This window comes from Myotis daubentonii, chromosome 3 (genome assembly GCF_963259705.1).
Source record: "Myotis daubentonii chromosome 3, mMyoDau2.1, whole genome shotgun sequence".
Classification (NCBI taxonomy): Eukaryota; Metazoa; Chordata; class Mammalia; order Chiroptera; family Vespertilionidae; genus Myotis; species Myotis daubentonii.
The window spans coordinates 162,477,801-162,597,429 of NC_081842.1; the positions used below are offsets into that span (position 1 = coordinate 162,477,801).

Sequence of the window (119,629 nt, forward strand, 5' to 3'; positions counted from 1 at the left end):
AGAACACAGTGGTTTTAAAATATGTAATATTCAACTACATATATGTGTGAATATTTTTCTACCCGACTTACTTGACAGATAATTGCAGTATAAAAGTATAAATGTGTTTTCTTGTTCATGTTACCAAAAAACAGCAACTAAGTGAGGTGCTACTAAGATCCCTCCTGTGAAATCTTCCCTGATTCCAGTGAGGTGGGTTCCCTCCCTTCTCTGAAGTCCGTCAGCTCTCCCTGTCACTCAGGAAGCTACCATTTTGCTTTGCAGAAGAGCTATTTTCTGGTCTTGTCTGATCTCCACTCTAAATTGTGACCCCCTGAGGATCAGGAATATTTCTACTCCTTTTTATATTCCCCATACCAGGTATAGCACCTTGTATATACACAGTGGATGTTCAATAAGCATTTTCTGAATGTTAGAATTTTAAGCCCACACCAGTAGTCATTGTGCTGTTTGGTCCAGAGCTTAACTGTTGGGTAATGTCTGATGTTTTCTCATGGGAGGAAGGCAATTTTGTAAAAGGATTTAGTGATAATGAATAGGGAAAGTAAAAACAGTGCCTAGCTGTATCACAAAAATTAAAACTGTCCCATGAGCAAATAGATTACTGACTAGAAGAAGTTGAAATCCAATTTTTGCAAGCTCTTTACTGAAAAAAAAAATTTATAGAAGAAACTTAATTAACTTTGAAAATGTCATATCAACATTTTCTCTTAAACAATCCAGTGAGGAGAAAATGGACAGTTGCTTCCCCTTCTAATATCAATACCATTAGCAAATGGTATTGACACACCAGGGCTATACCATTAGTAGGTGGGTGCGGAGGAAGTATTGATTATCTGTAATGTCCCCACATTGGTGATGTAAGACAACTGGAAGCTAAAATATGGGGAAAAATCATCATTATTCAGTATGGAATGGTCAAAGTCTAAAGTAGAAAGGATCAATGTCAATAAAATACTGAAGTGTACTGAATGTGTTCACTAAAATTGGGAATATAATCAAGGAGACATATGCTTAAAGTCTAGGTCGGGACAAACTTAGGGTAAGTAGAAATGTGTACAAGTTTTTTAAGAGGGTAAACTTTAGTTTTTTGTTAACTTAAGAAACAAAGGTACATAAGAATGAAAATATAAATAAATCAGTGGGTAATATTGCCATAGTTTATTAATAGTAGAGAGATTTTTGTGGAAGTAGTTCCCAACCTGTTGGATTCTGGGGCCCCTTAACCACTGTAATTATTATAAGGAGACCTTAACTACATTCACACAGCAAACCTTGTCTATGACATGCAAATTATATGCCTGACACATATGCATTTCCATTTGACATAAACACATAGATGCTTACTGATGAGTAACACAATGTTCAGATAGGTGGGGGAAGCCAGGCAGGCTGATGCAGTAGGGTCACACTCACATGGGAAGGGCTGTCAGAGGGAGGGAGAGAACTCATTGGGCGGGGATACATGATCAGTGAAAGGGGTCGTGGCCAGAGACTGGGCTTTGAAAGGCCCTGAGCAGAAAAGTGAGAGGGAAGCAGCCAGCAAGATGGCATAAGCTATGTTGTGAGCACTAGGACCTCTCAGATCTTCAGGAAAATTACCACATTCATAAAATCCTATGTATGATTAATTTTTATGGGAAATGTTTAAGAGACTGAGCTTCTGGATTTGACCTAGGGTTCATCCCAAACAGCAAGGAAGTGAGCGTGAAGGGAGGAAGCACGAGGAATTTAAATGGGGGAAACTCAAGGAAACATGAGCAGCACATTGCCTATTACAGGCCCTCGAAATGGAGGTCTCACCTATTTAATCTGATCTTGAAGGACTTAGAAGCCTTGGGAAATAAGTGAGTTTCTTATATAAATTCACTTAAAAGTGTTCCTGATTCCTTAGAAGTTTTTGTCATTATGTGTTTCCTTGATGGAAACATGCAAAAATAAAATTTTACATTAAAAAAATCAATCAGTACTACAAGAATTCAGACCACTATTTTCAGAGCATTGGCCCGTTATGAATTATATCAAGAGGATTACAAATTGTCACCTTCACCAGAGAGGAAAGGCTGAGTGGAGTCCTCTGCAGAGCTGTGAATGCCACGTAGGCCACTGTATAACACAGGCCTTAGCTGACAGGTGCCCCATAAGTTTTGAAGTTAAGAAAGAATGGGTATCTGGAGAAAAATAATTTAGTAGAAGAGAATAGAAAAAAAAACTTATGTGATGTCTATATGTGAGGTGGCTTTGTTACAGGATTACTGGATACTGAGGCTGACTCCAAGACCTCTTTGGGTTATTTAAAAAAGTAGAGTGTACATGACAGCAAGTTCCCAAATCATGGCTCTGCTTGCATTTCTATGGCAAGCATTAAATATTTGTTAAGTATGGCAATAAAACATATAAAAAATTCATTATTAAAGAACCTTCACTCTATCCTCCCTCCACCCACTGGCGCTTTTTTTCCCTACAAAGCTAATAACTTTTCTATGTTAATTAGGGAGAAAGATCGTTTATATGTAATTCTCTTTTTGTAATTTTTTTTTACCACCTTCAAAAGTTTGAGCTTTGTTTTTCACCTTGAAAAATATTTTTGGAAACACATGCACACAGAGATTTTTGTCAATCTCACTTCCAAGTAGAAATGCAAGGTCAGCTTTACTTCGTGTACAGCATTACGGGAATTCTGATGCAATCAGAAGTCAGATGCTCCTTCAAAACCACAGAATTCTCTCATAAATACATATATAGCAACTCAAAAACCTTCTCACTTAATATAGTACCTTTCCTGGGAAGAAACCCAAAAGTTCCATAATCAATATACATAAAACACCATTTAAATAAAACTGTCATCGCAAAGCTTTCTGAGCAAGAGCAAAACTTCTGGCCTAGGACCCCTACATCTGAGAAAAGTGCTTGAGAGCCTTCAAACTCCAATATTCTGTCTGGAAAAATAAGCACAGCCAATTGTGTGAACAGAGTCAGCTCACCAGAAAGTAGATATACCATAGGAGAGAATTCATTAGAATTAAGGTGTGGTCAGAGAGGAATGAAAATCATTAACCGCAGGGTTAGAAGTTATCCAGTGATCTTTCCAATCATTCTTACTAATTCAATTATAAAATTATAGAATCTTAGGATTGGAGGCGATATTAACATAACATCTAGATTCCAGAGCAAAATACTGCATTAAACACATGACTATCCATATTTTATTAATTCATTTCTTATGCTTAATGAAATATATTTGGAGACGAGCAAAAAACCAACCAAACAAAAAAACTTGATTATAAAGTTTTTGGCAGCTTGCAGCTGAACTTAAAAAAAAAAAAAAAAAAACTTGCCAAAAACCAATAAAGTGCAGTATGAAACATTTAGGAGGGTGGTTATTTGGAAAATTCTGATATGCATATATGTACATTATTTCTCTATCAAATGTGAAAGCCATGATCATAGCCCATGGCCCTGTTGCTTCTAGGGCCCACAATGGCAACCCTGTTTCACTGACATAGATCAGCTGCTTCTCCTTCAAGCTCTACTAAGGCCAACAGAGGCAGGTATCTACACTAATAAAAGACAAACATGCAAATTGACTGTACCTTCACTACGCCTTAAGCCACGCACACTAGCCAATCAGAGCAACTGTATGCAAATTAACCCAACCAAGATGGCGGCCGGCAGCCATGGAGCTAGAGCAAGCAGGAGGCTTGGCTGCCCCAATGATGGAGGAAGCCAAGCTTCCTGCCTGCCACCGGCTCTGAGCTCCACTCAAAGCAACAAAGTTTCAATTATAGAAGATAAATAAACCCCAGATAACTGCTCTCAGCTGGCCGTGGCCACAGAGCTGGAGCAAGCAGGAGGCTTGGTTGCCCCTGGCAATGGAGGAAGCCAAGCTTCCTTCCTGCCTGCCCTGGCCGGCTCTGAGCTCCTCTCAAGGCTACAAAGTTTCGATTATAGAAGGTAAATAAATCCTAGAATAAAAAAGAAAAAGGAAAAAAGGAGAGGCTGAGGCTGGGAGCTTCCCTTGCCGTGGGGGCTTGGCCAGCCTGAAAACGGCACTTAGCCCCTCACCTAGACTGGCCAGGTGCCCCAGTGGGACCCCCCATTCTAAAGGGGGTGTGGAAAGCCTGAAAACAGCCATCAGCCCCTCACCCAGGCTGGCCAGACACCCCAGTGGGGACCCCCACCCTGAAGGGGGTGTGACCAGCCTGCAAACACCCATCAGCCCCTCACCCAGCCTGGCCAGGCACCCCAGCGGGACCCCCACCCTGATCCGGGACACCTTTCAGGGCAAACCAGCCGGCCCCCACCCATGCACCAGGCCTCTATCCTATATAATAAAAGGGTAATATGCAAACTGACCCTAACAGCAGAAAGACTGGAATGACTGGTCACTATGACACACACTGACCACCAGGGGGCAGACGTTCAATGCAGAAGCTGCCCTCTGGTGGTCAGTGCATTTCCAGGGGGAGCTCTGCTCAGCCACAAGACAGGCTGACGGCTGCCAGTACAACAGTGGTGGGAGCCTCTCCCGCCTCCTCAGCAGCGCTAGGGATATCCAACTGCAGCTTAAGCCTGCTCCCTGCTGGCAAGTGGACATCCCCCGAGGGTTCCCAGGCTGCCAGAGGGATGTCTGATTGCCAGCTTAGGCCCAATTCCCCGGGGAGCAGGCCTAAACCAGCAGGTGGTCATCCCCCAAGGGGGTCCCAGGCCGGGCTGAGGAACCTTCTCCCCCCCCTCCCCCCGAGTGCACAAATTTTTGTGCACCAGACCTCTAGTTTTATTATAAAATGTCTCTATTTCTTTATATTAGTTCTATTTCAAAGATGATTTATTTATTTTTCCCCTGGAGTCCAAGACTTTATTTAAATAAGGTCATAGATGCTTAACACTTCCCAAGCTTATTCCCACTAGTTATTAACTTAATTCAATTATCTAAGTCCTTTCATTTAATACTGAATGGAAATGCCGCTGATGAGATTTTCTGGAGAATAACATGCTGTTGGCCTGGGAAAATGGGCTTTGAAAATTATGTCCTCCTTTAGCTCTGAAAATGTATCACTTACATCTCTAAGATAAAGCAAAGCATGAAAATAAAAAACACAAATGTCATCCATGTGACCTTGATTTTCTGGGATAATTCAAATTTTATATATTAAAATATAGTATTAAGTGTCAAATAATAGAAGTTTTGTTAAATAAGTTGTAATACATTATACAATGGGCAACTATACAAACATTTAAATGATGTTTAAATGTTGCCAAACATTTAAATGACATATGAAATGGAAATGTAAGACATGTTTAGGTAGAAGCCAGATTATAAAACACTATTAATCCTGATTTTGTATACCAAAATAATAATTGTGGTTATATTGCGATAAAATAATGCGTGATTTTTATCTTTTCTTTTAACATTCCCATATTTCATCAAATAGATTAAAAATAATTGTTAAAAAAATGCAGCCACTATTGTCCACTCAGCAAAAGATACCTAAAAAGTAAAAGTTGCCATCTTTTCTCTGATGTTCCATATAAGCATCTTTTCAATAGTCTTTGAATTCATTCTTGCCCCTTGATTCTAGTTAAATCTGTCTTAGATTCTATTGCTGCATAAGAATTTGCACAGCTTATCTGGATCCTGTGCTTCGTGGTCTCTCAGTCAAGGGGTTGGTCCACAATCTATAGACTCATCTGGAGGTTCAACTGGAGAAGGAATGGCCTCCCAAGTTCGCTCAGTGGTTGTTAGCAGTATTCACTTCCGCATAAGCTGTTGGACTAAAGACCTCAATTCTTTGCTGACTGTTGTCCAGAGGTTACTCTCATTTCCTTGCCACATGTGCCTCTCCTACAAGCAGCCTGCTTCATCAAAACATGCTCTTTAATGTATTACTTAATTTGATATGTTTATAAACATTAACTATTTCTCTTACCTGTTGCAGATGATGAAAGAATCTAAACTAAAAAACAAGAAAGACAATCTAATGTTATTAGATACAAAAAAACTTCATCACCATGTTGCAAGAGGGATGGGCTTAGAAAATATCAGACTTTTCCAAAAACTAAAAATGTTACACATTCTACATTTTCTTGCCTAAATGAAATTCTAAGTGCAGGGCTTGGTCTATAGTACATTAAATGATATAGCAATGGTATTTTTATTCCTTTTTATCTTAGAGCCAGGAGATTTGCAGCAGCATGAATTTTTCAGTGTATAGAACATTTAAAACATTAATTATCTGCAGTTTTTAAAACAAAAGTGAAGATACCTATTATGAGAATGACTGAACTAGTTCCTCAACAATTAAATAATCAAAGATGGAATTATACAAATTAAGAGTCAGTCTAAAATAATTAAAGGAAAATAAGCATTCGCTTAGATCAATTATCAGCACAAATAAAGGAAAATATCACTACCATTTAGCATTGCTTGTAAAATTCAATTAGGAAAGTAAATATGCAATTCATTGAGAAGATACTTTAGTATGAACCAGAGACAGGCAAAAAGCCATTTGCTCATTTAGGTCAATTAATAGCCAATTAATTTCTTAATATGATTTGTCTATATTCTTTGCACTGAGATGCTCTATAATAATGAAGCAAGCCTAGTAAAATTCTTTCAAGTGAACCACCATATGTGTAGGAAGGAAGGATTTTTTAAAGAAAAAGAGAATGTGACTAGTTATAAAGCTCAGAGAAAAAAAGTTTTAATTGAGGGTGTGTATTTATGATTCAGTTGCTTCTCTCATGGGCAACTCTAACCTCATACAGTAACAAAAAATCATTCATATAGACCCTGGACCTAAACTGACAAGTAGAGTCTATGAGGAAGCAGTTCTATCTATATATATAAAAGCCTAAGCGACCGTTACTACTGGTCGACTAAACACTATGATGTGCACTGACCACCAGGGGGCAGATGCTCAACACAGGACCTGCCCCCTGGTGGTCAGTGCACTCCCACAGCCAACCTTCCGTGGTCCCTCCCCCTGGCTGGCCAGCCCCAATCTGACCCGATAGGGACTGGGCGAGATGGCCCCGATGGCCCTGATCACTGGCCAGGCTGAGGGTCCCCACCCATGTACAAATTCATGCACGAATTCGTGCACTGTGCCTCTAGTGTTGTTATAATTATAGAAAAAAATGTTGCAATTCTAACTTTAAAAACTCTTGTTTCTAAAAAATGTCACTTAACTATAGCTAATGATTCTCCCAAGTAACATCAGATGATAATAAAACTAATATATAATAAACAAAAGGAAAATATCCTATAATAAGTACAAAGTATTGTACCTCAAAGATGTTGGTCAATTACTGAAATGAGAAAAACATCAGAGAAGAAAAGTTAGCTCAAGTGACAGCTGTTGAAACAGTAATATATGAATCAATATCATCCACATATTAATTACTAAACACAAAGAAGCTCAATTTATTTTATTTATTCAGGCAAAGAACAAATAAATTCAGAATTAAACACTTGCTTAAAGCTTATTTAAAAGTTTTGAAGTCAGAATGAGATTTTAAAGTTTTTAATGTACCCATTTAATTTTATGCTTGGTATGAAGCCATATATAACTTTTACCGGTTATTAAACATAATCACCTTGGCAATACTTCAGTGCTCAGTCATTTCTTTGTCTCTCAGGTCTAGAGCAACCTTGGTTGGTTTTGTAGAATTAGTCATTCACTCTGAATACTCTCCAAGACCACATGATATAATCCCCAGGATTCTGAAGAGAAGCTATCTGTATACCAAAGACACTTTGGCTATCAAGGGCTATCCCTAATGAGATCACAGATGAGCTCAAAAATCAGACTGGACAAGAAACGATACAAGAGTATAAAAAATACCTGACTTGCTACTCAGTTTCTGACTGATCTGAATTACAGCCAGGGCAGGCAATGCTACCGTTGGTCAGCCAAGGTAGTTTTTTTAATTGCCTAGTGAATTCACTTCTGTCATATTTGGGTGGCGAGGTGGTAGATAGCTGGGACATCTTCTAATCATTGAACCCTGGAGGAATCTTTCTGGAAGCTAATTAATTTATTTTACATGATTAAATCAAGGTGTTTATCAAGAAAGTAGAAAAAGACAATCAAAGACATACTCCATAGAATTTTAGAATGATCACTCTTGAAAATGTAGCCTGTCTCTATTTCAGTCAGTATAACATCTTACTTCAGAATTTCTTTGCATGTCATTGAAATAGAAATGAAAAACACATGTCCTAGGGGTTGGGGGCTGTGAGAAGAGTGAAGAGAGAGAGAGAGAGAGAGAGAGAGAGAGAGAGAGAGAGAGAGAGAGAGAGAAACAATGGTATGGTGACGACTGCAAGAGGGAAGGGGGGTGGAGGAGTGGAGGTAAAGGGGGATAAATGGTGATGGAAGGAGACTTGACTTGCGATGCTAAACATAAAATACAATATATAGATGACGTATTGTAGAATTGTATACCTAAAACCTATATCATTTTATTAACCAATGTCACCCCAATAAATTCATTATTTTTTAAATGTTCTGATTACAATGAATATTTGATTCTCTGGAAAGGAACATGATTGATTTCATTTTTAAATCCCACAGTTACAAATAAGGTTACTTTGGGTTTAATATTGAAGGAAGCCTCACAAATATTCCCTATTCATCAATGCATGATGTAATATGTTGAAACTGACTATGCTTATGTATAGAAAAGAATTGAGGAGGGAATATATTCAAGGAATTTATAATCATCTCTATAAACTCACCCCTTCAGAATATAAATTAGAGTTGTAGTCCAGAAATGGGCCTTCTAAGGCAATATAACTTCCCAAGTCATTTCTCAGAACTCAAGGGTCTTAGAGGCTTAAAAATGGTAAATGATAAGATTCCATGGTCCATGAAACTTCAAATGCTAATGACATTTTCAAATAGTAAATGACACACAGAGCATTTGATAACAAGCTGCTACTTTTTAAAATGTGTTTCACACTATTTTAAAAAAATGTAAAGAACACAGCAATAGCCCTTTAATAATCTTCTGAAACATAAACTACCCAATAATGACTCCAGAGGCAAAATACCCACAGCCCACGTCAACACGATGAAACCATGAAATCACTTTCATCAGAAGACGCTTTGAAAGCCTTCATTCTCCAAAAAATGGTCAACACCTTTTTATTCTAAACCTTTCCTAAATCTAGCAAAACCTTATTATACCAGTGATGACATTTTTTTAAATCAAGATCATTTTTAGCAATTGAATTTTTTTTAACCTAGAGAACCACTGAAATCCTTCAGCATATGGTTTCTAACCAAAAATCCGTCACTTAGTCATTTCAGTCGACTTGTTGGCCTGACCTTGCGTGGCTGTTCCCTTTACTCCGGCTGAAGAGAGCAGTTAACTGAATCTCTAACCCCATACTCTGGGCTTTAGTCCCCACCACAACTTTCTTCAGTTGAGTGACTCAGAACATTGCTCTGGTAAAGTATTAACAGGATCAATTTTGAAGAGATTTCAGGACTTAAATGCAAAACTGGACTCAAATCTTTTCTTTGCCACTAACCAATATGTGCCTCAGTGCAAGTTATTTAATTTCTCTGGGTTGATTCTTCATCTTTAAAATGGGAATAACTATCACCTACGTCCGCGGTGGCTGAGGATTAGGTGAGGTGATCCTGCAATGGCGCACACCGTAAGCATGACAAATGCTTGTTGAAGTTCACCATCGATAATTATTTTTTGGTGCTTGATGTATCTTGGGCCCCGTACTACATGCTGGGGACACAATAATAAGAAAGATATAAGTAATCTGACCCCCCAAAAGCCTATAGGCAAATGAAGCATATAGAATAAAAGCAAACTAATGAAAGATTTACCAATAACGATGTGTAAGGTGGAAACAAACAAGGGCTGAAGCCTAGCATACAGTGCGGGAGGGAGAAGGTCACAAAAGTCTTCTTCAAAGAAGCGGCATTTAAACTAATAACTGAAGGATGACAGGGACCTGACCAGACAGGAAGGAGGGTGTTCAAGGCAGGAAAAACAATAGCAAATGTAAAAGCTCTGAGAAAGGTAAGAGCTTGGAAATGAAAAGAAAGTTTGATGTAAATAGAGCACAGAGCTAGGGGGCATATGGCAATGAGGAGGGCAAGGCTTTGAAAGCCACTGTAAGGAGTCTCAAGGGGGGTGATCTGATCCCATTAACAAGAAGCACACAGGGCCATGTGTGCCCATGTCCCAGTCAGGGGTCTTATACTAATTCACTTCAACCTCCCAAGTACAGAAGCCAAGGTTTCCCCCACCTCTCCACCAGGCATCCACGGACCACTTCTCTTTTCTAAGCTTTATGTATGTAGGTCAGATCATTGCAAAAAAAAGAGCCTGGGAGAGTCACCAAAAGAACCAGAGGTTTGGGCTCATGAGGGTGACACTGCTGCTGGACAGTAATAAGCAAGACTGCTGACAATTCTCTCCAAGCACTGATGATAGAAACAAACAGGAGTGGGAAATGTTGGTGCTGTGGCAGCTGGCAGGCTCTGGTCAATGGCTCAGGCTCCCACAGGGTCTTGGGTGATCAAACACCATCTCTCACTGTGGGCCTTACTGCCCCTGTGCCATAATGAGAGATCAGGAATCTTTAGCAGGCCTTGGTGCCTATGGGTCTAACACTCCACCTAGCACAATGTGCCTACAGGAAAACAGGCACAATCCTCCTCTGTGTGGGCCTCTAAAGATATCGCTCCCTGTCCCCCTTCCAACACACACACAGACACACACACACACACACACACTTCACAGCCTTTAGTGTACACCTGTGAGAGTTCTTCCTCTTGCCTCCTCTTGGCTCCTAGTTCTTTCACAGTAGAAGCTAAATCATCCCCAAATTAGTACCTCTTCCCTAAAACACAAAAAAGAGTTTAATGTCAACTCTCCTGGAGAAGAAAAACTAAGATCCTGACATTTTCATTTCAAAGAAAGCTGAACACTATGTCCTTCAACAAACATTTTTAGAGCACACATTACCGTGTAATATAAATTAGAGTGGGGCAGGAGTGAACGAAGGGGGAGCAATGCCGACAGCCTGTGGCAGCGGCCCAGATGAGAAATGAGGTGTGGAGTAAACAGGTGACAGGAAACTGGAAAGAAGTGGATATACTTGGGAGGCATTTCTGGGGATACAATAAAAAGGACTTGCTGCTAAATTAGACATGGTAGGCGAAGCAGCAATGAGGTGAATTATGATGCCACTGCTAGAAAAAAACTGAGGGAAATAAGACTTCTAAGAAAAGTCTGAAGTGTTCAAGTTTTGACACACCAAGCAGGGATGTCAAGAAAGCAGCTGAACATCTAAGTCTAAAGCTCAGAAGCAAGATCCTAACTGGATATGAGAAGGCTAACCTCTATTTTGTAAAACTACTGTTTGAAATTCTCTGCTATTTAGATAGTCCCTTATTCTGTAAAGTCAACTTTGCTATTTTTAAACAGCCCCTTATTCTGAAAAAATAACTTTGCTTTCTAGCCTGCTTGAATAATAAGGAAGATAAACTTAGCTGTCTGACCTTGTAGGCCAGAGACTAGATACACCCATACTCTCATGCCATGGCAGATGTATTATTTAATTGGATAGAACTGTGTTGTTTTCAAGGGCACAAGCTTCCAGCAAGATTACTAAGCACACATAGGACTGGTTCTTTAATAAAAAGAAAACTTCTGCTTGTTGCTCTGCTCAGAATTTGAAAAGACATTTTTCTCTGAGTCTGCTAGCATATAATAAAGTGGACCTCCACCTCTCTAAAGTGTTGCTTGGTTCTTCTCCAGTCTTCCGTAACAGATCCTATATAATAAAGGGGTAATATGCAAATTGACTATCACGCCCTCACACAAGATGGCCACCCCCATGTGCTCACAAGATGGCCACCACAAAATGGCCAGCAGGGGAAGGCAATTGTGGGTGATCAGGCCAGCAGGGGAGGGCAGTTGGAGGCAACTGGGCCTGCAGGGGAGGGCAGTTAGGGGCGACCGGGCCTGCAGGGGAGGGTAGTTAGGGGCAATTGGGCCAGCAGGGGAGCAGTTAGGCATTGATCAGGCTGGCAGGCAGAAGCAGTTAGGGGCAATCAGGCAGGCAGGTGAGCGGTTGGGAGCCAGCAGTCCCCAATTGTGAGAGGGATGTCCCCCGAGGGGTCCCAGATTGGAGAGGGTGCAGACTGGGCTGAGGGACACCGTTACCCCCGCCTCCCCAGTGCACAAATTTTGTGCACTAAGCCTCTAGTCCACATGCAAGTGAAATCATATGGTATACACACACATATATACAGATATATGTATATATGAGTTGTAAATATAAAGATGTTTAAATCCATGGGAATGGATAAGTCACCTAAGGAGAGTGTGGAGTGGCAGGTAAGAACCCAGGTCCAAGGCCTGAGGAAACCCATGAAGGGAGGTTGGGTAGAATCAAAAAAGCCAGGAATGGAAGGAGTGGAGAGGAGGGAAGGACATTGAAGGAAGGTGGTTGCAATGTTCCCATTACCCTTCTCCCAAAGCTAAAGTATGCCACCACTGTTCTTCCATCATTCCTTAAATGTGCAGGGTTGTATTTCCTCTTTTTTTTCCCAGTGCAGAAGAGGAAGTTTTCTTTTTGTTTTATGCAGAAGAAAGTCTTTGGTTTATTTCATTGTTATATTTCTGTTTACTTTTCACTGGAAAGCTATTAAAATTAAAACAAATCAGAGAAACTAAGATGGCGGCATAGGTAAATACCGGGAAATTGCTGCCTCCCACAACAACTTCAAAAATACAATGAAAAGACAAAACAGACATAACCCAGAACCACAGGAAGGCTGGCTGAGTGGAAATTCTACAACTAGAAGGAAAGAAAAGCACACTGAGAGCCAGAGGAGCTGCAGAAGTAAAGTGCAGAGGTACGGAGGCTCGCGCACACGAAAAGGGGCTGGCACCTGAGGACGTGGCTGTCTTTTTGAATCGGGAGGGAGGCACAAGCTCCCGACTACTCTGAACTCTGGTTCCGGGAAGTCTCTGGGGACCCAGGACTCATACGGGGAGAAACTGGACTGTCTGGCAACAGGCAGAACTCGGAGCTTGAGGGCGGCTTTCCCTCAGAGGTGCTTGCAGCAATTACAGGGACATTGAGATGCACGGCCCCTTAGGTCAGGGTTGAGGATCCGCCATAGCTGCTTGCTCCGCCCTTTGATTCCCTGAGACTCCGCCCCAACCAGGCTTCGGCAGAGGCTTTTGCATATGAATGCCCCGGCCCTTTGCAACCTGAAAATTACCTAAAAAATTGCAGCTGGGCCAGACAGACCCAGAACTTCCAAGAGAAGGCCCAAGGTCCCACAGCAGCTTGCATTGCTTCACAGCTGGGCCTCATCAGGGCACCTCCAAACTCCAAAAAAGGAAGAGGAATCTGCAGTTCCCTTCGTAGCTCCTGCCGGGTAACCTCAGGCGGAGGCTAAATTAGCACCTCCTTAGACCCAAGAGCCAGTGTACCCAGTTGTCAGAGGGGGACCACCCGGATTACAACTCCTCAGATCCATAAGGGACACACTCAGTGGGCAGACTCAGTGAGCACCAAAGCCCCACTGAAGCAAGTCTTGCCCCAGAAGGGTGTCTTCAGCACAGAAGTTCTCCCACTGTAGACACAGCTGATTCTCACTGCCAATTGGCCTGGAGGTCAGTTCCTCCCAGTGATCCTACAACAATAAAGGCATAACTACAATAAGACTGTGCACAAAGCCCACAAGGGGGTGCACCAAGAGTGTCCACCTCAGGTAACTGGGGAGGCTGAGCCACTGGGCCCTACAGGACACCTAGCACACAAAACACTCTACCAACACAGGGAAGCATAAAAAATGTGGAGACAAAGAAACAGGTCACAAATGACAGAAATGGAGGAAAGCAAACTACTGGATATAGAGTTCAAAACCACATTTATAAGGTTTTTCAAGAATTTTATGGAAACCGCCGATGAATTTAGTGAGACCCTGGAGGATATGAAAAAAGACCAACTAGAAATTAAGCATACACTGACTGAAATAAAGAATATTATACAGACTCCCAACAGCAGACAAGAGGATCCCAAGAATCAAGTCAAAGATTTGAAATACAAAGAAACAAAAAATACCCAACCGAAAAAGAAAAAAGATTCCAAAAATATGAAGATAGTGTGAGGAGCCTCTGGGACAACTTCAAGTGTACCAACATCAGAATTATAGGGGTACCAGAAGAAGAGAGAGGGCAAGATATTGAAAACCTATTTGAAGAAATAATGACAGAAAACTTCCCCTACCTGGTGAAAGAAATAGACTTACAAGTCCAGGAAGCGCAGAGAACCCCAAACAAAAGGAACCCAAAGAGGACCACACCAAGACACATTATAATTAAAATGCCAAGAGCAAAAGACAAAGAGAGAATCTTAAAAGCAGCAAGAGAAAGACAGTCAGTTACCTACAAGGGAGTACCCATACGACTGTCAGCTGATTTCTCAACAGAAACCATGCAGGCCAGAAGAGAGTGGCAAGAAATATTCAAAGTGATGAATAGCAAGAACCTACAACCAAGATTACTTTATCTAGCAAAGCTATCATTCAGAATAGAAGGTCAGATAAAGAGCTTCACAGATAAGAAAAAGCTAAAGGAGTTCATCACCACCAAACCAGCATTATATGAAATGCTGAAAGGTATTCTTTAAGAAGAGGAAGAAGAAAAAGGAACTCTTACCATTTGCCACAGCATGGATGGAACTGGAGAGCGGATAAATACCACATGATCTCACTCATTTGTGGAATATAATGAACAACATAAACTGATGAACAAGGACCGATCCAGAGACAGAGAGGCATTGATTGGACTGTCGGGCCTTGGAGGGAAGGTAGGGGAGGGTGGGGGTAAGGGGGAAAGATCAACCAAAGGACTTATATGCAAGCATACAGGCCTAACCAATGGACACGGACAACGGGGGGGTGAGGGCATAAGCGGGGGGCGGGGGGGTAGGGGGTAACGTGGGGATAAGGACATATATGTAATATCTTAATCAATAAAAAATATATTAAAAAATTAAAACAAATCAAGTTATTTTTATAATAACCTATCTGAATAATAAGGAGGTAGACATTCTTTTAGAGAAACCACTTTTTCAAGGTTAAATTAATTCATTGGCTCTATATTTTAAAATCATAAGCATTATTTCCCCCATGTTTTTAGATGACACATAAGACAATACAGAAAATCATGTTCAGCACTCTACCTACACATGAAGGAACCTGGGTAAGAGAAACATTTATACAAGGAGAATTTGAGTACCTTTTTTACAAACTTAGCCTTTCCATAATCAAAACCACAGCACCCACTTTAGTTGCTCTCACTGGGACAAGTCACTCTTCTTATTATACATGTCAATTCCATTCCACTAAAAGCAAAAATGTTCTTTAGAAACCATTGTTTCAGAGGATCCTCATCTACAAAACTAGAAGAGGATAAAACACCTAATATGGGTAAGATAAGTAGCCAATATTTATAGGCATTAAGCATGAAATATAGATGTAAACTAAAGCAAAACCATCACATGGTGTGCCAACTGGGAAGTCTATTTTTTTTCCATTACAGTTGGCATTCAATATTATTTTGTATTAGTGTCAGGTATATAGCCTAGTGGTTAGACAATCAGATACTCTACAAAATGTTCTCACCCCTAATATTTCCAGTACCCACCCAGCACTACACAGAGTTAGTACAATATTATTGACTATATTTCCTATGCTGTACTTTACATACCTATAACTATTTTGTAAGTACAAATTTATTTTTTAATCCTTTCATCTTTTCGCCCATCTCCTCAACTCCCCTCCCATCTGACAACCATCAAAATGTTCTCTGTATCTGTGATTCTGTTTCAATTTTATTTATTTTGTTCTTTAGATCCACATGCAAGTGAAATCATATGGTATCTGTCTTTCTCTGGCTGACTTATTTCACTTAGCATAATACTTTTCAGGTCCATCCATGCTGTCATAAATAGTAAGGCTTCATTTTTATGTTCCAGTAATATTCCATTGTATATATACCACCACTTTTTTACCCACTCATCTTATTGATGGGCACTTGAGTTGCTTTCATAACTTGGCTATTATAAGTAATGCTGCAATGAACATAGGAGTGCATATATTCTTTTGAATTAGTGTTTTGTATTCCTTCAGATAAATTCCCAAAAGAGGAATCACTGGGTCATAAGGTAGTTCCATTTTTAATTTTTTTAGTAAACTCCATACTGTTTTCTACATTGGCTGCAACAATCTGCATTCCCACTAACAGTGCACAAGGGTTCCCTTTTCTCCACATAATCACCAGCACTTGTTGTTTGTGGATTTATTGATGGTAGCCATTTTGACAAGTGAGCGGTGATATCTCATTATGGTTTTAATTTGCATCTCTCTGATAATTAGTGAGCATTTTTTCCCTATGTCTTAGCCATCTGTATGTCCACTTTAGAGACGTATTTGTTCAGGTCCTCTGCCCATTTCTTAATTGGATTGTTCGGTGTGTGTTTTTGGTGTTCAGTTTTATGAGTTCTTAATAAATTTTGGATCTTCTTATCAGATGTATCGTTGGCGAATATCTCTGGGATGTCTATTTCTCTTAGATAAATACTTCTAGAATACCAAGTTACATTTAGAAAATCACCCATTTAAATGAAATTAAAATAATTCCTACAGTCATATACAGCGTTTTCCCATATTACTTTACATCCATTTTTCCATTTATCTAACTGTGTTAGAGATGTCTTTATGTCTGTTTAGAATTCTTAAAGTCACATCTATAATCCCATGCTAGTGCTAGGCCAGGACCTTCAGAGACCTCAGAGTAAAGGTCCATAATTTACTTCCACTGAAATCCATCTGGAGGATGTGTCAAAATGCAGATTCCTGTACTGCACCCCAAACATATGGAATTAGCATGATATTTGTGAGGAAATATGATATTTGTAACAGCCCAAATAAGGCCTTCAAACTGTATCAAAAAGGTAATAAGTCCAAAGTCATCCATAACTACCTAAGAGCTATAGGCTGATATACCTTCTACTTACATTATTTTTTGGAAACTACTGCCATAAAACTGGTTGAACAAAGGGGGAAATGTCACCCTGGCTAAACCTCCATCTCTTAACAGAAACAGCTTACGACTATTTTATCCTGAAGTACTGTGGCAATGTATATCTCATGTATTTTCATTGAATCAAAGCAATGAAAATTTAAAACTAAGAGACCTTAGAAGTTATGCCTCATATAAAATAAGCTGAGAAAGAAATATACCAAACATATGTTAAAAACCCAAAGGTCTGAACAATCAGAGGCCTGATGTTATTCCCATCATTTATTTAAACAAAACTAAAAGATCTAATAGTTAAAACCTCAAATCTTTATTTTTTTCATGTTAAAAACATTTATCACAGTTTAATGAAAAGGTTTTTATTTTAAGGAGTCATTCTAAATATATAAAATATAAAATTATTATAGCTTTACAAGTAATTTACTTTTGATTGATAGATGAAGATTTATACCTTGATAAGTAGAAAAACAGTAATATATTTTTAAACAATATCAAAATATAATTTACAATTTCATGTATTGCTTAATAGATTTCTAAAATTCAAGCTCAGAAAAACATTTTAAAGTATATGCTATGATTTTTATAAAAGAGAAAAACTTTTCCCCCCCCAAAAAAAATGTGGAATAATTTTACCTATATATAACCAAAACTCTTGCATGGCACAAAGAGTTAAAAATATTAAATGTTTACTTAAACCCATCTTTCAGAATTTTTTAAATTTCTTTCTTTAGTACAGCTTCAAAAATATCTATGGCTGTGCTAAGTCTTATAGAGACTTAATGTCTCCCATTGAAATAAAGACGTCATATCCAATTTTCACGCTCCTTACTGATAATAACCATGACTCATTTCTTAGAATTAGGCCTTCAGGTAAACAGGGAGGGACAGGCTGTGCCATTTGTACCCTTCACAATCTCAGAAACATTTTATAACCATCATACGTGTAAGGACATGTAATTACTCTGATATCTCTTTCAATGTGTGTCAAGAAGATAATAAATGCACATTTTACACAGAGCACTAATACTTGGGACTATGAGTAGAACAGCACCTCCTCCCTCTTTATTCACTCATAGCTTCTAACCTAATACTCCCATCAGACTAACAGAAATGCTATTGGTCCCCACATATTTTTAGATGTATCAGAGAGTAAGAGGGTCATTATATGATCAATCTTTCACAACTTTGGTGGATAACTGTGCTCTATTTAGAAGAACCATCATTTTGAAAACGTCACTTGCAAACGAACTTCATCTTGCTACTATGCTAGGTAAGCAATGATAACTGACAGATCTAAGGAAGGCTCTCTCTAGACCTAATGAAGGTCTAACATGGATCTCAATAAAGTATGCTTTACTGGGGAAATATCTATTTGTTAAAGTTACAGGGGAAATATTGCAAATTAAAAATCATTTGGAAAAATTAAGTTATCTCTAGTTAATTATCTCTATTTAGTCATTTTGTAATATTGGATATAGCAGCCCCAAACAGTGAACTGATCGCTGATTTAATAATTAAATTCTGAAAGTTTCACAACATATAATCATGTAATTTTGTTTTTAAAACATCATCAAAAAACCAAAATATGCCTATTTGTAACCATCAGAGTGTGTACATTCGATGAGGACCAAGCTATGTTCAAGGCCCCATTGAGCCTAATGGTCAATCATCATCTACATGCTCTGCCATGAAGAAAACATACAGTGTGCTCTTAGTGGCCACTGGAAGAGGCTGTTTTGCATGGAAGGAAATCAATAATAAAAGAACCATTCTCCACTGGCGGGGGGGGGGGGGGTGGCGGGGGGGGGGTTGGGAGGGAACTACAGAACAAGAGAAAATGACAGAGGCTTTTTGGAAATGTTTAGTGGTGCCAATGAAATGGCATGCTGTTTGTTTGTTTGTTTGTTTGTTTAACGTATTTTTATGATTTTAGAGAGGAAGGGAGAGGGGGAGATAGAAACATCAATGATGAGAGAGAATCATTGATTGGCTGCCTCCTGCACGCCCCCTCAGGGGGATCCAGCCTACAACCCGTGCATGTGCCCTGACCAGGTATCAAACCGTGACTTCCTAATTCATAGGTTGATGCTCAGTCACTGAGCCACACCAGCTGGGAAAATGTCATGTTTTTTTTAAAAAAACAAAAAACATATATGATTTGTTTCATTGTAGCAACAGACGGTGACAACTAAAAAGAAAGTGTACTCCTTTTGTGCACTGAGAGTTACCAAAAGGCACAAAGTTCACAAATATATATATTTTCAGGTAAGGGACTAAAACAATGTAAAGAAACTGTCCCTGTTATCAGTTTAGCAGTAGAGGTGAGAGATGAAGACATTTGAAGGAAAAATCGATTAGTATTAAAGCACCTGTGCCCAGCTGAAGCTCTTAATAATGATAACTGCCCGATTGATCCTGACAATTACAGTGACCGCTGGACATGGGCATCAGTAGCTTACACACCAAAATCCTAGAAAGTTCATGGTGAGCACTCTCACTTTGTGAATTTGAGATTCCATAAATTACAGGGAATCAGCACCCAGTGTCAATCTTCATGCATGCCCAAAAAGGAAGAACAAACATCCATCAATAACAAACAAGGACTCATCCTTTCAAATCTAACTTCTATGCCAAGAAATTATTTCCTTGTTCAAACTAAAATGTTTCTATGGGCTAAATCATCCAATAACTTCCCCATTTCTAAAAATATTAGTTCTTTTTTTGTGTGTATCCTTCTAAGAGAGGATATTAAGAATTAATAGTCATTCGAGGACTTCCAAAAAAAACCCAAAAACAACAACACCATGAAACAAATAGCAACAAATTACAGCCTGAGCTGGATCCTATTTTCAAATGGTGGGCAAGAGCAATAAGACCATTCACATTCTATAATTACTTTTATTACACATTAATGACTAAAACATCTTCTGTGCAGGTTTTAGATGAATGAGACACAGAAGATCAGCTACATGGCATTAAACTTATGTGAAAGTGGAGTGGATGGCAGCAAAAGTAGTTGCACCAGAAAACAAGAGTTATCTAATCATTAACCCAGCGGGAAAAGGGAACTACTTCTGATTTCCTAGAATACAGGCCTCACAGGCTATGATTTCTGATTCCCATGGCAGCACACCGCATTTTCCATCTAACACTTTAGCAGAATGCTCCGTCACACCAGGCTCTTCCTTATTACTGATCCGAGTTGAAGCCATTCATTTCCATTTCCCTTGCCTCTGTAAAATGTCCAATAAAAGTGATAGGACAATCATTTACCCTCAATTTTCTCAATAATGTAAGGTGTTAGAGAGGGTCTGTTAGAACTCTAAAATAATAGGCTAACATATTTTCCCAATGCTCCCTTCCTCTTTTATTTCCGACACTATCTCCTCTAAAGTTTAGGGGGTTTAAATGTTTGAGAGATGTATTGCTCTTTCACCCAAAAAGTGTTCTCAAACATAGTTATTTCCTGAGTACATCTCTTTCAAAAGAAAAGTTCTACAAAGACTATAAAAACTTTCCCTGGAGTGCTTACAAAGGGTAACATAAAAAGTAGATACGGGTGGAAAAAGAAACAATGTTTCAAGAAGTGTTTTACAAAAATCAAGTATACCTGATTTCTACCCTCTCTGCCCTTTTCACCCTTCTTCCACGCATGCAAACAAATGCACAGCGCAGATTTCAACAATAGGTTTTAAGAACCAAAGCAGCAATTTACAAAGAAGCAAAATATAAAAGTCAATCAATCCTTGTTTTACAAAGAAAGTAGGTCATTGACATCAACAGGCTATAGAAATCCTCCTCCCTTTACTCAGTGGATTGAAAATTAAAACAGTGCTTCTAGACCTACAGCAGGTGTGATTCACATGTTATTTCCTGAACATATCCTATTCAAGCTAACATAACAAAATGAAGATGCTATGAAGCAAGTCATACTCCAAGCCTAATTTTCACAGCATTAAGATTTTGCAAAAGAACTACAAAGCTATTGCAATCAACTACTTACATGTAGAAAACCAAACATGGGTATTAATGGGGAACAAAATTATCTATCCAGAAACACTCCCTAAAATTTACTTTAAAAATAACTTCTAAATGATATTAAAACTGGTCAAATTTTAGGTAATTTATCTTAAGCATCCTATATATTCAATTGCATTAAAAAGTACCCAGAAATCAAAATTATATTTCAAAAAAAAAAGAATGTATTCCATGCACATAAAACCAAACCAGTGTCCAAAAACAGGCCTTATAGGTTTATTTAAAAACACACACACATACACACAGGAACAATGGTTCATTTCTCCAGTGATGGACCAGCCACATCATAATCGTCCTCGTCTGGCATCACTAACGGCTCCCCAAACATCAAAGACAAATTCATCTGGGAACGCAAAGTCTCCAAGAGTTTTGTCAAGTGCCACAGCGAACTCATCTGGATTACGTTTGTCCTTTCCAGCTTCAAATATTGTGGTAGCTATCAAAAATAGATTTTAAAAATTATTGATACTTGAGACAGCATCAGAGGACTAAGAAAAATAGCACCAGAAAATTTACTTTCTAAAAGGAACATGCATAGTTATCACATATTTCTAGTACAAAAATCACATATCCAAGTAGCAATGATATTTTTTAAATGATCTATCCACTATACCCAAGTTTGCAGCTGCTACCGCTGCCCTCTCTGGAGCCATCGATTTATTGTTCCACTCATTTATGCATTCATTGGTTGCTCCTTGTATGTGCCCTGACTGGGGCTCACACCCATAACCCTGGTGTGTCAGGACGGTGCTCTAACCAACTGAGCTATCCGGCCAGGGCTAACAGTGCAGATGACTGATGCTCTTGAATAGTGAGAAAAACAAGGACACTGATGGACACTGAATCAACCAATCTCTCTCCCTTTCTCTCTCTCTCCACCCCCTCCTCTCTCTCTCTCTCTCTCTCTCTCTCTCTCTCTCTCTCTCTCTCTCTCACACACACACACACACACACACACACACACACACACACACACACACACATACACGGCTGTAAGAAAATGCTTGGTATGTGGTTTTCTAGTACCTCAGGAAGCTCAGTAGCATTGTCTGGTGTACTGAGCCCAGGAACACCTTGTTCAGACCTGGTCTGATCTCATTTGCAATCTCTGGTTTGGGTTCCTTTGTCACAAAATGAGAAAAATTATGATTTAAAATCCCCATACTATACCCTGACAGCCCAAGCTGTATAATCTCACTCATACACGCATGCTGGCACACAGAGGAGAAGAGTGAAGAAAAAGTCCTACACACAATGTAGTCCCAGAGTTGGCCCCAAGTCCAGTTATACATCCCTACATGTTCTCACTCCATGACCATTATTACTAGTAATAATTAGTAATGATCATTGCTATGAATGATAATAGCTATGTCTATTAATTATGATGTGAGAGCAACTGTATACATATTAGAACGCTTTGACAACCCTATGAAGTTTTTATTGTCCCCATTTTACAGATATAGAAATTAAGACTCAAAGTTTAATAATTTGCTCAAAGGCAAAAGCTTCAAGCTAATGAAATTAGGACTCAGACTCCCTATGGACTCTCATTTTTGTGCCTCTCATCAGACATTTGGTCAACAAATATTCAGCAAGCATTTACTATGGAAAAAGTACTATGGTAGGAGCTGGGATTAAAACCTGAGTAAGATATGGTGCCTTCAAGAAACTCCTGATCTTGTAGAAGCAATAAAAATACCAATTAGGCAGCTTCATAATTGTGTTGGAAATATTGTGTGTAATACAGTGCTCCATAAATCTTTTAAAAATCAAATTTGCTACAAAATTTTTTTAATATATTTTATTGATTTTTTACAGAGAGGAAGGGAGAGGGATAGAGGGTTAGAAATATCGATGAGAGAGAAACATTGATCAGCTGCCTCTTGCACACACCTTACTGGGGATGTGCCCGCAACCAAGGTACATGCCCTTGACCGGAATCGAACCTGGGACCCTTCAGTCCGCAGGCTGACGCTCTATCCACTGAGCCAAACTGGTCAGGGCTGCTACAAAATTTTTAACAGAAATTGAGAATGCAGCATGCACTGAGCATGTCATGAATTTTTGCTAATACCTAAAGTATAAACATAGATTTGAAACATCCTTACAGGAGAAATAAACTGGCATGATTATATTCTTTTTCATAAAAGACTGTATCTCTGATTTAAGAGAAATGCAAAGGAACTAGGAAAACATATCACATTAACATAACCACAGCTATTAAAATGCTTCTCATCTGTTAACAATAATACATTTGCAATACACTGCAATGATATTTAACAACTGAATACAATTTTGGGAAAAATACTCCACGAACAGTAGACTTGTTATACCACATGTAACAGCTAAGTGCTGACCTCTTGTGGCTATTTCAAGGATATCTTTATACCGTTACCAATACTGAACAAGTTTTACATTATTAATGACACTTATTTTGGTGATACTGATCAATCTGCATTTTCCAATAAGTTCTTAAATACTTAAACAGAACTTCAGACATACAACATTACTGCAGGTGAAAAATCTTGGTATCAAAGTGTCAGAATTGAATCTCAGCTCTTAACATGTTAGCTGACTTTGAACAAGTTACCAAACCTCTCTGGGTCTGTTTTAATAAAATGGCACATGGCAGAATTTAGATAAAGATTAACCACCAGCAGCCCTAGCTGGTTTGGCTCAGTGGGTAGAGTGTCAGCCTGCAGACAGAAGGGTCTCTGGTGCAATTCTGGTCAAGGGCACGTTACCTGTGTTGCAGGATCCTCCCCGGCCTGGGCTCTGGAGGCAACCAGTCTATGTGTTTCTCTCACATTGATATTTCTCTCTGTCTTTCCCTCTCTCTTCCACTCTCTCTAAAAATCAATGGGAAAATATCCTTGGGTGAGCACTAAAAAAAGAAAAAAAGATTAACTACCACCATTGTTAATTTAACCTTTAAATCTGTAACTGTATCTCTTTCTATGAAAGGGCTTCAACACTTATTTTCCCTAAGACTTTTCATAATGTCAACTCATGTCAAACTATCCACATGAGTCAAACATCAAAATAGAGCCAAGGTAGTTTCTTTTAATGAAATCTATTTCCAAAACTTTATTGGCTTTACCTGAGAAGGATAATTTTTTATAATATTTATTGTTTTAACGTTAGTCAAAAAAGAAAAATCATCCTAAGAAGAAATGTCACTATCTTGATTAAAATACCATTTATCATATACTTTTAAAAGAGCTAAAAAAGACTTTATAGGAAAATATGACTTAGAAACTAGCAATCAGATTTCCTTACTACACATTTCTGGATCTCTTTATAAATTAGAAATCTAAAAAGTCCAAAGTTCTTAGAATAATCACCAAACTCCTAGATTGATATCACCAGAAAATATTATAATTCTATATACAAATTACACTACATCTTAATATTCATTAAGAAATTTATATTATACAATTTCCCACTAAGTTAATGTTTCTCTCTCATCAATGTTTCTACATAAGGTCTTAATTCACAATCTTCCAGACCTTTTTTTTTCCCAATGGGTAACATTCCAAGGCAGTAGGTCATTTGAAAAGTCATAGTTCAAAATTTAATTTGCTACCCAAACAGAGCACTTTCATCTTCAGGGTTACTTGGTCCAGAAACTCATTTGAATTATTTTTCATTTTCAAATAGTAAATACCTCCCAAGGTGTTGAGGTTCTTGTTTGTTTTGGTTTGGTGTTTTGTGGGGGGTTTTTGGTTTGTTTGTGTGGTGGTTTTTTTTTTGGGGGGGGTGAGGTTACTGTTTTGTTTTTAGATATTTAATTGCCATATTACTTTCTAAATTTTTTAGTATAAACGCATATTAACATCTCCAGAATAACATAATATCAGTGTAATTTTCATTAAGAATTAACATTTCAAGTCCTGCTGGCATGGCTAAGTGGTTGAGCATCGACCCATGAACCAAGAGATCACTGGTTCAATTCCCAGTCAGGGCACATGCTGGGTTGCGGCTTGATCCCCAGTGGAAGGCGTGCAGGAGGCAGCCCATCTATCAACGTTTCTCTCTCATCGATGTTTCTATCTCTCTACTCCTTCCCCTTCCTCTCTCTAAAATCAATAAAAATATTTTTTTAAAGAATTAACATTTCTGAAAACTAAGAAACACAGGGAATACAAATAATTCATCTGTTGAAGCAGTTTCACATTTGTGATTTACCTATCATGTTAATTAGATCTGAATGAGAGAAATTCCTAATTTAACAATGTTTGCATTCTTCAAATAATTACTTTCTTTGAACTTTACCTCCCTTGGTGACCACATTGCTAATCATGTACAATGATAATGACTATTCATGTCATTGGAGGAACCTGCTACAGATGATTACTTATGAAGGGATTCCTATTTAATTTATAAGAAATTTGCAAGGAACATCTAGTTCCCTGACTAGGTCAGAGTGAAAGAAAAGTGATTCTTCAAAAACTGATTAATCTACACTAATAAAAGAGAAAAATGGTAATTGGCGTACAACGCTACCCTTTTCATTGGCTAATCAGGGCTATATGCAAATTAACTGCCAACTAAGATTGGCAGTTAACTGCCAACAAGATGGCAGTTAATTTGCATATGTAGGCACAATGCAGGGAGGCAAAAGGGAAAGCAGGAAGAAGCCCCCTGCCACTGACAGTGATTGGAAACCCAGGGGGGAGCTAAGAGCTGGGGGGCAGGGCAAAGGTGGCCCTGGGGCCGCCTTTGCCCTGCCCCCCAGCCATGATCAGAGAATCAGGTGCCTTTTCCACTCTGGCCAGTGATAGCAGGAAGTAGGGGTGGAGCCAGCGATGGGAGCTGGGCATGGTCGAAGCTGGCAGTCCCAGGAGCTAGGGGTCCCTTGCCTGGGCCTAAAGCGAAGCCCACGATCAAGGGGCCGCTGCAGCTGCGGGTCCCCGCTGCCCGGGCCAGACGCCTCAGCCAGAGGCGTCCTGCAGGGGCAGGGGCGGAGCCCGCACGATCGCGGCGCCCCCCCGCTGCCACTGCAGGTCCCCGCTGCCCAGGCCGGACGCCTAGGCCAGAGGCGTTAGGCCTGGGCAGGGGCGGAGCCTGCAACCGCGGGGAGCTGGGGGTCCCCTGCCCAGGCCTCACACCTCTGCCAGAGGCCTCAGGCCTGGTCAAGGGGCCGATCCGGTGATTGGTGATCGGAGGGTGATGAGGGTCAACTCCTCTGGCCGAGGCATCTGGCCTGGGTCGGGGGGCGGAGCCGGGGATTGGGGGGATATGATGGTCCCCTTGCCCAGGCCTGAAGCCTGGGTCAGAGGCGTCAGGCTTGGGCGGGGGGTGGAGCAAGCAATCAGAGGGAGATGGGGGTCCCCTGCCCAGGCATGATTCCTGGGCCAGAGGCCTCAGGCCTGGGCGGGGGCCAGAGCCAGTGATCGGGGGGAGATGGGAGTCCCCTGTCCAAGCCTGACACCTCTGGCGGAGGCATCAGGCCTGGGCAAGGGGCCAATCAGGCGATCGGAGGGTGATGGGGGTCTACGCCTCTGGCCGAGACATCAGGCCTGGGCAAGGGGCAGAGCCAGCAATCGGAGGGGGCTGGGGGCAGAACCAGTGATGGGGGGAAATGAGGGTCCCCTGCCCAGGCCTGACGCCTCTGTCAGAGGAGTCAGGCCTGGGCAAGGGGCCGATCCTGCGATTGGAGGGTGATGGGGGTCAATGCCTGAGGGCCCCCAGTATGTGAGAGGGGGCAGGCTGGGCTGAGGGACACCCCCCCCACACACACACACACACACACACACCCAGTGCAGGAATTTCGTGCACCGGGCCCCTAGTTCATTTATAATTACTTGTAGCACTGCCCAATGCTCTTCCTTATATACTGTGTATTTTTAATAACAAAGGAGCAAAACTAACTTACTGAACTATTCCCAATTTATACTTAAATAACAATAAGGCCTATATGTAAAATTAAGTTTTAAAGTTGAGGACTGTTTTAAGTTTTCACCTGTTAAAAGTGGGGTTCTCCAAAGTTGGAGGAATCAGGCTACCTGATATCAAACTACATTATAAGGCCATAGTCATCAAAACAGCATGGTACCAGCCCTGGCCAGTGTGGCTCAGTTGGTTAGAGTGTCTTGCCATATACCAAGAAGTGGCCAGTTCCATTTCCAATTGGGGCACATACCCAGGTTGCAGGTTCAATCCTGCAGTCAGGGTGCATGGAGGAGGCAACCAACAGATGTTTCTCTCTCTCTCTCCCTCTCTCTCCCTCTCTTTCCCTCCCTCATTCCCTCCCTCGCTCCCTCCTTCCCTTCCCCTTCCTCTTCTCTAAAATCAACTTTTTAAACACTTATTTTTAAAAAAAATTTATTAAGTACTTGATGCAACACACACCCAAGCACACACACAAGGATGCATACAGGCACAAACCCCACCACTAAGTGCACATATACTCTTCCCCACCCAGCAGCCAATTCCCCTTCTTAAGGGATTATTTCTCTTTCTTCCTTCATAGAAGGCACCAGGGCTTTCACAATCTCAGCCTTTGTATTTCAGAAATTACTCTCAGCTCGAGAGGTGTGACCCAGACCTAACCATACCCCTAGCCTCAGTGACTGGATCAAGTGGGCCAATCAAACCAATCAGAGACAATCCTGAGCATTTTGTTTGAATGAGTTGGCAAAGGCCTCCCTCTTTCCCATTGTGTTTGACACCAAGATGTAGAGGGTGGAGCCATGGCAGTCATTTTGAGGTCATGAGGGAGGGCCTGAAGCTGCCAAGGGATACCGTGGGGGCCTAAAATGAAACCAGAATGGAGACAAGAGAAATCACATCCTGATGATAGCATGAGAACTCTGGATCTAGCCATTCTTGAAGCCAGAATCTACTTCTGGACTTTTCAGTTACAAAAACCAATACATCCTCGACACACACACCTTATTTTTTCCTTAAGTTGATTGGAGTTCAGTTTGTTGTTTTATTATATATAACTGAGAAAGTCTTAATTGATAAATCAAGACTCTGACATCCTAATGGTGACATAAGAAATACCCAGAGAGCATTGCCCAGCCGGATTGGTCAGTGGTTGAGCGTGGACCTATGAACCACCAGGAGGTCACAGTTTGATTCCCGGTCAGGGCACAAGCCTGGGTTGCAGACTCAGTCCCTGGTGTGGGGCCTGCAGGAGGCAGCTGACCAATGATTCTCTCTCATCATTGATGTCTCTCTCTCCTTCTCACTTCCTCTCTGAAATCAATAAAAATACATTTTTTTTAAAAAAATACACAGAAATTCACTGCTCAACTGCCCTTATCAGTCATACACTAGGTTTATTTATCATAGGGCTTCATTAATCTTATAAATGTGCACAACTTGAATATAATAAACATACAATGTAATAGATGTGCAGCTAATATGTCAAATAATACTGTGTTTATGTATCATTTACAAAATTCTTTTCATATATATTTTTTTAAATATATATTTTATTGATTTTTTACAGAGAGGAAGGGAGAGAGATAGAGAGTTAGAAACATCGATGAGAGAGAAACATCGATCAGCTGCCTCCTGCACATCTCCCACTGGGGATATGCCCGCAACCCAGGTACATGCCCTTGACCGGAATCGAACCTGGGACCTCTCAGTCCGCAGGCCGACGCTCTATCTACTGAGCCAAACCGGTTTCAGCATATTTTTAAATCTATAAAATAAAGCTATAAATAAAAGTTTAGAACTGTGAACTTGACTCTAAGGCTTCCCAGCTGGTAAGTGGTAAAGGCCAGACCTTCTTTTCATTATTCTTCATTATCTCTATTTTCATTATGCTTTTCATTACTATACAATTACTTTTCATCTTGAAAAGTATCATTGACTATCAACGCAAGAAAGATACAAATAAGCATTAAGTTCCATCAAATTAAAAAATAGAAGACTTTTTAAAATAGTATAATCTTACCTAATTCAATATCTCGAATTCCCATGTACGTCTCAAGAAGATCATCAACCTTTTCAATTGCCTTAGCATTGTTTTCAGAGGGCTTTATCAAAGAAAAGAGAAATAAGCTATTACACTTGTGTACGAAATCTCTTGAATGTCAGGGCACACATAGGGGGAAATCTGAGGTAGAGCCAGTTCATGGTTGTTTATTTCAGCTAATTCGAATGGAAATATATCTAGAATGTGCTCTGCAACTCAATACAAATCTTCACAATAAATACTTATTTTTAGTGTCAGTGTTAAGTGTCATGGATTCAAAGAAAGGCCAAGAAGACAGTCTCCAAGCAGCTAACAATCTAGAAGGGGATACAAATGTAAAAATAAATAGTTATATGATAATAATAAAGATAATTTTTAATGATATTTAAGGTACAGAGGTATCATGGGGGAAATAAATTTAAATCTCTAAGAGTCATGGAAGACTTCAGAAAGAAGGTGACAAAGATTGTGTTTTCAAAGATAAGCTGGAGAGGGTGCTGCATGTAGAAGGCACTAACTACGCAAAGTCTATTCGAGGTCGTAGAGTTTGATCCAGGAACTTCAAAAAGTCCACTGTGATGAGAAACACAGTGGCAAACATATGACTAGATCCTAAGGGGTCCTGGGTGCCATGAAAAGGGCTTTGGTCTTTGTCCTGCAGGCCAGAGTCTCCAAACCTTTTAACAGCTCACCCCATGATAAAACATTTCTGAACACATACCCTTATTGGTAACCTTTTATTTAATTGTGTTATTTGCAGGTTTTATAAATTATACACATGTATAATCATATAAACCAGTGGTTCTCAACCTTCCTAATGCTATGACCCTTTAATACAGTTCCTCATGTTGTAGTGACCCCCAACCATAAAATTATTTTCGTTGCTACTTCATAACTGTAATTTTGCTACTGTTATGAATCGTAATGTAAATATCTGATATGTAGGATGTATTTTCATTGTTATAAATTGAACATAATTAAAGCATAGTGATTAATCAGAAAAACAATATGTAATTATATATGTGTTTTCCGATGGTCTTAGGTGACCCCTGTGAAAGGGTCGTTCAACCCCCAAAGGGTCTCAACCCACAGGTTGAGAACCGCTGCTATAAACCCTTTAGTGTGTGAAATAAATCGTAAGTTATTTATATCAAATTTAATGTTAGCACCAAACTAGCTTTTTCCTTCCATTATGAGCTATTTGAATTGCCCTGTTTAATGAAATAGGCTGTGCGAATAGGAATGGAGTTTTAGACGTTTATCTTTGAATAAATCTTTCCTACCTCCCCACATGGATCTTCAGCTTCTCTTCATTCCAGCAGCTCATACAAAGCCGGTGTTCAAAAATATTAGCCATGTTAACTATCAGAAGACACTTCTCCTGTAGTGACCTGGAGCTTCCCCTGCCACCCCTGCTTCCTGTGCAGGCCAGCCTCATCCCCCTAATTGCTCACTGCGAGCGAGCCCCCACTATTGTTCCATTCTCTTACATGTTCCTGTCTCCCACTGAGGTGTGTTCATTCATTCAATACACATGAAATAGACTTCAGCAATATGCCCGGTAGTGTGCTGGGCACGGGAAAGGTAAAGACTCGGAATGACCAGAAGTCATTGCCCTGGGTTTTGGTTTTGGTTTTTCACATACCTCATCATATCTCACTTTCAAAATGCCTTTGACCCTCCAAATCTCTTCATTGCCCTTTGCCTCCAAATCAGTCCTTTCAGACATTCAGGACCAAGTCACCTGACTCAAAATCTCCCCCTAGATTCCCCAAAACTCACAACACCCTGGGTGACTCAAACATTCAGAAGGATAATCTTGGCCTCATGGTTCCTTGAGTATCTGCCCCATCAAGCCACCCCCATGGCTGACTCTGACCATGGTCACCCCACAAGCTCTGGGATCCTGGTCTGTAGAAAGAGCCTCCTAATGGCTCACCTGTCTCACTCTTTTGCTCTTCAAACACCTGGGGGATCCTCGGACAATAAGCGCACACAGGGGGACTAGACGGGCCCGGTGCCTGGGTCCCTGCCTTCAGAAGCCCCCTGGCCTCAGACACCTGCCTCATCTCCCCTGTGCCCACAGGGCAACCGCCACATCACCGCTGTCTTTGCTGCTGTGAGTGGGCCTGACCTGTCGCTTGCCACTTCGAATCCTGCCCCTCACCCCTGCTGCCCTCCTGGTCCACCCTTCCTCCTTCCATTTGTCTCTTCTACTTCTGGTGTTTTTCACTCCAATACTGACCCAGTTAATCAGTGAAACCCTCCCTCTGCTCAAGTTTAAGTGAATCATTTGTTAATTCATTAATTCAGCAAAGATTTGAGCTCCTTTGATGTGTCAGGTACTATTATTCTAGGTGCTGGGATACCACAGTGAACAAGACATGTGAGCGACGGAGCCAGACAATAGACAAAAAGGAAACAAGGAGGCAATGAGTCCGATTGTGTTTCCTGCTTTGAAGAAAAGTAAAGGAAGAAAAATTAGGAAGTGGGAGGGGCAGCAGGAATAGCTCTTTATACAAGATGCTCAGAAGCATCCTTTCAGAGAAGGTTATATGTGGGCAGAAACCTGAAGAAGGCCAGAGCGGGAGCCATGCTCACAAATGGGCAAAGCGTTCAGGGAGGGGAAACAGCGGTACAAAGACCCTGGGTGGCAGCACACGTCTGGCCTGTCTGGGGAGAGCAAGGAGCCTCAGGTAGCTGACACAGAGGAAGACAGGACCCGTGGAGGGAAATGAGATCAGAGAAGCAATGCAGAGTTGGATCATGTCAGTCATGCGGAGGACTTCGGCTCTTATCCAGAGTAACATGGGAAGCTAACGGAGGGTTCTGAACAGAAAAGAAATTTAACCTCATTGGTGTTTTTGAATGAAAATTCTGGCTGCTGTGCTGAGCGCAGAGGGAAGAGGGCCAGGGTGAACACAGGAAGACTGACCGGGTGATTGTAATGTTCAAGATAAGACATGGTGCCTTGGATCCAAGTGGTGGGAGTAGAGGTGGTGAGTTGTTGTTGGATTCTGGCCTATTGTGGACGCAGATCCACCAGGATTTGCTGATGGGAGGGATGTGGGACATGACAGAGAACAGTCAAAGATGACTATAGAATGTTTCACCTGAGGAGACTGGAATTCATGCATATTATCTTTTATTATCAAAATTGGAAGTATATTTACTCCTACAGGTGGCTCTGAGACTTTCCTTGGCTTTCAGAGCTTTGGCTGATATCTTAAACATTTTGAGCCAATCCAGATGTCCACAGACTCCAGAAAAAAAAGTTGTCTGCAGGAAGCTGAGGATTGCTTTGGATCACAGTCTCTTCGCATACGCTTAGTTTCTATATTCCTTCTTAAATCCTTCGATAATTTTAATACTGGTAAGTAGGCAATGAATTAAAGTCTGTGCTTTAACTGGAATGTATGGCACCTTATTTAACCTCATGGTTTTACCTTTCTTTTCAGCTCTAATAACCATAAATGCCTGTACACGTGCAAGCAGAATGAGGGCCAAATGAACATAACATACCACTTCTTCCACAGTGGCAGGGCCTTTTGACCTCAGGCGAAGTGTCTCCCTTCCGGTACCAATTTTTCCTGTTGAGGTATTTCCAGCTTTGGATCTTGGCTCTATTTCTGTAGAGATAAAAGAGATGGGAAAGGTGCACATATTTAGAAAGAATTCCAACAGATTGCTGTAAAAGCTAAAGTATTTGCCATCACAAAACTATGTACAATGGTTGTAGAGATTTGATAAAAGGTGTGCGTCCTTACAGAATTTCCCCAAACAAATTCACCTGCCAATCAGGAGTCTCAGATGGGAGTCTCTAAGCGAGGTCTGGCTACAAAAGGAAAAGGAAAATATTTGAAATGTGAAGATGGAAAAGACTGGAAGCTATGAGGAATAAATAAAATAGTTGGCTTTTATCGTGAGAGTAAAGAGATGTATGTGGCGGGAAAGCAGAGCTGGAAGTGCAGCTGACTTCTTCAAGGTCATGAAGCAGAGAGAGAGCCATATCTCGATTTAAAAAAAAAGAGAGAGAGGGGGGAGCAGAGACACTCTTATATGAGTACCCACCTTCTGTTTGATGCTTCGTACCCAAAATCCCATGTGGTACTCATACCAGTCTATGAGGCGAGGTCCAGCCCTCACTTCACAGAAAAGGAAACTAAGCTCATTGAAGACAGAGCTGGGATGCAAACCCAAGTCTGTGATCCCGAAGTCCGTATGCTTTCCTCAACGACACTCCAGCACCACACACACCTCTTGGAAGCACGAGGGATAAATTCAGAGGTGGCATAATGAGAGAAGGAGGTTCTGAAAAGAAAGAGGCTGGGAACAGGATCCAAGGAAGGCGTCCCCTCAGGAGGCAGGCAAGAGACAGGGAGCGCGTCCAGGGGCAGCCACTGCTTTCCTTGTGCTTGGCTTGTGTCTGTGTTTTACTTTTGGTTTTGATTTTTCAAGTCACAAAGAGTCCCGCCCGCCCCAATACCGAGCAGTAACATAAATGAGTGAAAGGGTAGGGTGGGACTGAGGATAGCTGGAAGAGGCATGCCCTACCCAGTCCACGCCAATAACTTGTTCCCTGTGGGAATGTAGGCCCTTCTTAGCCAGACCTACTTGTTTGCAAAGAAACTGTATACTCAGAGTTTTTTTTATGAATCTCCTGATTTTAAGTTTTGGCCATTGAGTCAAACTTTAAAAAACATTTTGCCAAAAATAAAGGAGATCTGCCCTGGCCTGTTTGGCTCAGTAGTTAAAGCATCGGCCCTTGGACTGAAGGGTTACGGGTTCCATTCCCAGTCAAGGGCATGTCCCTTGGTTGCAGGTTCAGTCCCTGGCCCCAGTCAGGATGCAAGCAGGAGGCAACAAATTGATGTGTCTCTCTCACGTCGATGTTTCTCTCTCTCTCTCTCTCTCTCTCTCTCTCTCTCTCTCTCTCTCTCTCTCTCCCTCTCTCTCTCTCTCTCTCTCCATATATATATATATATCCCTCCCATCTCCCTTCTGCTCTCTCCAAAAATCAATGGAAAAAATATCCTCACTGCTCAAGTGAGGATTATAAATAAATAAATAAATAAGATCTGTGGATCAGATTCCAACCACGAGCCACCAATTTATCAATTCTGCAAATATTCTCCAAGTCGCCTTGACTGAGGACCCTACATGGCAGCAGTTTGGGGCAAGGACAGAGGGAGGGGTGGGGAGGTGCTGCACCAAGAACCAGAGATACCTTGAGCTCCAATGAGGAATCACAGGACAAGGCTGGTAAATGCAAGCAGGCAGTGAGGTCCGCTGCACAAACGCCTTCTTACTGACTCAGAGCCTAGAATAATGTCCATCGTCAGCAAGTACTGTTTTGCTATTGAGAATCTACTCCAAAGTGATTAAGGATCTTACGTATTAATTTTAATCTGCATTCAGGGGCAGAATCACCAAAAACATAAGTTTTTCTCTGAGAATGAAAGAACTGAAAATTATCATGAGGTAAAGTAGAGCAGATGCCCTAAGCAAAAACCTATCCTGATGGTGCTATGGTGACCAGATCCTCAGGAGACCGGAGCTACACCCGCGAGTCTACAGTGTTAATACTGCCAGTTACACTGTGTCCCGTGTGAGGAGAATGGATTAACAGAAGCAAGATGCCCGGCATAGACTTTCCAAAAAGGGGCCCAAAGAAGCAGACAAGGTCAATCTGTCCTCAGCACTGTCCAGGATCTGTACACCCGGCCATGTGAGTGTTATCATCTGAATTATATACAGACCTACGGTGGTCAAGTCAGAGTCAACTTAAAAAACAACCTTATGCTCCCCACTCCCCTGACCACACATTCATCATGCCACTGAGGCTTCACCAAATGACCCACTCTGTATAATTTGTCTTCCCATATAAATTTGCTGCTGGGCGGGAAATGAACTGCTCAGCTAACGTGCTTTGGTCCACCGCTGCAACTACATTTCCAATTGTATAGTGATACCCTGGCATTCTGACATTTGGTGAGCATGCTATAACCCTGGAAAACTGAACAACTCCGGATACACTGAAAAAATAAAAGGTTTCTGGGATTTACAGAGCGAAGGACCCAGACTCTGGAATATGGGAGGATCATGAGGGGGTTTTCATTCAGGCCCGAGAAGCCAGACAGCCTCTTGGAGGGTGTCTCTATCTTACCTTGCTCTTACCTGCAACACCAGTTGCTCAAGGGAGAAAATATGTAGAATAAAAGATTTTTTTAATTAATAAGCTTTTTTTAAATCCTCGCCTGAGGATATGTTTATTGATTTTAGAAAGAAGGGGAGAGAGAGAGAGAGAGAGAGAGAGAGAGAGAGAGAGAGAGAGAGAGAGAACAATTGGTTGTATAGGGCAACACTCCAACAAAATGAGCCATCCAGCTGGGGCAATAAGCTTTATTTTTTTTTAAAGCAGTTTTAGGTTCACAGAAAAAGTGAGCATGAAGTACAGATGTTTCCATACACCCCCTACCCCATATGTGCATCATCCCTCCCCCCCCCCCCCGATTATCAATATCCCCCACCATAGTGGCACACTGTTACAATCAATAAATCTATACTGATACGTTATCACCTAGGGTTCACAGTTTAGGTTAGGGTTCACTCTTGATGGTGTACATTCTGTAGGTTTGAAAAAATAATGACATGAATCCACTATTGTAATCTCATCCAAAATAGTTTCACTGCCCTAAAAATCCTCTGTTCTGCCTATTCAGCTCAGATTTCTTGTTATCACGGTGTTTATTCGGCTTTCTCTTCGAGAGTGGTATCTCACAACCAACCACTTGGTGGCACCAAAGCAGAAGTTAAATTTTAAGTTCTGGCTTGGAGGCCTCTAAAAAGGCAGTTTTCACCGCTGAGGAAATAGAAGCCATCTTTATGATCCTATGATACAGGAATATATATCAACCAGTTTATACATGAAAGCAGGCAAGATACATCTATTTGCCCACAGGGGGTTGGGGGAGGGGGAGGGAGTAAGTTCTGTAGTTTTTTTTAATTTTTAAGATTCTCAGTTGGCCTACTTTGGGGATGCTGGCCTGCCTAAGCATGTCTAGCCAACCAGGCCAAGCCCTAAATCAGTCACTTCACTTCTCATTAATGCGTCCGCATGGGGCCTCTCTAGGGGCTGGACAATCAGAGGGGTGCAGCAGACACTAGGAAGGGGCCTGCAGCAGCTGGACCCACTAGATTCCCCCGGGGCTCCCCACCCCTGGAAGCATGCTGAGTGCCTGCAGCAGGTCGCTTGGGGCACAGGACACTCACAGCTGCTCCCGGGCACCAAGAAGCAATCCTGTGTGCTCCCTAGCCCTTTTGTGGCAATTATATCTGCTACTCTAGTTATGTAATTTAATTTAAAAGTATATGAGCTGGTAGGTGTGAAACAGAAAGTTATTATTGCTGGGAAAACTAGGTTAACTGCTTTGGAAAAACTCCATAAGAGTGCTTTGCAAAAAAAAAAAAAAAAAAATAGGTGTGGGCACGATGACGCTAGGAGATTAGAAAAAAAAGATATCTTTCAACATTCATTTCACATATCTGGTTTTTAAAAAATAAAACAGAACCCACAGATATGCATGAAGGTTGTGATTACATAAGGAGGATAATAGAGCTCCGATTTGTGTCTTCTACTCAAAGAAAGGGTCTTTTATATCATAAGAGTGGTACAAGAATGTGTAGTTATAGGTCTTAAAATGTTTAGAAACATTTGTTTCATTGTTTATAACACCCCATCTCAACTAGCATTTTCAGTAAACAGAACAACCCCAGTCTCTGCTACATCAGAGAGACGGGAAAATGGAGGAAGCAAAAAGGTATCTGTCTCTAGTCCTACCCCGAACCCCAGGGAAAGAAGAACTGACAGAAGCCAAAGCCCTATTTTTAGGAGGAGCACATGCAACATGACTTAGATCCCCAGCTGACACGGGATGACACCGGGGGGAAGCCCGGAATTCTCCTGCTTCTGCACAAGGTCTTGCTCTGGTCCCAAGAGGGCCCATATTGGCCTGGAGGACAGAGCACAGCTGTCATAGCAGGGGCAGAGCCACGATTTCAAGGGGAGGTGGGCACTGGCGGACACGGCTATACCAACGGTTGCTCAAGGAACAAGAGCTGGACTTGAGAATCAGAGAACCTGAGCTTAAAACCCCAGCTCCTCCATTTACAAATTGTGTGAACTCAAGGAATCAGTCCTTTTCAGTAAAATGAGAAAAACTCTTAGGTACAGTGTTGTTTTAAGCGTTCAAAGGGCTAATGCTTTAAAGGTGCTCAGCCCTGTGGCCTGGCTGGCGTTAGTGCTGCTGGAGAGAGCGATCTGCTCTTCCCACTCCCTCCCCATCGGCACCATATGCGCTGGTTTTCTCTCTTAGAATGAGAAACATGCAAAGGTCTCTCTTCCATTATTCAGAAAATTGTCACTTCAGACACAAAGGTCTCTTTTTTATTCTATTTTATCTTTTCTATAAAACTATGACTTTCCCCTTCAATTTATAGGAGGGTAGAAACAACAGATGACTCTCCCCTTGCTCTCCTCAGACTCTACAAAGTGGCTGAGTGTAAGCCCAGCTCATCCTGGGGGCCCACAGTCCTGGAGGCCCTCCAGAGTCCATCTTATTGGACGACGGCCCCCACACACATAATTCCCCTATTAGAGTTACATGACACCACGTGAGCAAGTGCCCGTACATATCACCACTCCATCACAGAAATGAAACTTGCAGCCCCCTCCCCTAGCCACCCATGTAAGCTACCTCACCCAATTCACCAATCCACGTCTGTAATTTCCATCTCTGGAGTTACACATCAAGAGAAACATCAAAAGAGTGGCCAAGCCCTAGCTGGTTTGGCTCAGTGGATAGAGTTCTGGGCTGTAAACTGAAGGGTCCTGGGTTCGATTCTGGTCAAGGGCACTGCCCAGGTTGTAGGCTGGATCCCCAGTGAGGGGCGTGCAGGAGGCAGCCGACAATGATTTTCATCATTGATGTTTCTCTCTCTCTCTCTCCCTCTTCCTTCCTCTCCGAAATCAATTAAAATAGTAATAAAAAGAATTTTAAAAAAGGGTAGCCAGCCGGAACCGGTTTGGCTCAGTGGATAGAGCATCGGCCTGCGGACTGAAGGGTCCCGGGTTCGATTCCGGTCAAGGGCATGTACCTGGGTTGCGGGCATATCCCCAGAGGGAGATGTGCAGGAGGCAGCTGATCGATGTTTCTAACTCTCTATCTCTCTCCCTTCCTCTCTGTGAAAAATCAATAAAATATATATTTTTTTAAAAATCTTTAAAAAAAAAAATTAGGTGTGGGCATGATGACACTAGGAGATTAGAAAAAAAAAATATATCTTTTTTTCCAGTGTTCCCAAAGCAGACCTGAGTCTCAGAGGTTGATTCACACTCATGAAATTCACAAGGAAGAGATGTCATCACCTCAATTTAGTAATCCATAGGAGGGATGCTATCAAAGGTCCAAGTGGCCTTTCATGCTTCATTCTCATGAGCCTGAAACGTCTTGGAGGAAGTGATGTCCAAGCAGAGACCCAACCATCCACGATTAAGACAGCAAAGCTAAGTGGGTAAAGGAAAAGGAAGGAAAAGGGTTCCAGGCCATGGGTGCAAAGACTCCAAAAGCAAGGAATGGAGAGTTTATGGTTCAGAGTCCCTCCAGTGGGCTGACTCTCCACTCACCAGGCCTCCGTCCCTCCTGGGAACGATTCACTAGAAACGTTCTTCACGCTGGGTACCTGAGGAGCTTAGTGTGCACAGATGCCACCAGAGCAAAGGACTCGGGCATGAAAGACAATTCTCTCGGTCATGAAAGAAATTGCTCAAGAAAGAGCAATTTCTATGCCCCTGGCACGCATGCCAAACATGGCATGCCAGTAACTTTTTTTTAATTAAATCTTTATTGTCCAGATTATTACAGTTGTTCCTCTTTTTTTCCCCATAGCTCCCCTCCACCCGGTTCCCACCCCACCCCCTGCCCTTACCCTGCCCCCACACTGTCCTAATCCATAGGTGTACGATTTTTGTCCAGTTTCTTCCTGCACCCCCCACACGTCTTACCCCCCGAGAATTGTCAGTCCACTCCCTTTCTATGCCCCGATTCCATTATATTCACCAGTTTATTCTGTTCATCATATTTTTTATTCACTTGATTTTTAGATTCACTTGTTGATAGATGTGTATTTGTTGTTCATAATTTTTATCTTTACCTTTTTCTTCTTCTTCCTCTTCTTAAAGAATACCTTTCAGCATTTCATAGAATTCTGGTGGTGATGAACTCTTTAGCTTTTTCTTATCTGTGAAGCTCTTTATCTGACCTTCAATTCTGAATGATAGCTTTGCTGGGTAAAGTAATCTTGGTTGTAGGTTCTTGCTATTCATCACTTTGAATATTTCTTGCCACTCCCTTCTGGCCTGCATAGTTTCTGTTGAGAAATCAGCTGACAATCTTATGGGTACTTCCTTGCAGGTAACTAACTGTTTTTCTCTTGCTGCTTTTAAGGCTGGCACGCAAAACCCTCTCTTATAATCTTCCATTTACTATTTTTTTCTGAATATCGACTTTTTTATTTTTCAGATAAATTCAGTGTAGGTGCATCTTAGATAAATAAATAATTTTACATAACAAGATATCTTAAAGACCATAGACATGGATTGACGAGAGAGGGGAAGAGCAATGTCTATGCCTCTGCCTTAGCTCTTCCTGACTTCCTAGATCCGACCAGTGTTTTGGTTTCATCCACATACGGTTGTGAATCTTTGTTCTCAGTGATGAATTTTGTTAAGTCTCGTAATAGGAGTAGCCTGACAGATGAAAGTAGTAGCTCGTGCATATCTCTGAAGGTCACAAAATATAAACCTGATGTAAAATCTCTGTCATCAGTGATGCAGCAGCAAAAGTTCCACTGATAATATCAAACGGAGTCATAAAGTTTTCTGTCAGACTATCAGTGTACATGTATGGATTAAAAAATAAATGTATTTTTCATCATCATATACTGTGTTTTTGTCGCTCAAATGAATTTTATTATTTCTTCAAGGTTCTTCACATACATACACCTTAAGAGATAACAAGTAGGCGTAACATGTTCTCAAAAAATTAGGGTTGGCATGCAGAAGAATTTTGAGTCAGAGATTTTGCTGGTTTTGGCATGCACTCACAAAAAGGTTGTCCACCCCTGTCTTAGACCAAGGCTGCAAACAGGGAGTCCATAGTTACATGTGGTCCGTAGACATGTTTGTGACGTATGCAATGTTCTCTGATTTTTTCATTAGTTGCCAACATTTAAAAGTTGGACACAAATCAGAGTTCTATTATCCTCCTTATATAATCACAGCCTTAATGCATATCTAATTTAAAAGATTTCTCATAAAAACTCACATTCTAAGTTTTTCTTGAAGACTGACACATCCTATGAGCTTGGACATACACAAATGGCACTGTCCACAGACAGCTCATGTGCTCCCTACCCTACTCTCACCACCAACATACATACAATACACACACACACACACACACACACACACACACACACACACACTTTTCTCAGAATAGTTTGACAAAACCCAGCTTACATCCCAGCATTCAACATTTTGACTGTACATTCCCTTTGTCCATGTGTCCTTCCTCTCTCCAAAATTTCTCAGACTTCTTTAGAATAGCTATGGGCTTCTGTTATGTCAGGTTTTAAAGCAGTACTGGGACAGATAAAAAGCAAGAAAAAGGAAGCAAGAGGAAGCCACGTGCACAAGGCATCAGTTGTCTGTTGGATCAGATGGTCTGGCAACACATGAACCAACCCCACAAAAAACACACAAAGTTGCTCTTAACTGTTCCTTTGATGAGACTGAACAGTGTAGGACAAGTGTCAGAAGTGGAAAAACTGTACCCAAAATCTTCGTTCTTTGATTAATGTGTCATTTGAGAAACACTTAGCTGTGTTTTTATAACCCTGAAATTACAGGCAACAGTTAATGTTATGTCTAGGAAGAAGGTGCATATCTTTAACCCAGAGGGAACTATGTTAAAAAACAGATTCCAGACCTCTAAATTCTAATATATGAAAGATTTTTTAAAAGAGTGATGGCTAAAATATTTTCTTTTTACCCTTTTATACTTCTTTTATTTCACAGTATGATTTTATCATGGGAATGCAAAACTAAAAAATTGAATTTAACTTTTATTATAATTTATTACACATATTTCCCCCTGGCCTTTAAAAAGTTAAAAGTATTACAAAAATGATCCTAGCAATTTAAAGAGACAATACAATGTAATAGTCTACCATATTTCTAACATGTACCCATTTATAATAATATTAAAGAAAACTGTTTAAAATGAGAATAATCACATAGTTAGAAATTATAAAGCCACTAAAAGTGGAATGATTCAGTTTCTCTACTTCTTAGCCTAGGAATGCTAGCCTCCATTTTTAAAATAATTGTTTTCTGCTTATGAAAATTAGTCTGTTCATTTTATATCTAAAATGTAAACACACACACACACACACACACACACACACACACACACGAAGCCTAAAGAAAGAAAGAAATTATTAATAAACTCAACACCTAAAGATAACTGCTAACATTTCAACATGCATACACTATAAGTCCTTTTTCTTCTATATTTAAAGATAGCTTTTATAAATGGGATAGTACCATACATTGTTTTATAATCTGCCTTTTCACTTAATATATCAAACATTTTTTCATACATAATGAGAATTGTTTATCCACTTAACATTTTCTGAAAACATACTCCAACCACAATTTTGAGCATCATTTCTCCTCTTTTTAATTTATTGACTTTGGAGAGAAAGAGCGAGGAGGGGGTGGAGAGATAAATTTGTTGTTCCACTTATTTTAAGAATTCATTGGTTGATTCTTTTGTTAAAAAGAAATTTTTAGAGAGGAGGAGGGGAGAGAGAGAGAGATTTGTTGTTCCACTTATTTATGCATTCATTGCTTGATTCTTATACCAGCCTGTGCCCTGACTTGGAATCAACCCACAACCTTGGTATATCAGTCATGGGGGTGGAGGACGGGGGTGCTCTAAACAACTGAGCTACCCAGCCAGTGTTCATTGGTTGATTCTTATCAAGAAGTTGTGAGGAAAGTAACCTCACATAGTAATGTGATCATAAATTCCTACATGGGCAGGTCACACCCCGGACATATAACTTCTTTAGTAAAAGGTTTATCTTTGCTTTAAACAAGTCCATTGTTTCCATGCATGTAGGTTAACACACCTTTAAAACACCCCTCATCAGACCCCTCAGAAGAGAAACCACCCTCAAAAGCGCACATAACCCTGTTAACTATCCTGTAATCCAATCCACACCTTGCTTTCTCTCGTCTTCAGTGATCTTCCCTTCGTTCCTGCCTTAATTTTAAATGCAGAAAAGAAGGTGCAATGGTCTTACTGAGAAGCATTTTCCTCAGTCTGTTGAGATCTTGCTTCTAGGCATATTGTATCCTCCGCTTGGCTCAAGTAAATTTTTATAAAAATTCTCTGCAAGTTTTGGATATTCTTAGGTCAACAACAATTAGAGCAGAAAAGAGTGCATATTTAGCCAGGGTATTTGTCCAGCTGGGTCTTTACATTGGACACACATGTATCAGTTACACTCAGAATTCATCTAACACATCTGCCACACCCCACAAAAGAACTTGCTCTTCATTTATCTTTTTCCATACTGTCTTTGTGGTAGATGCCAAACACATGTCTAACTAGATATCAGAACAAGCTCTAACATAAAAAGATTACGTTGCAAAATTTGTCATTGTGAGCACTTTAAACCTTTGCCAAAAAAAAAAGGAAAAAGAAAAAGAGTGCCACTGTCAGATAAAATGCAAAACATCTCAAACTGAACTTTTCTCCCTGACATTCCCCACACCATTTCTACACCCCAACTGCCTCATTTCCAATGATCACTTTTATCACAGGCTCTCAAGGTAGAAATCTGGGGAGTCACATCTGCTTCTTCTCAACTTTCCTGTCTGCTTTAGCTAAGGATCATCACTGTGCCTCAACCCCCATTTCTGCCTTAACATTATTACCCAGGATTTTTTCTTTTCTTTGAATTCCCACTGCTGCCCCTAATCCCAGCCTCTTACATGGCTTCTCCTCTAATCGAATATGACTTCATTGTCCCTCTGGGCTTACTTCCTTAAAATCTATTTTATCATGTCATTCTTCAGTTCTCATATCAAAATGACTCCCTATGATCCCCTAAAACAAGCTCAGGTCCCCCTCCTAGTTTTCCGAGCTCCTCTGATTAGGCCTGGAGCTACTTGTGCAGCCTGATGTGCTGCAGTCCCTCCAAGGCTAGACTCGTCACTGTCCTGAACACTTCCCATAGGAAACCATCCTTCCTTGCTATACTTTTCCCAGGCCCCACGGCCAAGTTCAAGTGCAATCTTCTCTAAGAATCTTTCTCACCTAGTCCAGCCTGCTGGTGTCTTTCCCTTTTCTGAACACCCATTGAAATTTCTGTAGTGGATTTAAATTTTACTCCACAATTTTGGAAAAAGAGAAGTGTCAGACTGAACCTGACTTGAAGCTCTCTGCACCACAGGTTTGGTAAGAAATTGAGTCTTGGTTATGCTTGAGAAGTCTCTCCCCTTCTCAGGATCTGGAGGGCTGACTTTAGGCTCAGTGTACACGGATTCTACTCTGAAGCTCTCTGTCAAAGTCAGTGTGCCAAGCCCAGGGCACAGGGAGTCTTTCACCTCAGGTTGCAAGGCCACAGCTCTTACAGCTCTAACATCCCTATGCAACTCTGTTGGATGTCCTGTCACCTCGCAAGGGAAGTTACATGGGAATGGGACACGGGTCCCTGATAATAGTGGGACCTGCCAAACATCATCTGTCCCATGGCTTTCTCTTTGGGGAAGTCCTTCCCAATAGTACCACTTCTCCCAGCCACCCTCACCCTCTAAGCCTTAGAACCCCTCCCAATCATGGACAGGTCAGCGGAATTCTGCCGGGGTCCAGCCCCTGCGGGTCCAGGGGTCCCCAAAGATGTGGACGGAGTTGGCGAAGACTATGATGCCGGGGTCCAACCCCAGCAGGTCCAGGGGTTCCCAAAGGCGTGGACGGAGTCGGCGAAGAAGGAATGACACGGAGACAGCGTTCAGTTGATCAGCAACCTAGCCAGGATCTCTAGCCCGGATCTCCAGCCAGGTTCTGGTCTGGATCTCCAGAGAGGTTCTGCTTCGGATCTCCAGCCAGGTTCTGTAGCCATGTTCCCTCGCTAGGTTCTCCAGCCAGGTTCTGTCCAGGCTCTCCAGTCAGGTTCAGTGTCCAGGTTCCAGTCAGGTTCTCCTGCCAATCTCTGTAGTCAGGTTCAGTCCAGGATCCCTTGCCATGTTCTCCCGCTAGGCTCTGTCTCTAGGCTCCGAGGCCAGTCCCTCTCCAGGATCCTCCGGCATGCTCTCTCCAGCGAAGTTCTTCTGTCTCTAGGCTCCGTGTAGGCTCTGTCTTCTTGATTCTGTTCTAAGTTCTGCGTGTTTCTGTCTTGTTACAACTGTATTTATACCAGTTGATTCAATCCTATCAATCTCTATTACAAAGGTTAGGGCGTTTCTTATCTCCATTCCAGGGAGAAAAGATTATGTAGTTTAAGCATGATTGTTCGTAGTTAAAGGGATTAATTACCCGCCTGGCACTTAGTTGAGGGGTTTTATTCCCTCCCTAACTTCAGGGGAAAATCCCTACCTGGGGATTCAACCTTTCTCGGAGAGGTGACTTTGGTTAAAACACAGCGCCAAGAAGGTGAGCAACCATATTAAGAACCGTATGCCATATATGCCAGGTCCCTTGAAACAGCAAGGATGGACCGGCTCCCGGCAAATTCCCCCTTTTTTATTTTTTAAAAGCAAGCATTAAAAAGAAAAACCTGAAATGCTCTCTTGTATCCATTTTAAGAGTAGGATTGGCGCTTTCTGCTATTACCTGAGTCCTGATCTATCACCCCAGGGAGAGCTTGCCAATCCTGCACTTTCCCGGGGTGGAAAGGCTGCAGTGGGGTTAAGGATAAGGCTCCTTGGGCCTACCTTCTCCCATGCCTCTACATTTACCTTTCCGGCACCTTTCCTTCCTCAGAAAAGCATGGACGTATTTCTTGTATAAAATGTTCTGTCTGACTGGGAGTAACCTTAATTCCTCTGCTAACAAGCATATATGTTAAAAGATCAATACGGAGTCTTTTTTCTTTAGACTCAGTATGGCACATCTTCTTAATCTAAAGATCAATACAGAGTCTTCTTTCTTTGGACTCAGTATGGCACATCTTCTCAATCTAAGTTCTGTACTATCCACCTTCTTACCCTACTTATCCTCTATAGGGGGGTCTGTAGCACCCTGGTGGAGTCCTATCCGTCCCGAGTGTGGGGTTCTCAATGGGGGGGGCTTACCTAAGGGAATCCTTTTCCAGGGGTTCCCAAAGGTGTGGACGGAGTAGGCGAAGACTATCCACCCTTTTCCTATGGTGGAGTCCTATCCGTCCCGAGTGCGGGGGTTCTCAATGGGGGGGGGCTTACCTAAGGGAATCCTGTTCCAGGGGTTCCCAAAGGTGTGGACGGAGTCGGCGAAGACTATCCACCCTCTTCCTACTGTGGAGTCCGATCCATCCCGAGTGCAGGGCGCTTACCTAGGGGTCCCTGTTCGGGCGCCATATGCCGGGGTCCAGCCCCAGCGGGTCCAGGGGTTCCCAAAGGCGTAGACGGAGTCGGTGAAGAAGGAATGGTCTCGATCTCCAGAGAGGTTCTGCTTCGGATCTCCAGCCAGGTTCTGTGGCCAGGTCCTGGTCAGGTTCTCTTGCCAATCTCCGCAGTCAGGTTCAGTCCAGGATCCCTGCCATGCTCTCTCGCCAGGCTCCACCTCCAGGCTCCGAGGCCAGTCCCTGTCCAGGATCCTCCGGCATGCTCTCGCCAGCGAAGTTCTTCTGTCTCTAGAGAACGTTCTGTGTAGGTTCTGTGCCTAGGCTCTGTCTCTCTTGGTCCTGTCTTCCAAGCCCTGTGTCCTTAGTTCTGTGTTCTGAGTTCTGAGTGTTTCTGTCTTGTTACAACTGTATTTATACCAGTTGATTCAATCCTATCAATCTCTATTACAAAGGTTAGGGTGTTTCTTATCTCCATTCCAGGGAGAAAAGATTATGTAGTTTAAGCATGATTGTTCGTAGTTAAAGGGATTAATTACCCGCCTGGCACTTAGTTGAGGGGTTTTATTCCCTCCCTAACTTCAGGGGAAAATCCCTACCTGGGGATTCAACCTTTCTCGGAGAGGTGACTTTGGTTAAAACACAGGGCCAAGAAGGTGAGCAAACATATTAAGAACCGTATGCCATATATGCCAGGTCCCTTGAAACAGCAAGGATGGACCGGCTCCCGGCAGAATTCCACTGTGCTTAAATATGCATTACAGCACATAGCACAGTTCTAAAAAGGCAGTAACACATAACATTACAAGCACCAGCCTGGGGAGCAAAGAGGACTAGAATGTTATCCTTGCACTTCCCGCCCACCACTGCATGACCTCAGTGAGGTAATTAATTGCCCAAGCCTCAGTCACTTATCTGGAAAACTTCATAGGAATGGCATGAGGATTAAATCAGGCCCTAAGAGTAGTCCTCGTAGCAATGACTAACATTCATGTAGCACTATGTGCCAAGCACTATCCTGAGTACTTTACGTACATTAACTCATTTAATCCTCACAACACTTCATGGATTAGCAAACAGGCATAGAGGGAGTAAGTAACTAGTCCAAGATCACACAGGTAATCAGCAGCAGAGGGAGAAATTAAACCCAGAGTCTATGTTCTAGACCACAAGACCATATTGCTTCTAATAAGCATCCAATAAATGGTAGCTATCACTGCTATTAATAGAATTATTTGATTTTTTTATTGGTTTGAGAGAGAGAGGAAGGGGGAGAGAGGGGAGAGAGAGAGAGAGAGAGAAAGACAGCGATTTTTTGTTCCACTTATTTATGTACTTACAGGTTGATTTTTGTATGTGCCCTCACCGGGGACTGAACCCACAGCCTTGATGTATGGGGACAACATTTTTAATCAACTGAGCTACCTGAGCCAGGGCAATTATTTAAGTCTTTTTCTTTTTAATCTATGTTTACTGTTGAAAGTATTCCAGATTTCCCCTCTTTTGATTACTTGATTCTTAATGCACCCACTCCTTTATGTAAAATGTAAGCTCCTGGAGGATAACCAATGTGCTGACAACATAATAGTTCTGAGAGAGCTGGCTCCAGAGACTCGCTGCCTAGGTTAGAAGCCTGCCTCCTTCACTTGCCAGCTAGCTCCAAAACCTGGGACAAATTGCTTACCCTTCTAGAATGGTTGAAAGGATTAAATGATTTCCTACTTAGTAAGTACTTAGAAAAGTAAATCGTAGCTATGACAATGATATACTGATATATTTCACTATTTGATATGAGATGTGATATTACCATCAGTCTTTCCAGGATCTGGAAGCGTACCAGAATTCTCAACAAACACTTGCTAATCAGCAACTCACCCACATTGTTTTTCCTGTTTCATGTAGGTTCATCTTGTTTCTAAATTTACTACTTAAAGAAAAGGTTACACCTTCATAATAACAGTAGTAATATCAGCTAACTCTTATTGGACTTACTCTGCATTAAGGACTATTCTGTGACTGTTTACAGATGTTTATCATTTTAAAACTCACAGCAGCCCTGTGTGGTAGATACTGTCATCATCTTCAATTTTATGTGTGAGGAAACCAAAGCAAAGAAAGGTTAATTTCATTCACCTGATGTCACATTACCACCTGATGACTTGCACTTTTGTTGTCCTTTTGTAACTTTGTCCATATTCCCCAGGATATCTGGTAGAGTTCAATATATATGAAGAAGCACCACAAACATTTGTCGTTTGAAATAGCATGAATAATAGAAAGTTTGAAATATCTAAATGTTTGAGATATCTAAAAAGCCATACAAGACTTAAAAGCCAGAGTTTCTCTTTAAAGTCATATGTATTTAATCTTTAAAAACGAGTGCATCAATTAAGCTGAATCACGAAGCTGAGGTCCGAGTTTTCCAGCTGTGAATGACTCAAACATAATTCACATACTGAACATCCTATTCCGATGGACACATAGCACAGAAATGAAATGTCTAAAAGAAGACAGAGGCCAGAGGGCTGTTACAAAATCTAACCCCAAAATAAAGACTATCGGTGCTTTAGGGAGTAAACTTTCTTTCAATTCCCTTTCTCACTTTCAGGCCTCTTTCCACAAACCTCTTTCCATGAAGAGCAACAACTGCAAACTTTAAAAAGTCTCCAGGATAAACCAAACGGAGACTCCTCTAAGTAAAATGGAATCAAAGCCTCATACATTTAATAATTATTTTTCTGCCATTAAAAGGCCTCATAGGAAAACAAACCAGTTGAGCTAGTCTGGTCCTAAAGCCAGTTAAATGGAAGAGTGAATTTTCATAGCCTTGGGAAAATCTGGGTTTACAGGGCAAACTCTACAGGGTTGAGCTCATTGTGGAGACATGTTCCTTTTCATTGGCAAAAGAGGGAAGGAAGTGAGCCATGCCCTTGAAAAAAAAAAAAAAAAAGAAAGAAAGAAAATAGCACCAGAGACATTCCAGCCGCTACTTGATAAGGACTGGGATGGTTGCCATCAACTCATGGCTAGAAGAAGGAAAATTTGGATCAGAAAGCAGCTGACCAAGAGAAACCATGCTGGATATGGGAGAGTTCCTATTAAACTGCAGACTTTCAATAAGGGAGTCATTTAAACCTGTGGCTTTCAAATGTTTTTGCAATGACATAGAGTGAGAAATATGTGCATTATATCATGACCCATATGTATACAATATCTATATCTAGGTAGATAGCTACAGATACACACACATTTATATGTATAATACCCTAATATGCCAATAGACCAAACGGCAGAACAACCGAACAACCGGTCACTATGACGTGTGCTGACCACCAGGGGGCACACAGGGAACATGGTGGGTGTTGGCAGCAGGCAGCAGAGGGTGGAACATGGTGGGCGGCGTCCGCAGCAGGATGGTGGAGCAGGTGAGCAGGGGCTCCAGACAAAGGGGTGCCAGTCACTGTCATCAGGGTGAGTCTCTGGTGGTTACTGAAAATTCTTTGCTTCTGCACACCACAGTCCCGCCCAGCACTCGCAACTGCTGCTGGCACCATCAGCAGGTGCAAGTGGTGGCTACTGGCCCCAGTTGACCCTCAGAGCTTCTCCACCTCCCCCTGCTCCTGAGGGGTAATCGAGGCCCCCTACCTAAAACCCAACAACTCAAAGAGTAAAGGAGAATTTATTTTCCTCGCCTAGAGAGAAATAGGCCATAACATGTAGCTTAGGTTTGTAGTAGGCTATACCATCTACGTTTGTGCAAGTGCACTCCAATGTTAGCACAACCACAAAGTCACCTAATAACACTTCTCAAAATGTATCCCTGTTGTTAAACAGCATACAACTGTACTCATAAATCCCATTCCCCAGACCCCTGTTCTCAACATCCCTCTACCTCTTGCACATTTCCAACTGAATTGCCCCACAGATTTCAAATTCTTAAGGTCCAAAATTGTACTATAAGTTTAACCTCTTCTCTATCTCCTCACTCAAATCTTTTTTTAAAGAATTCCTCATTTCAAAGAATAGCACCACACTCAGTCCCTCACACAAGCAAAAAATCTGTGAGTCATCATTTGCAATTTCTTTTCCTTTACCTCTACTTCCAATGGGTAACTAATTCTACCTTCTTAACATCGAGTGGTAGGCAGGTAAATATTTCACAATAACCTCTCCAGGCTACCAAGCTCCAATTTACAGCACTTGCTCATTTCTGTGATGTAAACACCCCACCATAGCCAATTTCAAACAACTAACTTGATGTCATTGAACATGAAGCTGAAAAGAGGTATGCACAAATGGCTCCAGCAAACCATTGTCTATTCCTCCGAACCATTTCTTATTTCCATGTCTAAGTTTATAATTTCATTTTCTTCTCCTCAAGTAACACAATTGAATCTTTATGGATTTCCTAACCTCTATCTCATAGCCCATCCCACAGTCTGACATCGTCTTCAAAAAATCTTTCTAAAATCCAAGTCTCATCATGTTACTCCCCTACCTAAAATCCTTCACTAGTTTTTTTCCATTGCCTACTCTTTATCTATAATAATAAAAGCATATTATGCAAATCAACCTAACAGCCAAACAGCTTAATGACCCTCCAATGACCTTCCAGATGACCTTCCAGGCAACCTTCTGGACGAAGCTGGGGCTGCAAAGGCCTACTCTTGCACAAATTATTTCATAATAAGACCCTTCATAATTAGGGGCCCACTGACTCTTGAGCTTCGTTTCTTGCCACAACACGACCTATAACCTGTATTCCAATCACATTGGTATGCATCATCATATTCCCAGATATATAATACTGCTCCAGACCTTTGCATATTTGCTTATTCTGTTCCTACTCCCTAGGACAACCTTACCTAATTTGTTCATTGAGCAAGCCTCTATTAAGATTCAGCTCAGCCCTAACCAGTTTGGCTCAGTGGATCAGCATCGGCCTGCAGACTGAAGGGTTCCAGGTTCGATTCCGGTCAAGGGCATGTACCTTGGTTGCGGACACATCCCCAGTAGGGAGTGTGCAGGAGGCAGCTGATTGATGTTTCTCTCTCATCAATGTTTCTAACTCTCTATCCCTCTCCCTTCGTCTCTGTAAACAATCAATAAAATATATATTTTTTAAAAATCGTGACACATATAGTGGCCCCTAGAAGTGGGACATGACTAGTGGTAGACCTAATTATGGAAACAGGAGCAGGTAGGAAGGATGCCCCTCTTCATAGCTGAGTTGTGTTCATCATCCATGTTACTCCATTACAAGGCAGTTAACTACACTACTCCCTCCTGTATTTTGGGACACACAGTTCACATGCTTCTGAGACTAAATCTTTAGGGAAATTGGTAGGAAAATACTGGAGTGTATGACCATTTCTCTCAGCTTTTGGTAAAATCCAAGAAATGACTTAGCTTCAGCCAATATGGCCTATTTGAATCAGAAAAAAGAAAATTCTACCTCACCTACACTGGCCCTTTCTCCTGGTAGAAATCCAAGATGGCAGAGAGTCAAATAATTATTTAAAATAAAAACAAAATATGAAATTTGAGTCAATGCATCAAGGATAATGCTAGAAAAACAAAGGGAGGAAGAAAACATAGCAAAAAGGTAAGATCAGGACCCAGAGAATTAGGGGAAGCCTGGTCACCAAGTGCCTCCCGATGTCTGTATGCTCTCTCCCTGGCAAAGAGCAACGTGCTGAGATGAAGCCAGAGGATGTGGAACAAACTAGTGTTGCCTTTATCTCAGAGGCAGAAAGATAAACTGCAAAATTAAGGGCTGAAGAATGGGCAGTGCCGTAAGGCCAACATCTAAGAGAAAAGTCCCCAGGCTGGGGCCCAGAGGCAAGGACCAACCCACAGAGTGGAAAATGCATGTAAACCAGCAGGCTTATGTTGTGTTAAGATAAACTGCCATAGAAACCTTGGAAAATGAAAATCTGTCACTGCTCCAATATCAACCTCCAGGTATAACCCACAGCACCAGCAGAATTTAGGATGCTGAAATAATATACCTTCTTTAGGAAAATCATACCCAGTGTTCTTCTCAAGTCTATTCATGGAATTCTTAGGAGGCAACAAAGAAAACATAGGAAAAGGTTAACTCTGGAAAACAAGATTATGAGGCAGAGATAAACGTAGAAAGAAAATTATATTCCTTGGGCTGTACTATGAGAATGACTTTGATTTACAGAGTCTAAATCAAATACTATTCCTGCCCAGCCAGCATGGCTCAGTGGTTGAGCGTCGACCTATGAACCAGGAGGTCATGGCTCGATTCCTGGTCATGGCATATGCCTGGGTTGTGTACTCAATCCCGAGTGTGGGGCATGCAGGAGGCAGTTGATCAATAATTCTCTCTCATCGTTGATGTTTCTATCTCTCCCTCTCCCTTCCTCTCTGTAATCAATAAAAATATTTTTAAATAATAAATCAATCAGTGAAATACTATTTCTCTCAAACTGTCTACGTGCTATCAATTTACGTACTGTGGCACCTGGGAAGTTGGTTACCAAGCAAAGCCACTTCAAAAGGAACAAGTGCTGGCCCACCTTCCTCTGTGAGAGGCGAGCTCAGATGCTGCAATGCACCACGCAGCATCACCTTATCCATAGCCGGGTTTCTAGAGTGGCCCCCCCAGAGCAGCACCGGCATACAGCATTCTTTCCTTACATCTTCTTGGAACTCTGTCTCCCACAAGTAATATAACCTATACTGTATTTCTATTAAAAGACACAGAATCACATGGAAGCAGAAAACATTTTCCAATTCCATATGGCTAGGATCTGCCACTTTTTTGCTCAAGGAAGAAGTGTAATTCCCCAGACCCACTGCATCCTCCCATCATGGTCATTAACTACCCTGAGAAAAGAGCCACTAGGGAAGCCACAAGGAATATTTCTGTTCCCTGAGCAAAGGAAAGAACACCAAGTGGGTGGGGTCATGGATGAGTAAGGGCAGGCCCAGAGTAATTCTGAAGATATTTTCACACTGATGAACACTAGGCCGTCACTCGGCTTATTAAAATAGTGCTGGGTACTGAGAGAAGCTGGCACCTTTTCCTGGAGACGAGATGGCCCTGGGGGTTTGAACAAGAGCTGGAACACAGCTGCCATGGCTAAAACCAAGCAAGTACAGATGTCACACCAAAGTAATTTCATACCATCCCACCCTGCCAATTCTGAATGCCAAAGGAGGAAAAGTCTTTAAAATAGACTAGACAACTATTTTAAATACCACTTCTGTGTGTAACTAAAGTTTTTGCTATTGCGGTCCAGGAATGACAGTTAATATAGTTTAGAGAACTTAATAAAAATCGAACTGCTTAGGAAGATGAACACAACACAATGTGCAGTTCTTGGCTTGGAACAACCACATCAAACTCAAAGACTCTGTAACTCCAAATGCCTTTTTTAGAGAATGTCCTTCTAGGCCTTTTTTTTTTTGTCCTTCCATGTTTGTTTTCCTTATAAGTAGTACTATCTATTATTTCCTATGTTCTTAAATGATACGCCAGAAGCACGTGGCACCACACCACAGTACTCATTTCCCTTAGAGAGTTAAGTCAGGGAAACTGGAAATTTCAGGGGGACAAGTATCTAACCACTCCACTATACATCTGAAACTAATATAAAATAATATTAAATATAAACGGTAATTAAAAATACTTATAAATAGAAAATGTAAAAGAAAAAAACAATTCAGCACAAAGAAAAGTATAAGTATGAAAAGTATATAAATAGTGGTAATAAAGGGTAAGGAATACACACACACACACACACACACACACACACACATAAAACCAACTTACCAAATGCCTTCTTAGGTTCTATTAAATTCATGGTAAAGAGTTCCTCTTTTTTTAATTCCTTTAACTTCTTAGCAACATCAAAATGACGCCACCCAACAATATTTTCTCCATTTATGGATTCAATATGATCTCCCACACAGATTGTTTTAACTGAGTCAATTATGCTGCCCTCTTTAATTCTCTGAAAAAAAAAATTAAGGATATTGCTTAATGTAAAATAGAACTTTGTAACATTACTTTTCATGTTCTTGAGACATAACATATAATATATTAACATATTAACAATGCAATTTAATGCTCAGTTAAAGATGGAAGACCAAGCAACAAAAGACAACCATCTTACCTCCACCCATTCTTCTTCTTTCTTATCATTCAGAATTCAGCTCCATCCCAGTCACCACCTCCTCTGAGAAGCTCCTCCTGACATCCTCTCCAGCCCACTCCCCCGAGATTAGGTAAGGTACCACTCTCATCATGCTTCTGCAGTACTTTTTGCTATATATGCTGAGCTCTAAGCTAAGCACTTTACATTTACTATCTCATTTAATTTTAACAACCTTAATGAGAGTCTCATGTCTCAGGAAAATTGAGACTTAGGGAGATCAAGTAATTTGCCAAGTTCAACATAACCACTATGCAATTGTTTATTTACCTTGGGGATGTAGATGGTCTTATTCACCATTGTATGCCCTGTAGCTAGCACAACGCCTGCAGAGAGGAGTCTCTCCATAAATGATTATTAAATCATTTCGACATGAAGCCCATTACATAAGAACAGAACTTGAGCTTTTTCTACTGGCTATATTTTTTAACCCTTCGCTAGAAATGCCATGACTCAAGACTTCATACAACCTTATCTAAGAAAATTGACACTTAATAAAAGACAGGTGTGTTTACCATTTGGGGAGCCAATAAAAATGATTTTTATAGCATCACTAGAAGCCCAGTGCATGAAAATTCATGCACTGGAGGGGGAGGGGTCCCTCAGCCCAGCCTGCCCCCTCTCACAGTCCGTGAGCCCTCAGGGTGGGAGGCAACCCTGCGATCAGGGGAAGGCAACACCCCCATCACACCTCTGCTGCTGCCACTGCTGGCAGCGCAAGTCTTGGCAGGCCCTGGTTAGCTGAGCCTAGGGCGGCCCTGGGTGGCTGCGCAGCCAACATCAGAGGCTTTCCTGCACCTCAGGCATCAGCTGGGCAACCGACATCCAAGGCTTGCCTGCACCTTGGGCCGACCCTAGGCGGCTGGGCAGCTGACATCCGAGGCTTGCCTGCACCTTGGGCCGGCCCTAGGTGGCTGGGGGGCTGAGGGCGGGTCCGGCCGCACCAAGTGCCTGCCACCCTCCCCTGCCCTGGCATGGCTGAAAGGACTTGGGGACTCCGATGGGGCTGAGGGGATTGGGCGCCACCATATTATGGCTATGAGTGCCGCCATCTTTCTGACAGTGTGATGTTCAATTTGCATATTCCCTCTTTATTAGATAGGATGTTCCACATATATTTTAGGTGAGAACTTAGAAGTCAAAGAGAAATTTCAATTGATTATTCTTAAATCTATCTTACCCAGATACAATACTACAGCCTCAAAATGAGGGCTAAGACTCCCTAAGAGAGCACTAAGAATTTCTGAAGAAATTTTAGGAATGCCAGAAAACTGCACAAGTGACAACCCTGCAAAGGATGGACAAGTTCCTCCACAGAGATAAGGAATGGAGCAAAATGAAGGCCATGACCAGCCTCAGGTGTCACAAATCCTTCCTGGGAATAATAGGATAGGAATACCAGGGGCTGCTGCTACCCTGTATAATAAAAGCCTAATATGCTAAGTGTCCAGTTGATCGGTCATCTGTTTAACCAATCAAAGCATAATATGCTAATGATATGCTAAGGCTACTCAACCGCTCACTATGATGTGCACTGGTCAACAGGGGGCAGACAGTCGACCAGTCACTTTGACGTGCACTGACCACCAGGGGGTAGACACTCTGACTGGTAGGTTACTTTGCTGCTGGGGTCTGGCTGATTGGGACTGAGCAAGACAGACCGGATATGCCCTGGAGCCCTCCCACGGTCCCTCCCTGGCTGGCCAACCTCCCGTGTTTCTCCCCAGCCCCAATCATGCACCGGTGGGGTCCCACGGCCTTGCCTGTGCCCTCTTGCAATCTGGAACCCATCAGGGAGTGTCGGAGAGCCGGTTTCGGTTTGATCCCGGAGGCATAAAAGGCTAATATGCAAATTGACCAAACAGCAGAACACTGGTCACTATGATGCACACTGACCACCAGGGGGCAGATGCTCAATGTAGGAGCTGCCCCCTGGTGGTTGGTCAGTGCACTCCCACAAGGGGAGCACTGCTCATCCAGAAGCCGAGCTCACGTCTGGCAAGCCCAGCGGCAGTGGTGGGAGCCTCTCCCACCTCCGCAGCAGTACTAAGGATGTCCAACTGCCAGCTTAGGCCTGCTCCCCTACAAGAGGGCACAGGCCAGGCTGAGGGACCCCCACCCCCCCCCAGTGTACAAATTTCATGCACTGGGCCTCTTTTCACTCTTGCCAGGTGGAAGAATAACATCTGAATCAGCTGGCTAATGGATCACTGTGTACAATAGTTAAGAGAGAAATTGATCTAATGTACCCCAGCTTCTCCATAATATTGCCAAAAGAAAAAAGTTGTAAAAGACTAACCTGGGAAAGTTGGGCATTTTTAATTTTTAAATTTTATTACTAATATTCCAAAACTCACAACAGGTTTCTTTTTTATCCTGAAATTTTAAAAGCACTGCTATGTTCACTGTAATAGTTACTATGCTTTATGCCAATGACACAATAATGCTGATTCAAACAGAACTTATCAATATTATTAAAATAGTTCATTATAAAGCAAAGAAACCAGAAATTTCATTATCTAACTGGCATTGTTTTATTATAAGTGCACATTAGCCTTATAAGCTATGGAAACAAAGAAGGGTAACTACAACATACTACTCACAGAAACATAAGCCAGATTAAACAGAACACTAGAATCCAAAGATCAAACAAAAAATCTCCATAGCCCATAAACACAGACAATGGTGAGGTAAAAGGCCTCGGGTGGGGTGGGAGCCAGGTGGAGGGAGGGCAAAGAGGGGGAAATGGGGGACATCTGTAATACTCTCAACCAAAGAAATCCCTAATATTCTGTCACCTAACCATTCTTGAAGCACTAGAGAATGTGAAAATCTGTAACTCTTGACTTTTTTCTTAATTTTTATTCTAAGTTATTTCTTGATACATTCTGAACCTATTTTTCTCAATCAACTGTACCAAACAGTTTTCAGTTTTACATCTAATTTTTCATTTAAGACATGGTTATAATTTTGTTTAAAGTAAGTGTTATATAAAACTAACTAAATAAAACTCTTTAAAGACCTGTATGAATCTTACCGGTAAATTAAAGGGCAGAGCAACAGGGTCACCTGGCCCTGTGAGTAGCCACGGAAGCCACCAGAAGAGTGCCCAGACAGAGGGAGGAGAGGCAGAAGTCAGCAGGTGAGAATCCAGGTGAGCAAGAGAAAAGTCAAAGCATATGTAATCATCATGGGCAGCAGATATGGATCTGGGATGAAGAGACAGGAAAGTCAACATAAGAAACTTGGAGGAAGAGTACCATAAGGTGAACCAGATACAGAAGCAAAGTGGGAGACATTAATTATATGTGCCTGAGCCTTAGCTTCCTAAGTAGATAAAGAAGGAAGTGGCAATTGAGACAAATTTCTGAAATCTAATATGCTTTGATAATCATAACCATAATTTGATAGAGATTAATAATATTGCTAAAAGAGCTACTCAGGCACAAAGGACTAGGAAGGGGTAAAAAGAGGCATTAATTCTATACTTATATTTACTGCATCACTTAATATCATTCACTATAACACTCAGAACTTTCCTTCACCTGACTTTGGAGGTTGATGCGGAAAAAAGCAAAGAAGACATTAAATATATTTTTGGAACATAGGAATTTACAACATTATTAAACTTAGAGATTCCCAACCATTTCAGACATTATGATAGTATCTTCCATTATTACACCCCATATATTTACAGAACTCTGTCTTCTCATCACAGGTATCAGCAGAACTCTAAGGTGGCCTCCCACCACCCCGCCAACCCCCCGAAAGTCTTAAGCACCAGATTCAAAGTTGTTTGAGCTGCAGGCCCCACCGCCATGGTCAGCAACTTTGAGATCTGTGCTGACCCTCCCAATACTGTCCTGAAACCTTATTCACATTTGTAAATAATTATTTCATTTAGTCCTCTCAACAAATCTAGGAGGGGAATATTTAATATCCCATTAGTGGATGAGGAAATCAAAGCACAATGAAACATGGCTTACCCAAAATAACACAGCTAATAAACAACAGAATTGGGTTTCAAATGGAAGTGGTATAACTATAAAATGCCATGCTCTTTCCACAAAACACTAAGAATCAGACAGATCTAACTAACCCAAGATCAAATATCTAGTTTAAAAAAAAAAAAGGCAGATGAGATGACCCCAAGAGCAGAGTTTTGGGTTATAGCTATTCAAAATGATCTATCACTTTGGTAATCATTTGGCAATATATAAATGTATCAAATCAATATGCTGTGCATATTAAACTTACATAATGTTATGTATGTCAATTATATCTCAATAAAGCTAGGGGAGAAAATGACCTATCACCTTTGAACTCTGCAATCTCTTTTTTGACAACCCCACCTTTCCACTTTACTTTTGCTCACTTCTCCTAAAGCTGCTCTTCATCCATATCACAGCTTCTGGACCTCAAACATTAGCTAATTTCTCGGATCACTACTTCTCTTCTGGCTTTACATGCCTCTTCTCACGGGTTCTAACTTCCATCCTAGAGCCCTCTGACCCCTTGAACTTGTATGTTTCCAACCTTGCTGATTATTAGTTCTGGATAATTACGTAATCAAAAAGTTAGAAATATATAAGTACCATCTTTCTCAAAATAATGATCATGCTACATAAAATGTGATTGACTTAATTCTACTAATGTAAAAGTACCCCAAATCATAAAGATTTCTACAAGAGGATATTCTATAATGACCATTTTGTGTTTGTTTATAAATCAATTCAAAATAAATTTAGTTTTCTTAAGCCAATTTAGCCTCATTCCTTAATCACCTGGTATAATCCCTTATTTCTATTTTGAATCAAAGTATAAGTCTTCTCTTAAACTAGGGAAGCAGCTAACAATGGCTCATATAGCCACTTGTTTTTATATAGCTCATGAGATATGAGTAATTTTTACATTTTAAATGGTTGGGGGGAGAATAATTGTGACATGTGAAAATTATACTAAATTCAAATTACAGTGCCTATAGATAAGGTTGTACTTATTTAGAATACATCTATGCTCATCATTTAAGTGTTGTATATAACTGCTTCTGTGCTGCAATGGCTGAGCTGAGTAGTTGTAACAGAGAGTGTGTGATCCTAAATTGTAATGAACCCTAAAATATTTACTATCTGGCCCTTTATAGAAAATGTTTGCCAAATCCAGTCTTAAAATGTTATAGGAATGTAAAAAATTTGTTCTTTAAATATACTCAATTTTCTGACTGATATATATGTATATAATTTTTCCTGGGAAATGTTGAGACTTCAGTACTAAAATCATAAATGTTTAAGTCTGTTGTCTTTTCACCTGAAGAGTTTGGACCATGCAGAACTATTCAATATATTTATCTGCATTGATCTCATCTCTTACTTATGTGATGATGTGTTATTATTACTATTATTCAGGTACTAGCTATCTATAATAATAGAAGGGTAATATGCTAGTTAGACCAGATGTCCTTCCGGACGACCTTCCCAACGAAGCCGGGTCTGTGAGGGAAGCCTGGGTCTCGGGTGCCTGCTGGCAGCCGCAGGTAAGCCCAAGTCCTGGGTGCCAGAGAGAAGCTGGTGCCAGCAGCAAGGGGAAGGAAGGCCTACTCCTGCACGATTTTCATGCATCAGGCTTCTAGTCAATTATAAGTATGTAAAACATTTCATATGTGTCATCATTTTATACCTAAATAATCCTATAAAGTAGGTGCTAATATTCCCATTTGAGAGAAGGCATAGAGAGGTTTAATGACTTGTCCAAGGTCACACAGCAAGTTAATGAGTGGTTAAACCTAGACTAAAAGCAGGCCTATCTGATTGTAAGTCATGTTCCTACACATTACACTACACTGCCTTCCTAGGCATGGAATCCTCCCTCCTGACCTTCCCCTTGTCTGAAGCCCTACCACACTCTCCTACTCTGACTTCAACCTACCCAACTTCCAGCCACCACTAAAAGCATATCAACTACTCACTTCAGCAGCACATACACTAAAACTGGAACTATACAGAGAAGATTGCATATCATCCTTGCACAGGGACCATGCTAAACTCTTGCAAAGTCCCTTTTTTTCCTGCTGATCTTGGCAAAAATAAACTCAGGAATGGTGAGCCAGAAATTAATGAAATTGATTACTTCTACCGAGTGGGGGAAATGAGTAGTGGGATAGAAGGGGTGAGGGGGTGGGGGGGAGAGTAACACATCTCTGAATATCTTTTAACATAGTTTTGACTTTTGAATCATGTTAATATTTTACATATTCAGAAAAAAATAAGTCAACAAGAATGAGAGGAATAATTCAACCTCAACTGAGAGAAGCAATTGGAATCAACAGCATTTCAAATGAATAACAATTATGGGCCCGTGGGAGCAGGAGAAAACCAATTCCCAGAAACTTTTGAATAGAATCCTTTGATTATATACATCCATTTAGTTTAAAGACAATAGATGCATACAAATCCTAAACTCTTCTTAATAGGCCTATTTTTAACAGTGTGAATATAGCAATTCTAAAACTATTCTGAGAAAGTGTTTCAATGATTTTGAAAAGTATGGGGAAGCCTAGAAGAACTCTGCAGGACAGGAATATAATTGGAAGTATAATAATCTACAATAATAAAAGCGTAATATGCTAATTAGACCAGACATCCTTCCAGGACGAAGCTGGGGCTGCAGCCACCGTGGCTGCAAGAGAGGGGTCCAGGCATCTGCGGCTGCGAGGGAGGACTGAGGCAGCTGCCTCAGCTGCAAGGGGCGGATCGAGGCAGTGAAGGCCTCTAGTAAATTTATAAATTCTAAAATGCATGTTTTCTAACCCTGCCCCTGAAAGGACCTAGAAACAGTGACACTCCAGCAGCAATGAATGAGTACAACAAGTATCCAATTCTGATTTTGAAATATCAGTCCTCACTAAAAAAACAAGAGCTCCTTACAGAAATGGTTGGTTCCAGACCTAGGGGAAAGAACCTATAAGATGAAACTAGAATATCTTGTGCCAAAAGGAAGGAACTGCTCACCAAAATGACAGGAGCTATGTCAAAAGGATACAAGAGCAGCTGAAGGGGCTTCCTGCAGGCCACTCTCAGAGGACTTCAGCATCAAAGTAAACAATAGTAATGGACCATAACCCACTGAATAAAATAAGAAACCACCTGTCCATGCTGATAATAGAAAGCCAAAAAATAAGTGGAGTGTTTTTTTTTCAATAAGAAGGTTTTAAAGAAATATATAAGGAATGATGAAATTAGAAAAACTGCCATTTTGCAACCATTATAGTAAAGACTGATTCAGGCAAAACTTACCAATAGATGCAAAATCTATGGGGTACAAGTAAGAGAACGGGATATTTTCATAATCTCAAAGTATCTCCCTACAAATTGCTGGAAAAAAATTAACTCTGCAGTGTATAAGACTGGCAGACACTAACTTAGACAAGTGACAAAAATTAACATCATAAATGAGACAAACCAACACAACACACCTTCTGCTGTAGTACACTGAGAAGGACACACATCACTTATCTAATTTCCCTGCCGAAAATGCGTAACCTGCTTTTCAACATGAGGAAAAATCAGAAAAGCCCAAATTGAGGGATATTATATAAAAGGCTGAGGAACTTTTCTAGAATAAAGATGACTAAAAAGACATGACAACTAAATGAAACCCATGATCCTATATTGGACCTATACCGGGGAAGAGGCGGGTGGGGAGCTAGAGAGGAATGTATTAGGACAACTGATAAAATTGCAATATGGACACATTAGATTAGTTTAAAAGCATTTGTCACTGACAGGTTTCCTGAATTTCATAGTTGTAATATCTATACCAATAAAAGGGTAATATGCTAATTAGACCAGATGTCTTCTGGATGACCTTCCGGACATCCTTCCTGACAAAGCCGGGCCCTGGCGAAGCTGCCCTGCTCCTGGTCCTGGGTGCCTGGGGCTGTGGCCCAGGCAAAGCCACCCCGGTCCCAGATTGTCAGAGGCATGTCCGACTGTCAGACATCCCCCAAGGGGTCCCAGATTAGAAAGGGTGCAGGCTGGGCTGAGGGACACCACCCCCCTCCTGTGCATGAATTCCATGTACCGGGCCTCTAGTAGTCATATATAAGAGAACATCATTGTGCTCAGTAACTACATTCTGAAGTATTAAGGGATAAAGGATGACATATGCAATCCACTTTTTCAAATGGTTCAGGAAAATTATATATATGTCTATGAGTGTGCCTGTACATATAATACATGTGTGAGAGAGAGAAGAAGAAAGCAAATGTAGTATATGGTAAAAATTGGAGATCTGAATAAAGGGTTTTATAGGAGTTCTTCATGTTATTATTACATTGTTTCAGCAAGTTTGAAATTATCCCCCCTCAGTTTTTAGAAAATCCCACCAACCATGTACATAGTATAATACTCATTTCTCTTCTAAGTTGAACTATATGTCAGCAGTTTGGTGTATATACCACCTCTTTTTGCCATCATGTTCTCTGTCTCTACAGGGCCAGTGACTAGAGCTCTGAGGCAGGCACGTGTTTGACAAGGCATTAAATAAAAAATAGAAACACAAGCTCTGAACATCAGAGGCTAAGATATAAAAAATCCACGCATGTTTGCAAAACTTCCAAGCCCTTCCCTGCTGACATTAGAAAGGCATTGCTGCGTGTGCCCCATGTCCTGAGCTTCCCCCAGATAATCCCACATGACTTTCCAACTCACAGATTTTCCATTTGGTCACCCACTCAACCTTCAGCACTGTCATATCTTTTGCAGAGCTAAAAATAGCCATTCTATCCAACGGGAAGTTAAATAAGGTACTATTTACAATTAAGAAGATAACTTCCCTAAGACTGTTTTTTTAATGATGACAGTGCATCAGCAAATCCAGGATGCTGACAAAATACAGGCATGGAAGCATGCTCTATTGCGTGAAGTTTATCATGTATTCTTAGCTCGGTAGTAGGATTGCCAGCTCTGGAGTCAGATCTCTTGGAGTCAAATCCTGAATTTGTCCAGCTGGAAAAGATAGAGCAAGCTACTTAAACCTCCTGGTCCTGTTTTCTACCTCTGTAAAACAGAGGTTGATAACAGTGCCCGTGGATGGATCTCAGACATTAGGTTGAACAAAAGAAGCCAGGAACAGTAGAGTACATAATATATGATGCTACCTATATGATGTTCAAGAACAAGCAAAACTATGGCGATAGAGGTCAGAAGAGTGGCTGTCTTTGTGGGGAAGAGCTAAAAATACTGATTGGGAAGGGGCACAAGGGAGCCTTCTGGGTGGTAGAAATTAAATTTTCCTTCATTTGGGTGGTGGTTTCATATGAGTAAGTATATAAATATTCATTAAGCTGTACATTAAAAATTTGTTACACCTCAACAAAAAAGTAAATAAAATGAAAAGCACAGTACCAACCAAATAGAACTATTATAAGGATTAAATGAGAAAACGTATGCAAAGTACCAGGTTCACGATAAGTCAGTGTTCTTACAACTACTTATTACAATAATATAACTGTTATTTTTAAGAGATGAATCTACTTTTCTTTTTGCCACTCCTGTTCTTATAGTTTTTTTTATACCATTTCAAACTTCCTTCTCTTGCCTTTGCAGCTCCATAGTGCTCTCTTTCTATTTTGATAAAAGAATTATAACATTTAGAAAAGTTTGAAGAGCTTTTTTAAAGAAGTAAATAAGATGACCAAAAGTATATGCACTTGGAAATAACACTAAATCAGGAAATCGCATGGAAACCATCAGATGTTAATGAACTACAGACCTAAGAGAGTTCATATGGATGAGTAGGCACCAGGGCCAGATTTTCAGTAAGTTCTAAATTCTAGAGGAAGTTTAAACTGAACAGAAGAAACTCAAGGAAAGGGTAAACAAAAAATGATGTCTTTAAAGCATTTTTTAGTGAAACATTACCAATCTATCCATCCCTTCTTAAAGGGCTCTCACCCTGAAGTTCTTTTCCAACTGTCTTGGACCTGGTAGATTTTCTGAAGTGTTACTCCCAGGTCACACAGGAATTTTTTCAGACTTACCTTTATGAAAGCACAGCCAGTACCATTATCTGTAATGGTGAGACCAAGTGAATCCTCAGATTTATACACATTCACACTTTTTTTGATCCCTTTCACGTGGGCAAATATGAAATCTTCAAGACCTATTTGTGATCCTAAGAGTTTTTCCATGTCAACTTTAGGTGTGTTTAAAGTGCAATATAAGATCTGCAAGAAGAAAAAAAAAACATTTCAGGTCAGTTTCCATCAGAAAAACATTCTGGTCATTCATTTACTTAATAAATATTTGAATGACATAGTCCCTGATTTATGACATAAGAGGTTAGTTACATCAATAAAGTACAGGGTAGGAAATATTGTCAATAGCGTGGTCAGGTGCTGGAAATTTCAAGGGAACACTTTGTAGGGTATGGGATTGTCTAACTACACCTGAAACGAATACAAAATAACATTAAATGTAAACGGTAATTGGGAAAAAAAACAATTTTGAAAAAAGGTCATATCAACAATATTAGGTACTTTTTATTGTTCCCCATAAACCAGACTCTGTGCTAGGTAAATTACATCCATTATCTGCTTTAATGCTCACAATAACTTTACAAATACATTATCATCTCCATATTACAGATGAGGAAATTGAGTCTTAGTAAGAGTAAATAATTTGCCTTAAGTCACTAAGCCAGTACTTGTCAATCAAGATTGAGTTCAGGCCTTGCCAATTTCAAAGTGGTTTAATCTTCGATCACCTCCCATTGACAGTGCTGAAATCAAAGGTTGTGTTCCCAAAAGTCAGGTCATGCTATCTATACCACAATGAAAATACATGCAAGACTATTTTTAAAAACTGGTAACAAAATGTTAATGAGGAAAACTTTATTTTACATTACAGTGCTTGAGAAAAGAAATTTAATTAGTGAATGAGGGGCTAAAATAAAAATGTCTAAAATGAACCTTACAGATTAATCCAATTCCTTAATTTTAAAAAAGAGGAAACTGAATTCTGGGGTGTGTAATGCAGCTTGCCAAAGTCACAGGATGGTAGAGGCAGAATAAAAAACTAGAACATGTGCCCTAACCCTAAATTTAACTGGCAACCTCCTGACGCATAGGACGCCACACTGCAAAGCTGTGTGGAGATTTTAAAGGCACTTCTTACAATGATCAAGTTTTTATTTGACCTCATTTTCCTTCAAAAATAGGATTCATTTTACTGAAATCTGCAGTGCTATTCTTAAGTTCGTCAACCATCCTTTGGGTAATTTGTGGGCCCAAATACAAAACTATGGAAGAGGACAAGGAGGATTGAAAACATGGCCTTGGTTTAGAAATAATGTACCAAACCGAAGAAGGACATTTTAACAGAACAGTTTTATACCAAAATGGCTAAATGAAAAATGTTTTTAATTTTTAGAAAAAGAGGGAGAGGGACAGAGAGAAAGAAACATCGATGTGAGCACAACATGGATCGATCGGCTGCTTCCAGCATGCCCCCCCACCACCTGGGCATGTGCTCTAACCCTAAATTTAACTGGCAACCCCCTGATGCATGGGACGACACTCAACCCACTGATCCACACTGGCCAGGGCTTAACTTTTTATTAAGTAATATTTGCCACAAAATATTGTTAGTCCTTTCATCCCAGAGCCTTGCTCAAACCTTCTCCCTATAGTTCTAAGTTTCACACCATTCCTAATTCCCACTGGAACCTTCAGCCTTAACATAGCCATAAATCTCAGAAGCCTCGTGAATCTCAGACATGGTATAAATACTACTTATTAAATTGCTTTTTAAGCCACATCAAAATGTATCTGAATAGAAACAGCTCCCGCTGCTATACAATTAAAAGTCCAGCGTGGCCTGCACAGCTCTGACCAAACTTCAGAGGTGTGTGAAAGAAGCTAGTGATGAGGACAGGGGAAGAGGCCCGCAAGGTACCAAATAAAAGCCTACAAGGAAAACTACTGCCCCCACCCTTTCCTCTTTTCATCCAAGTCTATGAGCTGTGCTAACTGGTTGGCCTTTAAATTTAACCCTTTGTGTTCTCATGGAGGACATAATATATTTGACTTTGAAGTTAGTAAGTTTTTGCAAATGTTCCCTACTGTAAAAATTGTATTATTCACAGGAAAAAAAGTCATTCAAGACAAGAATGGGTCATATTTCCTATTCTAATGGTAAAATCAATGGTTTAATTAGTCCACTAACAAAGATCATTAATCATGGGTGGAGGGTGAAAGGAGTATGCATAGCAAACAGCTTTTCCTGACTTCCTTTCTCAAAATGATGAGAATCCTATCTAATAAAAGAGAAACATGGTAATTGGCGTACGACCCCTACCCTTCCCATTGGCTAATCAGCGAGATATGCAAATTAACTGTCAGCCAAGATGGCGGCCGGCAGCCAGGCAGCTTGAAACTAACAGGAGGCTTGCTTGCTTCAGTGACGGAGGAAACCAACGTTCCCCGCCTGCCTTGCCGGCCTCTGAGCCTGCAGTTTGAAACATTTTAACAAATATAGAAGCTAAACAAAACCCCAAAAACCAGCTTTCAGCGAGCTGGGATCTCCGAGCTGGAGTCAGAGGTGGAGTTATACATTGTTTCGAACCGAAACAAACCAGACACCTACTTTCAGCAGTGGAGGCCTAAGAGCTGGAGCCTCAGAGCTAAAGCTGGCCCAGAATTAAAAAAAGAAAAAAAGGAGCGGTTGGGAGCTTCCATCACCTGCCAGCCTGAAAACAGCCCTCAGCCCCTCACCCAGACTGGCCAGGCACCCCAGTGGGGACCCCCACCCTGATCCGGGACACCCTTCAGGGCAAACCAGCCAGCCCCACCCATGCACCAGGCCTCTACCCTATATAGTAAAAGGGTAATATGCGGAGAAACTAAGATGGCGGCATAGATAAACACCGGGAAATTGCTGCTTCCCACAACAATTGATAAATGCATCAAAAACACAAGCCGGACTCATCCAGAACTACAGGAGAGCTGGCTGAGTGTAAATTCTACAACTAGAAGGAAAGAAAAGCACACTGAGAGCCAGAGGAGCTGCGGAGGTGGAGTGCAGAGGTACGGGGGCTCGCGTGGAAAGGGTCTGGCACCTGAGGACGCGGCTGTCTTTTTGAATCCGGAGGGAGACACAAGCTCCCCACGGCTCTGAAATCTGGCTCCGGGAAGTCTCTGGGGAACCAGGACTCATACGGGGAGAAACTGGTCTCTCTGGCAGCGGGCGAGCTTGAGGGCAGCTTTCCCTCAGAGGTGCTTGCAGCCATTGCCGGGACACTGGGACTCACGACTCCTTAGGGCGGGGCTGAGGCTCCGCCATAGCTGCCTGCTCCGCCCTTTGATTCCTTGAGACCCCGCCCCGCCCAGGCTGCAGCAGAGGCTTTTGCATATGAATGCCCCGGCCATTTGCAACCTGTAATTATCTAACCGCAGCCGGGCCAGATAGACCCAGAGCTTCCAAAAGAAGGCCCAAGGCCCCACAGCAGCTTGCATTGCTACACAGCTGAGCATCATCAGGGCACTTCCAAACGCCAAAAAAAGGAAGGGGAATCTGCAGTTCTCTTCATAGTTCCTGCTGTGTAACCTCAGGCAGAGGCTAAATTAGCACATCCTTAGATCCAAGAGCCACTGTACCCAGTGGTCAGAGGGGGACCATCCAGATCACAACTCCTCAGATCCATAAGGGACACACTCAGGGTGCAGTCTCAGTGAGCACCAAAGCCCCACTGAAGCAAGTCTTGCCCCAGAAGGGTGTCTTCAGCACAGAAGTTCTCCCACCATAGACACAGCTAATTCTCACTGCCAATTGGCCTGGAGGTCAATTCCTCCCCGTGAGCTTACAACAACCAAGGCACCAAGAGTGTCCACCTCAGGTAACTGGGGAGGCTGAGCCACTGGGCCCTACAGGACACCTAGCACACAAAGCCATTCTATCAACACAGGGAAGCAGCCAAAATGCGGAGACAAAGAAACAGGTCACAAATGGCAGAAACGGAGGAAAGCAAACGACTGGATATAGAGTTCAAGGCCACGTTTATAAGGTTTTTCAAGAATTTTATGGAAACCGACGATAAATTTAATGAGTCCCTCAATAAGTATAGTGAGACCATGGAAGACATGAAAAAGGACCAACTAGAAATTAAGCATACACTGACTGAAATAAAGAATAATTTACAGAGATCCAAGAGCAGACAAGAGGATCCCAAGAATCAAGTCAAAGATTTGAAATACAAAGAAACAAAAAATACCCAACTGAAAAAGAAAAAAGAAAAGAGATTCCAAAAATATGAAGATAGTGTAAGGAGCCTCTGGGACAACTTCAAGCGTACCAACATCAGAATTATAGGGGTACCAGAAGAAGAGAGAGGGCAAGATATTGAAAACCTATTTGAAGAAATAATGACAGAAAACTTCCCCCACCTGGTGAAAGAAATAGACTTACAAGTCCAGGAAGCGCAGAGAACCCCAAACAAAAGGAATCCAAAGAGGACCACACCAAGACACATCATAATTAAAATGCCAAGAGCAAAAGATAAAGAGAGAATCTTAAAAGCAGCAAGAGAAAGACAGTCAGTTACCTACAAGGGAGTACCCATACAACTGTCAGCTGATTTCTCAACAGAAACCATGCAGGCCAGAAGAGAGTGGCAAGAAATATTCAAAGTGATGAATAGCAAGAACCTGCAACCAAGATTACTTTATCCAGCAAAGCTATCATTCAGAATAGAAGGTCAGATAAAGAGCTTCACGGATAAGAAAAAGCTAAAGGAGTTCATCACCACCAAACCAGCATTATATGAAATGCTGAAAGGTATTCTTTAAGAAGAGGAAGAAGAAAAAGGAACTCTTACCATTTGCCACAGCATGGATGGAACTGGAGAGCGGATAAATACCACATGATCTCACTCATTTGTGGAATATAATAAACAACATAAACTGATGAACAAGGACTGATCCAGAGACGGAGAGGCATTGATTGGACTGTCGGGCTTTGGAGGGAGGGGAGGGGAGGGTGGGGGAAAGGGGGAAAGATCAACCAAAGGACTTACATGCAGGCATATAGGCCTAACCAATGGACACGGACAACGGCGGGGGGGGGGGGTGAAGGCACGAGCGAGGGGGGGGGGGGTAGAGGGTAACGTGGGGACAAGGACACATATGTAATATCTTAATCAATAAAGATATATTAAAAAAAGAAAAAAAAAGGGTAATATGCCTTCCAGCACCGGGATCAGCGGAGCCGAGAGGCCTCCCAGCACCGGGATCAGCGTGACAGGGGGCAGCGCCCAAACCCCCTGATCGCCCTGCAGCTCTGTGTGTGACAGGGGACGGGGCCACAACCCCCTGATCCGCCCTGCTCTGTGTGTGACAGGGTGTGGCGCCCCAACCCCCTGATCGGCCCTGCTCTGTGTGTGACAGGGTACGGCGCCCCAGCCCGCCCACCCGCCCCACGGGCCCTGCTGTGTGTGTGACAGGGAAGAGCCATAACCTCCCCATCGGCCCTGCCCTGAGTGTGAGAGTGGTGGCGCCCCAACCCCCTGATCGGCCCTGCTCTGTGCGTGACAGGGGGGAGCTCCCCAACCCCCTGATCGACCGACCCTGCTCCGTGCGTGACAGGGTAAGGAGCCCCAACACCCCTGATGGGCCCTGCTCTGTGTATGACAGGGGGTGGCGCCGCAACCTCCCCATCGACCCTGCCTTGAGTGTGACAGGGGGCGGTGCCCCAACCCCCCAATCGGCCCTACCCTGAGCGTGACTGGGGGTGGCATCACAACCTCCCGATCCGCCCTGCTCTGTGCATGACAGGGGGCAGTGCCCCAACACCCCATTCAGCCCTGCTCTGAGCCCGACCAGGGGCTGCACCTAGGGTTTGGGCCTGCCCTCTGCCACCCGGGAGCAGGCCTAAGTCAGCAGGGCGTTATCTCCCGAGGGGTCCCAGACTACGAGAGGCCACAGGCCGGGCTGAGGGACCCCCCCTTCCCCCCGAGTGCACAAATTTTTGTGCACTGGGCCTCTAGTAAAGAAATAAACCTGGTTTTCTCCTTGTTCTTTTCCCATGAATCTGTTCATGGTATTCATAATGGATCCAAAACACCACTAATATAAAAGCAAATTACCAGGTAGACAGGAAACAAGACATTAAAACATACTGATAATTTAACAGAGCGGGGGGAGAGACCTAAAAAGGAAATTGCACACAAAATGAAATTCTAATTCGTAAGCTGCTTCCTTTCTTTCCATTTTTCACATGCTTCACTGCAGAGCAATTAGATTTCCTGTAGGTATACCCCTTTTCCACTGTGCTCTCTCCCCTGCAAAATAATGCTCCATTCCAGGTAGCCAACAGTTGGCAGGGAAGGTGTCATTTTTTTCTGGAGGAAGGAGTGGAGCCAGCTATACCCTTCATGGAATGGAGCTCCAGGGGAAGCTGTGTTGCAGGAATGTAACGGCCCCTGGGAGGTGGAGTAAGAGCCAGCCCTCAGCAGCAGCAGGTAAATAAAGCTCCATGGCTTCAGATCAGCTCTTCACGGGAGAATAAAAACCTAACACTCACACAACCGCAATGCACAACTATCAGCAAATCTATCTGTAAGTATGTGATAAAGATCTAGAAATTCAAACACATCCTCTGTACTGTATTTTGAACTAAAAAATAAGAAAGTGAAACACCACGTTCTAAATGTTGCATTCATCTACTCACCACTTGGGGCCCCTGCCTTTGCCAGGTTCTGAGCTGCACTCTTGATGTACAAAGAGGAGTATGACCAGTCCCCATAGGCAAGGCACTGCCTGGCTGGCAGATGCTCCACTGCGGTACCACGAGGCAACATGAGCCAGTTGTCATTTATTAAAATCCATGAATATTTAAACCAAAGGAAACTCAAATACATATTGTAAACTTTCCTGCTTTCATCCATTTCCTTCCATCCAAAATCTAAAATGCCTGTCTGCCCATCCATCCCTATGCCCTCGTCCATTGACACTCTGTTCAAATGTGACTGCCCAGGTGGAATCGATCATGCTTTCCACTTTCCTCACATCATTTAAATCTCGTAGCTCACTGCAGTGTCTGAGTCGCCTTGCCTTGAAGTCCAGTTGCTGTAACACATATTTGTCACTCTCACTCTGAGAGAGATGAGAACCTGGTCATCTTCCTCCCTCCTAGAATGTCTAACAGTGCCCTGCTCAGATTATATCCCAATGGCATTCACAGTACACATTCACTTATCTCATTGAATACAACATACCTGTGTCCTCAGTTGTATTATCCTCATTTTGTAGATGAGAAAATTATGATTTTATACAATTAACAATTATAAATGCTTAATGGTAAAATATTTTTAAAATATATTTTATTGATTTTTTACAGAGAGGAAGGGAGAGGGAGAGGGATACAGAGTTAGAAACATCGATGAGAGAGAAACATCGATTCAGCTGCCTCCTGCACGCCCCCTACCGGGGATGTGCCCGCAACCCAGGTACACGCCCTTGACCAGAATCGAACCCGGGACCCTTCAGTCCACAGGCCGACGGTCCATCTGCTGAGCCAAACCAGTTAGGGCAATGGTAAAATATTTTTTAAAAATAACAAGAAAAAATAAAGTGAGGCAGTTATATTATCAATGTTCCTTTAAGAAATATTTGCTTCCAGAGTATATGTATACTAGATAAGATGTAGTACTCTCAAGGCAAGGTGTCATATAAGGAAAAATATCTATCCATTAGATAAACCTTTCTAAGGTTTTTCATTATAAACTGTAATGTTTAACATCTTCTGGGGTATCTACTGTTTATTTGGTGTTGTACCACCATCATTGTCAATATTCATAGGAGAGATGGAGTACTCATGACTGCTCAATTTTCTAGACAAGCAATGCCCAATAGAAGTGTCACGCAAGCCACATAAGTCAATGTTTGAACAATCACATTAACAAAAGTAAATAAATGAAACTAATCTAATTTCCTCAATTATATAATACCACACACCCAAAATATAATTTCAACATATAATAAATGTAAAAATTGAGATACTTTTTAAAAAATATTTTATTGATTTCAGAGAGGAAGGTAGAGAGAGAGAGAGAAACATCAATAATGAGAGAGAATCATTGATAGGCTGCCTCCTACATGCCCCCTACTGGAGATCGAGCCAACAACCCCGGGTATGTGCCCTGACCAGGAATCAAACTGTGACCTCCTGGTTCATAGGTCAATGCTCAACTACTGAGCCACGCTGGCCAGGTGTATCTAAAAGTGCTATTTAAACTAAAAAGTTCTATATAAAAGTTATTGTTATTATTCCTGGAATACAGGTGCTTCTTGAATAATATACCTACACTTACCAGCTTCTTAAATTGCATTACTTTTCCTAAAGATAACAGATTTTTCTGCTTTTTAATGTCACAACCAGAATAAATTTCATTTCCCCCCATAAATTACATTATCCTTCAATTTTTATTGTTGTTGAAGATAATTCATAGACAGTAATCTTACCATGCCTTTATATACCAATTGCTGCTATATAGTTCTTCTCACAGTTATGGTTATTCATCCTTGAAACTCAATATGGCTAGGATGATAAAAGTCTGAATTAATGTGTAGAGTCCATTAACCACAAACAGATTACAAATGTCTCAAAAACACATCAAAATTCATTTCTAAAACTCCAGGAAGTTCATTTTTAACTTTCTTTTGTTTAATGCTTTCCTTAAACAGGAACTGGGTTGGCCCAAGATTCCACATGTTCCAAAAATCTCTGGAAGAAATGATGGGTTTGTGTAGCTGGCATTGCTTATATTACATTATTTGTGGATATGATTTTAAGTATAAGCAACTGGAACAGTTACCTCTTGTGGTTATCTGAAACAGCAGTGTTACTAAATATTTTAATACTACTTTCCTACATCTCAATCTACCCCCAAGAACCTTGCTACCTTTTTACATTTTCTAAAATAAGCATTATAGAAATATCAGCCAATGTCATTATAGAAAACAAAGAAAAGAAAGTGCATAATCCTATATAATAAAAGGGTAATATGCAAATTGACCCTAACAGCAGAAAGACTGGGAATGACTGGTCACTATGACACACACTGTCCACCAGGAGGCAGATGCTCAATGCAGGAGCTGCCCCCTGGTGGTCAGTGCGCTCCCACAGGGGAAGTTCTGCTCAGCCACAAGCCAGGCTGACAGGTGCCAGCACAGAGGTGGTGGCAGGAGCCTCTCCCGCCTCCTCAGCAGCACTAAGGATGTCTGATTGCAGCTTAGGCCTGCTCCCTGCTGGCAAGTGGACATCCCCAAGGGCTCCTGGGCTGCCAGAGGGTTGTCTGACTGCCAGCTTAGGCCTGTTCCCTCAAGAAGCGGGCCTAAGCCGGCAGGTGGACATCCCCTGAGGGGTCCCAGACTGCGAGAGGGCACAGGCCAGGCTGAGGGACCCCCCAAGTGCACAAGTTTTTGTGCACCGGGCCTCTAGTAATAATAATAAACCTGGTAATTAACTAAGCCATACTTTCATCAGAAGTTAATACCACATCTTTATACCCAAGAAAACCACTTGGATTATATTTCCTTTGTTAATGACCATGGTTTTTATCTGGGCTGTTTTTATTATCTAGGTCTCAAAGACTTTTTCTCAAAAAACGAAAAAAATTTATCTTACCTCTGTCTGGTTAATTACCCTTAAAACATCAGGAATTAAAAACAACCTGAAACTAAGAACAAAATCATTATTGGGGGAAAAGGTTACCCATTTACTCTGAATGTTGAACAGAGGAAGTAACTTTAGCCAAGCCACAGTGGCAGACTTGTGTTACTCAAAACTCTTCCCTAAAGCTCTGTGTGTCTTATCCAACATGACTCCCAAAAATATTTGATAAATGCGTTGTATCAAGGAACTTCTAGAACTCAAACCATTCTTCAGTTACAGTCACAGGCTGGGGCACCCACTCATCCCTCTTAGCTATACACAGTGTACATATGGCTCCCACTTCCAGTAAAGTACTGTGAGAGGGAAGGAACTGGGGAGATAACCTTCTAGAAGAATTTTTTTTTTAATCAAAAGTAAGGTCAAAGAAACACTAATTGATTATTTATGTGTACCAGGTACTTTCACATATTATCTCATTTAATTTTTACAGCAATTCTGTGAGTGGTATTAGTATACCATTTTTATACAGATTAGAAAATAAAAGCTTATAAAGGTAAACTGGCTTGTGGTGAAGTAGCATTTGGTACAAATGTAACCGCAGCCCTAATGGTTCAACTCCAGGCTCTTTTCCTGGCAATTTTGCCTCTCTGCCACCTAATATCTGCGTTCAGACACCTAAATTACTGATCACTTCCTAAAGCATCAGCTCAACTCAACTTGTGAGTCAGGTTATAAGGCAGGCAATACCATGCCCTGTGTGCACAGGAGAAAACCAACTCAGACCCATTAGGTAATTTGTCTAGGCGGGTCACATGACTAGTCCATAACAGAGTCAAAACTGGAATTCGGACTTTTGGGCTTTTCTAACCCATAATACTGTACCGGTGATGTAAATATAAATTCAGCTTTGAATTTAAAACCTCTAGAAGGCAGGGACTACACAGTTTTGGTTTTTTACCTATATGGAGCCAAATACACTGTTTATTTAGTAAACCAGCCACTTCCTAAAAATGGTGAAGACAGCTTACAAAAAGTATCTATGCATAATTGGACTTTAAAAGTCAAATGTATTAGGTGATTAATAAATATAAAAATATTAATAACATTATTTAATTTGATCTATTTTAAATAAGTAATTTTTAAATTATTTCTTCCAGTTAAATCATTTTAAAAGTGAGAAGTTATGCCCTGGCTGGTGTGGTTCAGTTGGTTGCATCATCCATATACCAAACGTTTGTGGGTTCGATGCCCAGTCAGGGCACATAAAGAAGGCAACCAACAATGTTCTCTCTCACAAAGATGTTCCTCTCTCTCTCTTCCCCTCTCTCTAAAATCAATACGCATATCCTCAGGTGAGGATTAAAATATAAAATAAAACTTACAATAAGTTTATTTGTATTATAATTTATTTGTATTATAAACACAGACATTTAAAATCTCTGTATAATACACATAATAAATTCTTAAGATTTGTTATTAAAAATACATTTTTTTCATCATACAGTGCCTTTGCCTTGACCTTGTCAACAGTCACAGTCATCTAGAAATAAGTTTCACTGTTTAGAAAAGATATAAAATTGGCTCCAAGACAGAGATTTAGAAACCTGATACTGTATGCTCTATTTAGACCTTCACAAGGATATAGTACAAAGCCCTGCCTCGAACTGTGTAGAACTTTCTGTCAATGATTCACTTCTAAATTAGGCGTGGTCAGCAGTGGCCAGCCTTAAATAAAAGGTGAATCATCCTTTGTACTCTTCCTTCTCTGGTACCACTACTTTTCTTCCCCCAGTATTTTTAATAAGCAAAATAATTTGACAAAAACAATTTATCCAAAAAAAGAGGTGGAAAAATCACATTTCTTAATCTACCAAATGACTTCCCAGAGTAAGCAAAATACTTATTTTATTTTGTTAATGAAGTCTAATCAAAGCAACTATGTATCAAAGAAAGTAAAAATCTCCAATCAATTCTTGAAACACAGAAAAGGTTAAAGGAATAGGGCATAGGATTTAGTCTTGCCTTTGTGGACATTACACAGACACTAACCCAACAAGTAAGATAAATCCAATGCGTGTCGCTATAAATAGCATCCTCTTCCACAATATTCTTCCAGTCAGAGGAGTTATCTGAGCTCCATCCTAGTCTAATAATGCTACAAGGTTACCTGCCAACTTTAAAGACATCATAAATCACTACTATTCCCCCTGTCAGATGCAGCCTCAAAGTTTCCAGCTTTGTAACCCACTTTTTTTTTCAAAAGCCTCCTTCTGCTGGCCATTTAGGAAGGAAGAAAACAGAAAGGGCAAGGAGAGACTGGCAAGGAGACATTTCACATCTCCATGTGAACAGTGAGAGCAACGCAGTAGGGCGGTTTGTGAAACATGATATTATAAATCATCATTACTAGTAAAGAGACCTGTGGTCAAATGTTCCAGTTTACCAAATAAATACACAAATATAATTTATTTTAACATGGCCATTGGATCCCAAAGGGTCCTTAAACACAATTTTAAAGTTTGACAGAATGCTCAGCACTGTTTTCATATTAGCCCAGGAAGCGGACTTATCAGCCTTACAGTGAAATGTCTGCAAAGCATGTGATATTTTACAACCACCCAAATAAATCATGGAAAATTGAAAAGCAAGCATGGTGAGCCGCCCCGGTGTCAAGATGGAGTGACGGGGGAGGGTAGTCTATTCCTTACTATTTCCTAGAACAAAATTTCTGACACTAGAGATGAGCACTTTATGGGGGAAAACTGGGCCATGTGTGAAACCATAAACATCTTGAGAGAGAAAGATTGAAATTGATTTTTTTCTTCTAAAACTAGGACACCTGAAAGAAAATGTACTATAGAGTGACAGGGTGAGAGGTGACAAGGGAAAATGTACTAGTACTACAAGAAGGTTCCCTGGGTGAGAGGTGACAAAGAGTTAAGGGAAGGGGGTGGAGGCTAGCGCACTGACTACCATAAAGCCTTAAATTGTGCATTAGAAAATTTGAGAAGCATTAAAAAAAAAGTGCGCCAATGGGCAGGGCCAGTGTGACACAGTGAGTTTAGCCCTACATCTGGAGCGTGTGTGTGAAGATTCTTCTAGGCTCGGGGTCGCCCAATTTTGAACTATCTGCCACCCCAGGGATCCAGAGTCCCAGGAACTGAGGCCTGGAAGAGGCGGAGAGGAGCTGCCAAAAATAGAATTCTGACACAGAATCGGGGACACCTAGGCACAGCCCTGGTGGAAAACTGTCACCTTTGCTTGAGTTCTTACCAGCTCCCGCTCCCCACTCTGAGCAGCTCCTTCCCACCCTTGGCCTGCCAACATTCCTGCCATGCCTGCCTGTGAGACTCCTGGGACTGGGCAGGCAGAGAAGAGGGGAGGGGGACCCAGCAGTGTCAGGAGGCTTCCCAAAGAAGCTGGCAGGCTCCCCCAGGACTCCATCCCAACTCCCAGGAATGTGTCACCACGCCAGAGCCAGGACAAGGAGTACCAGAGACTCCTGGCCCCAGGCTCGGTGCTGACACTGCACCTCACTACCTGCTTCTATTTTTAGGCCCACACTCTCCTCTCCCCACCTCATCCCTAAATGCCTACAGTTCAGAACCTTCCTTACTGCCCAGGAAACTGGGCCTGTGTCTTGCTGGTGCTTAATTAACAAGTGGATGATAAACCTTCTCCCATATTTTTCTTCTTTCCCCTTTTTTAGTGGGCAGTTTGGTTATACTGAGGGTAACACAGGTCCCAGTGAGTTACCCCTTTCATTCTCTGAAGGGAAGGGTCTGGGTTTGGAATATAAATTATGGGGCCACCTATTTTGAATGCATCCTCTATCAGACAGAGGTCGGCAAACTGCGGCTCGCGAGCCACGTGCGGCTCTTTGGCCCCTTGAGTGTGGCCTCGAAGTTTCAATCGCACTGTACGTGCGCGCCCGCACGTGGTATTTTGTGGAAGAGCCACACTCAAGGGGCCGCAGTTTGCCGACCACCGAGCTCAAATAAACACATTCCCATGTCCGAGTGGTAAGATTAAGACAGCACGAGATTTTAAAATAAAAATAAAAACACAGGATTTGGATGGTGAGGAAAAGGAATCCTGGAGTTTTTCTGTCCCTTAGCATCTAAGTAATCTTTCCCAAAAGCAAAAATCAGTGTCTGTGACTTGAGCACAATTAAGATTCTAGGAGACTTAATAAGTGTGGGGAGAATTGAAAATGAGCTCTAAATGTTCAGTGGGGAAAAGAGAATAGAATAATAGAATTAAATGCTGAGATAAAGCATGTCACAGCAATTCTCTATGCCTAGAAATAGGATACAAAGAAATATGGGGCCCAATCGGGATGGCTTGACCTATGAACCAGGAGGTCATGGTTTGATTCCCGGTAAGGGCACATGCCCACATTGCGGGCTCCATCTCCGGGGGAGGTGGGGGGCAGAGAATGGGTGTGTGTGTGTGTGCAGGAGGCAGCCGATCGATGATTCTCTCTCATCATTGATGTTCCTATCTCTCTCTCTCCCTCTCCCTTCCTCTCTGAAATCAATAAAAAATACGTTTTTTTCTAAAAGAAATATGAGTTTTACTAAAGAGTTATTTTTGGCTCAGGAGAAATAAGCACTGACAAATGCAATGCAAAACAACTCTGAATAAAGCAGTATATTTAATATTTCTCAAGTTTAATTGGGATATTCCATTTTGTTGATGGAAATGATTTATTAGGTTTATACTACACTGTCCTGAAGAAGCCTCATCGGAATAGTCCAGAATAGTTACTATAAAATAGAATTCCACACTGAGAAAGCTCAGTTTGAGGATCATATATAGAGATATAGTTTTAAATTTGTTTTCTTTATGTCCTGGGGTTAGGCAAAGAGTAGGAGAATTAAAATTATAGCAATCTAGAAGAGAAAAATTATAAGAAAAAATTGCAAATATATATATATAAATTGACAAAAAAATCCACATCTTTTTTAGGAAAAGAAGGAAAGAGAAGTAACATTTATTGAACCATTGTTCTAGATATCTAACATGCAACTTCATTCAAGTCTCACAATAATCCTATAATGTATTATTTTTATATTTTCCCAGTCAGAAATTGAGGCTATATGGTGGCATCTCCAGGATCAAACCCAGGGCATGCCACCCTACCCTGAAACCCACCTCCCTGCTGGACTGACCTCAAAGCTTTTCCATCTACCGCCCTGACTCTCTGATCTATCATAGGACCCAGTAAACCTGTGAAATTGTCACAAATTTTGAAACATCACAAATTTAACAAACCAACCACATGTTCCACTCTGTATAATTATAATCCTAGAATACTGCTGCTAAAACTAAGACTATAAAACCAACAGGAGGTCTTTCTACTGGTTTCCAAACCTTTTTCTTGCATTCCCACTTTTTTCCCCTTACCTCCTAACTCCACAGTGTAGAGCAAGGACTTAACCTCAGCCAACCTGGCATAAAGCAGTATTGCTGGGGGGTAGGGTGCTATTGGCCTCTAATGAAACAGGTGGAAATTCTGTGATGGCTTTTTGTTGTTACAATGATTGTGTGACACCACTGGCATTTGGGAGAGACAGGCGATGAGGTAAGAGGCCTATATGAACTCTACCACTCAGATGCCCCACTCATTGAAGAACTGTCTGGCATTCTACACGATTTTCAAATGTCCCACTAGAGAGTCATGTTGGGAAAAGAAAATATATGTATATCCTATATAATAAAGACCTAATATGCAAATGGTCATCATGCCCTCACGCCAGCACACCGTAACAGCTCAGACACTCAACAATGGGGAGAGAGGAATGGGGACCACCCAGGCCTGGAAGAGGGACAAGCCACCCACCCCGCAGTCCCGGGTGCCAGCGACTAGGGCTACGGCCCGGGAGAGGGACAAGCCGCCTGTCCCACGGTCCCAGATGCCAGTGCCTGCACCTGTAGCCCAGGAGAGAGACAAGCTGCCCACCCCATGGTCTCGGGCACCTGCGGCTGCAGCCCGGGCAAAGCCGCCCTCCCATGGTCCCCTGTGGCTGCAGCCAGCCCGGGCGAAGCCAGCCGGGTCCTGGGTGCCTGTGGCCAGCTAAAGGGAGGGAAGCCCAGGTCCCGGGTGCCTGCAATTGGCCAGAAAAGGGAATCCTGGGTCCCGGGTGTAAGGCGAGACAGAGGCAATTAGGGGCAATCAGGCCAGCAGGGGAGCAGTTAGGGATGATCAGGCAGGCAGGCAGAGGGGTTAAGGGCGATCAGGCAGGCAGAGGGGTTAGGGCAGCCGTGGGCAAACTATGGCCCGCGGGCTGGATCCGGCCCGTTTGAAATGAATAAAACTAAAAAAAAAAAAGACGGTACCCTTTTATGTAATGATGTTTACTTTGAATTTATATTCGTTCACACAAACACTCCATCCATGCTTTTGTTCCGGCCCTCTGGTCCAGTTTAAGAACCTATTGTGGCCCTCGAGTCAAAAAGTTTGCCCACCCCTGGGTTAGGGGCAATCAGGCAGGCAGGCAGGCGAGCAGTTAGGAGCCAGTGGTCCCAGATTGCGAGAGGCAGTCGGACATCCCCTAAGGGGTCCCAGATTGGAGAGGATGCAGGCGGGCTGAGGGACAACACCCCCCCCCCTGCACAAATTTCATGCACCAGGCCTCTAGTAATTATATAAGCCTAGACCCTAATTCTGTGTTACAGATAAAGTATATTTTGTTAAGAATTTTCCTGAAGTCCTGGCCAGGTAGCGATGTCCTGATATACCAAGATTACAGGTTTCCCCAGTCAAGTAGAAAAGTAGAACAACAAATATCTCATTCTCTCTCTCTCCCCGCCCCCACCCCCCAACACTCCTCCTTCCTCTTTCTCGTTAACTGCAACAATTAATTAATTAATTAATTGACTGGTTTTCTGGGCTGCCTTTGTAAATCAAGGTAATTGTGCAGAACCTTACCAAGGATTGTACATAATTTCAGAAAATCAAGTAACGGACAACAATGCTGATCACGTTATTTGAATTTTCAACATAAAAAAAGAACTCCCACGTGCTGCTCAGATTCCTGCTGTAGATGCCATCACTCTTCCTTTTGTAGATGTACTGCTCCATTTGGAAGTCAAAGCTGGTGCCACCTAAGTGGGTTCCTCCTGCAAGGAATTTGAGGATTCCACCTCCTTCGTTGGTAGGACACCAAGGGCTCTGGACTTTGTGAAAATTTCCCTGTAAGTTACGTGGGAACCGAGAACAATGTGGTATGGAGCCCCCCTTGGTAACCCAGAAGCTCTTACTCTGTTTAAATCCAAACTGATTCACTAGAAGTTAGGTACAAGCACCTGACTGCTACATTATGTCTTCTAAGATAGATTTTCCAAGTATTTGCATATTAAAGTCCATATTTATTTCTAATATTAGAGGTAAGACATACATTAATTTTTTTAAAATTATGTGTATAGGTAAGTAATATTATTTAAAACTTTATTTCAGGCCCTGACCAGTTTGTCTCAGTGGCTAGAGCATCGGCCTATGGACCCAAGAGTCCCAGGTTCGATTCCGGTCAAGGGCATGTACCTTGGTAGCAGGCACAACTCCAGTAGGGGGTGTGCAGGAGGCAGCTGATCGATGTTTCTCTCTCATCGATGTTTCTAGCTCTCTATCCCTCCCCCTTACTCTCTGTAAAAAATCAATAAAATATATATTTTTTAAAAAATCTTTACTTCAGGATAGTAAAAGTGGTGCCATAAAATATTTGATGCCATGGCCAGTGTGACTCAGTTGATTGAGCATCATCCTATACATGGAGAAATTGCCGGTTCGATTCCTGTTCAGGGCAAATGCCTCGGTTCTGGGCCCGGGTTGTGGGCTTGGTCCCCAGCAGGGGGTGTGCAGTAGGCAGCTGATCCTTAATGTTTCTCTCTCTCCCTCTCCCTTCCTTGCTCTCTAAAATCAATAAAAACATTTTTTAAATATTTGTTATTAAAGGAGAATTTTTGGCCCAATAAGGTTAAGAACCACTTATGTAAAGAAAAGAAGATAGGCTCTGGAGTCAGATAAACCTAAGATCAAGACATCTCTTTGAACTGTGTGACGAGTAATTTCCTTTTGCTCTGAGATCCAGCTGCCTCATCTATAGATTGTAATCAGTTATGGGGGTTCTGGTAAGAATTGCTCTTTCAGACAAGATAACACAGGTTACGTGATGATGGTACATATTCAACGATAATTTATTTCTTCTTAATGCTCAAGATATGCTTCTCTCCCCCAATCACCTTTCAGAAAATTAAGATAGGAGGGGGAAAGTATAAAAGACACAGGAGGAGAAAGGAGGGGACAGGAATCACAACCAGCACCTACTACCTACCCACACCCGGAACCAGCAGACAGACCTCCTGTTGGTTTTATGCTTTTAGTGAGAAGGTTCAGGTGGTTAAATTGGGTTCTGGCCCTGGGTCATGAACGACACAGTGTTCATACCAACCACATAACCACTGCTACATTAATGCAATAAACACATATGTAAATTCTCTCAAGAATGGAACAGAATTACCATTTTCTCAACCTTGTCACAGTGTGTCCCTTACAGTTAACACTGTAACTTAAGAACCTGTGACTTTTACAGACTGAGATGTAGGTCCTGGATTTTGGCCATTTCAAAAAAAAAGCTGGAACTGTTCTTTGGCATGTGATTTGATTATCTCCAGGGAGATGTTTATACAAAGCAAATATACTTTCTAAATGCTCAGATTCTTGAGCCTCTCAGTTACCACTTATCGTGGGTCAGATAAGTTTCTAAAACAACAAAGCCTCTATCATGGACAGGGTCAAAGGTCCCTTCCTGCCTTTCACTGGTCCATAGAAGCCACAGGACCTCCTTGGTATTAGTCATGCCCAAGCTTCAACCTCTCACCACACATTTCAATCAACAAAGCCTCAGAAATCTCACCACACCCAAGCAGCAGGGCTAGTTTCTAAGATGAATGAGAAAGGCCAGGGGGTTTCAGATTCCAGTCCGGAGCAGCAGTGACGGCCTTGGTTGGCTTCCTCTTTCCTTTGCCTACCTCAGCAAGTATCTAGCCCAGGGGTGGGCAACCCCTGGCACGCGTGCCAAACATGGCACACCAGTAACTTTTGCTGGCACGCGAAACCCTCTCTTATAATCTTCCATTTACAATTGTGAATCTTTGTTCTCAGTGATGAATTTTGTTAAGTCTCATAATAGGAGTAGCCTGACGGATGAAAGTAGTAGCTCGTGCATATCTCTGAAGGTCACGAAATATAAACCTGGTGTAAAATCTCTGTCATCAGTGATGCAGCAGGAAAAGTCCCACTAATAATATCAAACGGAGTCATAAAGTTTTCTGTCGGACTATCAGTGTACATGTATACATTAAAAAATAAATGTATTTTTCATCATCGTATACTGTGTTTTTGTCGCTCGAATGAATTTTATTATTTCTTCAAGGTTCTTCACATACGTACACCTTAAGAGGTATCAAGTAGGCGTAACATGTTCTCAAAAAATTAGGGTTGGCACGCAGAAGAATTTTGAGTCAGAGATTTTGCTGGTTTTGGCACGCACTCACAAAAAGGTTGCCCACCCCTGATCTAGCCCTTTCGTTAATCAGTAACATCAATCTGTATATTTCAAGGAACACCTTTGTTTACCTCAGGTGATGGGGGCTTATCCAAGAAGCAAGGAAGCACAGACAACCTTTTCAAAAAGACAAGCAGACTTAAAAATTGACTCATTGCCGAAACCGGTTTGGCTAGGGGATAGAGTGTCGGCCTGCGGACTGAGAGGTCCCAGGTTCGATTCCGGTCAAGGGCATGTACCTGGGTTGCAGGCACATTCCCAGTGGGAGGTATGCAGGAGGCAGCTGATCGATGTTTCTAACTCTCTATCTCTCTCCCTTCCTCTCTGTAAAAGGTCAATAAAATATATTTTAAAAAAATTGACTCATTGCCATTGGGGACTCTCTGGGACGCCACCAGGACCCCAGTGACTCTGCCATTCCCAGGTTTCCTCTTTCTTAGGTTCACACCTTTGCTTCTGCTACTATCAACCGTGCAGAACGGAAATACAGTGTACTTCTAATTGGGTTAAGAGAAAAGTGATGGGGGGGGGGAGTTATACTCACAGAGATATGCATGTTCCTTTACTCATGCATACCTACTTACAAATTCATACAGTATTCTCTGGAGGGATGGTCCAGAAAGTGCCACAGCAAAAGTTTCTGGAAAAGAGAACTGGGGAACCATGGTAATGGGTGACGCACTTGCTTTTCATTTTTACTATGTGCATAGATTATTTTTTCAATTAAGATAAAAATGGGTTTTAACATCGTTTTGGCTGTAGCTCCATTGTGGACTTCTGCTTCACAGAGTAATTTCTTTCAGCAGCCTGCAGAAGCAAACCAAAACCTAAACCTGTAAGTGCCCCAGGGTTAAGAAATCAAAATCTAAAGGCAAACAGCCAATGAGCCTTTCCCAAATAATTTGACTGCTTGAGCTCTAGCCAATCAAATAATGTCCTTGCTTTGAGTCCACATCTTCTCTATAAAAACCTTGCCCCTAAATCCTGTCTATGGAGGGCACCTAACCACTTGTGGTTTGATGCTGCCCAAATTTAATCAATTTCGCTCAAGTAAACTCAAAGTTTTTTATATGCCTCAGATTATCTTTCAACAGAGTTAACAGGGAAAGAGTAGAAGAAAAATTTCCAAGTAAAGAGAAGAACAATGCATAAAAGTCATAGGGAACTGAAAAAAAAGTTTTATGTTCTGGATAGGACATGGCAGGTACCTGCCAAACCTCTAATTCAAGAAATCTTGCTCATGATCATGCCCATGATCCTCTCCGACAGGACTCCTTTAACCACTGTTCACCTGTCTTTGTACCACATGACCCTGCACACTAGACCAGAGATGAGGCCCTGACTCAGAGGCCCAAGAGTCCTGCCCACCTGCACTGTCCCCTCACTCACCAACACAGAGACTCTCTCCTAGGGTGTTTCAATTTGACACAGAGTGAGGCACAAAAAAAAGGAGAGAGGCAAAGGAACAAGAGATACAGAAAGATGATGCAATAAGAGGCTTAACGGTGCAAAGTCAAAAGGATGAGAAGAGAGAATCAGTCAAGAACAGAGTTAAGAAGCAGGGAGAGAAAGAGGCCGCCATAGAAGGTGAAGGACACCTTGACATGCTCTTGATTCTGCAGAGTCTAGACTGCAGGGATAGCGAACCTTTTGAGCTCGGCGTGCCAGCATTTTGAAAAACCCTAACTTAACTCTGCTGCCGTGTCACATATAGAAATTTTTTGATATTTGCAACCATAGTAAAACAAAGATTTATATTTTTGATATTTATTTTATTTTATATATTTAAATGCCATTTAACAAAGAAAAATCAACCAAAAAAAATGAGTTCGCATGTCACCTCTGACACGCATGTCATAGGTTCGCCATCACTGGTCTAGAGCTACTGTTTTCACCTGGACAGCATGAGTCATGTTCTAGATGTCCATGGCACCTGACTGCCCAGTGCAAAGTCTATCCATGCTTCCTTATCTCCCTGTATCCTAGTAATATAAACAATCAAATACATACATACAACTGCCACGGTAACCTAAGTGTCCCCATCTCTTGCAACCTATAAGAGCCTTCCATGCCCACTGGAGTGCCGGGAGCCAGTGAGAGAAGGGGCCAGCCCTCAGCTTCTGAGGTAACAGGGGCTTTGGGAGTGGCCGAAACCCACCCAGGAATTTGGACGTCATTCTAGAATTGCCTCCACACTGAAACTTCAGGAGATTTCCAGCACAAAAAACAACAGTCTTATCCAATTCTTTCTTTCTTTTTTTTAATAATAAATTTTTATTGATTTCAGAGAAGAAGGGAAAGAGAAAGACAGAAACATCAATGATAAGAGAGAATCGTTGATTGGCTGCCTCCTGCATGCTCCTATTGGGGATCGAGCCCACAACCTGGGCATGTGCCCTGACCAGGAATCAAACCATGACCTCCTGGTTTGGGTCAACACTCAACCACTGAACCACACTGGACAGGCTTATCCATTTCTTATCTTCCTGTTAGCAATGAGGTTTTGTAAGGTAACTGGTTAGATTACCATCCCAGTTCTCAAAATGAGTCATGTTTGGGTTTGTTCTGTTTTTTGGGGTTTTGTTGCTTAAATTTTTCATACAAAAAAATGAGGCTGATGCTCATGAGGGAGAATAAGCACACATAATGATTGTAATATATTTAGAACATCTCAGACGATATAATGCAATTCCAGAAAATGCCATTATATCCACGTTAAACCAAACATTTATAAAGAAGACATAGTGAATGAATGGTTGATTACGTCTCTACTCTATACAACATGAGTCACTCCTCTTCTGAAAAACATCTGAGTTATTTTCATTGCCTATAGAATAATATATGAACAACTTCAAGGACATTTGTATTCTTACTATCTACATCGTCAGCTTTATCTGCTACCGTATCCACACTTTTTTATTTATCAGACATTTATGGAGCAGCTAAACCATCCAGTGACTCTAGGAACAAGCTTTATTTCTAAAGTCTCAGCCTCAGAAAGAAGTAGAGGGACTATTAGACGAAGTTAGAGCAGTAGGCATAGGATGTAGGACTCAAGAGGCAGCAGGAATAGGAGACATTGTTTGGCTGGTGGGGGTTATTTGTAAGTGCTATGGTCTGAATGTTTGTATATGCCCAAAACATTTTTTTCAAAATATTGAAATCCTAACCCCCAAAGGGGATATATAGTATTAGTAGGTAGGGTCTTAGGAAGTTTCTTAAGTCATGAGGGCACAGCCCTCATGAAAAGTGTTAGTGCTTCATCAGAGAGGTTCCAAAGAGACCAGCCCCTCCCACCATGTGAGGGCATAACAAGAAGGCATCGCTTATGTACCAGAAAGTGGGCCCTCACCAGGTGACCATGCTGGTGTCATGATCTTAGACTCCCCAGCCTCCAGAACCATGAGCAGTACTTTTTGTTGTGTGTGATCTACCCAGTTCATGGTATTGTAAGTACTTGAGAGCCCTGAAGGATTTTTTTTGAGATACATATGACCAGAGCATCAAAATATTAAAATAGAGGAGGGGTGGGATCAAGGAAACCATATTCAGATGCCTCTTTAGAAAGCACCTTGGACTAATCCAGCAATGACAACTGTCAATGCTGCCCAGCCAAGGACCATCAGGAATTCTCACCCCTAGTTTTCTTGCGACTTACAACATGGGAGACAGCACACCAGGGGGAACTTGGGCGGGGTGGGGGGGGGGCGAGGAAGGGACCTCAGTAAGAGGGTGTTGGAAAGGACTTGGGCTTGTGCTAGGGCAGCTAGGCGATTTGGGGGCAGGTCCAAGGACATGTGGGTTTGCTCTGGGTAAGGTACTGCCAAGATATGCCAGTCACCTGGTCATTTTTGCGGTTTGGGCAACGCTCATGTTGGTGTCTCTGTTCAAACATGATTACAGAATATTCTTATTTTTGTCTTCATCCATCACAGTCAGAGTGAGCTTATCAGAGGTCAGTGTTCTGTGAAACCATTTATGTCAAACAGGAGACGTGCAAGGCCTACCTGAACGTGTCAGGCCAGCTCCCACATATCAGGGGCTGCTTTTCTCCCTCTCACACTCTTTCTACTCAGTGTGTTGGGCTTCATAGTTCTCAGACCTCAACAGTAATATTCACACTGAATTCCCAATTCCTTCATTTTTGGTGTGTTTTTGTTATTTGTTTTTCCTTGGAGGCCAATATGCAAGCCAGTGACCCCCATTTCACTCTGTTCTTCCCAGAATTCCTATTTATGAAGCAGAAAGCCACGGTTTCCCTTGCCAATTATCTGCCTTGCTGGGAAATGATAAAGTCCGCAGTGCAGTTCATGTTCTCCAGAAGCGCCACATAAATACAGAAGACTGACTTTCACGAGAGCTCAGTGCCAGCAAGTTGAGAAAAGGAAGCAGTTTCTGGGAAGCTTCACAAGGCAGCTCCCCATACACTGTAATTCATCAGGAAGCAATTTTGCTTGCAACGGAGCCTCCAAATTCATAATTTCTGGAATTTGTAGAGATGCATTCCACACAAATACCTCTTACTTAGCTTCCCAGTCTCCATCCTTCACCCTCTTACTCCTCCTCCCCTTCAAGATACATGTGATGTTCCTCATTCCAACCCCCTCCCAGACTGGTCTCTTTCCTCACACTACAATATTAAAATATTAACACCTACTTAAGATACCGGTATTAGAGCTTCGTATTAAAGCTACCAGATTTTAAGTACTATATTTGTTAGGCTGCTTTTATTCAACAAATATTTCCTGAGCTCCAACTATGTTTCAGGTACACTTCCAGGCCCTTGGGGCTACATCAGTAAACAAAACAGACAAAATCCTTGCCTGTATGGAGCTTATATTTTAGTACACGGGATGAGGAAAGACAATAAACAAAACAGATCAGTTAAATATACATGGGATGTTAGTGTCCATGGAGGAACATTGAGTGAGGAAGGGAATGGGGGTGTTGTAATTTTTAATGGGATGATCAGTGCCAGCTGCACTGAGAAGGTGATACTCGAGCAGACTTAAAGGAAGAGCAATTGCAGGAAGAGGTTCAGGTGAGGCTACAGCCAGTGCAAAAGCCCTTAGGCTCCGGAGTTCAAGGAATAGCCAGGAAACTAGCTGAAGCAGAAGGAACAATGATGTTAGAGAGGGAACAGGGCCTGTAGCCCATCATTGGATTTGGGATTTGTGTTCCATATAAGATGGGGTGTTTCAAGCAGAGAGAGAAGATACAGAATGTATCTCATTGGTGATAGCAAATTTTAAATTTTCCTCTAAGAGAGAAATGGGGTAATAGCATCAGGGATGGGAGCAGGTGGCAAGAGAAGGTCTGTTTCATTTTTCAGAGACAAACTGCATGACTTTATGTTAAATATGGAACTTGAAATGACAATCACAATTCTTGCCTTTTCTGCTTCCCAAGTACACTGCTTTATTTGACTGCCTTTATGTATTGAGACGGGGCTATCTTTGCTTGATCCACTTATTCAATGAACTATTTAATATGACCAAGTTAAAGGAAATAATTTCTGAAACATATAAAAAAAACTTGAGTTTTCCATTTCTAGACATGTGAAGTATCTAACTACAAAACTGATTTCTTAAAAAGCTCTTTCAAATTCAATACCTTTTTCCTACAATCTTTTCCCATAATAGAAAATTAAGAAAACATGCCATGGCACAAACTACTTGCTAAATAACTACAGTGGTCGATTATTCAAAATGCCTCTTCAATAAATTTTATGACTATGGCTCAAGAATTTAATGATCAACTCATTTATATAACATGAATATTTTTAAATGATAGTAAACTTTTTGTAAAACTGCCCTGCATTAATGTTATGAGTTAACTATTCTTTTAGACAAGATTAATTTACTTTCTCATTTAGTCCTTTAATTAAAAAAAAAAAAAAACAATGTCAGCTGTAAGGGATTTTTGCATAACTGCCCGTCTGTTTCAAGGTAATGATCACAGACTGTACCCTGCAAGTGAGTCATAGGTTTTGTTAGCTTCTTCCTTCAGGGACCACAAATAGGTGATAAACCACATTTGTCAGTTTCACAACAGCATCTTCTTGAGGCAATAGTTTGAGGCTTTAATTGAAGAGACAATTTTTTTAAAAAAAGAAGCTTTGCTGGTTTGTTTTTGGAATTTGAGTACAGTGACCAAGAATCTCACAGTTGCTATGTAATGGACTTGGAACCAGAAAACCTGGATTTGAATCTTGGCTCTGTCCCTGACTCTGGACAAGATGCTCAAAGGCTCACTTAGCCCAACTGCAAAATGAAAAGAATCCTTGCCTCTCTGCTACGGTGAGGACGGAACGATCACACTGTAGACTCACATACCAGCCATCATGGACTCCCAGTAAATTTGCCTGAATCAGCTGCACCAGACATCAGGTCAGGCCACTCCTTCCCTGTTTTCCGCAGTAAAGAGCTCCTCATACAGTGCTTTTTATATCTTCACTAGAGGCCCAATGCACGAAATTCGTGCAAGTGGCTCGGCCCTCACAGGCCAGCTTTGTCCGGAAGGTAGTCTGGAAAGTCATTTGGCTGTCTGGTCTAATTAGCATATTACACTTTTATTATTATAGATAGCCACCTCTCTAGAGAAAAGGTAGGACTTCTGAGTTAACCATGTAGTAAGGGGGGAAAATTTTTGTTTTGTCCCCACTGACATCTCAAAAGTTTACATCATATTTCTCTTGCAGAGGGAATAGGATGGGAAATGGGATCTCACTGGTGTTTGTTTTATTTTAATAAATGACTTCTATTTCAAACTTATTGTGATACTTAGGACCTACTATATTATAATAGCCAATACTTTATCTGGATATACTTAACTCTTTTTAATCCAAATGGAAAACATGGATTAATGTTTGGTATATGCATAAACATGCTAATATATTTGAGGCTATAAAAATTTATGAACTTTGATACAGCACATCACCTTGTTTATATTATCTTGGAATTTTATCTTGCAAGTCAGTGCATTGAAAACTGAAAATATTGAACATGGCTATCAAGCTATGGTTGGGACACCATGGAAAACTTGGGAAGCAATATAGCAATATTATGTCATGGAATTTGGAGTCAGAAAAAAACCTGGGTTTAAATTCAGACTCTGCCACTTACCATGTGTAATTTTGAAAATTTTTTGAGCCCCAAAGCCTCAGTTTCCTCTTTGTAAAGCAAGGATATGAATAATACTTCTCAGGGATTAAGTGGATTGAATAAAATAATGCCATCTTATGATGAGGAAGACTTAATGAAAAGTAAGTAAATCTGGAGTCCCTGGGTACAGGAGAGACAGTTAAAGTATGCTAACAAGTTCACTTAAGTTCCAAATTTAAGTAGCAGCCCAGCTTTTCTTGGGGTGGGGTGGGGGGGCACTAGCTACATGTCCTTGGCCAAAGCCCAATCACTTTGTACTTCAGCCCCCTCATTTAACTGTTAGGTATTAATATGATTGGTTACAATTTGTGAAGCACTGACCATATACCATGCGATCTGATAGGTTTTGTGGGGGAGAAAGAAACTTTCCTCTACCTTCATGGTTCTTGCAGCTGGACTAACAATCAAATAGACAGGAGGCAGATTCACAAGAGAAAATAACCAAGTTTAATGCATAGGTACATATGGTAACCCCATATACATGAGAGGTTCAAAGACAGAAAGCGAAAATGAAGTGTATATGACATTCTGAGCTAAGAATCACCTTAGGGCTTCAGAGGGAAGGAAGGTCATTGCAGAAGGATAGAAGCAGATATTCAGTAATTAGAAGTTTGCCCAATGGTTACCTCTGATCTATACTAATAAAAGGATAGTATGCTAATTAGACCAGACATCTTCCAGACAACCATCCGGACATCCTTCCAGACGAAGCTGCAGCAGCCGCCTGAGGCTCAGGCAAGCCATTGATGGCAGCTGCCGCTGCCCAGAGACCCAAGGCTCAGGCAGTCGCAGCAGCCGGCAGTGGCAGAAGCAGAAGCATGATGGGGGTATCGCCTTCCCCTTATCTTCCAGTAGCCTCCCACAGAGGGAGGCCAGAGACAGCAGCAGCAAGGGGCTGATGGGGACGGTGCCTTCCCCTGATTGCCTGTCGCTCCCTGTGGGGTGGGCCTAAGCCCTGCGTAGAACCCCTGAGGGCTCCTGGACTGTGAGAGGGGGCAGGCTGGGCTGAGGGCCCCCCTCCAGTACATGAATTTTCATGCACCGGGCCTCTAGTAATATTATAAACAAGTCCCCTATTCAAGTTCTTCTAGGTAGTTAAGGGAAGGCAAAAGTTTCTCTTGAGCCAGCAGGGTTTTGGCTGTCTTTAGCTCAAACAATCCTCATATACCACAGAGGCACATCTTGGGGTGACTGGTTCTGAACCCCTACAGTTTATATGTAAACTTCAGTCTTTACAATCACCCTTCGTAGTAGATGTTCTAATCTCCATTGCATAGGTGGCTGAAACTAAGGGACTACATCTGCGCAAGGCCCCACAGCCAATGAGTGCTAGAGCCTGGCCCCACAGCCAGGCTTATCAGCCTCCCAATCCTGTCCTTAGGGACCCAAGGAACGACCAGACACCAGCCTCTTCTAGACAGGATCAAAGGACATTATTCCTGTGAAAGTGCGTTTTGAACCAAAACGTCCTACTACAAAGAAAACCTCCAAGTACTTACTCCTCTACATGAACATACGTAATTCACAGAGGTCTGTGGTTTACCCCAGTGCCTGGGAACCCTGACAGAACAAAAGGTTACACTTCCAGCTCTCTTTCATCTCCTCCTGGAATTTTGCCCTGACCTCAATTTCGCCGGAACAGACCTGATAAACAACATTAAAGATCAGATCTCCAAATGCCGCTAGCTCCGTGCCACTCCAAGTCAGCCCCCTGCTCTCGGGAGTACAGGGCAACGAGATCTTGTGCTTTTCCTTGAAAGGTGGACACACACTTTCCGGAGCTAACGTCTCACGCCTACCTGTGCAGCTCGCTTGGGCAGGCGTCAATGACGTGGCCGCATCACCGTCCACATAAACTAGTGCTTTCGAAATCACGCTGATACCGAACCCCAGTTCCTGGCACCATGCAGTCCATCTAATGAAGGCAAACTTCGGTCCATTTTCGAGGATACGGAGTAAAGTTTAAAGCTGATTTCCTCTGAAAATGTTAACTGCTCCCACGTAGTGAAGTGTAACTCTGTTGCCCACCCTTATTGGAAATAATAAGCTTATCGGAAATACCACCAAAGGGTTTCTGGTATTAGTGACATGAGGGGCCAATTGGGTCCAAGTGGGCCTCGGCTTGGTATCCTTTGAAAGGCACGTCGTTGTCCCCTCTCCTGAGAGATGCTCAGCGAGGCCCCCTCACCCCTTAAGAGGAAGCAGGAGAGTCAAGTCCAGATAAAGTCCAGGCGCTCATCGGGGCAGCTAGAACTCAACTCTGGGAAGGCGCTCGGGCCCCGTTTGCGTAAGAAAGAAAGGTCGCTGGTTTCCCAAAAGCCGGGTCTCCGAGCACGGGGACTGCCCCGTTCTCGGGCCCTGGGACTGACCGTTCCCGCTCAGACTCTCTCCCTTCCCCCTGGGCGCTCCCAGCGCGCTCCCCGCCGCCTCCGACGCGGAGCCCCAGCACCCGGCCAGTTTCCGCCAGCGCCGCAGGGGCAGAGGCGGGGCGAGGGCGAGCGGCTGCGCCGGGACACCTGGCCTTACCTCGGACGGCGAGATCTCAAACACGCCGGCGATCTTGGCGTAGAGCTCCCGGATGTTGGAGAAATTCTCCACTCGGCCCGTGGCGCTGCCGTGCGCCAGCTGCGTGTAGAAAACCAGCCTGGCCGGGGAGCGCGGGGGCGCCGGGAGGTGGCTGCCGTCCGCGCCCTCCGGCTCGCCCTCCACCAGCGCGCAGGTCTCCTTGGACTTGTCTTTCTTCGTGACCCGCAGCCCCAGGGGCATCGTGCCTGACCGCGGGCCGGGCCCACCTGCGCTGCCGGCCGCCTTCTCCTCGGCCCGGCGCCGCGGACTTTGCGCTCGCGGTCCCTAGGGCTCCGCGCAGGTGGGAGCGGCCGCTGGACCAATAGCACAGGTGCTTCCGCCTGGCTGCTGCGGGCAGGGCCCCTTTCTCCCCCTGAGCAGCCATCTGTCATCCCTCCGGATGAATCTGGGGAGAGGAAAAGTTCTACCCATTCTCGCGTCTCATCTCCGGGTTTCTCCCCAACAACCCCAACCCCCTTTTTAAAATTGGCTGGATTTCCTTAAAAGCCTTGGGATGCTGAAGCTACAGAACAACACGTCTTAGAATACAAACATGCTGGCCCTCGCGGTGCCTTTCATAAATGTGTGGTAGGCACTCACACGATCGGGACACGCACCTTGGTGTCTGTACGTCTGAGCCATTGGGGATGTGAATTTTAAAGTTCAAGTCCACCTTCATCTGCCTTCTCTGCGCCTTACTTCACCGTGCAGGGCAGAATTGGAAGGGAAAGTTTTGAGATCGGTGCCACATTAAATTCATATTCAAATACCCTCCATGCCTCTCGGTAACCTTTTTTTACTTTTTCCTTCCTGGCAGCTTTCTCTGTCCAATGTTCAGCACTCTCCCCAAGTCACAGCTCCACCTACGCCCTTCTAGGTCTATGCAGTGGACCTGCCTGAGGGTCCTTCTCAAAGTATTGTGTAAACTCCCTTAATTCCCCACCCCTTGTCTGTAACTCCTCCCACTGCCCTTCTCCAAACTCAGAGAAATCATCTACACTAATAAAAGAGAAAAATGGTAATTGGCGTACGACGATACCCTTTTCATTGGCTAATCAGGGCTATATGCAAATTAACTGCCAACTAAGATTGGCAGTTAACTGCCAACAAGATGGTGGTTAATTTGCATATGTAGGCACAATGCAGGGAGGCGAAAGGGAAAGCAGGAAGAAGCCCCCTGCCACTGACAGTGATTGGAAACCCAGGGGGGAGCTAAGAGCTGGGGGGCAGGGCAAAGGCGGTCCTGGGGCCGCCTTTGCCCTGCCCCCCAGCCATGATCAGAGAATCAGACGCCTTTGCCAACCTGGCCAGTGATAGCAGGAAGTAGGGGTGGAGCCAGCGATGGGAGCTGGGCACAGTCGAAGCTGGCAGTCCCAGGAGCTAGGGGTCCCTTGCCTGGGCCTAAAGCGAAGCCCACGATCGCGATCGCGGGGCCGCTGCAGCTGTGGGTCCCCGCTGCCCGGGCCAGACGCCTAGGCCAGAGGCATCCTGCAGGGGCAGGGGCGGAGCCCACGCAATCGCGCCCCGCCCCCCCCCCCCCCCCCTGCTGCCACTGCAGGTCCCTGCTGCCCAGGCCAGACGCCTAGGCCAGAGGCGTCAGGCCTGGGCAAGGGGCCGATCCTGCGATTGGAGGGTGATGGGGGTCAACGCCTGAGGGATCCCAGTATGTGAGAGGGGGCAGGCTGGGCTGAGGGACACTCCCCCCCCACACACACAACCCAGTGCACGAATTTCGTGCACCAAGCCCCTAGTATATATATATAATTGATTTCAGATAGGAAGGGAGAGGGAGAGGGAGAGGGAGAGGGAGAGGGAGAGAGAGAGAGAGAGAGAGAGAGAGAGAGAGAGAGAGAGAAACATCCATGATGAGAGAGAATCATTGATTGGCTGCCTCCTGCACGCCCCCCACTGGGGATGGAGTCCACATCCCAGGCATGTGCCCTTGACTGGAACCCGGGACCCTTCGGTCCCCAGGTTGACGCTCTACCCACTGAGCCAAATCAGCTAGGCTGAGCCAAACCGGTTAGGACGAGAAACCTCTTTTTATTTGACCCTTGATCTGTCTTCACTCCTAAAGAACCTCTATTTTTAAGGACTCTAGTCCTTCCCCACCTGATGCCATCATTGATAGCCAAAAGCCAAATCTCTTACACTGTTTTCAAGTTGTCCTCCATCTCTGCAGCTGCCTCTGGCTACATTTTCACAACAAAGCAAAACTGTCTTGAATCATTAGCTGCATTTCCTCACTTCCCCCTTTACTCTTAAGCTCCCTGTGATCAGACTTTGCCCCCACACTCCACTGAAATTGCTCTGACTCTGGTCAGCACTTCCTAATCCATCAGCTATGATTCACTCTTTTCCACCTTTATCTTACTTGACCTTTGAAAGTTTCTGACTGCAATAACCATTTCACTCTTAAGTCAGGCCTCTGTTTTGACTTCCTTACCTCTTCTCTTTAACTGCTACTCTGCAGAAACTGTGTTCTCCAAGGCTATTTTTCTTTGGCCATTTTTTTGTTCTTTGCATACTGTTCTCCCTGAATGACCACATCTATTGTCTTGGTTGGGTTTTTTTATATATATGTTGATTTCAGAGAGTAAGGGAGAGGGAGAGAGAGAAACATCAATGATGAGAGAATCTTTGATCAGCTGCCTCCTGCACACCCCCTACTGGGATCAAGCCCCCAACCCAGACATGTGACCTGACCAGGAATCAAACTGTAACCTCCTGGTTCATAGGTTGATACTCAATCACTGAGCCACACTGGCCAGGCTTCTTTGTTTGTTTTTGAATCCTTCAAGAATATGTGTTTGATTTTACTTTTGTGTTTTTATTTATTTTAAAAAGAGAGGATAGAAGAGAGAGAGAAACATCAATTGGTTGCCTCCCATATGCACCCTAACTGGGGATGGAACCCACAACCTAGGTATGTGCCCAGACCAGGAATGGAACCCACAACATTTTGGTGCACAGGACAACGATACAACCAACTGAGCCACCCGGTCAGGGCTTGACCTTTTTTGTTGTTGAACTCCAAATTTATATCCACAGTCCAGTCTACCAGAAAGGGAATGTACTGCAGGAAACTCAAAATGAGAAACTGAGATTATACAAATCATCCTTTCTCCTGAAAGCACCTTTTTTTTTTTATTCCTGATTTTAGTAAATAGGGTCACATACCCAGTGGCCCAGACCAGCATCTTTGAGTCATCATGCCAAGTATTTTCCTTTTCCCTCACCTCTCACATCAATTCAGTCCTAAAAGTTCATGTTTCTAAAAATAAGGTTAGCGGTTGTACTGAAAGAAGAGAGGAGAGCCTACTTTCTTTAGAGTAACTTTAAAATTTTTGTGTTTTGTTTCTGTGATTTATAATATAAACATATCCTATGGGTCATTTCAAAGAGAGCTTATGGGACTAAAACCAGAAGCTCTTAATGCTGTGACCTAAAATTGAAGTTCTCCATAGGATGTAATAGACACTCAATAGTGTCTATTTTGTCCTGAAGAGATATATGATTTAGCTACTAATATCAGTGATTAGTGAGGTGGGAAAGTTAATAAATTTTCCAAGTTTAACCACTGCCAAAAAAAAATAAAAAAAAATAAACATATCCTGGTTCATATGTTGGTTCATACTCACTGAAAATGGAATAGTGCTACAGGACCTCAGGGCCTGAATTTGCCTTTATGTTTATGATTGCTGTAGCACAAAATAGTATTACCTTAATTATCTTGGGATAATGAAAAAAAGAGTAGAGAAAACCTAATAAGTAAATGATGCATTCCCATCAAGTGAGAGCCAACTAACTTCACAATGTAGTGTATGGATAAAAAGTTCACTGAGGTTTGATTAAAGAAAAGTAGGAAGAGAAGTGAGTCACCATATGGTATATGGCAGGTACATTACCAATGCCTACACAATATGAGGGAACACTAGAGTGTATGAAATTAAGAAAAACTTCAAAAAGAAGACTATCTTTAAGCTGTGTCAAATAAAATCTTACCTAATAATAGACAAACATGTAAATTAACCATCCCTCTGCTACGCTCACCAGCCAATCAGGAGAGTATGTAAATTAACCTAACAAATATGGTGGTTAATTTGCATACGTAGGGGCAAAGCATCGAAGCGAAGACTGAAGGCTCTGTCCGGAGCGAAGGCCTGGGTCCCGGGTGCCCGAGGAAAACCGGTGCCGGCAGCCAGGGGAAGGGAAGGCCTATTGCACGAATCTCTTCATGCAACGGGCCTCTAGTATCAAATAAATAGGGCAAAAGATTGGCATGTAGAGGAGCACAGGAGACTTGGAAAGTTTGTAAGGAGGACATTCCGAAAAGGGAAGTGTGCTGAAGGTGGCCCACCCTGTTTATCGGAATTCTGACTTAGGGGAGTGCAGGAGGTGGTGCCCCTAATTGTTCCTTGACCTTTCCAAACAAGTCTGTGCATGTGCAGACCCTCGGGTGTTTACTGGAATCCTTATGCTTAATCTTTAGGTGTCCTTGCTTAAAGGACACTGCAGACACATATGTCCCCCCAAGATTACTTACCCTACTGATTATATCTAAAAGCTAAACTTTATCTCAAACTGCTGTTACAATAAAAGCCTAATGAGGCAGGTGATTGAGGCTGTCTGGTTCCTTTAGCCAGGCAGTCCCTTAGCCCTCTCTTTCACAGCAATCCTATGTCAGAGTAATCACTCATCCATCGCTCAGCGTCTGCTGGTCAGCCCAGCATTGGCATAGATAGGAACATTAAAATCCATAGCCTTTCAATTTCCTTTAATTTCTAAATTCTCTTATTCTTTGCCTAGAAAGTGAAAGTTTCCCTCAAGGCCTATATCAAGTTCATCTTTACTGTAAATCTCATTGAAGGAGCCAGCTGTATCAGCTATAGCTACAGAAGGAAACTGATGGTACAGTCAAGAATATCTGGCAATGGTTTAATAAAGGGATCTGGCAAGATGGTGGTCAAGGTATACTCATAACATAACCTGACCCCAAATTACCATTAGATATGAGCAACAGGCACACCTGCTCTGGCCCTACAAGGTGCACCAAACCCTACAAGGTACAAAGTCCACAGGGTCAAGAGGCATGGTCACCCAGAACTCATGCCCTTCCTTCTAGACCAGTGATGGTGAACCTATCACACGCGTGTCAGAGGTGACACGCGAACTCATTTTTTTGGTTGATTTTTCTTTGTTAAATGGCATTTAAATATATAAAATAAATATCAAAAATATAAGTCTTTGTTTTACTATGGTTGCAAATATCAAAAAATATTCTACATGTGACATGGCACCAGAGTTAAGTTAGGGTTTTTCAAAATGCTGACACGCCGAGCTCAAAAGGTTCGCCATCACTGTTCTAGACCTTGCTCTGGGTACCTAGGATCCTGGATTTCCCTACCCAAATAGCCCCAAGTCTGCTTGCATAGGCTTTCCCAGGATCCAGGCAGCCAGCACTACTGGTATGCACAAACCTATGCCTGGGAGTGGCCAAGGAGCAGCTCTTTGCCAGGGTGGGGAGGGAGGGTTGCAGAACAGGAAAAGAATGGGATAGGCTACAGTCTTGGGGGTGACTCCTACAGTAGAAACTGTGTTTTATACTCCTCTTTAGTATCCTCTCAGATTTTCATATGGTACTATGTAGTAGTAGATATCAGTAAATATGACTGCATAAAATAAAGTGACCTTTGTTACTAAGATAAATGAACTAACTACAATTAATCAAAAGTAGTAAGTCTTCATTTTACATCTAGGTTTACAGTTCAACCCAGATTATTGATCTACAGTATTTCTACTCAGTAGCATTTGATGTTTCTAACAGCCTAAAAGTATCAACTATAAAATCAAATATGCATTAGTCTAAAAAAAATACCAGGATTAAATTAGTATAACCTTATATGTCTGCTAAAAGCAATAACATTACTTTGTTGATAAAAAACAAACATGTAATCATCAAATGAATCATAAATTTACTAACTTGTTTTTTCCAGCAAATATAGCTTCTAATTACAACATGTAACGTTAGTTCTGAAGAAACGAACACTGCCACCCACCCCCACTGACATCCTTACCCTTCCCCACCCCAGTTATGTATGTATCCAGTAAGCAAATACTTGGGAGAAAATAAACACAGGATTTGTTAAATCATGTGCAGTTTTCTCGGGAACTAAAGAGCCTGTTTTATAGTTGCATGGCAACAATAAACACTTGGAGATGAAAAGTGGGCAAAGAAATAACCCTTAATTCGCTGAAATTCAAAGACTTTTTAAGGAATAATTGGAAATAGAGAACTGGAAAATGGGAAGAGGAAATGAAGATGAAGTGATATAGTTGGAAGCATAAAGTTAATAATCAGTAATAATAAGTAGTTGTTCATTGAGCACCTACTGGGTGTCTGGCTCAATGCTCAGTATTTTATATGCATTATTCTCCATGGATACTTGGAGGAAACCATCTGGCAAAGAATTCAAATTATTCTGCATCACCAAGGTAATGGTAAATGAAACAGTAAAGAAGCAAGACCAGATGTGAACAGTAAGCTAATTTAATATAAGTTATTCTACAATAAAATAAATATGAAAGGACTGTATGGGATTTAGAAAGCAGCCACATTCAGAAATCACATATTCTAATCATTCAAGAACTGTATATGAAAATAGTAATAGCAAATAATTTCCTCTATACAGAACCCAAATAGTACATAGATTAAAACAAATATTTTCAGTGAAAACAATAACCTAAATAACCCTTTGAAGAAAATCATAATGATTTTAAGGTCAAGATATAGCAAAGACAAAAAGAAATATAAATTCTCTAAGGAAAAATCCTATCTAATAAAAGAGAAACATGGTAATTAGCATACAACCACTACCCTTCCCATTGGCTAATCAGGGCAATATGCAAATTAACTGCCAGCCAAGATGGCGGCCGGCAGCCAGGCAGCTTAAAGCGAACATGAGGCTTGCTTGCTTCAGTGACAGAGGACTCCAAAGTTCCCCGCCTGCTGCTGCCGACCTCTGAGCTGCAACTCTAAGCAGCTATGTTACAAATATAGAAGCTAAACAAAACCCCAGAAACCTGTTTTAGTCGGCCGGGCTTCAGCCAGCAGGATCGCAACATTGTTTCAAATACAGAAGGTAAACAAAGGCCAGAAACCTGCTTTCAGCAGCTGAGGCCTAAGAGCTGGAGCCAGAGCTAAAGCTGGCCCAGAATAAAAAAAAAAAGAAAAAAAGAGCGGTTGGGAGCTTCAGTCACCCGCCAGCCTGAAAACAGCCCTCAGCCCCTCACCCAGACTGTCCAGGCACCCCAGTGGGGACCCCCACCCTGAAGGGTGTGTGACCAGCTGCAAACAGCCATCATCCCCTCACCCAGGCTGGCCAGGCACCCCAGTGGGGACCACCACCCTGATCCAGGACACCCTTCAGGGCAAACCAGCCAGCCCCCACCCGTGCACCAGGCCAATATCTTATATAGTAAAAGGGTAATATGCCTCCCAGCACCAGGATCAGCGGAGCCGCGAGGCCTCCCGGCACTGGGATCAGCGTGACAGGGGGCAGCGCCCAAACCCCCTGATCCGCCCTGCTCTGTGTGTGACAGGGGGCGGTGCCCCAACTCCCCTATCGGCCCTGCTCTATGCATGACACGGGGGAGCTCCCCAAACCCCTGATGGGCCCTGCTCTGTGCGTGACAGGGGAGAGCTCCCCAACCCCCTGATCGGCCCTGCTCTGTGTGTGACAGGGTGCGGCGCCCCAACCCCCTGATCGACCCTGCTCTGTGCGTGACAGGGGGGAGCTCCCCAACCCCCTGATTGACCCTGCTCTGTGCGTGATAGGGTACAGAGCCCCAACCCCCCTGGTGGGCCCTGGTCTGTGCGTGACAGGGGGTGGCGCCGCAACCTCCCCATCGACCCTGCCTTGAGTGTGACAGGGGGATGTGCCCCAACCCCCCAATCGGCCCTACCCTGAGCGTGACTGAGGGTGGCATCGCAACCTCCTGATCCGCCCTGCTCTGTGCATGACAGGGGGCGGCTCCCCAACTCCCCAATCAGCCCTGCTCTGAGCCCGACCAGGGGCTGCACCTAGGGATTGGGTCTGCCCTCTGCCACCTGGGAGCAGGCCTAAGCCAGCAGGTCGTTATCTCCCTAGGGGTCCCAAACTGCGAGAGGGCACAGGCCCGGCTGAGGGACCGCCCCCGCCCCCCCCCCCAAGTGCACAAATTTTTGTGCACCGGGCCTCTAGTAAAGTTATAAGAGAAATGTTAAAAAACACTTGCAATCCAATCATTTTACAGTATAATAGAAATTTTCAGCAATTGAGTACACTAATCATCACATTTTTATCTGCTCATTAAATCAAATCCTGAAGTACATTTACTTAGCAAATAAGTATTTCAAGTTTTAAACTAAACTGGAAAGTAAACATCTATCTTTATGATACACTATATTTTAATATTTAATTCAGAATAGTCAGTCTACTTCTTCCAAATTGTTTCAATTTATTATGCTTTAAGACTATTTTGCGCCCTAACCGGTTCGGATCAGTGGATAGAGCATCAGCCTGGGGACTGAAGGGTCCCAGGTTTAATTCTGGTCAAGGGCATGTACCTTGGTTGTGGGCACACCCCCTCTCCCTTCCTCTCTGTAAAATATCAATAAAATATATATTTAAAAAAAGACTATTTTGCATAATCTGCCTCCTTGGACATTTTTCTTAAATAAAAACATTAAAAAATAGCGCAAGCCAGTTTGGCTCAGTGGATAGAGCATTGGTGTGCAGACTGAAGGGTCACAGGTTCGATTCCGGTCAAGGGTGATCCCCAGTGGGGGCTGTGCAGGAAGCAGTCGATCAGTGATTGAATCAGTGATTCTCTCTCATTGATGTTTCTGTCTCTCCCTCTCCCTTTCTCTCTGATATATTAAATATATCAATAAAAATATATTTAAAAAAATAGATATCACAAAATGTCTGCTATTATAAATTATTTAGCACAAATTCAACAACATTTATTAAGAAATTGCTTTGTATAAGACCTGACCTAAATGCTGGGGGGGGGAAAAGTCTATTTTTAAGTCTAGTGAGAAAGATTAAGACTACTTTAACTTTCTTATCAATCTTTATCATTTAGAAGGTGAAAATGTATTTCCTTATTTAAATAGAAAATTTAAATTGAACCATCCTTATGGTGGTTAAGATACAAGATGGTTTCCTTTTGCTGACATCTAATTCTAACAAGCAGACATTTTCTTTCTGGGAATTAAGATGTATTCCCCCAAAGAAAGTTTATTGCATCCTCTGTCATGAAAGCACTTGCTTATCTGCCAGGACCTCAAATGTTTTGAAAAGATCCAGAGTGCCATAAAGATTCAAGGCAAAATACTTAGGTATAGTAGCTGGCACCTAATAAGTGCTAAATTTTTGTTGAAATAAGTTGTCCCTTCCTTTCCATTTCTATTGCTAACTTTAACTCAAGCCCTCATAATATCTTAACACAATCATTTTGATTGTCTTCCAACTGGGCTCATTTCTCCTGTGCTTTATCTTTCCTCTTCATCTACCACACCTTTATCTATGAGTGATCTTAGTAAATTTAAATCTGATTGTGTTGCTTCACTGCTTCCATTGCTTTCAACGGTAGTTCTCCAAGTGTGGTCCCCAGATGAACACCATCAACATCACCCAGGAACTTTTTATAGATGCAGATTCTCAGGCCCTACCCCAAACCCACAATCCATGTTTTAAGAAGCTCTGCAGGTGTCTCTGATGCACCCTACATTTGGGGACCACTGGCTTATAGGATAAAATACAAACACCTGAGGATAGCCTATAGCTAGCACCAGTTCTCCCCGATCCCCTCCTCTGTGTCACACCGTATATTTTAACCCTGCTAAAGCCCTGGCTGTTCCCTAAATACTACTGCCCTTTGCTCATGGTACTCCTAGAAAGCACTTTCCTAACATGGCAGCCTGATAGCCCCTGCTCACTTTTCAAAATTCAGCTCAGGGTTGTCTGAAGTAGCAGTTAGATACATGGAGTATCTGATAAGTCCCAATAGAAAAATCAGAGAGCAAAGCCTTAGGAATTTGGAGTCAGGGCATGTCCTCTGTGGCCAACAGCCATTTTCCCTTTGAAAAGCTCCTGACTTGCTGGCAGAGGCTCACCAGCTGATGGTGGGACACCATGTGATTATGCAACCTAAGCTGCTCCTCATGAACTGAATGTTACTTGGTCAACCAAATCATCAAGTTGAAACATGCGCTCCATTATTAATGGAGTTAATAATGGGTCCCATTAAATAGAAATTATATGGTAAGACTGGTGCCAAGTAAAGGAGGAAAAAGCACAGGCCGGGATCTTCACACTATACAGGCACCAGCCAGAAATGGACAGAGAGCTACTGCCTTATATCCCACCACTGCCCTGAAGGATATGGTGAAGGAAAATCCCCCCAGTAGGCAGAACTTTGGGCAGTTCACTTGATTGTCCACTTTGCGTGGAAAGAGAAATGATCTGATATCTATTTACTTTGGCCACATAACCCCGAGCCACTTTAGCTGATAATGTAAATTGACAAGAGAATCTTGAAGGTCTTGGGAGGAGCCCAGGGCACAGAACCCCAGGCCCTGCCTAGTAAACACTATTGATCATTCTTGTTTGCTGTTATCCATTAGGCAACAACATTGTAGGAGTTTTACCTTTAAATCCTTGGTGAGCAGTACATTGAGAGAAATAATTCACCAGTCGCGGGGCTTTAACGTGAAAGAAAAGGAGGAATAAATAGCTGGGACTATCAGTCAGTCTGATTTATTCTCATCAACACTTCCTAACACCAAGGCCTGGGGGGACACTGCCATTATCTGCCTCTGCAACCTGGGCTGCTGCTTTCAATTTCAGAAGTGAAGCTTCCTGCAGTGTCTGTTAAAAGATGACACAGGAGAAAAGCGAGAGTAGACTTAAGCTTTCCTCCAACTAATCCTCTCACTCCTCACCAACCTGCCATGCATCACCCCTGGCAGACTAGTTCAAGGGCACCCAAATCTCTATCGGGTTCCTCCTGTTTCCAACTAACCCTACAGTTTCTCTAGGGTTGGTTATTAGAGAGGGAGGTTGCAGCTTCTGCTGCTTTCCTACCATTCTGGCCAGGAACTCGAAACCCTCAATTCTCGTGAATCTAATGCCTGGCATATAGTTTGCTCTTAAATGTTTAATTAATATTGAATGGATAGACCCTCGCACAGAGGCCTGGTATTAGGATTCTAAATTCACTTTCAATGGAAACATGCTATGACTCAGAAAATTTAATATTTACTGTTGAGCTATACATGCTTATGCGTACTTACTTAAGTGAGGTAATCCATTTAGTAAATGAAAACGACAATTTCCTTTTGTGTTCTGAGTGGGAAATAAGAAACATACTTCTTTATAATAATAACATGATTTAAGTGCTTACTATGTGTGATGGTTAATCTGTGTCAACTTGGATAGGCTAAAGAACAGCTGGAGAAACATTATCCTGGGTGTGTCTGTGAGGAAGTTTCTGGAAAAGAAACACTGAAAAAGAGATTGCCCTCACCAGTGTAAGTAGGCTTCATCCAATCCATTGAGGGCTACAGTGGAACAAGAAGGGGAAGGAAGGGCAAATCTCTTTCTCTCCTTGAGCTGGGATGTCCATTTTTCCCTGCCATGGTACATCGTGGCATCTGGTGCTGGCGCCTTCAAATTCTGGAATTTATTCCTGGGGTCCCCTGGTTTCTCCGGCCTTCCAACTTGGACTGAATTATACCACCAGCTTTCCTGGTTCTCTAGCTTGCTTACAGCAGATTGTGGAACTTCTCCATAACTACTTATTAATCTCTTTGAATATCTATCCTATTTCTCTTAATATCCTATTGGTTCTATTTCTCTGAAGAATCCTAATACACCATATACAATGATTTACCTAATAAGGCTAATATCTTTTTTAAAAATACATTTTATTGATTTTTTACAGAGAGGAAGGGAGAGAGATAGAGAGTTAGAAACATCGATGAGAGAGAAACATCGATCAGCTGCCTCCTGCACATCTCCCACCGGGGATATGCCCGCAACCCAGGCACATGCCCTTGACCGGAATCGAACCTGGGACCTTTCAGTCCGCAGGCCGACGCTCCATCCACTGAGCCAAACCGGTTTCGGCAAGGCTAATATCTTTAGTCAACTAATACTCTGATGTGTTTTTTTCTAAAAAAAAGAAGAACCTTTCATTTTTTTCTGGACCTTTCTATATTTTTGTGCCTTTGGCAATTAGACACATACACACACAACCCTGAATGCAAATTAATTTTCTAATAATTTCCAATTTTTATAAAAATTGTTATTAGACAATGTCCTGGCTGATGCCTTAGAGATATATGTATGTGGCCCATTTACTTATATTCCAGAAGCAGACTTGGACTAAAATAGCAGTAAATAAGAGGACACTTACATGAAGGTCTATGAATTCCAACAGGCTACACATAAATAGTGTATGTACAGTGCCATAAAACATTAAGATTACACTTAATGGTTGCAAATGAAAATCATTGCATATATCAATCTGGGAAACATATTTTTCCCTACATTCTTTTTGTGGTCACTAATGATGAGCATCAAATTAAATAATATCAAAATAGAATTCACACAGACGCTTTTAATGGCATTTTGTTTTCTCATATATAATCCTAAGAGTAATAGTTGTGATGCTGGCAAATAAAATAAAAAAATTTGAAAGTAAATATTAAAAAATTTGAAAGTAAAAGTGTTTCATTTAAAAGTTCTCTTCCCTGCAATTAGGATAAAGCAAACACTTCAGAATTATTTAAGCTCACTCAAATCCATTCCAAACTAATATTGCAAATATTTCTAATGAGAAATTAAAACACTTCCATGTTTCTTACTAAAACAACCATCTCTTTACATAAGATCTTCATAAAGTCTTTGGTTTGTAAATTAAATTTTTAAAAATATTACCAACTAATATGCTAAAATAATGTATAAAGAGAATTTGAAAGAAATCTGAATGTTATTGTCACAGTTGATACAGGCCTTTAATATGGAAAATTTAATACAAATGCACATTCTAATCTACAATTATCTTAAGTTTTGAGGGAGGGAGAGGAATGATCTCCATCTATAAATTGATTGAAATAGTAATGGTCTTTGTTAGAATTTGCCTCATGACCAGAAAAGAGCTGTATCTATTGCTGTTTCAACTATCAAGTAATGAGTTAAGCGCTTCCAAACAATAGTTGTAAAGTGAATTGAAGCATATTGAGAGTTAAGTTTTAAATTTTGGCAATCACTACATTTATATCCTCATGAGAATACCTAGGAGTGTTTTTCAAACTGTACAGCCATTTCACAAATGTAATTCTGAAAGTGTAGTGGGTTACAATCAGAAAAAAAATGTAATGAACTAGAGTAAAATAGAAAATATCTGAGCCATTCCATCTAAGAAGTGTAGGTGATGTTTTATGAAACTCTAGTTTCATACACATATTTGCATATATATATTTGTATATATATATATATGAGATTATTTTTATAGGTCAAAAATTCAGATAATTTAAATTGCTATTTTTATAGATTTAAAGAATTGTATACAATTTCATATGGTTCAAGCTATCTATATATATAAAAGCCTGAGCGACCGTTATGACCAGATAACCGGCCGGTAGCTATGATGCTCACTGACCACCAGGAGGCAGATGATCAACACAGGAACTGCCCCCTGGTGGTCAGTGCACTCTCACAGCCAACTTCCTGCGGCCAGCCAACCTCCCGCAGTCCCTCCCTCTGGCCGGCCAGCTCCAATTGGCCTGATCAGGACTGAGTGAGATGCCCTGATCGGCCCAATCACTGGCCAGGCCAAGGAACCCCACTGGTGCACAAATTCATGCACCAGGCCTCTAGTCATATATAAACATTTATACACAAATGTAACCAATTAGATGATAGTACAAAATATATTCTTACTGGCAAAGAGCAAAAAAAGCATGAAACAATATAAAACAAAACATTGTTATACATTACATATTTCTAGAAAATAGCCTAATATTTAAGAATTTTTATTTCTAACAAATTAGCGTAGTTTTGCTTATTTGTGAACTTTTTATAGTTAATTAACTTTTACACTATGTTATAGAGTGCATTGATAGTTGAAAATGAACTCAAACAAGTTTGTGTTTTTTTTAAATCCTCACTTGAGGATATTTTTTTCATTGATTTTTAGAGAGAGTGGAAGGAAAGGAGGAGGGAGAGATAGAGAAAGAGCAACATCGATGTGAGAGGGACACATTGATTGGTTGCCTCCCATACTCTCCCCAACTTGGACTGGGATCAAACCTGCAACCCATGTACATGCCCTTGACCAGGAATGGAACCTGAGACCCTTTGGTCCACAGGCCAAAACTCTAACCACTAAGAAAACTGGCCAGGGCTTAAACAAGCTTTTTAATATAGAAATATTTTAAAGTTTCTAAATTTCTATAATTTTTATTATCTCTAGTAACACCTTTTAGGGAAAATATGGTTAGGTTAAGAGAAAAATAGTCAAAAGAGGTGGGCAAATTAATTTTCTAATTTTGTTCCCTGTACCAATTTTCCAAAGACAGTTTATTCTTATTAGTTTGAATTTCAAAGCATTATGAAACAGTAACACTACCAAATTTAAGTTCCATGAATCATTTACTAAGATTTGTTATAATTATAAAGGGAATGCATTATTCTTTTCTGCTCTTCCACTATTAGTACTTTTTTTTTTAAGAAACTGTGGAACCTTTCAAAGTTGTTAGCAGGGGAGAACCAAGATGGCGACGATATAGGCAGACGTGTCCCAGGTCGTGTCCCGGAGCAAATGGAACGAGCAGCTGAAGCTAGTAACACTCACACCGAATTGGCGAAATTGCTCAGCTGGTGAGAGGGTTTACAGCCGGGAAGAGCAGAACTCCCCTGGAAAGGTAAAAAAAACCAGGGATTTGGGCAGGAAAGTTTGCCAGACCTCTGAGCCCAGAGAGTCGGAGGGAGACCGCGTGGCAGACAGCCGCGTCCCTTGGGACAGGCACAGCCCCTGACGGGGGAAAGGAGAACCGCGGGATTCCTGGCGCCGCCAGGGAAATTGAGAGCTGGGTTCTGTGATCACGGAGGACTGAGCCTAAAGGGGGCAGCCTGAAGAGCTGACCTGACCATGCAGTCCCGGTAAGAGAAGAAGCTTACAGAAACCAAGCCTTCCCCGTTTCCGCGGCCGGCATTTGTTTGTTTGTTTTCACTGAATCCTGTTCATGGGACATTTCGGATACAGACACTCACCTGTGCTGAAGAGAGGGAGAGTGTGCTGGGGAGTGGAATCTGGGGAGAGACTGGGGAAAGAGGGGGAGCCGGGAGAGGTGGTAGTGAATTGAGTGCTGAGACACCCCAGAGCCCGGGACTGGGGCAACCACCCGCTCCTGAGAGGGAGTCTCCTCCCCCCAGCCCCCAGGCAAGGAGCACAGCCACACCCAGATTCCACCCTGTACGAGATCAAGGATTAAGATAACCTGATCAGTCCCTGGGAGTTAACAGGGTCTGGCCTATAGGGGGATTTTCAATCCCAGCAACAACATAGCGCTGGTAACTAACTATTACACAGTCAGCTATGGGCAGTGAACTTCCACTGGACAGAGAGGCCCTATAGCCTCAGAGGCCAACCCCAGAACACTGCCACCCAGAGGCTGACCCACAAACTGACTCTTTGCTAAACACAAAATAAGGCAGTCTGGGAAATAAATGCGGCATGCTTTAAAATAAGGACTGTGGTTTACAACACAGAGGAACAGTATATCGCAGGGAAACTCAACACTCTCCTGAATACCTGGAAGGTCTAAGGCGAGCCACACTGAAGAATAGAAGAAACGAAGGACCTTCACTACTGCAATTTTTTTTCTTTTTTCACTTTTTAACTAAGAAACCAATTTTTTTTTTCATTCTTTTTTTTTCTGTTCTTTTTTTTTTTCTTTCTTTTCTTCTTTTTCCATCACCTGATTTTACCCTTTTAATTACTACCTTCTTATTTTTAACCAGTATTATTACTGCTACCATTTTACCATTTTTTAAAGTGCCATTTTATTTTTTCTTTATTTTATTTTGGGATTAGTGTTCACCATTCTATTTTCATCGTTATATTATTGGTTGTTTCTAGTTTGCATTCATATCCAGGGAGCTGTTGCTGGAATTTGTTGTGATTAATGGCTGTCCTATAGGAGTATTCTCCTCATATAAAAAGTCTCTTCCCTCTTCCACTTCATTCTCTCTTTTCGCTCTTTTTTTTTTTTTTCTTTTCTTTTCTCGCTTTTATTTTCCCCCTTCCTTTTTCCCAATTTCATTTTTGCACCACCTTTTTTTGGTCCCTACTTTTCTTTTCCTTTTTCTCTTTTATCTTTTTCTCTTCCTTCTTCCTTATCCCCTAATTCTCTTAATTCAGGTGGTCACCTTTAATTGGGGTTATTAATATCGTGAATATATTTGTGTATAGTGCCTGGTACGTGGTGCCTTGTTGTGTTGTATTTTGTGCCTTTAAATCAACGCAGCAGATCCAAGCAACAGCAACCTCCTGAGCACCTCATCCTCTGCTGAGGAACAGCAGCTGTACGTGAAACCTCGCCCCACCAGCCGGAAGAGCCACCACAGCTGTGAACAGCACCCACCAGAGGAGCTGCTGCCAACTGAAGAGCAGCTGCTACCACAACCGCCCGAAGAGCAACCACAGACCAAGGAGTCACTGCCACCAAGGGAGCAACCACTGAACAACTCAACGTCTAGATATGTCAGTGAGATCAAACATGGGTAGACAAAGAAACCCCCAAAGGAAAGAGAAGGAGGACTCTCCAGAAAAGCAGCTAAGTAATACAGAGGCATGCAACATGACAGATAAAGAATTCAGAATAAGGATCCTAGAGTGCATAAACCGGATGGAGGAAAAAATCGACAACCTCTGCAAGAAGCAAGAAGAAACAGATGAAAAAATCGATAACATATGGAAGAAGCTAGAAGAAACAGATGAAAAAATCGATAACATATGGAAGAAGCTAGAAGAAACAGATGAAAAAATCAACAACCTAAGTAAGACCCAAGAAGAAATGAAGAGTGATATAGCTGCAATGAAAAACTCCATTGAAAGTATCAACAGTAGACTAGGAGAAGCGGAGGACCGAATAAGTGAATTAGAAGACAAGGAAGCAAAACACACCCAAAATGTACTGCAATTGGAGAAAAAAATTAAAAGACAGGAGGAGAGCCTAAGGGAGCTTTGGGACAACATGAAACGAAACAACATACGAATAATAGGAGTACCAGAACAACAGAAAGATGAACAAGGATTAGAAAACCTACTCGAAGAAATAATATCAGAAAACTTTCCTGAGGTGGGGAAGAAAAAAGTCACACAAGCCCAGAGAGTCCCAAACAAGGGGAACCCGAAAAGACCCACACCAAGACACATCATAATCACCATGGCAAATGTTCAGGACAAAGAGAGAATCTTACAGGCTGCAAGAGAGAGACGGAAAGTTACATACAAGGGATCTCCCATTAGATTGTCAAATGACTTCTCAACAGAAACACATCAGGCCAGAAAAGAATGGACTGAAATTTACAAAGTGATGCAAAGCAAAGGACTGAATCCAAGAATACTCTATCCAGCAAGGCTATCATTCAAACTTGAAGGGGAAATAAGAAGCTTCACAGACAAAAAAAGACTAAGGGAGTTTGTCACCACCAAGCCAGCAATGCAAGGAATGCTAAAGGGACTGGTATAAAAAGAAGAAATAAAAAGCTCAGAAAGAAAACAGCCACACACACACACAAAAAGAAATGGCTACAAACAAGTACCTTTCAATAATAACTTTAAACGTAAACGGACTAAATGCTCCAACCAAAAGACATCGAGTGGCTGAATGGATAAAAAAACATGACCCATACATCTGCTGTCTACAAGAAACCCACCTCATTAGAAGGGACTCACACAGACTGAAAGTGAAAGGATGGAAAAATATCTTTCAGGCAAATGGAAAGGAAAAGAAAGCTGGGGTAGCAATACTTATATCGGACAAAATAGACCTCAAAGTGAAGGCCTTAACAAGAGATAAGGAAGGCCACTTCATAATACTAAAGGGATCAATACAACAAGAAGATATAACCCTGGTAAACATATATGCACCCAATGTAGGAGCACCCAAATTCATAAAAAAACTCCTGGAAAATATCAAAGGAGAGATCAACAACAATACAATCATTGTAGGGGACTTTAATACACCATTGACAGCACTGGATAAGTCCTATAGACAAACAATCAGCAAAGATACAGCAATCCTAAATGACTCACTAGATCAGATGGACTTAATAGACATCTTCAGAACACTTCACCCCAAAGCCAGAGAATATACGTTCTTCTCAGGTGCTCATGGGACATATTCAAAAATAGACCACATATTGGGTCACAAGCAAAGTATCCCCAAATTCAAGAAGATTGAAATCATAAAAAGCATCTTCGCAGACCACGATGGCATAATATTAGAAATAAACTACAATAAAAACAACCCAAAATACTCAAACACCTGGAAGCTGAATAGCATGCTATTAAATATTGATTGGGTTACCAATGAGATCAAAGAAGAAATTAAAAACATCCTGGAAACTAATGACAATGAAAACACAACAATCCAAAACCTATGGGACACATTGAAAGCAGTCCTGAGAGGGAAGTTTATAGCTCTACAGGCCTATCTCAAAAAACAAGAAAAAATGGTAGTAAATCATCTAACTCTACAACTCAAAGAATTAGAAAGAGAGCAACAAGAAAACCCCAGAGTGAGCAGAAGGAAGGAGATAATAAAGATTAGAGCAGAAATAAATGACATAGAGACCAAAAAAACAATACAGAAAATCAATGAAACCAAGAGCTGGTTCTTTGAAAGGATAAACAAGATTGATAAACCTCTAGCCAGACTCACCAAGAAGCAGAGAGAGAGGACCCAAATAAATAAAATCAGAAACGATAGAGGCGAAATAACAACAGACCCCACAGAAATACAAATGATTGTTAAAAAATACTATGGACAGCTTTACTCCAACAAACTAGACAACCTGGAGGAAATGGACAAATTCCTAGAAAAATACAGCATTCCAAAACTCAATCAGGAAGAATCTAAAAATCTCAACAGGCCAATAACTATGGAAGAAATTGAAGCAGTCATCAAAAAGCTTCCATCAAACAAAAGCCCAGGACCAGACGGCTTCACAGGGGAGTTTTACCAAACATTCAAGGAAGAACTAAAACCTATCCTCCTCAGACTACTACAAAAAATTCAAGAGGAAGGAACACTTCCAAGCTCATTCTATGAAGCCAGCATCACCCTAATACCAAAACCAGGTAAAGACAACACAATGAAAGAGAATTACAGGCCAATATCCCTCATGAACATAGATGCCAAAATCCTCAACAAAATCTTAGCAAATCGGATCCAGCAGTACATCAGAAAGATCATACACCATGACCAAGTAGGATTTATCCCAGGGATGCAAGGATGGTACAATATCCGCAAATCAATAAACGTGATACATCACATAAACAAATTGAAAGTAAAAAACCACATGGTCATATCAATTGATGCAGAAAAAGCATTTGACAAAATTCAACACCCATTTTTGATAAAAACTCTCAGCAAGGTGGGAGTAGAAGGATCATACCTCAACATAATAAAAGCCATATATGACAGGCCCACAGCCAACATCATACTCAACGGACAAAAACTAACACCATTTCCCCTAAGAACAGGAACAAGACAGGGATGCCCCCTCTCACCACTCCTGTTCAACATAGTACTGGAAGTGTTAGCCATTGCAATTCGGCAAGAAGAAGAAATAAAAGGCATCCAAATTGGAAAAGAGGAAGTAAAACTGTCCTTATTTGCAGACGACATGATATTATACATACAAAACCCTAGAGATTCCATCAAAAAGCTACTAGACTTAATACATGAATTTGGCAATGTAGCAGGATACAAAATTAACCCCAAGAAATCTGAGGCATTTCTATACACCAATAGTGAACTTTCAGAAAGAGAGATTATAAAAACAATCCCGTTTACCATTGCACCGAAAAAACTAAGCTACCTAGGAATAAACTTAACTAAAGAGGTAAAAGACCTCTACTCAGAAAACTACAGGACGTTGAAAAAAGACATAGAGGAAGACATAATCAGATGGAAGAACATACCGTGTTCATGGATTGGTAGAATCAACATCATCAAAATGTCCATACTACCCAAAACAATCTATAAATTCAACGCACTTCCCATTAAAGTACCAACAGCATACTTCAGAGATCTAGAACGAACTCTCCAAAAATTCATCTGGAATAAAAAAAGACCCCGAATAGCTGCAGCAATCCTGAAAAAGAACAAAGAAGGTGGGATCTCAATACCAGATATCAAGTTGTATTACAAAGCCACTGTTCTCAAAACTGCCTGGTACTGGCACAAGAATAGGCATATAGATCAATGGAATAGAATAGAGAGCCCAGAAATCGGCCCGAACCAATATGCTCAATTAATATTTGACAAAGGAGGCAAGAACATACAATGGAGCCAAGATAGTCTCTTCAATAAATGGTGTTGGGAAAATTGGACAGATATATGCAAGAAAATGAAACTAGACCACCAACTTACACCATACACAAAAATAAACTCAAAATGGATAAAGGACTTAAATGTACGACAGGATACCATAAAAATTCTAGAAGAATCCAAAGGCAAGAAAATCTCAGACATATGCCGAAGCAATTTCTTCACTGATACAGCTCCTAGGGCACTTGAAACTAAAGAAAAAAAATGAACAAATGGGACTACATCAAAATAAAAAGCTTCTGCACAGCAAAAGAAACCATCAACAAAACAATGAGAAAACCCACTGTGTGGGAAAACATATTTGCCAATGACATATCTGATAAGGGCCTAATCTCCAAAATTTATAGGGAACTCATACAACTTAACAAAAGAAAGATAAACAATCCAATCAAAAAATGGGCAAAGGACCTAAATAGACACCTTTCAAAAGAGGACATTCAGAAAGCCAAGAGACATATGAAAACATGCTCAAAGTCACTAATCATCCGAGAGATGCAAATCAAAACAGCAATGAGGTACCATCTCACACCTGTCAGACTGGCTATCATCAACAAATCAACAAACGACAAGTGCTGGAGAGGATGTGGAGAAAAAGGAACACTTGTGCACTGCTGGTGGGAATGCAGACTGGTCCAGCCACTATGGAAGACAGTATGGAGTTTCCTTAAAAAACTGAAAATGGAACTCCCATTTGACCCTGTGATCCCACTTCTAGGAATATATCCCAAGAAACCAGAAACACCAATCAGAAAGGATATATGCACCCCTATGTTCATAGCAGCACAATTCACCATAGCTAAGATCTGGAAACAGCCTAAGTGCCCATCAGTAGATGATTGGATTAGAAAACTGTGGTACATCTACACGATGGAATACTATGCTGCTGTAAAAAGGAAGGAACTCTTACCATTTGCAACGTCATGGATGGAACTGGAGAGCATTATGCTAAGTGAAATAAGCCAGTCAATAAAGGAAAAATACCACATGATCTCACTCATTCGTGGACAATAGAGACCATTATAAACTTTTGAACAATAATAGATACAGAGGCAGAGCTGCCTCAAACAGATTGTCGAGCTGCAGCGGGAAGGCCGGGGAGGGTTGGGGGGCAGGATGTAGGGGTCAAGAGATCAACTAAAGGACTTGTATGCATGCATATAAGCATAACCAATGGACATAAGACACTGGGTGATAGGGGAGGCTAGGGGACTGTCTAGGGTGGGGGGATAAAATGGATACATATGTAATACCCTTTGTAATACTTTAAGCAATAAAAAAAAAAAAAAAAAAAAACCAAAGTTGTTAGCAGTACAAATAAACTTCTGGCCCATGATTACTATTATAACTACCTTGAAAAACAAGTTGTCATGTAAACTTGAACACATCCTAAGACACAAGCATACTCTTCTGGGTATTTACCCTAAAAAAATTTGTGCACATGTGTGCCAGGGAAAATGGACAAGAATCTTCTTGACAGCATTGTTCATGTTAGAGAAGATCTGAAGACAACCCACACATCCATCGTTGGTAAAATGGACACTGTGTGTTTATAAAGTAGAATATTATCTGTAATGAAAATGAACTCCAGTTCCAGGCAACAATATGGATAAATCTCATAGTCATGTTATGTGATAATAAAATACACACAAAAAGTATAAATGTAATCATGTAATACTCAAAAACAGGCAACTCAATATCTTATTTAAGAGTGCAGAGGGAATTATATAAAAAGCCAGAAAACTATTAGTGCAAAATCAGGTCAGTGGCTACCTGTAAGGGAGGGAGAGAAGAGGTTAATATTGGGAAGGACAAACAGGGTGCGGCTGGGTCCTAGCAGTGTTCTAATTCTTATCTTGGTAAGAAAAAGAAGCTGAATTCTAAGAAGGCAGAGCACTGCTCACATTCCCTGGGTGAGATTTACTCATGTGTCCACACCTAACTGCAAGGGAAGCTGAGAAGAAATATATGCCAGCTATCTGTGTCTACTGCCAGAACAGCACCTGGCATCAGAGTAGGTACCAGCCAGCTGTGGAATGAATGAATACTGGCTGTGTAACTTGGTTTTGTTTTTAAATTTATCTTTATTGTTGAAATATTACAGATGTTCCCCTTGTTTTCCCCCCATTTGCCCCTTCCTCCCTGCACCTGCCTCTCCCAGGCCTTCATCATACTGTTGTCTGTGTCCATGGGTTATGCATATCTATACTAATAAAAGGGCCACGTGCTAATTAGACCAGGTGACTGGAAATCTTCCAGACATCTGACTTCCTTCCGGACAAAGCCACGGTGGTGGGGGCCAAGGCAGAGGCAGTTAGGGGCAATCAGGCCAGCAGGGGATGGCAGTTTGGGACCATCAAGCTGGCAGGGGAGGGCATTTGGGGACCATCAGGCTGGCAGCGCAGTTGGGGGCCATCAGGCGGGCAGGGGAGGGCAGTTGGGGGCCATCAGGCTGGCAGGGGAGCAGTTAGGTGGTAATCAGGCTGGCAGGCAGGCAAGCAGTTAGGAGCCAGTGGTCCAGGATTGTGAGAGAAATGTCCAACTGCCAGTTTAGGCCTCATCCTACAGGGACCCCCTAGGAGTCCTGGATTGAAGAGGGTGCAGGGGCCGGGCTGAGGGATGCCCCCCCACCCCGCCCCGCATGCACAAATTTTGTGCACTGGGCCTCTAGTATGCATATAAGTTCTTTGGTTAATCTCTTCCCACACCCACCTTCTGAGATTTGTCGGTCTGTTCCATGCTTCTGTGTCTCATGATCTATTTTGTTCATCACTTTATTTTGTTCATTAGATTCCCCATATGAGTGAGATCATGTGATACTTGTCTTTCTATGACTAGCTTATTTCACTTTGCATAATACTCTCCAGATCCTTCCATGCTGTCCATGGTGGGACCAAGGGTGACTGTTGTTTTCATTTCATGTTTGGAAACAGCCCAAGTGCCCATCAGTAGATGAGTGGATAAAAAAAGTAGTGGTACACTTACACCATAGAATACTATGCAGTTCTAAAAAAGAAGGAGTTGACTTGTGCATGCGTGATACATATAAAGCTCTGGCTGGCGCTAATCACATGTGTGTTTCGATCTGTCATTGTCAGTCGTGAATTTGGTTGACACTTCTATTATAGAGAAAGCGTGAATAGTGATATCAAAATATTTCTTCTAATTAATTTCCTTTCAATGTGCACGAATGCATGCATAGGGCACTGGTGATTTATAAAAGCCTAATTTTCCAAGCTGAGAAGGTTAAGTTTCTGAAAGCATTCTGGTAGGAAGATGATTAGCTGAGGAATTTAAGTTGTTATGGGAAAAAAATAGTTTTAGGCAGAACACTAAAAAGTCAGTTTTTAGGTTCATTAGAATGAAGATCATATTAAATAAAGAGAATGATAGTCCATATAGTATTTAATAAGTAATAAATATTATATGATGTACCATCCCTTGCTCACTAGAAACTTTTCAAGGAACTCCCATTCACAGCTTCAATAAGATACTTGCAAATTTATTTTTGCTTTGTTAGACACATAATAGGCATAGTGAGGCAATGAAGAAAAAAATTAGTCTAATCTCATTTCAAATGTCTCATACTTTTCAGATCTTATGATTTGCAATTAATCCCATCTCTTGAACCCCTCCATTCCCAATCCTAGAGATGCCAAATATGTACTTGAGATTTAAAATATTGTGCAATATTTCTCAAGCTCTTCTCTAATATAGACTTCCTATTATAACTTAATGTCACAATAGTACTACTTTTCTTTCTATAATTCTCCATAAAGAGGGAGGATGGAATATACATATATCCAGTACACTGCATTACACATTATTGGATAAGCATTGTGTGGGTTAGATTACAGATAATGTTTAACCTTAACTCTGAGGTTAACAAGAAAAATAAATAAAAACTCAGACATAGACAACAGTATGATGATTACCAGAGGGAAGGGGGTTGGGGAGTAGTAAAGGGTAAAGGGGGTCAAATATATGGTGATGAAAGATTTGACTTTGGGTAGTGGGAACACAATGCAATATACAGATGATGTATTATAGAGTTGTATACTTGAAACCTATATAATTTTTTAAAATATGTTTTTACTGATTTTAGAGAGAGAGGAAGGAAGGAGAGAGAAACATTGAGAGAAAAATATTCATTGGCGTGTGCCCTGACCTGGAATCGAACCACAACCTCTTGGTGCATGGGACAACACTCAACTAACTAGCCACACTAGCCAGGGCAAAACCTATATAATTTTATTAACTAATGTCAGTCAATAATTTTTTTAAAATCATCCTTGATATATAAGGATACGGTATCATTACTTTGCCATTTACCAAGTCCAATCACATATTAATTTTATTTTATCCATCATAACTAATCAAATGATAGTTTCTTAAAAATAAGCAAGCAAAAGCATTTTCAACTCCTTTTCCTCAAGAAAAGCTAATAGTAGGCAGACGTGATGAGATAAAAAGTAAAGTAGGGGTCACAAACTCAGACGCTTTTCAAGGCGGTGAAGCAAATGTACTAAGTATGTGAAGTGGCTTTATGTAGCACAATACAGTGGTAGGTCCATTACAAAGGAATAGGGCACACCTTGCCTAAAAACATCCTAATTAAAAAATACAAGCAACTTGTGGTTTTCTTTTTTAAAAAAATATATTTTACTGATTTTTTACAGAGAGGAAGGGAGAGGGGTAGAAAGTTAGAAACATCAATGAGAGAGAAACATCAATCAGCTGCCTCCTGCACACTCCCTACTGGGGATGTGCCCGCAACCAAGGTACATGCCCTTGACCGGAATCAAACCTGGGACCCTTCAGTCTGCAGGCCGACGCTCTATCCACTGAGCCAAACCGGTGGTTTTCTTGTAGGAAAGACAGATAAACATCTTTATCAATTAGCTTACTAGGATCTACAGTTCTTCAAAACTATTCCAGGTATCCAAGAACCTGGTTGAATTTAAAGAAAACATTTAAAAATAAAAAATACTTTCATAATTTAAATAAGAAAACTTTAAACCTCTTTTAAATGAATTTAACAAAAAGTGGGCATTTCGTGCTAAGGCATTATCAATATCCTTTAAGATAAGAAAGATATTGGTATACAGTTTTTACTAGTATATGCCAATGCAAATTAATTTTTTACAACTAAAATGATTCTATACTTTAAAAATACTTTTTAATCCAAAGATTATTCACCTATATAATCTATAAATCCTTTATCTAATTTAGGAGAAAATACTTAATCAAGAAAATTTCAATAAAAGACAGTGGGTTTAAAATAGAAACTAGTCTGGTGGGTGTGGCTCAGTGGTTGAACGTCAACCTATGAACTGGGAGGTCACTGTTCGATTCCGGGTCAGGACACATGCCCAGGTGTAGGGCTTGATCCCCAGTAGGGGGCATGCAGGAGGCAGCTGATCAGTGATTCTCTCTCATCATTGATGTTTCTATTTCTCTCTCCCTCTTCCTTCCTCTCTGAAATCAATAATATACTTTTAAAAAATAAATAAAAATAAATGAGTAAAATAGAAACCACATCCACCACTCAGCTCTTTAAACCTGTGAGAACATTTTCTTGATATTTATCCTTCCCTAAGGACATCCTATATAATAAAAGCCTAGGTGGCATCACGTGCAATGTCATCACAAGATGGCCGGCAGGGGAGGGCAGTTGGGGGTGAACAGGCCAGCAGAGGAGAGCAGCTGGCGGGGAGATCAGGCCAGCAGGGAGAGCAGCTGGGTGCAACCAGACCTGCAAGGGAGGACAGTTAGGGGCGACCAGGCCAGCAGGGGATGGCAGTTGGAGGCAAGATAAGGCCAGCAGGGGAGGGCAGTTGGGGGCAATCGGGTTGGTAGGGGAGCAGTTAGGTGTCAATCTGGCCAGCGGGGGAGCGGTTAGAGGGCGATCAGGCTGGCAGGCAGAAGTGGTTAGAGGCAATCAGGCAGGCAGGCAGACAAGTGGTTAGGAGCCAGCAATCCTGGATTGTGAGAGGGATGTGCGACTGCCGGTTTTTAGGGATCGAGCCTAAACCGGCAGCCGGACATCCTCCAAGGGAT

General features: G+C 41.8%; 1 protein-coding gene and 1 non-coding gene across 3 annotated transcripts; one reads left to right on the forward strand and one right to left on the reverse strand.

Annotated features, from left to right (window-relative positions):
• Window positions 1-17,704: 17,704 nt before the first annotated feature.
• GIPC2 (GIPC PDZ domain containing family member 2) lies at window positions 17,705-93,133 on the reverse strand. 2 transcript variants are annotated; one of them, XM_059689094.1, is made up of 6 exons: window positions 92,857-93,133; window positions 63,971-64,156; window positions 53,550-53,730; window positions 32,597-32,703; window positions 29,054-29,135; window positions 17,705-21,574 (listed from the first exon to the last, which is right to left on the reverse strand). In XM_059689094.1, the coding sequence occupies exons 1-6, from the start codon at window positions 93,094-93,096 to the stop codon at window positions 21,423-21,425; spliced, it is 948 nt and encodes a 315-aa protein (XP_059545077.1). In that variant the 5' UTR covers window positions 93,097-93,133; the 3' UTR covers window positions 17,705-21,422. The 2 variants fall into 2 exon arrangements, with proteins under 2 accessions (XP_059545077.1, XP_059545078.1); XM_059689095.1 differs by lacking the exon at window positions 29,054-29,135.
• Window positions 93,134-96,284: 3,151 nt separating this feature from the next.
• On the forward strand, window positions 96,285-96,412 carry LOC132232177 (small nucleolar RNA SNORA25). Its single transcript, XR_009452319.1, has one exon. It is a non-coding gene; the product is annotated as a small nucleolar RNA SNORA25 (small nucleolar RNA).
• The last annotated feature ends 23,217 nt before the right edge of the window (window positions 96,413-119,629 follow it).

Bases quoted from the DNA above. Each gene is read 5' to 3' on its own strand.
- GIPC2 (XM_059689094.1), bottom strand. From the start codon at position 93,096: ATGCCCCTGGGGCTGCGGGTCACGAAGAAAGACAAGTCCAAGGAGACC. The intron at 53,731-63,970 runs GTAAGTCTGAAA...TTTTTTTTTCAG, and splicing joins CTGGCTGTGCTTTCATAAAG to AGAATTAAAGAGGGCAGCAT. The intron at 21,575-29,053 runs GTAAGATTATAC...TATTTTTGATAG, and splicing joins AATTCGAGATATTGAATTAG to CTACCACAATATTTGAAGCT.